The sequence below is a fragment of the Plecotus auritus genome (genome assembly GCF_963455305.1).
Source record: "Plecotus auritus genome assembly, chromosome: 1".
NCBI classification, from domain to species: domain Eukaryota; kingdom Metazoa; phylum Chordata; class Mammalia; order Chiroptera; family Vespertilionidae; genus Plecotus; species Plecotus auritus.
Genome location: NC_137770.1, coordinates 87,935,460 through 88,079,638, shown reverse-complemented (window position 1 = coordinate 88,079,638; position 144,179 = coordinate 87,935,460).

Genomic DNA, 144,179 nt, shown 5'->3' with positions numbered 1-144,179 from the left:
TTTAAGGAATCAAAATAAATTTGTTCTATGAGCAAGTTTTTAAATTTGGCTTAAGGCAGCTCTGATTCAGGGAACAAGCAATCTCCCTCCAACTCTCTCTTCTGCTGGAGACATGTCCCCTTTCAACCTGTCTCTTGGTCCAATACGAATCAATGAACTCAGGACCCAAAAAATTGTGTCTTAGAAATCCACTTAGAAAACAATTGCTCCATTCAAAGTTCATTTCCTTCCTTTATCAGAAATTGCTTGAAATGTAATTTTGCAGCAAGCACTTCATATCTTGTCTTGAAATAGACTGAGGTAAATGTAAAGTCAATGATTAGATAAATGTAATGTCTTGGGTTGATGCCACAATGCAATATTCAATGGTGTGGTCAGTACTGATGGATGTTTTGTATAGTTACTCAGCTGTATAATGGGACAGATCCCCATCACTCTATTTAAAATGCCATGTGGCTCTTCTCAATTAATATTACCAAAAGTACTTTGGCACAAATACAAAGAGCATGAGGAATTAGTGCTGAGCATGCAGGTGCAGTCAGTCCTCTTTTACTCTGTACAGAGACTGTCCTTTACACAATAAACTGTATCTGTGCGTAATTTATTTACTGAGCTGTGTTGTGTGAAATAAGTAACACAACAAAGATTACTCCTCCTTCAAAAGTCACTTCTATGAGGTTACAAATAGAAAGCCAGTGCTAAGAAATCTCCAATAGTACAGTTAAAGATTAAACCCTGATGAAGTTAACACACATAACACGGGCATGCACACAAGCACTTCAGCCATAGACAAGCATTGTTTACGGAGTCTCTTTATTTTAATGGCAATAAAAGCGTTTCTCTCTGCTATCAAGATGCACATCATTCAATATAAAATAGGGCAGAAAAAGACAGATAACTTTCTTTGGTAAGTAATTAAAAAAAACAACAGAATATTGATATTGCTCTTAGAAAATGTTTTTTTGGAAATGAAGAGGCTAAATTTTCTGACAGACTGGTGCCCAGATTGCATAACACAAGAAGGAATCAAATGGCACAATGATAAACACCTCTTGTAAAGCTCTGATGCCTGTTCTTAGGTGGTTATATATCACTGATACATACTAGGAACCTATGATTATCGGGAAAGATATCCAGTCACTACCATGTGTTTCAGTGATCAAAATGAGACATTTCTTCAATTTACATTTTTTAAATTAAAATGCTTAATATTTTCTAACATATATAACAAATAATTGTTAAAATAAACCCAGCAACATTTTATTTCCTAGTGTCCTTAGGTGCAGCACAGGATAGTTTGTGATTTAGAAAGATTTGTTGTCTCTTCTATTGAAGTATATGCGATCACTACTTGCAGCACTTCAAATAATTTTTATGGAGTATTTTTCAATTATTAGTATGCACATTCATCAAAATCCCATAGTAGTACTTGTTTTGGCAACACATATACGAAAACTAGAATAATACCAAGAAGATTAGTGTATCTCCTGCAAACAAGGATGACATGCAAATTTGTGAAATGTTTTACATACACACAAAACTATGACATCTTGTTCCATGTCATGAAAAAAATGTTGATGCATTCTTGGAGGCATATGCTTATGACCTTAATTTACAAAAATGTCAGACTATAGCTATATTGTAAATTTTTAATTTTATAAATTTTAAATAATCTTTAAAATCATTTTTCTTTATAAATAGCTGTTTAAAATAATTATACCTCAAAAATGTTTTAGCTTTTTCTCTGCATTGATAGAATTCTATACTCATACAATGTTGTGTTTTAGTGCATTGTTATTTTTTGTTTCTCTCTCTCTGAAACCTTTTTCTTCTATTTCTGGTGTTATAAACTGCATAATAAGGGCATACCTTGGTTGATACTATTATAATAATTTGGGCTAGTACTTGGTTAATTACTCATCAATATGGAGTCATGTTTTTTTCCATTCTAGGGACTCTCATCCTATCTAATAAAGAGGGAATATGCTAATTAACCATCACTCCGTCACAAAGATGGCTGCACCCACAGCTGAGGCCAAGTTCCCATAAGGAGCCTTAACAAGCAATCAGCAGGGAACTGAGGCTACCCCTCCCCCGCCCCTGTGGGGCTTGACAGGGGACCTCAGGCCTCACCCCACACCCGGCAGGGCTAGACAGGGGACCTCAAAATGCACTTCCCGTCCTGGTGCTGGGCTAGGGGACCTCAGGCTGATCCCCCCAATCCCGGTGCCAGGCTGGCGGACCTCAGGCCACGCCCCCCACCTGGGGGGGGTTGACAGGGGACTTCAGGCCGCACCCCCCCCACCCATTGGGGCTTGACAGGGGACCTCAAGGTGTGCTTCCCGTCCTGGTGCTGGGCTAGGGGACTTCAGGCCACACCCCCCACCCAGCAGGGCTTGACAGGGACCTCAGGCTGAGAACCCCACCCCAGTGCCAGGCAGGGAACCTGAGGCCACGCTCCCTGGCCCGGCAGGGCTTGACAGGGGATCTCAAGGCATGCCCCCCTGTCCTGGCGCTGGGCCAGGGGACCTGAGGCTATGTCCCCTGCCTGGTGGGCCTTGACAAGGTTGGGACTGGCCCGGTCTGGATCTAGCCCAATGGGGAGGAGGGGTCAGCCAGGTCTGGGTCTCACACGATTAATTTTGAGGCACATGTGGGTGGGCGGGGACTTGACTCTGGGTCCCGTGGTGTGCCCCAGACTCTGACAGAAGTAAAGTTTTCGTATACATTTTACTAATTTTCTTTCATCTCTGACACTTCTATCATAGAGAAAGGGCAAATAGCAATATTAAATTATTCCCTCTAATTAATCCCCTTTTAATGTGCACAAATTTCGTGCACCGGGCCACTAGTGAATTATATTTTTGCTAATTTTCCCACATTCCACTTCTCTAATATTCTAGTTCTATTAGAAGATATTTAAACATATGGAGAGTTTCTCCTCTATTTTCCATCTCTTTGCTTTTCCCCCAATTTCCTCGATTTTATCTTCAGAGTGTCTTCACATGTCAACATTATGTCTTCAATGTAATGGGCCCATTTTACTGATGTGGGGAAGGAGAACAGGAACTGCTCTAGGGCTACCAACCCAGGACATACTGTGGGGCTGTGTGGGTAGTCTTGGGAAAGCACTGGAAAGGCCCATTGTTGCCCCTTCCTCTTGAAGGCAAATTGGCCTTGGGACTCGCTGGCCAGGGTTATACTGAAAAAAGCATTTGGTAAAGTCTAGTATAATATGGTACCATCCTAGGACTTTGGTCAGGACAGCTAAGATAGTGGCACAGCTGCATTAATGAGGAGGCACTGCTGTGTTCAGTTATCAGTGTTCCACTGTTATCTGCCACGAGCCATCTGGCCTTTTTACTGCCTAAACTGGACTATGGAAGGCATTATGAGCAGGGCATACAATACCTGTTTGGTGCATTTTTTGGGTAGTTTCTCCTATTTCCCCCCAGCAATTTATATTGTTTGACAGTTACCACTCTTCTGGGAGTGATGTAGTTACTGGTTCCCAGTTGGCATTTCCCCTCAGCACTGGTTTGATTATTTCAAACTGGAGGTAGACTTCACCAACAGAGTTTGACTTTATAAGGTTATCAATGCCCAATACGTTCTCCCGTATTAGATAAAAACCTCATATTCTCAGAGAAGAGAATGTCCAATTTGCAGTGTCAAAGGGACCTTCCTTACCATAACCATTGCCCTCCATCAACATTGAGGATGCTGAGGAGGCCAGAAACATTTCATTACTGGAATGAAAATTAAAACTCCAAGAAGATGCCACTGCACAATTAACTTAGCACAAGTTAAGAAGTAATAAAATGTCAAATGTAGGTAAGGGTGTGGTATATTATAGGTACTCATATCCTGCAGGTGGTATAGCTATTTTGGAAAGCAGTTTAGAAACAAATATGTAGTGATGGTGAATTTATGTAAACCAAAAATATGTTTATGTACACATAATGACTGGAGAAAATGTTCTCTTCAGCATTATTTATAATGTTGGAAAAATCCAATTTATTTTCATTAGAATGAATAAATGAATTGTTATGCAAACTGATATTGATGTCATTTTATTCATTTATATATTTGACTGGTTTCAAAAATGAGCTTAGGCAACAAAAATGCATGCAATGATATAAAACAAATAAGAAAGGAAGAAAAATAAAATGAGAAAAATAAGGACAATAGATCTATACAGAAGCTATTAATAAAATGGCTTATGTTCACACATGCTATATTATACCAAAGTTACGAAGTTTGTATGAGTTTAGTTTTGTTTTCATGACATTGCAATATTTGTGTTCTAACCATTTTTTCAATGTAATCACTTGAAAAAGCATAATTAATATTTGGGAGAGACTTCCCCAAATTTTCTTGAAACCCAGAGACTTGCATCATATTTAATGCTCAGTTTCCTAAATTTGTTATTGCTACACTGAGTGATACAATATTGTATTTTTCTCCCACACTTCCATTAGTACTAATATTATCATAGACTTTAAAATAGTATGTGGGAGGTGTAGACATAAATTTTCATTAGCAGCTAATGAAATCTCTTTTTATAGGGAGTTCTATTCTGTATGCATTAATACAAAAATTTATCTCTGTATTTTGGAGAGCATATGTAAAGTCTCAGCATAGGCTTTGTCCACTGTTATAAGTGTGATTTAATTTTGTAGCTAGAATAGAATGTCAGCTGCCTAAGAGCATTTTAAAAGAAAGCAATTTGTTTTTCTCTCAATAATGTTTCTATGAATTATAGATTAAAATGGCACTAAAATGTTCTATGTCTAATGCTTCCTTTTGTCAAAGAGAAGGTGACTTTCCGTTTTTCTACTCCCCATAACCTTTTCATTGGACTTTATTCTCTCTAGCCTTCCCCCTGAGATTTTGCCCAGTTAATTATTCCCTCTCTTTTCAAAAGCTGCAATCTCCTCTGTCTTCTATATCTAGAAGACAGGCTGAAATCTCCTGTTAAAAATACTAAAACAAAAACACAAAACAAACAAGCAAAATTCCCCCTTCATCCACTTAGTCCACTATGTTGTTTCTTTATTCCTTTGTCTTCCAATTGCCTAATGCTCATTGACCACTCGACAAATTAAATTCTGAGTTCCTTCACTCTGATTTATTCTAAACATATTCTTACTAAAGTAACCAAAAGTTTCTTAATTGTCCAGAACAATTTTTCTTATTGTAATATACCTCATTCTAACAGTAGTCCCTAATTAATACATCATGTTTCTCAGACTCTTTTTTCATTTCCCCCAAAGTGATTTTTCATTCCAATAATTCAGCATGTAGTCTCTAAGCCATTAACTCCCAAATCTAAATTATCTCCACTCATTTTTTTTTTTTTTTGGCTGAAGACTGGCATTCATCTTTGTATCCTAGAACGACATTTCTATAGATGTCACATAGATACCCAAGTCAACTGTTTCATCGTTCTCTAAAAATCAATTTTTCTATCATAAGTGCATTGTCAAATATTGTGTTCCAAACAAAACTCCCATTTTTTCTCATAAATTATTTTGTTTTCTCCTCTAATTTCCCCAACATACACACATACACTCTCACTCAGCATTACTAGAACCTGAAATTTTTGCCTTTATAAAACCACAGTTAATAACTTGTCTATTATATTCAAAACTCTACCCTATTGTCAATAAATTATCTTTAATGAATGAATAAAGTATTATATTCCCCCCAAAATCTATTGTCACTGCTTAAATTTAGGCCTTGAGAGCCTCTTCTGTGTACATTGTCATAAATTTTCTCACTGTTCTCTTTGTAACTGACCTATCCCTAGGAGCCAATGCTCTGCACTCTGTCAAGATTACTTTTCACATATATGTATGACATTACAGTAACATTTATGCATAACCTCCATTATATGAAGCGTTTCCCCAAGTCCCAAGGGCTTATTGGAAAGACAACATACAACCCGCCTTCCCACCTCATTACCTCTACTAATATGTTTGACTACTGCCCGCCACACGTTCCCCATTCTCACCGAGTTCTATGTCCAGACAAGTGAACTTGCTCAGTTTTCCTGACAAGCTGTCTTTATAGCTATAGTTATAGAATGATAGTTTTATAGAACTCAAGTAATATTATTCCTCTTTTCCTAGCCTTGCAAACTACTAGCTCCATTGATAACAAACAGAATATGTTTCTGTATTCCTCCAAGTAGAGTTTGTCATACCTTTTCTCTAAATTCTCAAAGCCCTTTTCTCCTTTAACATTGTACCATTGATAACTTCATGGCAGAATCATCTAATTATATATGTCTCTCTTACAAAAACAAAATGAAACTAGGTCAGCCGTGGGCAAACTACGGCCCGCGGGCCGGATCCAGCCCGTTCGGCTGTTCTATCCGGCCCGCGGAGCCGAAAGAGCTGAGGGTTCTCTTGCTCTCCCCTCCGCTCCTTCACCAGCAGCAGTGTTAACATGGCAATGTCGGGAAACACAGCCGCAGCTCCTTCTTCTGAGTGGGAAGATTTATATCCGCCCATTCAGTAGAAGGAACAACCTCTCAATCTTCCAGAGGCTCCTTGTAATGCCCGCGGACGCGTCTCCCGACATGACCCTGGGAATGCGTAGACACGTTATCATGGTGATGTAGGGAGACACGCTCCTGGAAAGCACAGTATCAGAGCACAGTTTGAAATGAATAAAACTATTGAAATAAAAAAAAAAAAAAGACCGTACCCTTTTATGTAATGATGTTTACTTTGAATTTATATTAGTTCACACAAACACTCCATCCATGCTTTTGTTCCGGCCCTCCGGTCCAGTTTAAGAACCCATTGTGGCCCTCGAGTCAAAAAGTTTGCCCACCCCTGAACTAGCTCCTAAAAATAAATCTTATCTGATTTTCTTTTTGAAGTCCCTATTACATTGTCTGGCATTATTATAGGCACTTAATGCATTTTACTTTACAAATTTTTTTCAATATTTTTAACCCATTATCAAGACTTCTCCATGATATTTCAAATGCCTGATATAAACCATGTTGATATTGTCTTTTACATAGAAATCATGGAAATATCTGTCAGCATAGTCCTTGATTTAAAAATTATCAAAAATATATAAAAAAATAGATGTTATGAAGGATGTTAAGTAGTACTTGGAAAAAGTAATCCTATCTAATAAAGAGGGAATATGCAAATTGACCTTCACACCATCACAAAGATGGCAGTGCCCATAGCCACAAGATGGCGGCACCCAATCCCCTCAGTCCCACCAGAGTCCCTCAGTCCTTTCAGCCCCACCAGGAGGGTGGCAGGCTCACAGTGCCGCCAGACCCACCCTCAGCCCCCCAGCCACCCAGGGCCGGCCCAAGGTGCAGGCAAGCCTCAGATGGCAGCTGCCCAGCCGCCTAGGGCCGACCCGAGGTGCAGGCAAGCCTCAGATGCCAGCTGCCCAGCTGACGCCTGATGTGCAGGCAAGCCTTGGATGTCGACTGCCCAGCTGCCCAGGGCTGCCTGAGGCGCAGGTAACCAGGGCCAGCCGAGGCTTGCATTGTTGGCAGTGGCAGCAGCAGGGATGTGATGGGGGCGTCACCCCCTGATCACTGGGTCGCCTCCTGTCCCTGCGGGCTCCTGGACTGTGAGGGGGGCAGGCCAGGCTGAGGGAGCCCCCCTCCAGTACATGAATTTTCATGCACCGGGCCTCTAGTATATCTATATTTTACCAATTTTAAGTATATATATTATATTGATGTTTTTATTAACAAATTGTATTTGTATAAAGTATTGATTGTACTGCTGATTTTTCCAAGCAAGTGATATTGAGTTTAAAGTACTTTTGTTCCCCAAAGTCCTAAAAATGTCTACAATGTGGAGTGCAGCCATGTAAAATTCTATAAATAGCAAATGTGTATCATCATTGTATCATGAGTTAGCATTCAGAATAAAGTAAAACCCATCATAGTATATTAGGACTTGGAGGCTCTCTCTATACAGATATGTATGTACTAGAGGCCTGGTGCATGAATTTGTGCATGGGTGAGGTCCCTCAGCCTGACTGGCAATCAGGGCCAATCGGGGCCTTTTGGGGCTGGCCAGCCGGGGGGAGGGGCTGCGGGAGGTTGTCCAGCTGTGGGAGGTTGGCTGTGGGAGTGCACTGATCAACAGGGGCTGCTCCTGTGTTGAACATCTGCCCCCTAGTGGTCAGTGCGCATCATAGTGACCGATCAACCGGTCATTTGGTCATCCAGGGTTGTAAGGGTCGCTTAGGCTTTTATATATATAGACTAGAGGCCCAATGCATTAAATTCATGCAAGGGACTCAGCCCTCGCAGCCCCGGCTGATCCTCACAGCTTGCAGCCCTGGCTTTGTCCGGAAGGTTGTCTGAAAGAACGTCCAGAAGGTCGTTAGGCTGTTCGGTCTAATTAGCATAATAACTCTTTATTATATAGGATATGTAAAGAAACTGAATCAAAGAAAGGTCTCCTTAAGTCAATGCCCACATGTGGAGTCAGTGCTATTTTAAGTCATCTGATGCTATCTTAATATGATGTCAAGAAAGTTCCCCATTTTAGGCCCATCCCTAATAATTCTGAGGTCAGGAGCAAAGTACAAATCAAGATGCATATTCCAAATATGTAATTCATAACGACAGCTACACCTGTAATCCAGCAGGCATTCCTGCCAAGCACTCCCAGCCCATTGAGGATGGATCCCACTCCAATTGGAGGATCTGTTTTTTACCAAGGCTAGAATTTCATTGAGCAGGGCTGGGTAGGGCATTGTATAAAGTGATGGTGGGACCAGGATTCCTGGACAGTGGCTGTACCCAACCCCACTCCAGGTGTTGACTGAATTAGTCAAGCTTCCCAATGAGCCAGGATGGATTAAGTCCCCTCCACCACCAGCTTCACAGCTCCAACTCGGAATTTCCAAGGCAATTTTAAGTACTTATTTAAACTATCTCAAACCAGAGGCAGTAGCACAAACCTGGAAAACATATTGGGTGCCTTAGGGCAGTGAACTTTTTTTTTTTTTTTAAATATATTTTATTGATATTTCACAGAGAGGAAGGGAGAGGGATAGAGAGCTAGAAACATCGATGAGAGAGAAACATCGATCAGCTGCCTCCTGCACACCTCCCACTGGGGATGTGCCCGCAACCAAGGTACATGCCCTTGACCGGAATCGAACCCGGGACCTTTCAGTCTGCAGGCCGACGCTCTATCCACTGAGCCAAACCGGCTTCGGCAGGGCAGTGAACTTTTAACAAAAGCAGCCACCCTTTCATAGTTTTATCAGATTTTTGCCTTTCCCTTCACTTCCAAGTGAACACTTACAAACTCCTAATCACTCATCCACTCACCTGAGGATGGCAGTTTGGTTTGAGCAACTCTTGAACATAATTGCAATTTATTAGCAAACATTAAAAAATTTTCCATATGGTCATAAAAGGAAAAATAAGTCGTTGTGCTTCAGTGTTTGTGATATGCAGAGGATCTCTAAAGTGAGTTGCTACTGATGCCTGTAGCTAAGAACAGTGCTGTCCTAGTTTCTAAAACTGGCAATCTTGAAATGTATTTATTATAATAATAGTCATATTGAAGGCTTAAAGATCCCAGGCTTTGTGTATGTATGTATGGTTCCCACTGATTTCAGACTGGTCATAATAGGCTGAGAAGATGGACAAAGTAAATTAAGGTTTTTTAACATTTTTGAGCACATGACAATCTACCAAAAAGTTGTATATATCTATTGCCATGTTCTTCTCCAGCCAGTGAAGAATTTACATAATTATAAAAATACTTATAAGTAAAAGCAGTATCTCCATCATATTTTGAAATTGTTAGTTGTTCTGCAAATGTGTAAGAAAAAAGAGGTCTCTAGTAGCCCAGTACACAAATTGTAGTATGCACATGAACGTATTGGCTATTATGTTTCCAGTGCTAATGTCAGTAATTACCATAAAATAAATTACATTTGGACTATTTTAAAGGTAAAAGTACAGATGCCTTGTTCTTTCAAATCCTAGAAGCCGAAGTTAGAATAATCATTCCTAGACTTAGTCCTGGTTATGATAAACATCATTAGGTTGTCTTTCCTTAAAATTCAGATACAATTTATCCACTGTTTAAATCTTATTTTACAAATCAAACTCAAGTAAGGAAACAAATGGAAATGCATCTTTCAGCAGCATCTTCTGACAGTATATGATAAACAACATCATTTACAGGACACTGCATCATACCATTTACATTTAGAAGGAAGAAAAATGCTGATTAAGCTTCCATTTGGCCCCAGCTGTCCAATACATAGTATATTAAGCAATTCAATATTTTTAGTTTTAAAGCCACACAAATCTCTAATCATAACACGCCAGAAGCAATAAAGTTACCAAAATGAGTGGGGCTGTTTACTTCTGACATATTATAATATCTCTGAGCCAGCAGTATTCTAAAAACATGTATTATTGTCTCTGCACCCAAGGGTCTCTTCCTCTCTCCAAAGTCAGTTTTTATTTTTTATTTTTAAAATTTATTTTTAAATGTTTTTATTGATTTTAGGGAGAGAGGAAGGGAAAGTGAGAGAGAGAGAGAGAAACATCAACCAGCCAGGCATATGCCCCAACTGGGAATTGAACCAGTGGCCTTTCGGTGCACAAGACAATGCTCAACCAACTGAGCCACACTGGCCAGGGCCCAATGTTAGTTTTTAAAATGCACAAAGGCCTCCCTTAAAATAAGTGCAAAATTGTATTTCCCATTCAATGACTCACCTACATGTTTCAAAGGAAAAGAAAAATCATCTGTCTTTGCAATCAAATAATCTCCCTGTTTGGAGCAGAGTTAAACAAAACAAGAGAACTGAGAACTACTAAACACTGTTGAGCTTTTGTTACTAGATTTGGTGACAGTTGTACATGCGTTAAAATTGCTCATTTTTATTTTTGAACCTTCTAGACGTGGCAATACCCTAGAGCAGTGGTTGGCAAACTGCAGCTCGCGAGCCACATGCAGCTCGTGAGCCGCGGTTTGCCGCCCTGTTGACTAATGAGTTTGCCGACCACTGCCCTAGAGGAACACCAAGGATTTATAGTATAAATATCTATATATATAAAAGGCTAAGTGACCAACCGTACATACATCTAACCAACCGAACTGGGTCACGGGTAACACAAAAGGGCTCAGGGTCCAATGCAAAGGGATTGCCCAGGTGGTCCGACTTTAATCCCAACTCCAGTTTCTAGGACAGAGAGGATCCTGCACAACAGAACGTAATGGTGGAGACCAGGCCCAAGTCCTGCGGCCTAAGGCAATGCTTGTGGTGCTTCTGTAGAAAGAAACGCTCCTCAGACGCTGAGACATGGCAATCAGCATCCAGATCACTGTCTCTAACTCCCAGTCTGGATCTGTGGTGCTCTCAGCTCTGCCCCTCCCTCCCCTCTCATGTCCCCTCCCAGGTGAACCGCAGATGGCCCTTCCCATCCTCCACCCTCCTCAGCTCCGATGGCAGGTAGGGAGGCTGGGGGGTCATGTGGGGAATCTGAGGGCTTCAAGAAAGTGCCACTTGAAGAGCCAGAGACCGTGTCTGTCCACCCACCCCCCTGGCTGCACTGATTAACACAGAGCCCTCATAAGTGCATGTTTAGAACCGCCCCCACCAACCCTTCCCGGCTCTGCCACTGCATAACTTGGCTGTTTCAGGCAAGTCGACCTCTGGAGTATTAATTCTTTCACCTTTAAAATGAGAACAGGAACCCAGTGGGCATGGCTCAGTGGTTGAACTTCGACCTATGACTCAGGGGGTCAAGGTTTGACTCCCTGTCAGGGCACATGCCCGGGTTGTGTTCTCGATCCCCAGTTTGGGGTGTGCAGGATGCAGCTGATCCATGATTCTCTCTCATCATTGACATTTCTATCTCTCTCTCCCTCTCTAAAATCAATGGACGATATCCTATATAATAAAAGCCTAATATGCTAATTGTCCCCTCGACCAGGAGTTCGACAGGGAGTTTGACCACTTGCTATGACATGTGCTGACCACCAGGGGGCGGCGCGGACCATGGAAGGCATCGGCGAGGAGGCACTGGCAGCAGGCAGCAGTGGAGGCACTGCCGGCCCCAATGGGCTTCCCAGTGAGCAGGGCCGCAGCTGCTGGGACCTCAGGGGCTCACCGTGGGTTCGCGTAGGAGCCGGTCTGCTGAGGCTGGCTGGGAGAGAATGTGTTGCCTACCCAGATTCCGTGCAGTGCTGCTGGGCAGCCCAGAGGCCCATGCTGTGCCCCGGCCAGCGGCGTTCTGCTGCGCTTACCTCATCTCCATGTGGGGACTCGGGCACCATGACTCAGGTGGAGGGGGGTACGTGGGGGCTTAAGGGCCCAGGTGCTGCCCAGGGCCCAGAGGTCAGCTGGGACCTGTCCTTCCATGCCAGATGCTCACGCTTCGATTGCCGGCCAGGCCTAGAGACCGCACCTGTGTACTGATTTTGTGCACCGGGCCTCTAGTTTAAAAATAAATGTTGACTCCTGTAAGGAAAATTTTCCCATCAAATTTCTTAATAGTGTTACTCCTTCGTGAATGCCATGTCATAAATTAAAATTGAAAGTAGGTGCAATCATCATGCTACTGAGAAATCTTAATAGCAAATGGAGTCTTTGTAATGGTACTAGATTTATTACCAAAGATTGCGACTTAACATAATCAAAGCTGAAGTATTAACAGGATCTGCAGAAGGAGAGGTTGTTCTGATTCCAAGAATTGATTTGTCCCCATCTGACAGTGGTCTGCCATTTAAATTAATTTGAAGATCATTTCCCGTGATGCCAGCATTTGCAATGACTATTAGTAAATCACAAGGATAAACTCTAGTCAGAATAGGAATATTCCTACCTGAACCCGTTTTCACACATGGTCATTTATATGTTGCTTTATCTTGAGTTCAAAGAGTGTGTGACATTAAAGTTAAAATTGTAAATACTTCATCACAAGGGAAATTAGTCAAGCACTCTGAAAGTGTTTTTACTTTTATTGTTGTGTACAGGGATATATTAGAATAAGTTTAATCAATTTATCAATCATTGTTTTTATCAATGTTGTTTTTATATCATGTTTTTGTTATTTTTATATCATGTCTTTGTTTTTATATCATGTTGGTATTGTTTATTAATCAACTTATATATTATTTTCATATACATTTTACTAATTTTCTTTTATCTCTGACACTTTTATTATAGAGAAAGGGTAAATAGCAATATTAAAATATTTTGTATTTTAAAATACTATGTTATATATACTATTTTGTTATGTAATTTTCTGTACTAATGTAATTACCACACAAATCTTTCTTCTAATTAATTTCCTTTCAATGTGCATGAATCCGTGCACTAGGCCACTAGTAAAAATATAAAGAGGAAACCTCATTAATTTATGATTTCAAATGTTTAAAGAAATATCTGAGTTGATGCTGATCTTTTTAATAATTCTGAAGAAAAAATTTCCTATGTAAACATTAATATTAAAAAAAAAGTTTTAGATAGACTAATAATAGATCCAAATAGCCTGTTATTTGGATAAGCATTTTAAGCACTCCAATATTTCAAAGTAATTTTTATCTTATCAAACTGTCCATTTGTAAATCATTTTTATCTGTTTCTTAAAGCTACTTTCAACACTTAGTCCTGACATCCAATCTTTTTTACTGAATGTAGTTAAAATTATTGAATGTAGTTTGCAATTTAAATTGGCTTTTTCTTCTATTAGTCCAAACTACTTAGATTTTTCTTTTTTCATTTTAGAAACCCTTGATTAGAAGCTAATATTCTTTCTTTATTATGTCCATTTACTTTAATTTTCTTTGCAAAACAATAACAACAACAACAACTACAAAAGCCTAAGGGAAGAAAAGAGAGTATTTGGGTTTAAATTGTCCCTTATTAAAATTTAGAAAGAAAATAATGTGGACCATCAGCTCTCATACAATAAAGATAGTGAAATAGGGAAATTAAAAAAAGTTAAACTATAAATTAATATGAATAAATGTTTTATATCAGTAAACATTTAATTACTTGAGAAATTTTATTTTTGTTAGTTATAGTACTTTAGACTTTTTAAGCTGAGTTATGATAAATGTGTGTATGTGTGTGTAAAGAGAGAGAGACATTCTTATCTTTTGTTTTTTTAAACTACATTTATTATACCATGAAATGTGCATTTATCAAACACTGCTTTTTGAACTGCACCCATACATGTGCATGTGTGTGTGTGTGTGTGTGTAATCTGTCTCTCTTATGTCTTTGTACCTATGCACTCATCCTTCAAGTATAAGCTTAAATGTCACTTCCTCTTTAAAACCTACTCATATCACTCCCTAACTAGGTCAAATCTGTTAATTCTGTATGCCCACAATGCTCTTTTTAATATTAAAGAAAACTATACCTGAATAAATATTTGTGTATTGGCATGTGCTGTTTCTTGCTCTTGACTCTATGATCCATGGGGTAGTGACACTTTCTGCCAATCCATGCCTGTCTTGCCAAAACACAACAGAATCCTTGGTCATAAAATGGGAGTAATTTCAGACAAATGAACATAAGGATGAATAAATATACAAATGAATAATATTGTAAGATCCTTGACTATTATAATTTTTAGCCAGATTAATATTCTTTTCAATTACTACTAGAAACAAAAATATGTTTTAAGTAATGAACAAGGTATCTCCTCCAATAGACCAACAGTTTATTGAGGAGATAGAATTTAATCAAACGACTACACAATGAATATAAAACAACACTGTGATAATAAAAGAGCGGCATATGATACTGTGATAGATGAAGCAATGAGAATGTATATCAGGCTGATTTCCCTAAGTCAGAGGAGATCATGCCAGGATTTTCTGCTGAATTTTAGAACTCGATCAGGAACACAGTTTGTATAAGGATGATTTGATATTATTATATCTTTCAGTTAACAAAACTAGGACCTAGGAATGTTTATATACTTTCCATACATGTGAAAATTCCAAAATGGTGATGGAGTAAGTGGGAGCTACACTGACATGCCCCAGGACCAAACTAGAATTACAATTAAAATACAGAAAAACAATCAGGAATAATCAACTGAAGATTAGCTTGAGAGAAAATTGATAACTAAGAACAGAAAGTGTAGACCACATAGAGACTGGTAGGAAGTGCTGAGGTGCAAAAGTGCTGGCTGGGGTCCCACAGACATCAGCTAGTTTTCTGGAGAAATATCTCAGCTGTGGGGGATTCCCACTGATAATTCTGGGGTCTAAACTCCAAGCTAAGATTCCCAGCCCAGAGCACCAGAATTGAGAAAGGTGCCCGCAGAGGACATCTTTCACCTGCAAACCTTTACCACCCGGGCAGCTTTTGCTGGGGTGAAAGCAATTGCCCCATCCTATTAGAAAAAAACCCTTGCCTTATCCTATTAGAACAGCCATGGGCAAACTACAGCCCGTGGGCTGGATCCGGCCCGTTCGGCTGTTCTATCCGGCCTGCGGAGCTGAAAGAGCGGAGGGTTCTCTTGCTCTCCCCTCCGCTCCTTCACCAGCAGCAGTGTTAACATGGCAACGTCAGGAAACACGGCCGCAGCTCCTTCTTCTGAGTGAAGATATAAATCTGCCCATTCAGTAGAAGGAACAACCTCTCAACCTTCCAGAGGCTCCTCGTAATGCCCGCGGACGCGTCCCCCAACATCACCCTGGGAATGCGTAGACACATTATCGTGGTGATGTAGGGAGACACGCCCCTGGAGAGCACAGTATCAGAGCATTAGCTAAAAAGGAGACCAACAACACTGTTCCCACTGAAGTTGATGTTTTAAAGACCAAAAACCTTTCAACCCAGTCTACATTGCCATCTACATCTACGTCCAGGGCATAATTTGGAAGTTGCACTAAAGAAAATGTTTAATTTACTGTTTACACATTTTGTTCTTTTCTATTTGTTTTAGTTTTAAATTATTTTATTATATTTAAGTTTAATTTGAAAGGCTTTTGTACCTTTCCTTTGTTAGGCATTTTTATTTTGCCTTTGCCATCTTCAATATAAGGTATGGGTATGTTATTGTGCTATGATTCCTCCATTTTTTGAAGTTTCAAATTATAATAATTAGTGTTTACATTCTTCTTGTTAAAATGTTTGAAATGAATAAAACTATTGAAATAAAAAAAAAAAGACCGTACCCTTTTATGTAATGATGTTTACTTTGAATTTATATTAGTTCACACAAACACTCCATCCATGCTTTTTTTCCGGCCCTCCGGTCCAGTTTAAGAACCCATTGTGGCCCTCGAGTCAAAAAGTTTGCCCACCCCTGTATTAGAAAAAACCTTGCCCTGCTCTGTGGAGTTTTTGAGGCCCATTAAGAGACTGAGAATAACAATCAACCTGCTGGCAGAAACAATTTCCCCACCCTTTTGGAAAACTTCTCACCTCACCCTGTAGTCAATAGCCTGAGGCTAATTAAGACTGAATAGAACCAAATTGTAGGCAGAGGTGGGTCTCTGGAGGCTTTGAGTCTTTGCCTGATCTAATTTAGGGCATGGGACTAGGAAAAGTAGACCTTAGTGCAGATCTTGGTCCTTTCCAAAGGCACCCAGCCCCAGGAGAGGGAGCCACAAGCTGTGGGTTGCTGATAGCTCCAAACAGTCAGAAAAAGCTTCTGACAATGTCCTGCACTAGTTATTGGTAATCATACATAGACACAAAAACAAACAGGGATCCAAAAAGTGAAGACAATAAAACAAGCCCCCAATGAATGAAAAATAATTCTCCAGAAGAAAAGATAAATGAAATAGAGATAAAAAATTTATCTGATATAGAGTCCAGAATAATGATGGTAAAGCTGCGCAAAAGCACGAGAAAAGATATAGTAACTATGAAAAAAGAACAGTCAGAAATAAAGAATGACATAGCACTAATAAATAACACAGTGGAAGGAATACAGAGCAGATTAGGGGAAGCTGAGGATTGATCAGTGAATTAGAATACAGGGTAGAAAAAAATCAATCAATCAGAGAACCAAAAAGAAAAGAACAATTAAAAAACAGGAGGACAGCTTAAGGGAGCAGTGGGACGTAAAACGTAACACTATCCACATCATAGAAGTACCAGAAGAGGAAATAAGTGAGCAAGGGATAGAGAAGGTGTTTGAAGACATAAAACTTCCCTAACCTGGTGAAGAAAAAAGTCACACAAGTTCAGGAGGCACAGTGATTTTCAAGCAAGAAGAACCCAAACAGGCCCACACCCAGACACATCATAATTAAAATGCCAAAAATTAAAGATTGAGAGGGAATCTTAAAGTAAGCAAGAAAAAAGCAATTTTCTACTTACAAAGGAGCTCCCATAAGGGTGTCAGCTGATTTCTCATCCGAGAAACTGTACAGGCCAGAAGGGAATGGCATGAAATATTCAACAAAATGAAAAGCAAGCATCTGAAATCAAATCAAAATTACTATATCCAGCAACGCTATAATTCAAAATAGATGGTGAGAGCTTCCAAGACAAAAAAAGGCTAAAGGAGTTTATCACCACCAAATCAGCATTACAAGAAATGCTAAAGGGACAGTTGTAATGAGAAGAAATTATATATATATATATATATATATATATATATATATATATATATGGAGAGAGAGAGAGAGAGAGAGAGAGAAAGAGAAACATAGGCATACAGAATTAAAGTGGCAATAAATAAATACCTATCAATAATAACTTTAAATGTAAATGGATTAAATGCTCCAATCAAAAGACAAAGGGTAGCTAAATGGATAAAAAACATGATGCAGATTATGCTGTCTACAAGAGACCCACATCAGAACAGGATGAGAGTGAAGGGATGAAAAAATTTTCCATGCAAATGAACGTCAAAATGAAGGCCATCACAAGAGACAATAAAGATTACTACATAATACTAAAGGGGTCAATCCAATAAGAGGATATAACTCTGGTAAATATATATATGCAACCAATATAGGAGCCTCTAAATGTATAAAAAAATATTCTGGAGGACTTTAAGGGAGAAATTGACAACCATACAGTCATAGTAGGGGACTATGAGTTCTGTGGACAGATCTTCCAGACAATAAATTAATGAGGAAACAGTGACTCTAAATGACACGCTGCATCAGGTGGATTTAATTGACATTTATAGAACATTTCACCCCAAAGCTGCATAATATATATTCTTCTCAAGTGCACATGGGTTATTCTCAAAGATAAATCACATGTTAGGACACAAAACAAGTCTCCACAAATTCAAGATAATTGAAATCATATCAAGCATCATCTCAGATTTCAATGAAATAAAATTAGACATCAACTCCAGTAAAAACACTCAAAAATATTCAAACACATGGAGGCTAAATAACATATTATTAAACAATGAATGGGTTACCAATGAGATTAAGAAAGAAATAAAAAACTTCCTAGAAAAAAATGAAAATGAACACATAATATCACAAAATCTCTAGGACACAGCAAAAGCAATCCTAAGAGGGAAGTTCATAGCACTACAGGCCTACCTCAAAAAAAAAAAAAATTAATAATAAACTTTTTAACCCTACAACTTAAATAATTAGAAAGAGAATAACAAGAAAAACCCAGAATAAACAGAAGGAAGGAAATAATAAAGATCAGAGCAGAAATAAATGACATAGAGACTAAAAAACAATACAAAAGATCAATGGAACCAAGAGTTGGTTATTTGAAAAGATAAACAAGAGTGATGAACCTTTAGTCAGATTCATCAAAGAAAAAAGAGAGAGGACCAAAATAAATAAAATCAGAAATGCAAGTGGTGAAGTAACAACTGACACCACAGATATACAAAGGATTGTAAGCAAATACTATGGGCAATTCTATGCCAACAAGCTGGACAATGTGGTGGAGATGGACAAATTCTTAGAAAAATACAATCTTCCAAAATTGAATCAGGAAAAATCAGAAAGCCTGACTAGGTCAATAACAACTGATGAAGTTTAAGCAGTAATGTAATTCCCAGCAAACAAAAGCCCTGGCCTGGACGGCTTCACTCTTTGCTAATAATGCCATCATCCAGAATTGATTCTGATTATTACCCGGTATACTTTGAGTATTTGTATTACGCTTCCATCATTTTCAGATAAGCATTTTTCAAAACTGATAAATTATAACTGGGATACCTGAGAAATATTGAATGTGTCTCAAATCAAGTCAATGATGGGCCAAAGAACTTGATTAGAAATCAAGAAAGCTGACTACATTGATCTGCCACTAACTCGTGACCTTGAGCAGTTTAAGAGACCTAAGCAGCCGTGGGCAAACTACAGCCCGCGGGCTGGATCCGGCCCGTTTGGCTGTTCTATCCGGCCCGTGGAGCCGAAAGAGCGGAGGGTTCTCTTGCTTTCCCCTCCACTCCTTTACTTTGAATTTATATTAGTTCACACAAACACTCCATCCATGCTTTTGTTCCGGCCCTCCAGTCCAGTTTAAGAACCCATTGTGGCCCTTGAGTCAAAAAGTTTGCCCACCCCTGGACCTAAGTCTCTTATCTTGAAAAAACTAAACAAAAACTATAAGGTCATTAAGGACTCTTCCATTTTGAAGATAAATTATCTGTTGGCATTAGTTATTGATAGATCCTCCCTTCCCCCAACTGGTGGGCGGAGTATGACGTAACTTGTGTCTGCAGCCAGGACATTCCAGAGACATTGAACCACCAATCAGTGCATGCCAAGTGCCCTGGGCCCCACCCCTTCCCGTCCCTCCCCTCAAAATGCATGTTCACCTCTGCATGTGTTGCTGTTCTCTCTCCCAGTGAGACAGCCAGGCTGGGTCCTCCTCCTTCTCCTCTAATCCTGGTTTTTCTATCTTGCTCATTAGTGTGGAATAAACTTCCTCTTTTAACATGCCTTGGTCTCCGACTCCCATTTCCTGTGCCTGGAACCTTACAGTTATATGACATAAACAAAAGGAGACTGCAAAATTGTAATGTAGCTTTTCACTTCCACAGAAATGGGTGTGATATTGTGTTCGCAAGTGCAGTGATTTCACATATATCTATAAGACTGTTGTAATTCACAAAACTGTAATGTGGATTGGCTTTCTAAGGAATTCAGAGCCAGGGTTGGCAAATTTGCAACATGAAATGCAACATGAGAGTTAAATATATACTTGACTGGATATAAGTAAGGAAAAAATGGTATAAAATGCATGAAACATAATCCTGAAATCGCATCACATTTCTTACCACGCCACTCCAAGGAATTGAATGAACAAAACAAGGACAGGGAAGAGGAATGGAGTATTATGACTTGTCCCAATAACAGCTCCATGAACTCAGTACTTCCTCTGTTAACTTTGGATTAAAAGCCAAACGTATTACTAAAGCCAGTGTCAAGTCTTTACCCCTTTGCCAATTACAATGTCAACAATATGTTGCTATGGAATTATAAACTCTAAATTTTCACCTCTTTGGTATGTGAACATAGGGAATGTGAATTAAGAAAGACCACTTTCTGCACTCAATATTTTATTTTGATTGGGAGGTGGAGAGGTAGAGAAAATGGTAAATATTTTGTTATCCCTGAAAAAAAATTAAAGGACAGAAAAAAATGAAGTAAGTTCTTGAAATGCCTTGTTCTGAGGTAATCTGAACAGTTGTTGTTTTTGACTTCCCCTCAGTTAAATATGCTTCCATCATGCTGTCTGTACAGAGCAATGATTTGTTTTGCTGTCTTATTGGCAAAGCAGGAGGTGTGAATGTTTTTCAAGTCCTCCAGGGGACTGGAGAGGTCTTCCCTACCCCCACTGGCAGATTGACTTATCTGCAGTCTCTCCCTCTTTGGCGGGCTTCCATGCATGAGCAAGAAAGCAATCCTCCATCTGGAATTCTCCGTGAGGCAACCCTCCTAAGTTCTTAGGAAAGAAAAAAGGAAGAAAGAGTAAAAAAAGAGTTTTGTGTTTTTTTTTAAACAATATTTTGCCTCTAATCGTATTGAGAATGTTGAAACTACATATGATAATACAGTATGCAGATAATGAGCCTCTTTCACAACTAGAGTACTGGGCCTGGTACATGCACACACAAAGGTACCTACCATTCTTCAAATAGAAATAAAAAATGTTCAGGAAGGACAATCAGATGTATTATGATTGGAAACAGATATTCTGTCTTGTCCTATAACCTTGGGTATTTCATACATGGCTTTCAACAGCCATTTGGAGACCTACTTAATTTTCACGTAGCTCTGAATGTATAAATAACACAGAAGACTCAAAAAGAGCTAATACAGCCCTGGCTGGTCTGCTCAGTGTTGGCCTACAGACAGAAAGGTCTCAAGTTCAATTCCCAGTCAAGGGCATGTACCTCGGTTGCAGGTTCAATCCCTGGCCCTGGTGGGGGCTCGTATAGGAGGCAGCGGGTCAGTGTGTCCCTCTCACATCTCTCTCTCTCTCTCTCTCTCTCTCTCTCTCTCTCTCTCTCTCTCTCTCTCTCCTCTCTCTCTGCCCCCCCTTCTCTTTCCCTTCCACTCTTTCTAAAAATCAATGGAAAAATATCCTTGAGTGAGGATTAAAAAAAAAAAAGCCAATACATAGAGCTAATTAAATAGACATGGTTACCACTCCTAGGTTTGTCAATGAAGAGAATTAAAAACTTCTGTCTACCAGAAAATGTTACCTGAAGTAGTACAAGATGAATTCTCCCTTAAATAAATGGATAATTCCTAAACACTACATATAAAATAGACATAATGGTTTCACTTTAAAATTTCTACTATTGAGAAGTATCATACAATCAATATATGCCCTTAATATAATGTATCTTTGTTTCACCAACATGCCATCCTTACAGACATGGAGTGATTTAAAATTATTGGCATCTTAAAATGGAGGGAATATATTATATGGGAACAATCCCCTGGACAATGAATTAAGTGGTTAGATGGGGCATTATTCCTGTATTCAAGAGTTGAGGAGAAATTAATGTTGATGAACATTGATAATTCTGGCACAGACATCACAAATATTAAAAATGTCCAAACAGAAAGAATTTTGTGATTTTTTTCAAGTTGAAGTATTACCTACAGTATTCAATAATCACATATATTATGTAAGAAAAAATCTTCCTAACTTGTGAGCTTTAGAAACTGATTTGCATGCCTTTGATGAATAACTTGTGTGCCCAAATGTGCATTCAATTTGCCTGCACTGGCAGGAGCCCTCAGCTTATCATCTCTGCAGCATCCACCTTCATTTATTAGTCCATAAAAACAGAAATGTAATCTTCAGGTGCTAGGTTATAAAAAACTGGAGAATCTTGTACATAAGAGGGAAAAGTGGGATAAAATATTAAAAGTTAGTATGACTGTTTTGTGAAGGATTTGGTATTACTGACCATATATAATGAAACTAAAAATCAACTGTTGAGTCTCTCTCAGATAGTCAAGTTGATAAACAAGCTGGAAAAGCCCTCAGTAATGGAGAAGATGGTTGAAACTAAGCCAAAAATACAGGGGTTAGCAAAAATAGGTGCATCATTGTGTCAGTCGGACATCCCTCGAGGGGTCCCAGATTGGAGAGGGTTCAGGCTGGGCTGAGGGACATAATTCCCCCCCCCCATGCACGAATTTCATGCACCGGCCTCTAGTTTATAATAAATCATAAACCAAGGATATTCCTTAACAAGGACACAAATGGAACTCATAAAGAGAAATCAAGGCCATTGAGAAACAAAGCAGGAACTGTTATAAAGTGAACATATAGGATCACAGAGGATTGGGAAGACAGTCAAGAAACTGTTCTGAAGTCTTAAAAGAATTTTTTTTCTGGGGCACTGGAAATGTATTAGACCTGATATAAAAGTTTTACATATGAGCCTTGTTAAGATTGTATTTAAACTGCAAGAAGATTACTCTGCTAATTAAGCTACTGGAGAAAGGAGACTGGAAAGAAAGGATTGGGTTAAAATGTGATTTCAACAGCCTTACAAGAAATCATACCAATAGAAAAGAGAAGATGGCAGTGAGTACAAGAGGTTTATGGAAGTAACTTACTGCATGTGGAGAGCAAGAAAGAGGAAAAGGAATTAGTCAAAGTTAGTATGTTTGAGTGAATCATAAGATGTCCATGCAGGTGGAAAATAAAAATTAAAAAAAAACACACATATGAGAATAAAATGATGAATTAAGTTTTAGAAATACGTTTTTAGAAGTGTCAATGGAATGTGGAGCTGGAAATTATAAACAGGGATTGAGAGTCAACAGCAAAAGTCTGCATTCAGAAAGATCTGGGTTTAAACATATTGCTACATGTTAGCTTTAAGATCCTGTCAGCTTTCTCATTATTAGTTGAGATTATTATTCCTTTTGTTACTCTACATTAATCTTAATATTGTTTCAGTCATTGCTACTGTAAAAGCAGTTGCAGAATTTATTCAGAGTAGTTTCAGATACTAAGTGACAATATATAGGATAGCATAATAAAGTGACCTTTTAGAAATAGGGAGCTTAAGTTTGTTTCTGTCCCTGAGAAGGCTTTCAAATATGGTTTAGAGGTTGTCTGGTGTGGCTCAGTTGGTTGAGTGTCGTCCATGCACCAACAGGTTTGATTCCTGGTCAGGGCACATGCCAGGGTTGTGGGCTTAATCCCTACTGGGATGTGTGCAGGAGGCGGCTAATTGATGTTTTACTCTCATCAGTGTTTCTATATATATCTCTCTCCAAAATCAATAAAAATTTATTACAAACTAATAATAATAAAGCACCAGACTTTAAAGTATATATATGGTTTAGAGAATTATTTGCATCAGTGTTATAATGAAATAATTTAATTGAATAATATTCCATAGAGGAAAGTAGAGAGTCATAAGAAAGGCAAGACATAGACTCAGGAGAAGTTATCTTGCAGAGGATGGAGAATGATGTGGAGATAAAGAACAGATTATAGATTTTAGAGGAGAACCAGTAAAACTCAACATAAAGACAAAGAGAGAGAGAGAGAGAGAGAGAGAGAGAGAGAGAGAGAGAGAGAGAGAGAGAAGAAGAAGAAGAAGAAGAAGAAGAAGAAGAAGAAGAAGAAGAAGAAGAAGAAGAAGAAGACAATATAACAGAAGGGGTAATAGTAATTTCTTCAGAAATTCATTAATGTATATAAAGAAATGTAAAGGACCATTGAATTTTACTATTAAGAAGTTATACCTATGATCATTATGAAAGGAAATTCAATAGAAATGCAGAGAAATATCAGAATTTCAAAGGTAATGACTGTGGATACCAAAAAATAATTCACATGTTGTATTAATTTTCTAGAGCTACCAAAACCACAAATGGGGTGGCTCAAAGAGCAGAAATTGTTTTCTCACAGTTCTACAGGCTTTGGAAGTCCAAGATCAAAATGTCCACATATTTGGATCTTCTGACCCCTCTCTTCTCTCCTTGGCTTTAAAAGCCTGCCTTCCCTCTGTGTCCTCAAATGGCTTTTTCTTTGTTCACTCTCACCTCTAGTGTCTCTTTCTCTTTGTGTAAAAACCATAATAATTCGGTATTTTTTTTTATTGGAGCCCCATTCTTATGACCTAATTTAAGCTTAATTACCTCTTTAAAGGTCCTACGTCCAAGTACAGTCAACATATGAATTTGGAAGATACAATTCAGTCCACAATATTTCATTACATATAGATATATATACTTTAGTTCTATTTAATATTTTCTTAAATCTTATTATATTTCACATATACCTAAGGACTTATCAAAATATAGTGAGCATTATTATACCTATTGCATAGTTTAAGAAAAAAGAAACATTTTTTTCAGTCAAATCTTCTGTGTACCCATCTGGCATACTTGAGTTAACCTCTATCCTGAATGTGCTATCATCTTTATTATTTTCCCTGAACAATAAATATATAACTTTTCATGATGCTAAACTTTATATAAATAATATCATCACCAATTAGTCTTTTTTGTGTGACATTGGTGTTTGTTAGGTATAGCTCTAAATCATTCATTTTCACTGCTGTCCACTCTTTTATGAATATGGCAAACATTTCTACTGTTCTGTTAATAAATTTTTCACAGAAAAACTGCTGCAAATGAGTGAGTTTCCCTAGGGCGATTTATTTCAATGTGAAATTACTGGTTCATTCGAATGTCTATCTTCAACTTTAACTAGATATATTGCTGTATTGCTTTTGGAAGCTTCTATCAATTTGCATATTCACTGGCCATGTATAAGAATTTCATTTGAGCCCAAGTCTTGCTAACACAGAATTGTGAAACTTTTAATTTTTTCACTCTGTATGCCACACGGTATCTAATTTTTATCTTAATTTGCATATAATAAGAATATATCTCATTCTCCTGCTCTGTGCACCAGGAGACTCATCCCTGTGGACTGTATTGCTGGAGTCCTTTGCTATCTGACTTCTGGTTGTATTTGTCCAATGAAAGGCACAGGGAGAAGAATAGGGGGCTGATGCAAAGAGAGATAAGAATATTTCTTCTCTTTCTTCTCTGCTCTGGCACCCAGTATTGTCATTTTCCGTCTCCCACTGTATTTATAGATCTAATCAGATGGCCCTTTCTTACAGAGGCTATCACTGAGCCCCCGTGAAAGTATTTCCTCCTCTTTTCCAGGGACAGCAGGTGTGAGAATAGCTTTCCACCGCTGCTAATCTCTAGGTACCTCAACCTATTTTGTTACTTTCTTTAACCTTGCCAAATATTTAGTTAAAACCTCTTGGTTAAAAATACCTTCAGCTTAACAATCTATTAAAATTGCCCTCCTGTCATGAGCTTCAAAAATAAAAAGATATATTATGAAAATCCTCTCCCTTGAACCCCTTTTACCCAATTTCCATTGTCTACTGTTAATACTATCTTTTTGTTGATGCTACCAGAGATTTTTAATACATATTAAATCAATTAAAAATGTGTTCTCATTCTTTCTTTTTCACAAATGGTGGCACACGATAGCCACTACTTCTCAACTTTTATTTTTCAGTCATTAGTATACTAAGGTGGTAATTCTATCAGTGCATAGAGCTTCCTCATTGTGATTTTTAATAGATGCATAATAATCCCATTTATGGTTATAACTCAATTTATTTATTCAGACCTCTAATAATGGATATTTAGATTATTTAAATCATGCCATTACTAGCAATATTTCAATAAATAACAATGTATAAATCAATGATCATGTAGAGCATTACTGGGTCAATGTGATATGAATCTGTTGTTTTAATAATTCTGTCAAATTGCATTCTCTGAAGATTGCAGCCATTTGCAAAGGCATTTGCAATGGACAATAGGGCTTATTACCCCAAAGTCTAAATAGTACAGTGCAATATAAGATATTTGCAATTTTATTAATCTGATATGTGAGATATGGTTTTCCTAGTTGTTTTAACTTGCTGGTCTTTGTGTTGACTGAGTGAAGCATCTTTTCATGTTTAGAAGGCATTTGTCTTTCCATTTGTGAGGACTGACGTTCATATCCTATATCCATATTATATAGAATTTTATATTTTTCTTGTTGGCATTCTTTATTAATATGGGGGACAGGCTAGCCCTTTTCCCCTCCCATGATGTGAGTTTCCATTTTTTTCTCATTTTGTCATTTTTCTTTTCACTTTTTGTTGTTGGATGTTACCATGTAGAAGTCTTCTACATTTCTATAGGAATTTTTCAGTCCTTTCTTTAATAGTTTCTGGAATTTTTACTTTCAGAAAGAATTTACACATTTAGAAATTATAAAATATTCTTCCATGGTTCTTACTAGCACTTTATCTAATATTTTACATTAAAATCCTTGACCTGCTGCAAATGAAGTGTGCATGGAACTTTTTCTTTCCTTTATTGAATAATGTTAGGTATGTTTTCAAAGTGTTTTACTTATTTGTTCATTCAACTCTTTTATTTAGTTGGATCTTTTAAGCACACTTAGCTATGTTCTGTTTCCAAATTTCAATATCTGTCATTTTCCTGAGCTTTTCATTTTGCTGCTTGTGATTTCTACTAATTCTTAATTGTGGTGGTTTGTTTATTTTGCCTTTTGGAAATTTTGTATTGTGAGCTCAACTTTGGCATGGATTTACATGTGAGAATCTACGTGTACTGAATCGAGGCTGAATCCCTTCAGATAATATTTGTAATTCTTTCTGCTAGGCACCATTAGGCAATAACAACTTTTAAAAATGTATTTTTATTTTTTAACAACTTTTAAATTAAAGTTTGTGCCCACAAACCTAAAATGATTTTGCCAAATTAGAACTCCCTGCCTCAGGTCAGGCTGGTCCTAGATAAAGAACTGAACATGTCAAATGGCCGGAGCCGAGAATGAAGGGCTATCAGGTGTGATAATGAGCTCTAAGCAAGATTACAAAAGCCCAACTCTCTGTAATGCCAGCACTCAACTAAAATTCTTAGGTTCAGGCCCAATTCTAAATCGTTGAGCATCACATCCCAAACTCCCCATGATCTGAACACACTGTGTATTTCTAATCTTAAGTATTACTTTGGCTTTTGTACTGTTCATTTTACTCTAGGATACCCTGTCCTATTTGGCCCCTTTTATGTGCTCTTTCTGTTCTTTTTGTCTGGAATGTCCTTTAACTAATATGACTTGCTAGAATACTTGATTTTTCCCCTTAAGTTTTACACCTTACATTCTGCCTAATAAATATGGTTTAAATGTTTTTGTCCTAAAATATAGTCTAATTGCTGTTCTTGCTTTAAACTATTTTCCTATCTTTTTTTTTCCATTTAAACCAAAATCATCTTAGAATATCATTGCTAGCAAGGTGGTTGACTACACATCTTAGAAAAAATATTCCTCCCACTGTAGACATCCTAAAAATGCTAGGTAAAATATAACCACAAACTTCATACTCTCAAGAAAGTGAACTGTTCAGGTGATGAGAGTGATGAAGTAGAAAACAAGTGCCTGCATGCTTCTAGTGTTTTATGTACTGCATTCTCTTAGTACTAAGAAATAATTTGAAAAAAAAGTTTATATTGAAAACTCCTGAGCAAATATTCAGTAACTTATATAACTACTAGGAGCCCAGCGCACGATTCAAAATCACGCGGCGCCGACCACCCTCAAGTCACCGGTCTGGCCCTGCCTTCCTCTCTGGCCCTTGAAGCAGCCACAGCTACTGCTGATCAGGCCCTCCCCCAGTGCAGGCACACGGAGGCCCCTGCCGCTCCGCCCCCGACGCTGCACGTACAACCTCCTCCTGTCTGGTTGACCCTTTACGGTGTCCTGGTTAATTAGCATATTTCTCTATTATATATATAGATTTCTTACAATGTCCTATAGCAGGTAAATGTGCATATAAGAGTGGCAAAGAAACTCCAGGGTTGCTCTGTGAGTAAATGTAAAGAGAGATAAGTGGACATGTTATACAAATGAGAAAAAAAATACACTTAAGAAGGTAGCCAAACATTTTGGATTGAGTTGGGAATGAGGTAAGCAGTGACCAAGTGCTGATACTTTTCATTAAATCATCTTGTGAGAGTAGTTTGGATTGTTGCTGTGGATGTTTTCTGAACATTATCAGAGACATAGACTTGGGGCCTATTTGTCTTTTAATGCAACCTGCCTTCCCCCACCCTTACACACAACATGGGTACAGTGATGATCACGCAGCTAGAACCTCTTGGGGGAAGTCCTCATTCTGCAAGGCCTATGATTGCTCTGAGGAATAAAAGGGTCATTTGACCCATTCATATTTATGAATGTACTAGAGGCTCCCTCCTCTACTGGTTGGAGCATCTGCCCCCTGTTGGTCATTGCACGTCATAGCTATCGGGCGAATGGTCAAATGATTGGATGGTCACTTAGGCTTATATATATATGGAATATAGATATGTACTTGCTCTGCAGTTTAATGCAAAGATCTTTGCCCCAAATGTTTAGATGTCAATGATATTTATTTTGTCATAGATTAGGATGAAATATAGAACTCTCAGAGTCAAACCTAACAAAAAGTAACTATAACACAGATAACTGGAGTCTCAGAATTTGTTTATTCTATCCCAATTCTCATAAGCCAGGAACTGTCTTATTAATGGACATGAATCCTGTTTCTGCTTGCTCAGGCTACTGGCTTTCATTGGAATAGAGCCCTGACTTGAAGCACTTTCGCTTCTTAGATATTTGAGTATTGTACCTGGAAGCCAATTCTCTGCTATGAGTTTACAAACTTGGCAACACAAATAGTCTGCTTACATATCAAAATATGCCAACTCCCTTATACCCTATCCTATACTTGAACGCATTTTGCCCTTGTCATCATGCTTTTGCTCCATTTCTGAGTCAAATCCTTACTGCTTAGGAGACTGAATTTTCTTTTAGCCCTGCTCCTGCACAGGTTTCAACATTCATTCCAATTTTGGACCATCTATATCTGCCCTATTAAGTTGTAATTAAATGCAATTTGCCCATCCACTTTTCAAAATATGACAAGAAGAATAGTTTTTATGTTGAAGCTAAAGGAGAGTTTGGCAGCAGGAATACTGCCTTAGTTATCTATTTCTGCTTAACAAATTATTACAAACTTGGAGGCTTAGAACAACATACATTTATCATCTCACAATTTTGATGGGGCAGGAGTCAAGGCTGGGTCCTCTGTTCAGTTTCTCACAGGTTGCAATCTAGTTGTTTGGCAGGCTGCTCACATGGTTGAAGGGAGATTGTAATATCTTCTGGTTGTAGGATTGAGGTTGCTAGCTGTTAGCCAGGTGCTATTCTCAGCAACTAGAAGCCCCTGTCATTCTTTGCCTTTTAGCTCTCTCATAACATTGCAACTTATTTCTTAAAAGCCAGCAGGAGAAGCTCTTACTCCACTATAAGATGGAATATTATATAGTATAACATTATCAAGGAAATGATTTTCCCGTATTCTATTGGTTAGAAGCAAGTCACAAGCTCAAGTCACACTCAAGGGAAGGAAATTACATAAAGAGATGACTCATTGGAGGCTATCTTAGAATTCTACCTACCACAGACACCAATCTGAAAACCAGAATACAAGGAATTCCACTTATTACCAACAACTCTTCTTAAAAACTAAAAACAAACAAAACGGAAAATACCTAATAAATGCCTGTTGGGATGGCTAGTTTTATGGATTAGCTTGACTGGGCCATAGAGTGCCAAGATATTTGCACTCATTATTACAGCTGTTTCTCTGAGAGTGTTTTGGGGTGAATTTAACATTTAAATCAATGGACCAAGAAAAGCAGATTTTCTTCCCTAATGTGAGTGGGCCTCATTCAATTAGATCAAGGCCTGAATAAAACAAAAACCTCTCCCAAATAAGGAGGAATTCCTCCTTCCTGACAACTTCAGAGCTGGGCCATAGGTGTTTTGTTTTGCTTGCCTTTTGCCTGGAACTGAAACATTGGCTCTTCGGAGTCTCATGTCTGCTGGTCTTAAGGCTGGAAGTATACCATCAAGGTCTCCAGGCTGCTGACTATAGATTTAGAGCTTAGCAGCCTCCAGGATTGCATGAGCCAATTCCTTATGATAAATTAAATCTTTCTATCTCCCCCCTGCCCCATCTCTCTCTCTCTCTCTCTCTCTCTCTCTCTCTCTGTTCTACGTCCTATTGGTTCTGTTTCTCTGGAGAGCTCTGACTAATATACCTGTTAAGTTGAACATGTTATATTAACTAATCACTAACTAATCGTCATTTGAAAAATCACTAATTACTAATCAATATTACCCCATAAATTTAGATGGAAAATTTCTTGTTGTTGCTTTTAAATGAACATCCTACCATCTTTGTGGCTGTCTATTTTAATAATATAAACCACCTGCAAACATAAGTTGACACAAATGCTTTTATTATAACAAATGGGGCAGAGCTGACTGAGAAACCTGCAGGAGGCCCATGGAATCTTGTTCTCTGCATAGCTGACTTTGAGCAGACACAGACTAATGGAATCTGACTTGTTTGACCAATGTAAGTTTATGATGTGACAAGGGAAGAATATAGTCATTTTTTAAAGAAGACCCAAATGTTTTGTTTATCCTTCATACTAAATGATACTGTGCAAATTTACTTCTACTATTGTTATTGTTAATTTATTAAGGACAAACTAATTATTCAGATGATTGAGCATTTTTTTTTTAGTGAAGGACAATGAAAACTGTGAAATACAGATGATCAAAGTGATTAGAGATCTAGCCATAGAAATGTTTTTACTATAATGTGGTCAATCAATGCATCAGTTTTGCAATATCATAAATATGGTATAAAAATTCAAATAAAATTTCTGTTAAAATAACATTTTATAGAAAAACATCCAGCTTCATTAGTTAGAACTCTTACTAAAGCCATCATTCAAAAAGGTATTCAGAAAATAATACCAGAGTGAGCTTATTCATTGATACCTTCATTCAACAAATATGTTGTTACATCCAGAATTGGGAATTAAATGGGAACCAAAAGAGACACAGTCTCTACCCTCATAGACTTTCCATTCTAGTGAGAGAGGGAGAAACATTAAACAAAGAATTATAGTCGAGTATAGTACCTATTAGTATTTAATGGATTAGCAAACCTATTTAACTTTAATAGTAGGAAAGTTTTGTAGCAGAGTGAAAGATAGAGAAGGTCTCTTCAAAGAACTGAGCACAGAGAATTCAAAGTTTTGGAGTTATAGACTAGAATGAAGTTTAATAGGACAGAAACATAGTTTGGTATATCTATAGTTGGGAAGGGGAATGCCAAGAAATGAAACTAGAGTTCATAGAGATCCCTATATAAAGAGCGTAAGAAGCCCAAATCAAGGCCTTTGAACTTTATCTGAAAAAGGATGCCATTGAAAACTATTGAAAAAAAATCAGATTTAACAAAATTAGATATTCATTTTAGACATGTTACTTTGGGTTGATTTTATGACAGCTTTATTGAGAATAAATTACCATAAAATTCACTCTTTAAGATATATAATTCATTGGTTTTTAATAAATTCACAGAGTTGAACTATCATCGCTGTCTAATCCCTTAATATTTTTATCATCCTATAACAGAAACGTCATGCATTCACCCTGTATTCCTTACTCTCTTCAGCTCCTAAAAACTAATCTATTTCTGTCTCTATGCACTTTCCTTGTTTGGACATTTCAAACACATAGAATCATATAATATATAGTTTGTTATGAATATTATTTCACTTAGCATCATGTTTTCAAGACTCATCTTTGTTGTAGAATGTATTAATAATTCATTCTTTTGTATGGCTGAATTATATGCCATATTTATATTTCCATAATACTGTATTTGTTTATCCAGTCTTCAGTTGATGGACTGTTGAGATGTTTTCTTTTTTTTTTTTTTTGGCTATTATAACCATGCTGTTATGAGCAATCATGTACAAGATTTTATATGTTTTTATTTCTCTTGAGTATATACCTAGGAGTGGATTTGCTGGTTTATACGGTAACTCTAGATTTAACAATTTGAGGAACTAACTGTTTCAAAGTGGCTACAACTTATAGTCCTATCAACAATGTATGAGGATTAAAATTTTCTATGACTTTGCTGGTCTTGTTATTGTATGTCTTTTAAAAAAAAAAATTAAACAACTTAGGAGTGTGAAGTGGTTTCTCATTGTGGTTTGACTTGCATTTTCCTGATGACTAATGACATTGAGCATCATTCATGTGCCTGTTGATCCTTTTTTTGTTTGTTTGTTTGTTTGTTATCCTCACCAGAGGATATTTTTCCATTGATTTTTCAAAGAGTGGAAGGGAGGGGGAGAGACAGAGTGAGAGAAACATGATGTGAGAGAGACACATCAATTGGTAGCCTCCTGTGTGCACCTGAACTGGGGCCAGGGATTGAGCCTGCAACCAAGGTATGTGCCCTTGACCAGAATCAAACCCAAGACTCTTTAGTCCGTGAGCCAACGCTCTATCCACAGAGGCATACTGGCCAGGACTTTTGATTCTGTTTTCTTTTGTTGTTGTTGTTACCCATTGGTTTTTAGAGAGAGTACAAAGGAGAGAGATAGAGGGAGGGAAGGAAAGAGAGAGACATTGCACACATCACCTCCCACACTGGCCCCAACCAGGGCAGGGATGGAACCTGCAACCCATGAATGTGTCCTTGACCAGGAATGGAACCCGAGACCCTTCAGTGTGGGGACAGAGGCTCTAAATACCGAGAAACACCAGTGAGGAATCTTTCTATGTTTTCTTTGAGAAATATCTTTTAAAGTCTTTGTCCATTTTTAAATTATGTTATCTTTTTATTGTTGAGCTATAAGAGGTCTTTACATATTCTGATTATAAGTCTCTTGAGTTTTTACTTTCTAGATTGTGTCCTTTAAAGAATATATATATTTTTTAATTTTGATGAAGTACAATTTATCTATATTTCCTTTGGTCACATTTTTTAAGAAATTATTTCATAATCCAAGGTCACAAACATATTCACCTATGTTTTATTCTAAGAATGTTATAGTTTTAGCTCTTACATTTTAGTTGTTTATCCATTTTGAATTTATTTGTTATGTGGAGTGAGGTAGGGGGGTCTAACTTTATTTTTTGGTATGTAGGTTTCCAGTAGTCCAAGCACCATTTATTAAAGAAAACATTTTACCGCATGGTTTTGGAACTCTTGTTAAAAATCATTTAGCAAATTGTATGTGATTATTTCTGGAATCTCAATTATATTCTACTGCTACAGTGTTTTGATTGAAATAAGTTTTTAAATTGAACTGAGAGTCTTTCAACTTTGTTATCCTTCAAGATGGCTTTGGCTATTAGGATCAATATGTCAATTTCTGCAAGAAAAATAAACTAAAATTTTCTATAAGGATTGTAATAAATCTGTCAATCAATTTGGGATGTATTCCTCTCTTAACAATATTGTCTTCCAATAAAATAATATATTTTTCCTATTTATTTAGGTCTTTTTTTCCCAGCAATGTTTTATACTTTTGAGTGTACAGATCTTATACTTCTTTTGTTAAACACATCCCTACATTTTTATTCTTTTGGATGCTGTTGTAAATGGAATTGTTTTGTTAATACTTCCAAATTGTTCATTGCTATTATATTGAAATACAATTGATTTATCTATATTGATCTTGTATCTTAGGACCTAGCTGAATTCATTTATTAGTTCTAAAATGCTGTGTGTGTGTGTGTGTGTGTGTGTGTGTGTGTGTGTGTCTTATCCTGGATTCTAGATATACAAATCATGTAATTCATAATACATAAATAGAGATACTTTTACTGCTTCTCTCTAATCTTGATGCTGTTTATTTTTTTCTTCTTGACTAATTGCCATGGCTAGAACATCTAGTACAATATTAAAAGTAACAAAAATGGACATCCTTTTCTTGTTCTTGATCTTAGAGGAAAAGTATTTGCCCTGTCACATGAAGCATAATACTCTCTGTGAGTTTTCCATAGATAGTTTTATAAGGTTGAGGGATTTCCCTTCTATTTCTACTTTGCTGAATGTTTTTATCATAAAAAGATGTTGGATTTTTAAAAATTTTTTATTTATTGATTTTACAGAGAAAGGAAGAGCAAGAGAAAGAAACATCTACTTCTTGTTCTACTTATTTATGCATTCATTGGTTGATTTTTGTATGACCGCTGACCATCCTGCAACCTTTGCATATCAGGACAATGCTCTAACCAACTGAGTAACATGGCCAGGGCTGAAAGAATGTTGGATTTGATTAAAAGCTTTCTCCGCACCAATTGAGATGTCCTTGTTGATTGTCCCTTATTCTATCAATATAGGTTGCATTGATTGATTTTCATATTCTAAACCAGTCTATCATACCAAGGGATATATGCCTCTTGGTCATTGTATATGATCTTTTTTTTATATGTTGCTTGATTCAGCATGCTAATATTTTATTGAGGATTTCCACATCTATGTTCCTAAGGAATATTAGTATGCCATTTTATTTTCCTCTGATGTGTCTGCCTGATTTTGGCATCAGGGTAACCCTGGCCTCATAGAGTGAATTGTTTGAAGTTTGAAGAATGGATAAAATCAATAGTGCCACATGTACTAATGAAAGAGCTGTTTCAATAACTCAGGTGAACATGATAAAATATGGTTTAAAGTAATGTTAATAGAGTAGAAATGTGGAAAGAAAATGTCAACATTAAACATCAGATTTTTAAAAAGCTGAAATTTTTCTTTGAAATCAAGGTAGAGCTACACATGTAAGACATAGTATCTCTGAACAAGCCAAAATGCTGATTTTATATACACTTTGAGAAGTTAAATGAAACAAAATAAAATATTTAGGACGTGGCCGACTTTCAGGAGGAGGGTATGTGTCTGGCAGCATTGGTAATTGGCTGGTTTTCAGAAGCATGGTTATTAATATGAAGTTTTAATTTATCAATAGATATGAGTTTAAACTTATTGGCATGAGTTTAAAACTGATTCTAGTGATTAATATTACAAACAAAGGAAAACAGTAATATTTTATTATCAGGGAGAAATGAACAAATTAAAAGTGAATTCAAGGCATATCTGATTTGATGAGATATTTAAGGAGAGAAATATATTTTAAAAATGCTGCCTGATATATTTCCAAGTTTCTAGGAAAGGAACTGGTATATAGTAAGCACTTTATACATATTCTTCAATAAGGAAAAAAACACATATTTCCATTAGTATAGAGTACATCAATGAAATTTTAAAAAATGGACATATTCAATTTCAGATATCTGGACGATACCTAAAAATAATAGTTGTGAATTAGGACAGATATTTATTCTAATTAGATTTTGTAGCCACCAGCATATAGATGGACATTAAAAACATAATATTAGATGAAATAGCCCACAGACATTACAAGAAGAAAAAAATACCACTAGAATAGACATCTGTCAATCACAAACATTTAAGGAACCAGAGAAGCTATAGAATCTGCAAGGGAGACTAACAATGAAAGACCTAAAATAATGAGAGGAATGTGGAAGCTAGGGGAATTTTTATCCTTTGATATATTCCTCCTGAAGGAGGAAGAAGTTAACCTAGTTAAATAATCTCTACAGTGTGAGCAAGAAAAGGAAAAGATACTGATCTGATGCAAGGTACACATCAGATAAAGCAACAACCAAGTCACTGGTGTCCTTGACGAGAGCAGGTTCAGTAGAGTGGTAAGTGCCATGTGTGGAAGGGGTCTCAGGTGAGGAGAGGGAATAGAAGGTGTACTAGTAGATGTGAGAGAAGAGCAGGATAAGTGGTATCTGGAAGCAGGCTTTGGATTGAGAAAAGAGGTTCACTTTTATTTTTTAAGTTGGAAAAAAAAAACAAATGAAGAAATTTATGATACAGAAAAAAGATGACCAAAACGTTAAAATATAAAAAGTGGGATTTATTATTTATTTTCTCTGACTCTCAAAACCCTTGCAGCTCTTAATTTCTAAGATTACTTGAAGTGTCTACATAAATTACTATATTTCATCAGGAATTTATTGTTAGACATTTTATTATAAGTAATACAAAGATATAATGTAATACCCCTGCCCAGAGTATCTAAATAATTAGAGCATTGGCCCATGAACTAGAGGGTCTCCAGATCGATTCCTGGTCAAGGGCATGTACCTGGGTTGCAGGTACCAATTGATGTGTCTTTTCACAGCTCTCTCTCTCTCCTTTCCACTCTAAAACTCAATGGGAAACAATGGGAAAAATATCCTTAGGTGAGGATTAACAATAACAACAACAAAAGATATAACATAATATTTGCCAAAATTGATAAAGTCTTTTTTATATTTTATAGAGGATATAGAATGAAGTAAAAATAATTACTGTACTATTTTTTCACAAGTTTTATATTGAAAATGTTTAAATTTATCAAAAAGTTGCAGGCCCAGCCAGCATGTCTCAGTGGTTGAGCATCGACCTATGAACCAGGAGGTCACAGTTTGATTTCCAGTCAGAGCACATGCCCCAGTTACAGGCTCAACACCCAGTATGGGGGCATGCAGGAGGCAGCCAATCAATGATTCTCTCTCATCATTGATGTCTCTCTCTCTCTCTCCCCCTCTCCTTTCCTCTTGGAAATAAATAAAAATATATTTTTAAAAAGTTGTAGGAATTATTTGAAGAATAGCATGTGTGCTTTCCCTATTATATCAGTTGTTAATATTTTACCAATTTCAGCTCTTACCTTTCTCATTCCCACTCTCTTCTAGTTTTCTCAGTCTCTCTGAAAACTTCTCCTCCCTTCTGGCCTCCCTCCTTTCCCCCACCTCTCTCATATCCTATATAATAAAAGGGTAATATGCAAATTAACCATCACTCCATCACAAATATGGCAGCACTCATAGCCACAAGATGGCGGCACCCAGTCCTCTCAGCCCTGCCAGAGTCCCCCAGTCCCAGGAGAGGGGGCAGCCACTGAGAGTGGGCAGCGTGAGTGGCCTGGCGGATGGGCCTCTGGCCAGGCCGGGGCGGGGAACACTTGCATAAGAAGAGAAGGAACCAGCGAGCTGAGCAGAGTCGAATGGTCCCTGACTCCCGGGCAAGGTCAAGTCCGGGCAGCCAGAGGGTGGAGGGGGTGGAGGATAGTGTGACAGCAGGGGCTGGTGGCAGAGGCACAGGGGTGAAAGTCGGCTGAGAAAGAGGAAGGAAGCCCTTTATCAGAGTTCCTGAGAACAAGGAGGGAAGTCATTTGCATTTCCCAGATGCCAATGGGCCTCTGGTCAGGCTGGGGCATGGAATGCTTGCGTCGTTACCCTGGCAATGAGGCAAGCATTCTGCGCCCAGCCACAGATGGGCCTCTGGGCCACAGAGAGCCTCTGGGCAGTGGGCGCGGAGTGGCTAGGGCCCGCAGAGAGCAACTGCTGCACAGATTCGTGCCCAGGGCTACTAGTTATGTAATAAACCACTTTAGGATTAGTTGCAAATATTGCAACACTTAATCTCTAGTTAATGCATAAAATATCAGTCATTTATGAATAGGGACATTCTCTTATATAACCATAATACAACTGCCATAGAGAAAACTTTTAACAGTAATACAATATTATCTATTATACAATATATATTAAATTCTATCTACTATCAATTATTCTAATAATATTTTATAAACATTTTAGATTCAGAATCCAATAAGGTTTGCATATTTCATTTAGTTATCATATTCTTTAGTTTTCTTTAAACTATAAACTTCCCACAGACTTCTTAGTATTACAGAATATTGATATATTTAAAGTCTACTTTAGATTACTTTACATAATATCTTTTAATTTGAGTTTTTTAATTATTTCTTTTTTTCTTTTAATAATTAGACTCAGGTTATAAAATTTGGTGGTATTACTACCTGGGTGATTAGTTTATCATATTGTAAAGCACATAATGTCAATTTGTATTACAGATAGTATTAAGTTTAGTCACTTGATTAAAATGGTCTCCACCAGTTTATCCACTGAAAGGTACTTTTTACCCTTGCAATTAATAATTTGAGCCTACAAGAATATCCTGTCTTACAAAGATATCTACTGATGCCTTTTTCCTGGGTGCATTATTGTTATGGTGGTTGTGAAATGATGTGTTATATCTATAATTTCTTCTATACTTAATAGCTATTAATCCTTATTTTTTGTAAATAAGATAGTTACCTTTATATCCCACTTAATTTTTATTAAAAAATTAAGTATTAGTATATATTTAATAGATTGATTTTTAATTCAATATTATAATCTATTTCTATCATTATTTATTTAAGTGTTTAGCTTATGTCCTTATTTGGCAGATAAGAGTCCTCTTAACATCTTTCTTCTATCTATTCATTCCTATCAGTGTTTTAGTACTTTCTTACATAATATAAAATTATATTCATGTATGTTTAAAATTATGTATATATGTATATGCACATATATTATGCATTTATAAAATTATGACCTTATTTTGGCTCTAATTTAAATTAAAAAACAAACCTAGAAGGTTCATTTCTCTGTGTTTTCTTTCTTATGGTACCTTCTTTTTCCAAAGTGAGGAACTTAATTCCCAGCAATACTGATATATTAAGTCATTTGCTCAAGTTTATTAAACAAATGAAATACTTTCACACTTATTGCAGTAATGCTATTAACAACAATACACTTAAGTAATATTCAAAATGTCTTTTGGTTATTAAAATATATCCTACCTATTGATAGGAATAGTAACTGAATAATTCACTCAGTATTTTAAAAATGAGCCTAACAAATGATAGATATTTTTATTAAAATAAATCATGTAATAGCATTGATCACATGTAATTACAATGGTATATTAATGAAAACAACTGAAATGTACACTAATATTATAGTGCTCCCTTCCTTACTTTTATTTTGTGATTATAACATTAGAAAAATGACTTCACTTGAAAGAATTGCTTTGAGGTAAAACTCTGGTGGCAATTTAGGGTACAGAAAAAGGTAAAAAAAAATAGAATTTCCTCTTCTAAGTGTATTAAAATGCCACCCCATTATTAGGTCTTGCATGGAGGGAGAAAAGGATTACCAGTGCTCATTAAAAATAACAATGTTCACCTCTGAATAGTTTTCATAGATGTATATTTTTTGGGGAAAAAGCCACCTGTGCTTTCAAAGGTATGGATAAAAAGGGATGAGCCCATTTAACAGCCTTCATTTCACATTCTATGTCTTTATTATTTCAAAATGACACCTTTGCAGTTTAGAGGAACTAGTAGGCACTTTTATAACTAAAATTGAATAAAATTCCAAGCTGTGTCAAAGACATTGTTTGAATTCACTTAAAAGTGTTTTATGTCACTGCTCACCAACTCCCCTTCTCTAGTCATGATCTGCCTGTGGCAAACTGTTTCTCTCTGGGACTGAAAAGATTACTCCCACTGATACTCCTCTGACAGTGTGAATATTGACTTGCACTTATAAAGGTCAGACAGTTCCACTAGTTAATAGGAGTGAGAAGAGCAGTTCCAACAAGTCTCTTTGAAAGGAAGTTAACCTTCAAATTGCAAAGCATGCTGCTCTGTGGAGCCAATTTTGGCAACCAGCAAAATACTTGCTTCTCTGCTTTCCAAAAATACCAACAGGAGCCTGAAAGTTAACATTACAAAAGGGAAACCAGCCTGTGAGGTAGCAGACAAGCAGCCATGGGAACACCATGCGGAATATGCCTTGTTATTTTTTATTTTGTAAAGAGAGCTGAATACTGTGGAGTAATTCTCTGGGCCTTTAACTTTCCTCAATGTATAATAGCTTTTTTGACTTTAAAGAGCCATGTGCTGTAAGATGATAAGACACCACATATATTTTTTCTCAGCATCATCCTGACACCAGATCAAGCAAAAGGTTTAATCCCATCCCCTTACCTATCCTTTGAAAAGTCCTTTGCCTTCTGTTATTGTCTCATGACTGAGAGTTCAGGAAAGGCTAACATAATTTCAGGTCTGGGAAAATGGCCTATCTGTTGATAGCAGCGTCCCGAGGTACAATGCAAGAAGGATGGGAGTGAGGAGACAGGACTGAAAACGAGAATGAAACTTCACTTTTCATCCTGATGGAAAGTAAAACCAATATTTTTAATTTTTAATAAGACACATTTATATTATGGCACCAGCAGCAGGAAGAATGTACTGCATATAAATGAAGATGATTCCCTAGTTTGTCTTGAGCAGTGGAAGACAGGAGACATAATGATGAAGAGAGCTTTTTACAAGTAATAAGTAGGAAGAAGAATAAGTCCTAGGTGTCTTGGAAAGCAAAGCTTTCATGATTCCAGAGCATATTTTAGAAATGGCATTACGGCTTTCACTGTGTTAAGTTTGGCATCAGCGAGATTTTAGATTGTGCTAAAATCATCCTTAATGTCCTTTCTGCCTCATCAGTGGGGGACCATTCAAGTAACAAAGTGCCAATCAGGGGCTCTTGTTCCTCTTTAGCTGGGAGATATTACTGTGGAGGTTTTAGTGAGAGCATGATCTCTCCGCTTGAGATGCCCTGTATTATAACTACAGTTAAAGGTCTGCTGACTTAGCCATTATAAACCCCTAATGTTCTCCGCTACAAAAATTTGCTCTAAAATAAAGCTTAGCATACTAAGTTGGAGCCCAGGAGATTCTGGATTTTGATAAATTTAAAAGGAATAAAATAGTCATTTGAGTTAAAAAGAAAGTAACAAAAATATAAATATAAATATAAAAGCTATGTGAGTTCTGTGTGTCGCTGCTCTGGCATCTCCAAAATTAGCATCGTTAATTAAAATGAAGTTGGAAAGTAATTAGCTCATAATGTGCACAAATCATTTATGTAAGTTTAAAATATAAAAATGTAATTAAGAAAAAGAAAAATGGGTTATAGAGAGGATCCTGTTTTGGACTGAGAAAACTGTGAATTTTCAACTCAAGTATTTTTTGAAAATACAAGACCTGTGTTGCTATTACATAGTCTTTGCAGTTGTTTAGTAAATGAGTCAGATACTCCTAATGCTTAAGCCTTTCCTGATAAGTTTCTTAGCCATCTTTAAAAGCTTTATTAGTTGAGGTGAGCTGAAAATATAAATCTGTAAAAAATACAACAGCAGTGTTAAAAGGGAAGTAGCAGAAGTAGATCTCAACATTTATTATTTTATTTAGAAGACTACGTTATTATTAAAATGTACACTTTTAATGCTTTATTTTAAGAAAAAAACCTTATTTTTTCTAGTTATATAATTTTTTAGAATTTAAAAAAAATCAAAACATGTTAATAATAAGCTTCCAGTACATTAACCTTTCTGCAAATAACGGTTATAAAATTAGTACAAAATTAAATAAAACAACAGTGGTTTACCTTAGGGCTCTGGAGAGTGAAAAATGGCTGGCAGATTCTGGAGGTGCACTCATCTTAGAAGGAGGGACCTCCACAGGGTGAGCTGGCAATTTATACAGGAATCTATAAAGGAATAAACAGGTAGTATCTTAGAATGGAAGGGTAATGTGGTCAGGAAAGGCCATTCTGAGTATTCATATTGGAGCTAAGAAATAATGGATATGAATTAGCCAACTAATAAAATTTCTGGGGAGGAATCTTGGAATAAAGAGGAAGTGTGATTTTTGAGGTACTAAGGCAAGGCTTGATACATTCCAGAAGCAGAATAGAGACCCACAGAACTGAAGAACAGTGATTAACAGGTAGAGTTCTGAGAAATCAAGTTAAAGGAGGGAACTTTATTGCCTGGCTGGAGTGGCTCAGTTGGTTGAGCATTGTCCTGTGCACCAAAAGGTTACCAGTTGATTCCTAGTCAGGACACATACCTGGGTTGCAGGTTCAATCCCTGGGTAAGGCATGTATGGAAGACAACCAATCCATGTTTCTCTCACACATCTCTCTCTCTCTCTCTCTCTCTCTCTCTCTCTCCCCCCTCTCTCCCCCCATCCCAAGCATGTCCTTATGTGAGGATTAAAAAATAAATAAATTTGCCTAAAACATACTTTATGCCAGCAATTGTATATGGAAAAACAAATAAGGTATGAAACTTAGTTAGCCTTAGCCAGGGATCTTCCAATCCTGTGGTAACATGAGGTTTGGAAATTTGCTGTCAAAGCAGCTTTTTACAGATGGATCCTGTCATCTCCCAGGTCACAGTCAGGCAGAGAAAGCCCTCAAAAATGTTTTTAGATGGGTTGATGGATGGGTGGATGGATGGATAGCACCCTAAGGAAGTCCAGCTGGCTGTTCAAACAACACCTAACAAATAATATTTTATTGGCACTGAAATTGAGGTACAGTTTGATGGTTTAAAAACTCAGATAAAATTTTACAAACCTCTGTGTATCTCTCAGTTGGCTTCTGAGCAGTAATAATTTTGGGCACATTCATAATCTCTGTTTCTTCATCTATAAAAATACCCATAATCATTATACCTATCAATTAGTGACTATATGTATGTGTGTGTGTGTGTGTGTGTGTGTGTGTGTGTGTGTGTGTGTGTATTCAACTTTCTTGAATGAAATTGAGTAATCCCAGGAATAATGATCAAGAGTAGAAGTGGTACCAGGCATCAAGAAAGATAAAATTTGTTGATCATAGAGAAGATTGTGGGGAAAGGCATTTCCTGGTTGCTGGAAGAGTCTCTTCTGGAATTATAGCTCATATGTTTTCCCCTTACTTTATTGTTATCATAATCCCCCACCCTTTTTTTTTTTTTTTACTGATTTTATATACGTAAAACATGCTCAAGGTTCTCACATCCTAAAAAAGTATTTTTCCATTAACGCAGCATTTTCCAACTACCTACTGTACAATTTTCATGCTTTTTTTTTTCTACTAATCAAGCCTCTAGAAATAATAAACTATACTCATTATGTCCACTTCTTCACCTTCCATTTATTGTCCAGTCACTAAAATGTGGACTCTATCACCATTCTTTTTCTGGAATTATTTTCTCTAAGGGTATCAATGACACAGTTATTACTAAACCAACTATACGTTTTTTATCCCAATTATACTTGAATTTGTGTAGCTTTTGCCTCTGTTAACCACTGTACCTTTCTAAAAATTAGTGTATCATTTTTTGTCATGTAAATTGCTCCTTATTCCTTTCCTATTTTCCCCATAAACATTCATTGAATAATATACCCACTTGTACCCCCCCAGGCACCTAATCAAACTATTGACTTGTTTGCATTATGAAACTTTCTTAGGCGATATTTTAAAATCCCACAATGTTAACTCCCACATGTCTTCAGATAACTCATTCATGTATATCTAGCACCTATAACAGTTCTTGGCATTTTTTTATATGTTTTAAAAAAAATAGATGAGTGGATGGATGGTTCTGTATGAGAAGTCAATCTAGAAACCTTTGGGATGAATGTGGGCCACACAGAAATTTTGTGGGATTACATAATTTAAAAAATATTGCATAGCAGTATTTAGATTTTTCAAACCCAGATTATATATTCTCTTGAAAAATGGGAAGATCTTGCAACAATGACCCTACATTCTAGCACAGTAACAATCAATTGGAGCTGAGGTATATCTGTGCCCTTTAGAGGAACATGTGTTCTCCAATTTGGTGCAGTCAGACCAAGTCTATCTCCCTCATTTATGTTACCTTCCTGGTCCCAGTAAGCATTCAATTAAACACTTCAAACAAAAGAGCCTGCAGATACAGAAATTCAATATCGTTCAGACTAACTCAGTTATTTATCCTCCTGTTTTCTCACCAATGTCCTCATACCTCTGTACCAAATTTCAGTTAAGAAAGATGTTGCCCAGGTTACTTAAACCAGAAAACAGAGGCCTTGGATTTTGTTCCCATTTACTTACTGTAGATCTTAACCCTACAATAAGTCAATATATATTATAACTATCTATATAATTTATCTCCACCTCTTATATTTAGGTAGACATCACCTTTCCCCTACAAGTGTTGTGATAGGCTCCTAACTGCTCTTCTGGCTTGTCCTTGTCTCCTCTCTATTTATCCATCTGAAAACCTCCTGTACTTCTTTCAAGTCTCAGCTCTAGTGCTATGCTCTCTGAAAAGCTTATCTGACTTAGGAGGAAATTTATTTCTCTCTGCATCTAATAAATTATTATGAATGTAATATTTTATCAGAAAAAATAATAATTATGGCCAAAACACATTAGAACTGTAAAAGAATAGGCACTAATCTAATAACTTAATATATATTCTCATTTTATCTAGCAATATTATGAGTTAGATAAGATTATTATCAAAATATAGAGTTAAAGAAGCAGAGGTACAGACAGATACATTAATTGGATGAAGGCAGAGTTGGGTTTGAATTCAGCTGTTCTGATTCCAGAGCATTAGTCCCTTCTAAATCATAAGTGATTGTTCAGCTACTCTACAGCACCAATTTATTTTAGGGCTTTGACAATAGTTTCATAGTTTTTGTAATCTGTGTGCTTCATAGTGATTGATACCCAAAAGAAGGTCAAAGAAGTTTTGTTGAATAACTAAATAAATGACATGGCTGATTGAACTAGTAAGATCATGCAACAATTTCCTTTTTGTTGTCTAAGATTACCCATTGAATGCCACTTAAAAGTGAGAATTTTTCTTTTGTCTTCAGGCTGTCCTCTAAAGTAGTTGAAGCCTGTTGATCCTAGATGTTAAATATGCTATCATACAATTATGTTATAGGTATTTGCATTTAGGCATCAATGCTATATGCCATTGGCTTTTAACTTGATGTTAGGGCAGCACTGGCTCTGTTGAACTAGTTGGTAGCAAAGCCATAGCTTGTCAATGTGTGTGTGTGTGTGTGTGTGTGTGTGTGTGTGTGTGTGTGTGTGTGTGTAATAACCAAGTCACTTAGAGTAAAAATAATCTGTTTCTGGGTCCTCATCAGTAACTAGAAATTTTGTTTTGAGTAGCCTTTTCTATGGACTATGAGATCCAGGTTCAATACAGAAATGGAGAAATGCACATAGCCAGGAAGAGGCAGATAGGTTTTGGAAAGAGTAAAGTAACACTAAAAGAGAATGGGGACATTACAAATTAAAAATTTTGTAGGTTGAGCAGAAATGTTGCTATGCTGCCAGTTGCTACGCTGCCAGTTTGAATCTGCTTCTTAAGAGACTAAATAGAAGAGAAATGAGGTCATAGGATTTAATAGGTTTGAGAGAGTTTAAGGTCAAGGTAATAGTGTAGATATACTAGTAGATTATGAAGCTATAGCATTTGATGCTTCCTACAACATATTTGACATTAAACATGTTATTTCCTTAAGACATCTGCAGTCTATGTAAACTTTTAAGTAACCTGATCATTTTTTGTTATTAATGCAATTATAGCTACCTAGAGATAGATACTAATTATTATACCTCTTTACCTATCCTGGTGCTTAGCCCTGTATACTCATGGATCCTGAAAAATCTAAGTGAACTATGCATCAGACAACTAAGAAGGAAGCATTTTCAGCCCTGTGAGATTCAATATATTCAAGTTCTCAACCTGACAATCTGTAATTTAGGATTTATTTGTCTCTGAGATTTTACTTTCTTTTTGATCTTATAACTTTGAGGCAGGAATTTAATGATTCCCAATAACTCTAGTTGAATTATAGTATTTGAAATAAATTTGATTTAAGAAAAGCATTGGTTAAGCCCTATTTTTTATTTCCTAGAGAAATATGTATTTAGACTGTCAAAGCAAACTAATAATTTTCCTTAAAATTTGTATTAATTTCTCACAGAAGAACAAGAGAGGTAATCTTTGTTTATATAACTTCTTTTGTGTTGGTGGAAATATTCACATCAAAATACAGTTTCTGTCAGATGTGTCATGGTAATGGAGGACTTCATAGTTATTTTTGTAAATTTTAACATTATAATATGTGGTGCTGTTTTAAGTTTTCTTAATGACAATATAACTTGTAAAACATTATTGCTATTAACAGAATAAATTGATGCATTAGGAAGCTCATGACACATTTTGAAAATATAGATGTTATGACTCACATATACTCTGGCTTAACCTCCAGTTTAGAGTTGCACAATTAAATTCCCAAGATACTTTATTCATCTTCAATAAAACAGTGATCCTGCAGATAAAAGTTAAAAGGGTAGTATTTAATTTTTAAAAAGATAGCTCATTTAAATGATAATAGAATTGCTTTTAAAGGGATTTTTGGATCATTTAACAAATGAGGAAACTGAGACTCAAGTGATGTGCCTAAACTTATAACACTAACTGGTACTAGAAAATGGTTTAAGAACTGACCTGTAATTTTCTGCTACTCTCTATGGTTGCTAACTACTAGCCATCTTACAAAAAAAATCATTAAAGAGAGGGGAAATGTTATGAGCCAATTGTTTTTAGGCATTGGATTGTAGGCAGCAGAACATTATGGTCCCTTAGAGATGGAGACTCAGAGGTGAAGACAACAACAGCCCATGCTTTATTTTTGGAAAAGGCAGGAGGTACAGTATTGGAGCAGCAGAATCCATGTGGGGTGGTCTCTGAGGAATCCTTGGATATGGACTGGGCTTTGAACACATAGGGTGAGACTATAAAAAGATTATGAAAAAGTACATGCTATAGAGTTGAGGACAGAACAGAGATTCTAGAGGTCAAACATTGCTGGGAGATGTTGGAATTCTGACTCTTAAGGGTAGAGGGACTTTAGTGATACTTTGCGGGTTTTGGACATAATCATATGTTTATTTATGTATTTTATTTTTACATAATTATATATTCACTAGTAGCCCTGTGCACAAATCCATGCACCAATAGCTCTCTAGGGGGCCTGGCTGCTCAGCACCCACTGCCCAGAGGCTCTCAGCAGCCGAGAGGCCCATCTGTTTTATCTGTGTTATACAGTGTTGGTTCTGGCATTTGCATGTTTGGTGTAGGTGTAGCAGGAAAGGGAAGAAAATACCCCATTCATTTGTGAAGTGCCCAGAGTAGCTGTGCCTCCATGAGCTGTGTCTTTCAGACTTCCCCAAGTGGAGTTCTGCATGTCTCCTTGGGCCTCCAGCTCTGCTATCTTGCACACCTCTTTCCCTCCAATTAAAATGAGTAAGTCACAGAGATGACATGTTCCTGTCAGCACTCACTCAGGTAAATTGAGGCCACTCATGCTGCCCGCTCTCAGTGGCTGCCCCCCTGTGACTAGGGGACTCCGGCGGGGCTCAGAGCACTGGGCGCCGCCATCTTGTGGCTATGGGCACCATCATCTTTGTGACGGAGTGGTGGTTAATTTGCATATTACCCTTTTATTAGATAGGCTTTGCAGTTATAAATCATAATACAAAGAGATTTTGGAAATTTTTTACCAGTTTTCCTATTGGTTATAATTATAAATCAATATCACAACGAAGGACTTGACCCATGGATTCAATCTACATACCTTCCTCAGGTTTCACTAGTTTTCAATGAACTCAGTCATGTGTGTGTGTTTTAGTTCTATGCAATTTCATTACATATACCAGTTTCTTTAACCATTCACCTATCGAAGATCAGTAGCTACTGGGCATGCAGACACCAGGGATAGGGTATCAGAGTGGCAACCAGCCCTGATTCTGAGTGTCTTATTTAGTCCTGTTGCTGCCAGGTGAGGGTGAAAGCTCAGATAACTGTTGGAGCACACTGACACTACCCCCATGAGTAAATTGGGTCACAACCTGTGTCCTCAGAGTGCATGATGATAGATTAGCTCCCTGCTCAGCTTTGCAAACTCCACATTGGCAGAGACGTAGGAGCACTGGCTGGTTCTTATGGGTGGAAGAATGGAAAATAAGTCCTCTGCTTGCCCACCAAAACTGTGTGAAGTGCGGAGGGAAAATTCTGCCCTTTTGGAAATTGTAACTGGAGGCCTAGGTTGTTAAAAAGAATTACTGAACTTCTCATTAACCAAGATAGAGCAACCCATTTCTACCAGGGTCTCTTCTTACAACTTAAAAACCCTTGCATAGCAGAGCAAATAAACGTAGTAACACTTTGAAAAGTGAAAGAAGAAGAGAGGTTTCCCAGGACCTCAGGATTTCAGGATCCAGGTGGTAGTGCCCTCCCCTGGTTCCCTGTTGCCTCCCATACATCCTGGCCTGGGTAAGGAGAACTGCCAGTAGGAACAAGGAAAGCCGGGCAGGAGCCTGAGCCCAGGCCTGGCACCACTCTGCTCCCACTCATCTGGGCCCCACTGTGCATGCCACCACTGTCGCTTGGTAAGCTCGCTGAGCGGTGCTCCCACTGTGAGAGCTCACTGACCACCAGGGGGCAGCTCCTGCTTTGACAGTCTACCCCCTGGTGGTCAGTGTGCGTCATAGCGACCAGTCAACCAGTCTGTTCAGTCGCTTAGACTTTTATATATATATATATAGATATTTTAGGGACTATACCAAAATATTTCTGGAATTTAGTAAGACCACAGGAGTCAAGGTCAATTCAATAATCAATTTTATTTCTGAATAGTAGCAAAAAATGGAAAATTAAAAATTGGAAAAATCAATAGCATCAAATATATAAACTGCTATGGAATAACAATAACTAAATATGTGGTATATTTTTACACTAAAAATTACTAAACATTGCTGAGAAAAATGAAAGAAGACCTAAATAAATTGAAAAATACACCATCTTCATGATTGAAGATTTATTTCTATGATATTCATTATGCATAAATTTTTCTATAGATTAACAAAATAGCAATCAAAATATCAGCAGATAGTATAAAAATTGACAAACTGATTCTAAAATTTACATGGAAATGTAAAGGACAGAATAGCAAGCATTTAGAAAAAGTGACAAAACTGAAGAACTTACAATACCTGATTTTTAGGCTTATTCTAAAGTTACACAAACAATACAGTCTAGACTTTGTGTTCCATCAGAAGTACAGGTCAATCAAACAGTATTTAAATATTGTCAATTAATGATATATAGTTAATTGCTTTTTGATAATTGCTAAGTATAGTCTTTTCAGGAGGTGGCACTGTATCAGCTGAATATCTACATTGAAAAAAATGAACCTCAATCCTTAACTTGACCATTGTCAAAATTAATTTGAAATGGGTCAATAAGAAGAAAATCTTCACAAACTTGGTGTAGGCAAACACTGAATAGACAGAAGTTAAATACCACTAACAGTAATACCATAAAAGAGCTACCTGTATTTCATTCAAATTTAAACTACTGTTCTTTCAAAGAAAGAAGTTAAAAAAGCAAGCCAAAGAGTAGGAGAAAATATATAAATTTATGTATATATGTGTACGTGTAAATGGCAGAAAACATGGCACCAAGTGACAACCTTGGTTCAGCAACCTCAGTTTTTAAGTTCTGGATAAGAGGAAAATTCAGAGCCAAGACTCAAATTATAAGAGAAAATTTATTTAGAAAGTCACAGAGGTAGAAGAAGTCAGTCATAGAAGAAAGAGGCTCAGGAAAAAGTTATAGCAAAAGAAGGGCCCTTGGAGCTTAGAGGGGAGAGAGAGAGAGAGAGGAGGAGGAGATAGGGTGGGGGGAAAGGGAGAGAGAGGCACTCCCTGGGAAAGGAAAGAAGGAGGAGAAGTTTCCTGGAGAGAGCCCTGTTCTGGGTCTTCCATCCTGAGTGCTTTAATCTGAGGTTGCAGGGGAAGATCTCAATAGAATAGTCATAGGCAGCAAAATAGCAGACATTTCTTGTAGCAATATCATTATGATACAGCTCCTAGGGCAATGGAAACTAAGGAGAAAATAAACAAATGGAACTACATCAAAATAAAAAGCTTCTGCACAGCAAAAGAAACCATCAACAAAACAACAAGAAAGCCCACTACATGGGAGAACATATTTGCCAAAGTTATCTCTGGTAAGGGTTTAATCTCCAAAGTTTACAGGGAGCTCATACAACTTAACAAAAGGAAGATAAGCAATTCAATCAAAAAATGGGCAAAGGACCTAAAGAGACACTTTTCGAAAGAGGACATACAGAAGGCCAGAGAGACATATGAAAGCATGCTCAAAGCTACTAATCATCCAAGAGATGAAAATCAAAACAACAATGCGGTACCATCTTACATCTGTCAGAATGGCAGTTATCAACAAATCAACAAACAAGTGCTGGCGAGGATGCAGAGAAAAAGGAACCCTGGTGCACTGCTGGTGGGAATGCAGACTGGTGTAGCCACTGTGGGAAACAGTGTGGTGTTTCCTTAAAAAATTAAAAATGGAACTGCCATTTGACCCAGTAATCCCACTTCTAGGAATATAACCTAAGAAAACAGAAACACCAATCAGAAAGGATATATGCACCCCTATGTTCATAGTAGCACAATTTACAATAGCTAACATTTGGAAACAGCCTAAATGCCTATTAGCAGATGAGTGGATTAGAAAACTGTGGTACATCTACACAATGGAATACTATGCTGCTGTAAAAAAAGAATGAACTTTTACCATTTGCAGCAGCATGGATGGAACTGGAGAGCATTATGCTAAGCGAAATAAGCCAGTCAGAGAAAGATAAATATCACGTGATCACACTCATTTGTGGAATATAATGAACATCATAAACTGAACAAAAATAGATACAAAGAAGCATTGAACAGACTGTCAAACTACAGCAGGAAGGCAGGGAGGGTTTGGGTAGGGTAAGAGATCAATCAAAGGACTTGTATTCATGCATATAAACATAACCAATGGACACAAGACACTGCGGGGGGGCGGGGGGAGTGAGGGCATGTGCTGGGGGGGTAGGGGAGGCTATGGGGAGGTCATTGGGGGAAAAAGGAGACATATGTACTACTATTTGTAATACTTTAGACAAAAAAATAAAAATAAATAAATACATACATACATAGCAAAAATAAAAATAGAATAGTCATCAGCTTTCCCAGCTTGTCTTCTCAGGGTCCTGGTCTTCACTGATGGATACCAGGGGAGGGAGCCATTAGCCATTGAAGCTGGTCCTAATGTCAGCCATGGCAGGGATCTGCCTGTTTTTGCTGCTTTTCTGGACCTGAGTTAAAACACAGCTGAAGCCTAGATGTCACATGCAGGGGTTAATGCTTAATATTAATGCTTAATCTTCAAGGGCTTGTAGTTTTGCCATTTGCTAGGCACCAGCCTCTCTGCCCTGGTGGCCCTCTGCATCTGCCCATCATTCCTGCTCTGCTCATGTCTATCGAACTGCCTACTACATAAACACTCACACACACACACACACACACACACACACACACACACAACTGTACCCAAGAACTGTATGGAACATTTAAAAAATCAATAATAAAAAGACAGATACCCAAATAAAACAATGGGCAAAATATTTGAAAACACATTTCATTAACAGCATTAAGCATATGCAAATATGTTCATCTTTAATCATCAAAGAAGTATAAATTAAATTCATGCTGAGAATATTTTCTCACATTCACTAGAATGGCTAAATTTTTAATTAGTGGCAATTATTTGATAATTTAATGGCAATTTAGAATTAAATGCTGACAAGGATGGGATACAACTGGAAGATTCATTGATGCTGCAAAGTATTTTAGTAGTTTTAAATCTAGGTATTTTACACAAGAATAAGGAAAATATAAGTTCAAAACAGTAAAGCCTTAAACTAGAACCAATCCCAGTTTCCATCAGCTATAGAATGGAAAACAAGCTGTGATATAATCTTACAATGATATGCTACTCTGCAATAAGGGATAAACTACTAAAAGCAATAAAAAGGATGAATGAATCTCAAAAACAGTTTACTGTGTGAAAGAAGCACAGACAGAAGAGTACAGATGATATTTTTCCATTTATATGAAATTCTGGAGCAATCAAAATTAATCAATGGTGATACAGCAGATAAGTGATTGCTTGAGGTAGGATAGAAGGTGGGTAAGAACATTTGACTGTAAAGAGGAAAAAGAAACTCGGTGTGCCTCTACATGGAGGCATGGGACAGACTGACAAATCTCAGGGGAGAGGGCAGGAGACAGGAAGAGATTAACCAAATAATTTATTTATTTTTTTTAAAAAAATATATATTTTATTGATTTTTAGAGAGGAAGGGAGAGGGAGAGATAGAAACATCAATGATGAGAGAGAATCATTCATTGGCTGCCTCCTGCATCCCCCTACTGGGGATCGAGCCCACAACCCAGGCATGTGCCCTTGGCTGGAATCGAACCTGGGACCCTTCAGTCCGCAGGCTGACACTATCCATTGAGCCAAACCAGCTAGGCCTAACCAAATAATTTATATGATATGCATATATGTGTAGCCCATGGATACAGACAATAGTTTGATGAAGGTCCTGAGGCGGGGGGAAGCAGCTTCTGGAGATGGGTGAAAAAAGGGAATGGGGGCATCTGTAATACTGTTGATATATATATATATACACACACACACACACACACACACATATATATATATATATATATATATATATATATATATATTTAAAACTCTCTGGGATGATGGAAATTTTTCATATTTTGATTCTGCTGTACTGGCAACATGGGTGTACACATTTGCCAAAATTTATCAAACTGTATATTTATAATATGCATATTTTATTTTATGTATGTTAGATTCCAGTAAATTTTGTTAAAAAACAAACAAACAAATAACCTATTCTAATACCATTGGCTATAGGAAAAAAAAAGATCTCTGGCCTACCTTTTGTAACTTGCAAAATTTTAGAATTAGAGGGATTATTGCATATTATGGCATCCTTAATTTTTAATACACAAAGAAGGACAAGTAAATCCTTAAAAATATTAACATCGTCTCTCTATTCAGAGTTTTTAACCGAGTGGTGGTTAAAATCCAGATTCTTTAATCATTATTCTAGTGTCATCCCAATAATATGACGTGAGCCTCCAACAAATTAACACAATTAAGAATATAGAATACTTCATTACCAATATTTTTTAATCCTCACCCCATTACCAATATTTTACCATCACAAGTATTCATGTACTAAAAATAAAATGGCTCATTGTGGGTTTGTCTATCTCCTTTGTTTAAGAAAGATTAAGGTATGTCGTTGTTTTTTAATCTTACATTTAGAAGTTGACAATTTTGTAAAAGCTAAGTAGGTTCCCATGACAAACAAAATAAATTCCTCCTCAAGTGTGCAGCATTAGCTCCACATTGGACCTGCTGTATGACCCCCCTCTGCAAAGTTGACCCAAGAAGAAAGTACCCAAGTCACTCTGTCTCATTGTCATAGATCTGGATCCTGATTTTTTCTACTATGCACAAGAAAGACACAGACCTCAAAGATACACAAAATTAGGCAAAAATGACTGAGTGGATTGAGAAGATTGCTTTCAAGTACTTTCTACAGAGATGTCACTTCATTTACAGACTATTAGAAACAGTTATCACATTTCTGTAAGAACGCTTTGCTTTATTTTCATAAACTTGATGTTATCTTCTATTTTTGACATAATATTCAGTTATTCAACCCATCAACTATGTTGTCAGCTAATTATTTCTAATTTGTAATATCTAACTTTGCAGATAAAAATAAATTGTGGGAATATCTCTTTTAATCACTGATTATTTTTCTTGAGCTATTGCCTCATTCATACAGTAACCCCCAAAGTAAATGAAAAGAAAATTTAATTGCTATTCATTATTTTTACATTTTGACTAATATCATTGAAACTTTAGCTTTAGTTTATATGCTTTCTATGCTTATATACTTTAACCCATTGACGTTTTTTTCTTTCCTACCACTTTGGAAATGCTTTTACTACATTTATGATGACCTCCAAATTGCCAAATCTGATGCTCTCTATATTCAGTTATTTAATCTATTTGACTCTTGTTAACATAATTGTCCCTGTTTACCATTTTAACTGATTAAAACTCTCCCCTCCTGTGAATCCTGGACAATATGTTTGCCCAGCTTACTTCCCATCTATCTGAAAATTCTGTTTCTTTTATTGGCTTCTCTTTTAATAGTCATTACCACATTTTAGGATTCTCTGAGCTTTTGTCCTTGGCCTTCTTGCATTTCTTTGGGATAATTTCATAAGATTTCTTCTACCAAAACATGACTGCTCTCAGATTTATCTTCTCCTTTGTTCTCTCATGAGCTCTCCAATCCAGCCACCAGCCAAGCATCTCCATCTAGTTCAATAAACCACTGGCAATCAAAACTTAACATATCAAATATAGGACTCAGTATCTTCATTCTCACTTTAATCTGTTTCTCCTATATTCATTATCTCAGTTATTGGTGTTCAGATGTCCAGCTAGATATGATGGTGTCATTCTTTGTTGCCTCTGTGCTTTTCATGGATGACATAACATCAGCAAACAAGTCTTATACATTCAACCATTAAAATATCTCTTTTTCTGCTTAGCACCAGCTATTCCCACTACTACAGCTTTTGTTCAGTTTCTCATATTTTCTTGTCTGAATCAAAATATCAACTTTCTTTTTGGACTTTCTGCTGTTTCTCCTATCCGGTTTTCCCTTCCTAATGCTAGAATAATGCTTCTTAAAAACCTAATCTAACTATCTTGCTTAAAGGCATTGTGAGCTATAAATTTTAAATATATCAATTAGCATAAAAGAACCTTCTGTATCTGCATTTAAACTACTCCAATCTCATTGTCTCTTACTTATTGCTGACATTTCACAGTAACCTTCTGTTTTGGATACATTGAAGAAATTAGTGCTTTTATACTTTGTGTCTATGCACATATTATTGCCTCGTGTTCACTTTTTATTCTTTTTTATTATTCCACCTTGAATCACATATTCACTCTTCAATACTTAATTAAAATGTGACCTCCAAGATTCTAAGATATACTATCTATTCCCACAATCACATATATGCGCTCATGCTCACACAAAAAGGAAATGATTAGGGGCCCTGTTTTCCCTGCTTCTTACAAAGAAAATGATTTCCTATTTAAAAAATCCCTTCTTAAGAGAGTCTTGAATGGGAAATTTTCACACCACTATTTATCAGGTCTTCTTACCTTTAAAATATAGGTTCAATACTTGCTCAATTTCTGTCATAAATTACTTCTATGACAGATAGATGATGATAGATAGATAGATGATAGATAGATAGATAGATAGATAGATAGATAGATAGATAGATAGATAGATGATAGATAGATAGATGATAGATGATAGATAGATAGATAGATAGATAGATAGATAGATAGATAGATAGATATAGATAGGATACAATCTTTGGTAACTCACTTTATTTTCTGGACCTTATTTTTCCTCTTCTGTAAAAGGAATGTTTATACTTGATTTCTAACTTTGCTTCCACACATAAAATTTAAACTTAAATAGCTCTAAACATATCCCTCTGTATTTCTCAGAAGAAACCATTTACATTAAGTCCATCACTTAGATTATGGTCATTTTCATGTGAATTGATTTGATAGTCAAATATATACTCTTCATATATTCTCAATCTATTTTAATATTTCACTGTAATAAGATTTTTAAATATGAACTTATAACTAGAGTGAAAATACAGATATGGAGATTCTAGCAGATTATATTTCCATCTGCAGTGAGATGAATTGTAGTCATTCCTTCGTATGCACAGTTGTTCTGTTTATAAAGTGTGTCTCTGCCCTTGGAAATATGTCAACAAAAGGCTAAGTTAGATATTCTATTCTGTGCCACTACTGCAGTTTAGCCTCAGTTGACCTTTATTAACTTCATAAATTACTAGCTCGCTGAAGACATTTGTTGTTTTCCTGGATTGTGAAAAAAATATATGTCAGGAGGCAAAATGGCTTAATGTTAAGCAAGCTGGAAGTCCAAAGGTTTGAATCCCTCTTTTGTCATCGTCAGATGCTTACTCCTCAGTGAGTGCCTTACAGTTGATGCCTCTATTTCCTCATGTGGGCAATGGAGTGCAAATAGCATCATGTCTTTTGTTTTCTCTAAAGGATGTTGCAACAATAAGTAGATAATAGGTACGGAAGCAAATTGATCTGTGCAGGTAAAAGCCACTTAATCATTTGATAAAATATAATTTCATATTAGGGTGTACATACACATCTACTAGTATTGTTTTCTTATCGTCTTTATTTCTTCATACCTATCCAGCTGAAAGTTAAAAGATGGGAATATAGGAGCTAGTATCCTTGTTTGTCCTCTGCTTTCCAAGGGACAAATAGTTCTTTCCCATTGCTGTAATATATCCTTGGTGAGGTGGGAGCAGAGGGAGCACAGATGGGTGGAGGCTTACCAGAGTTATTTTTCTAATTGTTAGAAAAGTAATAGATTAGTAATTCTGTCATATCACACTCAAGAGGATAGAAAGAGGAAGGAATTATCCTGCTATGACATTGTTCCTTGGATAAAACACGGTGCACAGAGCAACAAACAAAACCCAAGACAAGGAGGTGGAGTGAGTGGGGAATGGTCTTGAGGGAATTGTCATAATTACTAAATCTCCAACTCCTTTGTCTCATGCCAACTATTGAAGGTGACCTCACTGTAGCAGAAAAAAAGAAAAATAAATAAAGATTGAAGTAGCCATCCAGGACCACACTAGAAAAGATTTAGAGTAATTATATATGAGCAAATAAATTTCAGGATAAGCAAATTTGCTTCTCTCTGACATGAATTACGGACCTTGCAATAGGTCCTGATAAACAAGCTTTGCCCTAACTAGACATCTTGTTATTACAATAGTATTCATCAAGAATGCTACCTCCTAAGCAATTCACAGTTGTTTTGATAACAGCAAAAACATTTAAATACATGAATCCCGTTCCCTGACTCCCTGGTGAACACTGAATGGCATAAAGTAGAGATCAAAGTCCATGAGGCAACAGAGTCAGAAGAAGAAAAGCCTTCCTTCTTTATCCTTATTTTTAAATATTTCATTTAGCCTCTTAAACATATCTACTTTCTCAGTATTGCCTGCTGTACAGGTGGCACGCCTGCTACATTAGAGTGACAGGTTTAAAGTCCCATCTTCTAATGCAATTTTTTTCTTAATTTTTATGCAAAGAACTAAAACTCAGCATTGATGTCTTTTAGAAACTGCTCATTATGAAAACAACTTAGTCAATAAATTTCAGAAGCTCCTAAAGCTTCAAAATTGAAGTAAAGAGCCATATACACTTTGTCTAACAGAAGATACATTTCCTTTCAGCGCCAGATAAATAAACCACAAGCACGTGAGAATATTAATTGTAAAAATAGAACATTATAGTTTACAATGTTATTATCACACAAAATACTTTTCAGGGTTAAACATCAAAATGAATAATTCAAATTTCCTATTTTCATCAAATATCTATTTTTTATAAACTAACAGACTAACAGCAAAAGACAGATCTCTAAAAACATTGCTGCACTAGGAAATATTCCCTAAAAAGAGCTGAGTAATAAGGAAAAGCTTGAACAAATTGTATATTTATTCCAAGAATACTTGAAATTCAATATGGATAAAAATATAGCACAAGTTTCTGTCTTTAATTTCTTACATTTCTTTTATAAAACTACTCCAGTTGTATCTGGAAAATACCAAATGGAAGCTTTATTATCACAGAAAAAAACTGAAAGTTTCACACTACCTTAAGATGGTGGACCTTGTATGGTAGATCTAATTTATCCTTTAAATTTTTAATTTGAAGCATCTATTGTTTACCCCTGTGTGAAAGTCTGCTAGAGGTGTGATTCCAGGATCCCATCATTGCTCTGCAATGTCAAAGCAGCTGGGGGGATTTGGTACATCAGGGAATTGATAAACCTCACTCTCGGTGATACTTATTGAGCAAACAACTGAACACATTTTTGGATTTGGCATTGTGGGATTTACAAGATGCAAATAAGATGTAATCACTACCTTGGGGAGGAAATGTAATAAAATACTATGAAAGTATAATATGTTAGAGCCTACCGATGGGCACTTTCCTGTTGATGTTTCTTGACTAAATTCTGCTATTTACCATATGACTTGGATTATAAAGTAATTGCCTTCTGGCTACATCTTTGGGATAATTTTGAGATGGGAGAGATAATGGTTGAAAACATATATGAAGATGGAATAAAATTCAAATTCTTAAAGCAATGTTAGAAATGTTCTCAACCAAAGGACTTGTATGCATGCATATAAGTGTAATCAATGGACACAGACACCAGCAGGGAGAGGGCATGAGTGGAGGGGAGTGGGGGGCAATGGGGGGATAAGGACACATATGTAACACCTTAATCAATAAAGAAAGGGGAAAAAAAAGAAAAGGACAAATTTGGGGAAACTACTTGGAATATACTAGTACAATGGCTACTACCTATAAGGATGATGAAGATGCTAATATTTATTTCTATGTGTCAGACTGTATGTTAGTATATACAAAATACTAAACAGTTTAATTCACAAAAGAAAAAAATCAATGGTAAACTAAGAGAAAATATTCTATCTTCCTTATAATCAGATTAAAACAGCAATAAAAGGCTGCTTCCAAAATTAACCAAGATGATAAAAACAATAATAACCAAATGTATTATGTTCACTTTCAGAGATTGTTGTTTAAAGTCTAAATTATTACAAACTTTCTGGAATGAAAATTCATCAAAATCGAAAGTATGAATCCATTTCTACATCAAGGAATCTATCTTGGAGAAATATTGATATGCACAAAAATGGAGTTATATTATGCTATTGTAATAGTGAATATTGGAATTAATTCAAATGCCCAACAATGGAAGATTTGCTAAATAAATTATTATACACCCATACTGTACAAACATTAAAAATTATGTTGAAGGTGTATATTTACTAACATGGAAAGAGGTTCACTATCTATTGTTTGTGAATAAAAATAGATTATAAGAACATATGCTCAGCACACAAAATATCATTTTTTTTTTTCAAAAAATTTGTAAAAAAGGTCTGGAGAAAATAACCAAATAATAACAGTGGTAAGGTACTCTCTGGGTAACTTTAAAGGAGATTTCAATTTGCTTTTTTGTTTTGTTTATAGTTTTTCTAATTTTTCTATAATCAATGCATACTATTAAAAACAGGAATAATTTTAAAAAAAGAAATGTCCTAAATATTTTATGTACACAAGTGGAAACGTGCCAAACTCTCTCTTCCTCAGCCAAGTAGTTAAGATGTCTATATTTTTAGGAAGCAAGTATCTGTGACCTATAAATATGGCCCCAAAGTGGAGAACATCTACTCAAGGATCCTTGGAAGCTAATGCCATTAGAACTATCCTTATCTGACCCTACTCCACCTTCAAGGCGAACCTGAGCACAGATCTAAGTTAGAAAACTTTCCTGTACACTTAAGCACATATGCTGTCATATGAATTCATTTTGCAGCTGTTTTGTGTGTGTGTGTGTGTGTGTGTGTGAGGGGTATTTGAAAGTTATGTTTGCTCTAATCTCTAGTGTGTAGTTTCATTTCTCATTATGATAATGTTTTTGCACTATCTCTCGGTTCATTTCTTTTCAGAGTATCCCTTCCAATTACTGTATTATCATCACATATACACTTCTTCCAATTACTTCACATAAAATAGTATTCTTTATAATATTTTTGTTTAAATATATTGTTATTTAGGATGCCTTTTTGTTCAAAAGTTAGGAATCTAGCTAACTTTCCATATTTTAAATTATATAGTTTTTGCTAGATACATTTTAAGACCCTTTTCTATCCCTCAGTACTTTAATCTATGAAAGTCTGCCTGTGGTATTTAGATGTTTTCCTATATAATCTTATGATACATAGATCATACCTAGGTTCAGACTATATCAGGAAAAATACATTCATCAGGACATTTTCCAGGGCATTTTCTTTTCTGTGCTTAAACAAGAATTGTGCTAATAGAGGATTTAATAGCCTGGACTACAGAAGAGGTTCGCTGTTCTGATTTTGGGTCCATTCGTGTATTATTTTACACATGAAAAAGGCTCCATAGAGCCAGGGTGCGGGAGAATGGCAAGTGGTGTCAAATGAACAACCTGCAAATTCCATTTCCAAGAGCAGGGTGATGGTGACTACATAGTTTTACTCTTTCTCTTGGATAATCTTGCAATTCAAAGATTAATGAAAAACAATCTTACAGTAGCTGCAAATCACAGCACTAGGCCCCAAATTTTGTTGTATACCTTTCCATAGCACAGAATGGAATTTCTCTCAGTATTCTGCTGAGCTCCATTTCATAAAGTTCTGGACAGACCTTAAGAAATGAAAGCAAAACTAGAATCATCCTCTTCCAATCTCCAAGTACAAAAAGTGTGAAGTATGCTGAAATAGATCTCAGCTCTATTATTCAATTATTTAATCTATTCAGAATCTAAGAAGTTGTAAGTATGGATTGTCCGGATAACCTTGATGAAGTCCCTCAAGTTCCCTGAATCTATACTTCCTTATCTTTTAAATAGAAATGCTAAAGTCTTACCAATTATCACTCATTTTTAAAAGGAAGTGCTAAGGTGGCTGGCACTCCATAAGCCTGTAATAGGACACCATTTTAAACTCATCATTAACATGTGTCCTCGGGGTATGCAGCTCAGGAGCTAGCAGTCCTTAATTGGACTTTATCAGACTTAAGGGAATCCAGGGCTCTCTGCACAGTGGGAACAGCTCAAGTGCAAACCATGGAGTCAGAACAGTCACGGAGGATGTCAGGAGAAGGACAAAGCAACATTCTCAGGGCTCTAGGAATAGGAGCGATTATTTTTCTTGTTTTGATAGCATCAACATTCTTTCACAATTCCACTGGCCAGAATCACATAATTAGATATTACCTGGCTGACCTAAAAGAACTTTTGAACTTAGAAAATAAATTTGTAAAGTTCACATATACATACACACACACAAAAAAACCCAAACTCACAACTGATAAAAAGTCCAGAAGGTAAAGTTATAATGCTTTTGAGTGAATGAGCAATGTGTACAATATTTCTCAGTTTGATACTTAAATCATAAAGTTATAAATGTTATAAATTTAGTATTTGCTTAGAGATGCTGAAAGTATACCAGAATATAAAAAATAATAATTGTATTGAATATAAATTTTGTGGCATATACTGAATAGCTAATTGAAGGAGAAACACTAATGGAGTGAAAAGCAAATAGTAAACTTGAAAGTTAGTGAATATTATCAGGACAAGGTAAGAAATAGATGGAATACATAATAATTGGGCCAGAACAATCATTTACTAAAGATATGTGGTCACAACATAAATGAGTGACTTTCTATCTTCACTTTGATCCCTAACATGTTTCTGAGGAGTATTATAAACACAACTATTTGCAAAGATAAACGAAGACAAAAAAGAAATGTTTTAATGTTGCCAATGCACTCGCAGTCTCTGAATACATTCTTCTGCCCTTATGTGTGTCCGCGTTAAGCCTTTCTATTTGGTCTCTAACAGGGACTGCTCATGCTCACCAGTGCCTCGTTTCCTTTTCTTCCTGAGCACACTGTATGCCCCAGCTCCCGTGCACGTAATTATACAGTCAGAATCTTCCGACACATTTCTTATTTTCTGATCTGATTGCCAAATGAAATAGAAATGGAAGTGATTTATGCCACATGGGCCCTGGCCTTACACCTTCCCCCACAAACTCTCATGGCATTTCTTTTTACCCACTCTTGTAGCTGCGAGGAAGGGCTCCAAGGTCTTTCAATTTGGAAAAGTCACGTGACAAAGAAACCGGGATTCCTGTGTCACCACATAGAGCAGAAGTGCTCTGGAGAGACACTAGGCCAAGAACATTCGCATTACACTTTAGATCTGTAAAAACAAGCTTTTATTTAAAACACAGAGATTTTTAGAATTACTATACTAGTCAGTCCATTCTAATTAATGCTAATATTATTGCCAAAACAATTTCTCATCCCAGCTTCCCAAAGATTGTTAGGAGAAGGGTCATTCTGTAATCTAGCCAAGCTACATACTTTGTTTCTGTATTTTATTTACCCAGGTTTTCTGCAGTTTCTTTACCAATATTGGTCAGATTCACCAGCTCTTGTTTTCTAATAAAATTTCCAAATTCAGATTCCAGCCCTTTTTTCTAAAATACTGCATCTGCATTCTAAGTGATCCCTCTTGCCTCAGCTTGCTGTTTGCAAGGCATATGGAGTACTAGGACTCCTCTTTAAAACTCATTCACCTGGCTTGAAAGGCACTTGGCTATCTCAGCTCTTTTGCCTCATGCCTCAAAACATGGATGACCTGTTTTGGTCAACAAGTCACCTAACTGTCCCCATGACTTTTGTTTCTATGACTTCACTGGTTTGAAATGATCTTTTTTTTTTTTTTTGAGTACACATATTTTATATTTTAGAGTATTAATAAACTATAACTATCCAATGCACACTTAATATTTTGTAGTATTCATAAGCAATCCAGTACACCCATAGTGAGACAGCTTACTTATTGTGAAGTCCTCTGTGTCCTGCATTCATGTGAATTATCCTCAGATTGTTTCATATGTGCATTACAACCAAACAACCCTTTATTTCCAGTATCATCATCATAGAAAACTGTCAGTATTATTTTTAATAAAGGATCTCAGAATGCTATTCAGTATATGACCTAAATATTCTACTTCTTATTTATATGCAGAATTTATCATTAAAGTATTAAACATTCAAGAGACAGTCAATAAACATTTTTGTAAGAAAGAAAGAAAGGAGAGAGCAAAGTTGAAAAGCTGTCATGAGTTTGGAGGGAAGGGAAGTTAGACCTGTTTAGGTTTAAAGTCTGGAATAATTTTTCCTTACTCTTTTTTCTGTGAATATTATCAAAATACAGATTCCTAGGTATAGTTAGTTATATTGAGTCCCCCCACTTATATTTTTTAAAGCAGACTTCTAAGGCAAATCTTATGAGCAAATAAAGTTAAACATAAGTGACTCCAGAATATTCCCCAATAACAAATAATTTTAATTTCTTAGTAAAATTTGAATTAATAATATATACCTGAAAGAGCAAACATTCCTTGCTATTTTATAACCACGACGCTGTATTATTATATTTAAGCATCTTTAATATGTTTCATAATATAACAAAAATTAGAAAAGGTGGTATCAGATACATGCGGGGTCATATTCCACATTTTCCACTTACTGGATTTATGACTGTGGACAAGTTACTCCATGTCTTTAACACTGCTTCCTCATATATAAATTGGGGATAATATCTCACTCCCAGAAATTTTGCTAGGATTAAGTAACAAATTTTAATGAAGATCGTAATAGAGTGCCTATCTGTTTTTCAGAAAAAGTCAGTAAATATCAGTGCCTACCATGCCACAGGGGTCTTAATTTGCTAATGTAAATTCAAACATTTTTAAATTTAAAGCCAAATGACTTTTACCATATACTGGTATTATGACCAAACTTTTCAGTGAGAAAATGTTAAAGTAGTTAAAGTATCATGATTTCTCTTTACATTTTTCTATACTGTATTCCACCCACTCTGTCTTCATCTTTTCTCTTCCAGCAAATATTTGATAAGTGACAACTATACACCAAATACTATAGTAGTTGACAAAGGAATTGTATTAGTTATTTCCTGCTGTTTTACAAATTAACACAAAATCAATGGCATACTCAAATATTTATATTAGTGTTTCTGAGGGTCAGAGATACAAAAGCAACTTACTGGGTGGTTCTGATTTGTGGCCTCTCCTGAGGTCTCATGTGGTTACAGCTTCACTCGCTTTAAGACTTATCTGGACTAGATGATACACTGCAAAGGAAGCATAGTCACATAGCTGTTAGATAGAGGCTTCAGTTTGTCACTGGTCATTGGTTGTTTCTCAACATATGAATCTCATACAGTTGCTGGAACGACTGTACCACATGCTAGGTAGTTTATCCAATGCATGCACATACTTTGAGACTCAAAATTATACTGATACAATTATCATCAGTTTAGACTGTTCCTTTCAGTCACACTGGCATTGTTTCCATTAACGTAACTTTTCTAAAAGTGTTTGCATCTCCGGCTGACCATAATGCTCCAAAATCACACTGACAGATCTCTTTGACATGTGCCCTTTTTTACTTCTGGCTTTTGCAAGTGTGCAATTTCCTTAAGCTTCTGAGTGCCTCTAGTATTTAATTTAGAGGGTCTGTAAGGCACACCCTTAAAATCCTTAGAGGACATTTTTTTTTTTCCTGAGGCAGCATCACCTTAGGACTTTATGAGGTCTTAACAGAGATTTTATAGTCTCAACCTTGGCAGTGTTTGCTATCTTGGGTGGTGGAGAATTTTCAAATCAATCAAATACTTGCGCCTTTCTATTTAACAATACTGAGTTCATCTCTCTCTTCTCACATTTCACTGTAAGCACCAAGAAGAAATCAGGTGACATCTTCAGCAGTTGGTATGAAAATCTCCATGGTTACATCTCCTAATTCATTAGGTACATTTTGTACATTTCATGTTTTTGCAGGTATCATTGTTGCTCAACTTTTTATTTCTACATCAGAGACACCCTTTCCTCTCAGTTTCAGTAAGATATTGATAACTTTATTTTCAGCCATCAGACACTGCTTCTTAAATAGTGGTCATTATTTTACATAGAGTTTCTTCAGAGCTTTAAAAATCTTTAGTGCCTTTCTTTTCAAAGTCCTATCAGTTTTATCCACTTCCCAGTTCCAAAGAGTTTACATCTCAGTCACGGCAGTCTGATGAACCCCTTCTAGGTACTAAAATCTGTATTGAGTATGACCTAGCCTTGAAAGTTATGTTCTGTAATTTCAACTACATTCTGTTTGTTAGAAGAGAGTCATAAAGTACAGCCCACACTGAAGGGAAGGGGGTCTAAACTCTTTGCAGGGATGAGTGTCAAAGTCTTTGATTTGTGGTCATATTTTGGAACACTGCAGGAAGATAAAATGAGTAAGACATATCCTTTTATGTCAAAGCTTTCATAACTAGTAAAAGTTACAAATAATAACTAAGCATGATACAATATAAAATATAATCAAATAGATTTATGTGAAATATTTTTTTAAACACAGAGAAAAAGGAATAAAACACTTATATAGTTTGGATGAGTTTGTAAATTTTAAGGATGAATAGCAATTTACAATGTGAGAAGGTGGGAAATGCTATTCTAGGCAGAGAGGAAAGCATGAGATAATTTGGAGATGCATGAAGAGCAGGGGCAGTTTGGGAAATGGTACTAAGTCCATGAGAGAGGTCGCATAAAAATGCAAGCAGTCAGGAGTCACAGGATTGGGTGTTAGCTAGTGTCCAATTGTTAAGACAATTATTTACTACTAGAGGCCTGGTACACAAAATTCATGCACGAGGAGGGGGGTGTCCCTCAGCCCAGCCTGCACCCTCTCCAATCTGGGACCCCTCAAGGGATGTCCGACTGTTCGTTTAGGCCCGATCCCGGTCTAAACGGGTAGTCGGACATCCCTCTCACAATCCAGGACTGCTGGCTCCCAACTGCTCGCCTTACTGCCTTCCTGATTGCCACTAACCACTCCCCTGCCAGCCTGATTGATGCCTAACTGCTCCCCTGCCAGCCTGTTTGGCCTTACTGCCCTCCCCTGCAGGCCTGGTCACCCCCAACTTCCCTCCTCTGCCGGCTTGGTCACCCCTAACTGCCCTCCCCTGCAGGCCTGATCACCCCCAACTTCCCTCCTCTGCCGGCTTGGTCACCCCTAACTGCCCTCCCCTGCAGGCCTGCTCCCCCCCAACTGCTCTCTCTTGCAGGCCTGGTCCCTCCCAACTGCACTCCCCTGCTGGCCTGATTGCCCACAACTGCCCTCCCTTGCAGGCCTGGTCTCTCCCAACTGCCCTCCCTTGCTGGCCATCTTGTGTCCACATGGGGCAGTCATCTTTGACCACATGGGGGCAGCCATCTTGTGTGTTGGAGTGATGGTCAATCTGCATATTACTCTTTTATTAGACAGGATAGAAGCCTGGTGCATGGGTGGGGGCCAGCTGGTTTGCCCTGAAGGGTGTCCCGGATCAGGGTGGGGGTTCCCTTGGGGTGTGGGGCAGCCTGGGCGAGGGGCCTGTGGTGGTTTGCAGGCCGGCCACATCCCCTGGCAACCCAAGCGGAGGCCCTGGTATCTGGGGTTTATTTATCTTCTACTATTGAAACTTTGTAACCTGGAGTGGAGCCAAGCCTTTTGCTTGCTCTGAGGCAGCAGCCATTTCTATTGGGATTTATGTATCTTCTATAATTGAAACTTTGTAGCCTTAAGCAGAGGCCTGGGCCAGCCAGGCCTGGAGAAGCTTGGCTTCCTCCATTGCCGTGGGCAACCCTAGCCTCCTGCTCTTTCCAGCTCCGTGGCTGCCGCCTTTTCTGTTTGGATTTATGTATCTTCTATCATTGAAACTTTGTAGCCTTGAGTGGAGGCCTAGGCTGGCAAGGGCAGGCGGAAAGCTTAGCTTCCTCCATTGCTGGGGAAACCCAAGCCTCCCTCCTGCTCTCTGTGGCTGCAGCCATCTTGGTTGGGTTTATTTGCATATTTGCTCCTGATTGGCTGGTGGGCATGGCTTGTGGGTGTGGCAGAGGTACGGTCAATTTGCATATTACTCTTTTATTAGGTAGGATGGTAAGGAGTTTGAACTAAAAATCCAAAGAAGATTGATTTTACAAGCATGAAATTTATTTGAGGTCTCGTATTTTATTTTAAATTCATATGGCATTTCATGCTATTCTATACTGAATCAGTTTTTTTTTTTTAAATTTAAAACATTTACCCAAACCTTAAGTAAGTTGCCACTTCTGGAATAGGTACAATTGCTTTTGTTATGGTTTCATATACAGTTCACACTTTGCCAAGTAATCCTTCAGCAATCCAAAATAAAGGTGCAAACTACGGCATAGTTAGCAGTGATGAGACACAATGAGATCACCCTGAAAAGGGTATCATAGTCAGATCTGTTTGAGAAAGTGACCTCTGGGGATAATGAAGACTACAACCTACATTTTGAGAAATTTGGAAGGGCATGTTGAAGGTTATTGTACAAGATGACTGATGTCTGAACAATAAAATTGTAACTTGAAAGAAAGAGCAGCTTTGAGAGAGTTTACAGAATAAGACAGCTTCTCGAAATTAACGTAATTATTTATATTTCATAAAATGTTTGTTTTCAAACAACTGGCTCAGATAACCATTTGCATAGAATATATTTCTCTTGGGGAGCCACCTGTTTGCTTCTTGGTCCATTTTGTAGCAATCACTGTCAGGCAGAGAGCTGTTTGTAAGACAATACACTCAGAACACATTCTACTCCAGAGATCCTCTTTTCCGTTTCAATTATGACAGTTATTTCCACAGCAAGGCTGAAGTAAGTTAATTAAATGACCTATCTTTATGTATCTATTTTTCCAGGAAAACTAAAGGGTAGAATTTATAACCATAAAATTGTTGTTGTGTTGAGGCCAAAAGCTGGTTCAGATATTAAATGCTATGTCTATAATCTACCACACAAAAGTTTTCACAAAAAGGAAGTAAAATATTTATGTTGGTAACACTTTATTCTATATAATAAAAGGCTAATATGCAAATCGACTGAACAGCGGAACGACCGGTCGTTATGACGTCCACTGACCACCAGGCGGCAGACGCTCAACACAGGAGCTGCCCCCTGGTGGTCAGTGAGCTCCTCCCAGGGAGCGGGCCTAAGCTGTCAGTTGGACATCTTCCAAAAGCTCCAGGACTGCAAGAGGGTGCAAGCCAGGCTGAGGGACACCACCCCCCGACCCCGCCCAAGTTCATGAATTTTGTGCACCAGGCCTCTGGTTTTCAAATAAAAATATATTTTTAAAATTAATTAAAATATATATTAGCTACATTAAAAAAAAAGAAAACAGTCCTGCTTATATTCCCATTTCTTCAACATCAGCAGTTCACAACTGGCCAACTGGCCCTGAAAGATCTCAGGTAAACAATAAAATCTGTCTTCCTATCCACCCCACATACCCAGTTTCTGAGGTGACAGAGAGAAAAACAGGGAGACTGCTGCTCAAATCCTGTTTTTTAAGAGGGAGACATAAATCATGTATACTGAGAAGATGTGGATGCTTAATGCCTTACTTATCTTCCATTAATAGTCAATTAGCCTGAGGAGAAAACTTTTAGTAGGTGTGGGAGGAATTGTCAGAATGCTTACTGGAGGTGGATCAAAAAGCAATAATAATCTCCGTGCCAAGATGCCTCCTACTCCCCAAATCCCCATGAAATCTCAACAATCCCTGAGTTAAACAGATGTGATTCTATATGCTTAAAACAAAGAGAAGGAAGAAAAAAGAACAGAACTAGCAATTTAGAAAGAATTCACCTAGGGAGGAAGAACCAACTTTAAACATTTTAGAATGCAAAATAACTGAAACTATGCCAAAGGAAGGTATTTACAATAACGATGGCTTAAAATCATAATTAGGGGCAGGGAAACAGTGCTGTCTCTTAAAAACCTATCAGCAGGGTAGAGTGTAACACATACAAAATAAGATACGTGAATAGGTACATTGGAGTTTTCCCCTAGAATTACATTTTAGCACAATTTACGCTGAGAACAGAAAATGTGAGTCAGGAAAGAAAGGAGGCACTGGTGTTTTACTGCAGTTAAATATTTAACTTTTCACATAAGGTAGATTTTCCCAAATAGTACATCAGGATATACCTGAAGTTTAAGGATTTTTATACCTTATATTTACTTTTGTAGCCTGGTATTGTCCTTCGATCCCCACCTCAGAATGTCACTTGCTAGAAACTAGGAGAGTATGGAGCAGGTTATGTGACTGCTTTTTGGAATTAACTGAATTATTTCTATTTCATGACATGTTTGTTTTCAAACAACAGGTTCAGGTACCTGTGTGCATAGAATGTATTTCTCTTGGGAAGCCAGGTGTGGAACAGCTCAGCAGAGACCAGAAAGTTAGCAGCATGTGTTGAATCTTAAATGAACTCCTGACAATGTTTCAAAAATTATTTTGAAATAATTAGAGATTCACAGAAAGTTGCAGAAGAATGCAAAGGGAGGTCCAGTTCACCATGGATAATAATAGCACAATATTAAAACCAGACAATTACCATTGGTGCCATTCAGAGTTTATTCATATTTTACCAATTTATACATGCACTCATTTATGTGTGTGTTGTGTACATTTCTGTGCAGTTTTATGATGTGTATTTTTAGGTAACTACAACCATCATCAAGACTGCAGAACTGCCCTAGCCAGTTTGGCTCAGTAGATAGAGTGTCGGCCTACAGACCAAAGGGTCCTGGGTCCGATTCTGGTCAAGGGCATTGTTGGAGTAAGTTTCTCCTTGACCCTGCTCACTGTGCCAGTTGTTGGAGTACTCACTCCTTGAATCCTGCTCTAATACATCAACTGTTGGATCCCAGTCCCAGGGGCTAGACCTCCTTGGACACTGGGCATTAGAAGATGAAGAAGACATGAGAAGTCGTGGGTATATAAAAGAGTCTTTATTGTAGAAGCCAGTGGCCATGTAGCCATTGTTAACAAGGAGCCATCAGATAAAGCAGTCCAGTAAAGTAGTCCTTGCTAATACAGTAGCAAACACAGGAGCCATACAAAGTAGCCGCCTTATATAAAAGCAGCTTTTGCTAATACAGTAGCAAACATAGGAGTCATCCTAGTAAAAACAGCCAGCACCGGCTGGTCAGTAATAGATCTTCCAAAAAATGCAGCCCCACACTTGCTGGTCAGTAACATACTTTATACTAACTTAGACAAAAGAGGCTTTTTGCCAAATAGTGACCTCAATACTTGAGTTACAGAAAAGCATGCCTGTGCAGTATATACATTGCTGCATCGTTGCTTTTGCACCTGAATAGCAAATTAGCCTTGAATACACTGATTAGGATTCCCATGCTCAGAGTGACCTTAAACACCCGGCGTACTCTAGACAGGGCCCCCACAGGCATGTACCTTGTTTACAGGCTCCTCCCTAGCCCCGGCCCTGGTTAGGGCTCATGCGGGAGGCAACCAATCCATGTCTTTCTCACATATCGATGTTTCTCTCTGTCTTTCCCTCTCTCTTCCACTCTCTCTAAAAATCAATGGAAAAATATCCTTGGATGAGGATTAACAAAAAATAAAAATTAAGATTGCAGAACTAGCCCAGCCAGTGTGGCTCAGTGGTTGAGCATTGACCTATGAACCAGGAGGTCACGGTTTGTTTCCTGGTCAGGGCACATGCTTAGGTTGTGGGCTCAATCGCCAGTTGGGAGTGTTCAGGAGGCAGCCAACCAATGATTCTCTCTCATCCTTGATGTTTCTATCTCTCTCTCCCTCTGCCTTCCTCTCTGAAATCAATAAAATATATTTATTTAAAAAGATAGCAGAACTGCACCTTGTGTTAGCCTTTATTTATAACCACACCAACCCCTTCCCCTCCATCCCTTATCCCTGCCTACCACTAATCTTTTCCCCATCTTTATTTCATTGGGGAAGAAAATTTTCTCTTCTGCCTCTCTAGATTATTTTGTCTGGTTTAAGAATTAAAGCAACATGAGACAGATTAGCAGGAGAAAACCAAGTTTTATTTCAAATGTACAGGGGACCCATAAGAAAAATGAGGCCCACAGGCAGTCAGGCAGTTGGGGTTTATATGCCATTATAAACTAAAGAGAAGGGCTAGGAGTCTGGGCCTTCAAATGAGAGGAAGACAATTCACGTGGAGATGGAAAAACAAATGTTTGGTAAACAAATGTTTGCTATGCCATGCAGAGACAATGGGACACAGAGAGGACTTTGTTCTCAAGCTCTGAGGAGTTCCCCCTACCTCACGTAGCCCATATTTTTTGTAGCTCTACCTGGTGAAAGTGTTCATCCTGGATCAAGCCCTTTCTTTAATTCACTTCTTTCAGGCAGTTAAGGGAAAGCTAACAAGCTTTTCCTGAGCCATCTGGGCCCTAATAGTCTCCAGCTTAGAATAACCCCATGTGCCAAGGTGACACATTCTGGGAATGCTCATTCTGAACCCCTAGTTATTTCATTATTTTAAGAATATTATATACCATATTTTTCTGTATATACGATGATACTTCTTTCTAAAATCTTTAGACTGAAAATCGAGGGGCATCTTATCCATGGAAGTCAGCCAAGGAGGAAGCCACACAGGTGCGAAGCTGCCCATACCTTGTCAAACAGGCTTCCTCCAATCATGAGCCTTATTGTTACTGACGTCAGCTGATGCCATAATTGGAGGTTGAGGTGGACAGTACGCAGATGCAACCGGAACGAGAGCATTCTGAGCCCATAAAGATGTCAAAAATATTAAAAGATAAATACCGGTAAGCGTTGTCTTACTCTGCAAAATTCAAACGGAATGTAATCAGCTATGCAAAAGAGCATGGAAACAGAGCTGCAGAGAGACAATGTGGACCTCCTCCCACTGAGTGTATGATCAGACAGTGGAAAAAACAGGAAGAACAACTCCTTAAGATGCCATTAAGAGGAAAATCAGCAAAATGGGCAAACTTGGAGCAGAGGCTTTAAGACTTGGATTATGGAGCAGGGCCAGAGTGGCTTATGAGTGTCAACCAAGCTTATTCAATGTCAGGCAAGAATGTTTACAAGCAAAATGAACATGGTTGATTTTACAGGAAAGGCAACATGGTGCTTCAATTTCATGAGGAGAGAAGGGTTGGCCATGAGATCAAGAACAAAGTTAGCTCAGAAAATGCCACCAGTTTATGAGGATGATCTCACATATATAGACAGTGACTCAGAAGACAGCAGTGATACAATAGAAGTTGAAGAAATTGATATGTCTGGAACTAATAGTGATGAAGAAGAGAGCAGTGATGCAATAGAGGCTGAATAAAGTGATATGCTGCATGACAACATAGTACTGGTATGTAAACATTGCCTGTGGTAAATACTAAATAAAAATGCATTCTGTTTTATGTTTAAAATATTGATTTCTTAATTTTGGGTTGGAAAAGTGGAGGGTGTCTAATACATGGGGGCATCTTATACATGGAAAAATATGGTAAATGAAATAAATACATGTTAGATTTGTGTAAATCTATATATAATACATACATATATTTTATACACATATAATATACATAAAGGTGGATTTGAAGTTGGGTGTTTTTTTTTCACTAAGCATAACTTCTTTGAGGTTCATCCACGTTTCTGCATATATCAGTAGCTTGCTGCTTTTACCTGCTGAGTAGCAGTCTATGGTATGGGTATGTCACAGATTATTTAATTGTTTACCCACTGATAGACATTTGGGTAATTTCCAGTTTGGGCCTATTAAGTGAAGCTACTATGAACATTCAAGTTTCTGTGTGACTCTTATTAGAGATAATTGCCCAAGAGAGCAATTGCTGAATCCTATGTAAGTGTCATTTTTAGTTTTAAAAGAAATTGCCACACTATTTTCCAGAGTAGCTGTACCATTTTTCATTCCAACATGATCCAGTTTCTCTACATCCTCACCTGCATTTGATGTTAAGAGTGTTTTATTTTTTTAATTTTAGTATATAAATAGGCTTGTAATATTATCTCATTGTGGTTTTAATTGTATTTTCCTAGTAGCTTATGACATTGAACAAAGTTTTTATGTTGTCTGTAAGTTTTCTTCAATGAAATATTTATGTCTTTTTCCTATGAAGGTGTTCAAAACAAGTGTCCCCAAAATATGCCACTTTGGCATGAGAATTATTTTGAGCTAAAGGCAATCAAAACCTAGCGAATTCAGGAAAAGCCCTTTGCCATTCCCTCAGCTGCCTAAATTTACATTGGGAAGGATATCACGAAGAGCTATTATCAGCAATACCTTTGTACTTAAGAAACGTAGCTGTATAACAGGACAACTTTTGTTTTCCAAACATTTCTTGTCTCCCTGTAAAAAGGCCTTTGAACCTTTGTATCGCTAGACCCCTACTCCTTTCCTTAGTGCAGAATCTATATATATAAAAGGCTAATATGCAAAGTGTCCCCTCAGGAGTTCGACCAGGAGACTGGGAGTTTAATCGCTCCCTATGACGTGCACTGACCACCAGGGGGTGACGTGGAACATGGCAGGTGACCAGCAGTGACAGCAGAGTGCTGAGGGAGCGAGGGAAGGAGGAGGCGGGGAACCTGATTGGCCCTGATCACCGGCCAGGCCGATTGACCCTTATATAACACTAGAGGCCCAGTGCATGAAATTCATGCACTGGGCCTCTAGTGTTATATAAGTCTTAATGACCCAGCTGCCCTTTAAGTCTCCATATGTTTATGGGGCTCCCATTCATACATAATTATATATTTTTTTCTCCTGTTAATCTGTCTTATGTAAATTTTTCATCAGGAAAGTTGAGGTATCTCCCCACTGCATGCTGGGGGTGGAGTCCTTATGCATGGAATTATATCCCTGGGTTTTCAAAGTCGCATTTCCCTTAATCCAGTCCTGGGAGAAATGTAACAGGGGTTTCAACAGAGCTAAAAGCAAAGCTAGTGTCCAGAGTTTCTGTTCCATGTTGCGGCTGGGTCTAGTTCAGCATTAGGCTAGTTACATCCATTAGTCCATTGTGTGTGGGGGTCCACATGGTCACTGACCACATGGGAGACTGTCAGGAAGCAGGAGTGAGAGCCCCACAAGTCAGGAGTCAACCAAGAGCACAAGAGGACAAACTCCTTCGTATAGGGAATTCTATATCCCACATTTTGAGCCTTGCAGTGGCCATGCCCATACTGGTGAATGACCCAGGTGTGACTGACAGAGAAGGACTTTCCCACTACCACCCCAGCTTCACTGGGCATGCGTCCATCTCCCCTCCATTGGACACCTGGAGAGTGCAAAGCTACAGCACTCAGGCAAAGCTGCCCACATTACATGCCTGTAATATTTGACTTTCCCTTTGCTTCTGATAATTTTAGCCTCCCTTATCGTAACAGGCATACTAAGCTGCCAGCTGGTTGATTTCTGATATGTGGGGTAACTGTTTATTTATATATCCCTGCCAACAGCACCATGGGGCTTTGTTCCTTAGGACAACTGGCAGAAGATAGAGACCTTCGCACCAATTAAGAATAATTATTAGCCAAAACCGGTTTGGCTCAGTGGATAGAGCGTCGGCCTGCGGACTCAAGGGTCCCAGGTTCGATTCCGGTCAAGGGCATGTACCTTGGTTGCGGGCACATCCCCAGTAGGGGGAGTGCAAGAGGCAGCTGATCGATGTTTCTCTCTCATCAATGTTTCTAACTCTCTATCCCTCCTCTCCCTTCCGCTCTGTAAAAAATCAATAAAATATATTTTAAAAAAAAGAATAATTATTAACAAATATAAAGAGGAGGGAAATGTTAGGCCTGTAGGGCAATACAATCCTTAACAGCCATTTATTTCTAATCTTCCCACAACCAGAGAACAAAGACCAGGAAAAACTCGCTGGACACCAGGGGTCAGACCATACAAGAAATGGAAACAAATGTAATTTGGGCAGCTTTGCCGGAATGCTGCAGCTTGGCACTCTGCTGAAGGCACCTGGTGGCACACCTGCATTGCATCCACATTCCATCCGCATTCCAAGCCCACCAGCTCAGTCTCCTAACCACTGCGCACAAGTTTCCCCACCTGTGACTGCGTATGAGGATGAAACTCCAGCTCCCGGGTGCTGCTGACATCCGCCCAATGGACTTGCTGTGCAGGCCTTCCCTCTGGATATCCCATCCCCAACCCCTGTCCCTAGTTAATTTCAATTTTCTTAAATCACCATCTGAGATGGCTATTTAGCCTGCCTGCATGCACTATCCACCATGTTCACCTTTCATTAACCTAGAACCTGGAACAAAGAAGACACTCAATGAGTGGAAGCCAGAGCTATTCAGATTGATCTGATACCCAAAATACAGAGGTACAGAGCTGAAACTCTGCTTTAGAGCTTCCTCCAATCCTCATGTTATATCCATTTACAGGCTTTACCCACAATAACCATCATCTCTCATCATACTTTCCACCCTTTCCCATTAATACTCAATTAGGGTTTCAAAAAATTAAAGAGCAGATCTTTTGTTTTGTTTTATAAAAGGTAAGTAAAGATATCTAATGTAGAAACACAAGGATAAATTGAAAGATTCTGAAAAGACTCAAATGAGAAAAACATAAACAACAATGTTAAGATGATATCAAGAGAATAAAGAAATTAAGATTACAGACCATTGTTATTAAAAATGTGATCTGTATGTTGTGCCCAGCAACATCACCATAACTGGGAAGTTAATTAGAAATAAAAATATCAGGCCCCCAATCCAGATTTACTGAATCAAAATCTATATTTTATCAGAATCCATAGGTAATACCTGTGCCTATTATTGATTAAGAAAAAACACTCATTTAGACAACAGAAGACAGAAATGAATATATATATATATATATATATATGACATATTTAATTTAGCTTCTCCCACTTTCTTCATTATTTTTTCTTGCTTGAGTTGTGGAAACAGTGGTTCTATGGGCTTAACTTAGAAAGAAAAGGGGATGAGAGGCTAAACTGATGAATTTACTGCTGAGCTATTGAAGCAGGAATTTTAGGGGGACATAAGCAGACTTAGGTATTTTTTAGAATTGGGGTCCATGGAAAAGCTCTGGGCTGCAGACAGGGAGAAGGTACATTTCCATAACACAAGGAATCCAGGTGCAGTTACATTTCCATAAGACAAGGAGGCGGCAACAAGTATATTTGCATAAGACAAGGGAACTGGAAGTAGCCAAGAAAGGTCTATATTTACAGAATAAAAAGAAGGATGCCCTTCATTCAGAAGGAGAAGAAGAAAGCCCAAAAGAAATAGGAAAACAATAAGGAAGGAGTGGGGAGAAACTCACACCTCCCATGTAAGGTTCAACCTTTGAGCCCAGGGGTTACTATGGTGACCAGTCTAAGGGAATAGTGACCAATCAGAGGAGATATTGGGGCACCAGGATCTGCAGCCTTTATAAGCCATTGGGAAGAGGAACCCAGTAGGACCTTTTTCCCCCTCCCTCCTTGGGAGTCCATTCTGTGGGACTCTTCCCCCTCCCTACATGGGAGTCTGTACTTGTTCTTCAATAAATATCCACCTTTGCTATACCACTTTCTGTCTGTGGATTCATTCTTTGATTCCGGCGGACAAAGAATCTGGGTTCCAGTCCAAAAGTTCGGTATCACTATTTACAGCTTTTTTTTTTGGGGGGGGGGGGTAAAGTTTGTGATTGTCACAATCAATAGAATTTGTGCCTTGAAACTTAAGTACAGTGATAAAGCCTCAATTTTAAACTTTAAGGCTTATTAAATTACTTTGCAAATAATTGGTATTCTTATATCCAAAGAAATGAACACAAGGAATGAAGTTAAGTTATTCTGTACTTTAGCATAATATACACCATTGAGTGGCATTGGCAGTTAGCAATTTCAAAAATGTACTCTTTTTAGACTCCCTAATTTTTTCAAAAATGAGGTATAATAAGGAGAGCTAAAGATAAGTTGTACGGGAAAGAAAAATCATTTTCCCTCTACTCATCTAGGTTTTTGGCTGAAAACACTCTGTAATAAAGGACAAATTTACAGCAGAAAAACAAGCAGAGGTTTAATAACATGTATTCCTCCTGTATACATGGTAGAGACCCAGGAAAACTGAGTAACTCCCAGAAATTTCCCAAGTTATCACCTTGAATATCATTTCCAAATAGAGACAAAAGATGTTGGGAGTTGGGGAGCCTTTCTGAGAGGTTATCAGGCAAAACATAGTAAAAGATATGGTGTTTATGTGGATTTCAGTGCCTTCCTATTGACAAGAGTTTCTAGAGAGATTTAGTCATCCTTTTCTTCCTGGTACAGATAAGAAAACACCTTTACAAAGGGATGTCTCTTACAAATGTAAATGTCTCTCACAAAACAGTAACTTCCACTTGGTCTTCACAGCTTCTCCCATGTCTGCTATTTTAAAAAAATAACCAGCTAAAAACTATTCTTATGCCAAATAAACATATTTTGCTCTTCTTTATAGTTTCTGGGGCTGAAAAACTGTGAAAAGAAATATAAAGGTAAGATATTAACTGAAAAAAAATGACATAAATGGAGCCATTTGAAAATGGAGCTGAAACAGCCATTCCAGAGGAAATGTATTGCTTATGCTTTCCCTTAAACCTTTGGATGGATGGAACCACAATCATCTTACCATCCTATCTAATAAAAGAGTAATACGCAAATTGACCGTACCTCCACTACACCCACAAGCCACGCCCACCAGCCAATCAGGAGTGAGTATGCAAATTAACCCAACCAAGATGGCTGTGGCCACAGAGAGAGCAGGAGGCTTGGGTTTCCCCAGCAATGGAGTAAGCCAAGTTTTCCGCTTGCCCTGGCCTGCCTTGGCCTCCGCTTAAGGCTACAAAGTTTCAATTATAGAAGATAAATAAATCCCAGATACCAGGGCCTCCACTTGGGTCGCCTGGGGGCATGGCCAGCCTGCAAACCTCCACAGGCCCCTCGCATAGGCCGCCCACACCCCAAGAGAACCCCCACCCTGATCCGGGACACCCTTCAGGGCAAACCAGCTGGCCCCCACCCATGCACCAGGCCTCCATCCTATCTAATAAAAGAGTAATATGCAAATTGACCATCACTCCAACACACAAGATGGCTGCCCCCATGTGGTCAAAGATGACTGCCCCCATGTGGACACAAGATGGCTGCCACAAGATGGTCAGCAGGGGAGGGCAGTTGGGGGCAACCAGGCCTGCAGGGGAGGGCAGTTGGGGGGGACCCAGGCCTGCAAGGGAGAGCAGTTAGGGGTGACCAGGCCTGCAGAGGAGGGCAGTTAAAGGTGACCAGGCCTGCAGGGGAGGGCAGTTAGGGGCAAACAGGCTGGCAGGGGAGCAGTTAGGCATCAATCAGGCTGGCAGGGGAGTGGTTAGCGGGTAATCAGGCTGGTAGGCAGAAGTGGTTAGGGGCAATCAGGAAGGCAAGCAGGCGAGCAGTTGGGAGCCAGCAGTCCTGGATTGTGATAGGGATATCCGACTGCCCGTTTAGGCTCGATCCTACCTGGATCAGGCCTAAACAGGCAGTCGGACATCCCTCGAGTGGTCCCAGATTGGAGAGGGTGCAGGCTGGGCTGAGGGACACACACCCCCATGCACGAATTTCATGCACTGGGCCTCTAGTTTATAAAGTCAGAAGATAAGCTGATATTTTGATCACCAGGAATGATAATCATGGACATTCTACTGCAGATAGAATTGTTATGGCAGAAATCAGGCTGGCAGAAAGTGACAAACCAAATGCATTCAGAGGTTCAGAAAAGGACTGTTTAATTGCACTGATGCTGGCTCAGCGGAATCCTCTCCAGAGGCTGAGCCGGGAACCAAGTGGGGTTTGGCCTTTTATATTTTCCTAGGCTCTTTGTCTCCCATATATGGCATACATACACATTGTAGGCATCCTTTCTATGTTACATGTTAAGCTTCTGGGTATCTGTTGTAGTTTGGGGAGGAGGGCCATGACCTGAGACAGTAGTAGCTTGACTAGCAGCAGACTCTACTGGAGCAGAAGCAGAAGAAGCAAGCGAGATTACAGAAGCTGAGGTGTGGTTATGGTGATGCAAGCAGGAGGGGGCTTGCCATCTCAGAATCAGTAACCAATCATGTACAGACAAGTATAGTTTAGCTTGTAAGCACCAATGGGAAGTTTCTTCTTTTCATGTTATTGTATCATTTTGAGAACCTGGTGTGGGTTCTCAACCTATTGTATCATTTTTAAATTCTTACATTTTAATTTAAGCTTCTTTAAAAAAACATGCCAATAGTGATTTAATTAATTTAATCCTAGGTCATTTAAAGATAAGAATCTTAAATCAATATTTGGGATGCTTAGACTGAAAATGTTATTTCAACCTAAAATAACAAGAACCCAGTTCAAGAGACAAAACATTTATTTGGGAACCACAGATTCGGAAAGAAATCCAAATAATGTCCCAATTCCAGGGTATGAGCAAGAGGTATTTAGAGTCTAAACAAAGGAATTCTCTCTCTTGTGCTCTTGGCTCACCCTTGGCTTCCTTTCATTCACCAGTGTTTCCTTCATAGCCATGTGGCCTGCAGACCCCACATGCAATGAACTAATGGACGGGAGTGGGAAATACAAACAAAGCTCACCTGATGCGGGACTGGACTGAGCTCCAACAAGGAAAGGAAATTCTGGACATTGACTCTGGTTTTAGCCCCATTGAAGCTCCTGATACACTTCTTCTATGGTGGGACTGAGGGAAAGGGGGCCTGGGAAACCCAGGGCTGTAATTCTACAGAAATAAAGCTCTCAACAATATTTCATTCTTCCATGTAAGTTTCAGAAAATTCCTTTTCTCAGGGTGTCACAGAAGCCCACTCCCACTAGCAACACATGGAGGAGAAGACCCCCCACTTCCACTGGTAACAAGAGTAGCAAAGTTTTCTAACCTTTGAGTCAGAACTTCCATGGAATCAACTGGTTAAATTTTTAGAAAAGTAAACAGCTAAAATACTTCATATCTGTCCTCTGCTGTTTGTGTGTATGGAAAGTGTGAATTCTTTAACTAACCAGCAGTACTCTTGAAATAGGACTATACCTCTGCAAACTCAACTATTTTGTTTTTTTCAAATTCCTTTTCTGTTCAGCAAGTGTAAAAGCGTCTAGATTTTACTCTACACTATTTCTGCAAATGACCCTGAAAATATTTGTGTGTCAGTATCACTTAGCATTTTCAACCACAGCCTCAATACATGCTGGGTGTTGATGGGTTTTTAATACTAATGATATCATCTTTCCCATCCTGCAGGGAATCAAAATCGTATATCTAACTCCTTACTATGGCAGATTTCTCCCTTAACTAAAACAAGCAATGTATTCATGTCCCAATAGACTCCTTTTAGAGATACAGTATTTTTGTGAGAATATATAAGAATTGAAAAGCCTGCACCTTGAACTTAGCCTAATTTGTGCCTTTTTTTAAATGCACTTCTTGCAGCAAAAACAAAATGTGACAATAACACCTCAATGTTCTATAAAAGTATGCTAATTTTAATACTCTATGCACTGCTTGCTTTATTTCTCACAGAACTCCTGTGTTGTTGTTTTTAAATTGAAACCCAAGTAACTTAAATTTACTATATCCACCATTACCCTATCTCCCCATTTTCTGCTAGGCATGAGCCAATATTTTTAAAGAAATGAAAGCATCCATGCTATATATTTTCTTACATGCCTCCCAGGAATAATGTAACTATAGAGTCTTGAGGGATAATAGAGATTGTCTTTTGAGAAATTCAAGCAGCATTTTCCACATCAGATTGACATCCACACCATATAAGAACCCGGCCTGTTTGATCAGAAAGAGGTGGAACCCAAACCTCACTAGGCATCCCACTCTGTTGCTGAGCAGTTTCAATGAATATAAAGTATCTCTCTATATCAACTGTTTCTTGTGCTTTTGGCCACTAGTTCTTATCTCTTGGAAGTAAATGGAAAAGTATAATCTCTTTTCTGAACCACAGACTCTGAAATATTTTAAAGTTTTATAGGTTTCTCCCTCCAGGCTTAAGATCTCTTGTTTATTATTTTGTTTATTTAACAGATCCTCAGTGGTCAAAGCCCCTAGCACATAGTAGTATGTCAACAAATACTTGTTGGATGAATGACAGCTTCTTCAGATCATGTAGAGTGAAAATAAAATCCTATTCCTATGGTTATTATGTTTCTATTTTGTAAATGTGAGTTTGGGTCATCTATAAATCCTTGGATTTTTCTGTGTTCTTTATTCCAGTCATTCCCAATTTATTACAATATAGAATTCAATATTTTGAGCATCATCATAATTTCTGAGCTGTGAAATTCAATAAGCATACTTTTTATGCTTCATCAATATCATAATAAAAATTTTAAGAGGACCAGTGGGAGAACAATGAGAAAAAGGACATCCACCCATTATTCTCTCACTAATGAGTATTTAGCATAGTGGTCAGAATCCATCTACTTGTCAATGTTGTTGTTGTTTTTTTCCTTCCAATTGTGCCACTGTACATATTATATTATAATACATTTAAATGTTTCTAACACTCAGAAATATAATCAAAATAAATAAGTAAAATCAGTTCAGCAAGGCTTGCTATTATCGAATTAGTGATGCTTCCTAGTACCCCTAATAATCCTTTATAATTACTCTAATACCTTGTGTTTAATAGTCCACTTCTAAAATTTTTCTGCATATGCTCATTATGCTTAGTTTATAATTCTCAGAATTCATATTTTTGAAAACTGCCATCTGTAGCCCATATTCATTGTTTGATTCTATTCCTATTCTCCATAATTTCTCTAATGTTTCCCACAACTGTTCCATGATGTGAGAGAGAGAAAGATACAGATATATATATATATATATATATATATATATATATATATATATGTACATTTCTTACACTAGGCTATTAGTTAATTTATGTAAGATTGATATATGTGATAAAATTAAACTTTATAGGTAGGTAACTTCTTCATATATACTCTTAACTGTCTCACTCATTTTTCTCATTAAAGCAAGATGTTCTATGGTTCTCAATTTTCAGACAATTTTCTTTAATTCAGGAAAATAAAGCTTATTTCTATAATTTTGTTTTCTGTAAACACTGTCTCAATTGTGGGTCTCTATTTTTATGACTAAAAAAATTTAAGAACATTCTGTTTCTGCTGGTGTGTCTAGGTCTAAACTCATTGTCAACATCCTTAGAGGTTTAAGTCAGTGTTCTTTATTTGCTTGTATGTTTCTTGCTCCTTCTTTTAAAATACGAACTGACAGAATAGTAATCTATATGGTTATGGTAATATTTTTGGCTGCTGGTTTTTCCTTTAAATATTTCTTAGATCTTTGTTGTTGTTTTTTTTGCGGGGGGGGGGGTGACAAAAGATGTTTATTTAGGCTAAATCCCCTGATACATTCATACATGTAAAAATATATAATCTAAAGTCAGGGGAATAATAATTAGGTTGGTGTCACCTCCCATCCTCCCCTGTGGCACAGCCTTTCCAGCTGCTCCCTTCAAAATCCTGTAGTGTGCAAGGCAGGGGTCACTTCTTGGCATCTTCTGCCTGAGCTGCCAAATCTGCCTCTTTCTGAGCCACCAAGAATATGGCTCGCTCCTTCTGGAAAGCTGCCAGCTCTTCCAAACTGAGGTCCTTCACCACAAGAATGCCCAGAGAACAGACAGAGCCAATGATGGAGTGGACAACAGAGGACAGGGCATGTCCGGCAGGGCGGAGGCATCGTCCTGAGCTTTAACACAAGCAATCTCATACATGTGCTTCAAGGTCACCAGGCCTGCCACCTCCTTCCCTGTCTGCCGGGCCCCTTTTTCAGTCCCAGCAGCCGCCTTCAGGAAGGAGGTAACAGTGGGTTTTCCTATCTTGATTTCAAACGTCCTGTCAGGCTGTGCAAAGATCTTGGTCCCTGCCTGGATTTGTGGATTACTGTACATCTATGTACTTCCTAACATCCAACTCCTTTGAATAGAATTGTTTCTTAAAAACAACAGCTTTATTACAAGTCCTATTCCATTGAATTCCTCATATGACTATGAGCCTATATCTACCTACTTTTATTAAAATATCAGAACCTAATCAAATCTGCATTATTTTGGTGAACAGTTACTGAAGTTCTATATATCAAAATCTTTACATCTACTTCCTTTACATCTTCTCTACAATGATTATTTATGATATACATGCTTCTCTTATAAAATCCTGTTTGTATTTTGTTTGAGAATTCCCTCCTCTGATATTTCAGTTTAAATTATTTTGATCAGATAGGAATGTTTTGCTAACTACATGTTCTTAGTACTATAAGAACCAATGTCGTTGACAATGAGAATTTTAAAATCCTATTTTTAACTTTGTATTCACAGCCATCTGTTCACTGCTTATAAATGTGTTCTTTCAAATTTTAACCTTCAATTGCAAATGATGAATATTCCACATATGTTCCCAAATGCTTCTATTTACTATTTTATTTACTATCAATACCACAAAAAGACAGTCAAGTTTTCTTTATTCATTCATTCTTCATGTATTAGTTAATTTAGCAAATGTGTATCATTGAATATTTATTTTGTGCCAGACATTGTAATGGAGTAAGTTAGTATAATATTCCCAATATATTTTATAAAGAGCTGAAGGTGAGTAAAATTTAAGGTAAAACTAGTTGATCAAATATGCAAATCTATTTTGTTATCTGATGAAACTCTACCAATCCAACAATAATATAAATTCTTTAGTCATTAAGCCACAAAAGTACAAAGAAAAAAGTAGCATCACAATTGTGGAAGCTGGAAAGCACATGAATGAGTGGGAATATCTAACATAAACAAACAATATGAATCACAAAGCTATCAAAGAAAAATTCAGAACCAGCTTAATTGTTTTTCATAGAATCCTGAAAGTCACTAGGGGGCAATCCTGGACATGGGTGAAGGACAAGAGGACTATACTAAAGAAGATTACCTGAAAACCTGTCCAAGAATCACTCTAGTAACCAAAGCCCTTTCTCAACTTTGCTCAACAAGGTGTTTTTTCCTCCCCCATTTTGCAAAAAAATTGGACATTTACTCTGTGGATGAAAAAGTTAAAAAGAATAAATAATAATACAGTGTCATTATAAGCAAACTAGGCACCATACTTCAGCCTGAGGAAAAATTTGAGAATGCATATTAAGAGTGCTGACATAGCTAAAACCGGTTTGGCTCAGTGGATAGAGCGTTGGCCTGCGGACTGGGGGGTCCCAGGTTCGATTCCGGTCAAAGGCACGTGACTTGGTTGCGGGCACATCCCCAGTGGGAGGTGTGAAGGAGGCAGCTGATCGATGTTTCTCTGTTTCTCTCTCATCGATGTTTCTAGCTCTCTATCCCTCTCCCTTCCTCTCTGTAAAAGATCAATAAAATATATTTAAAAAAAAAAAAGAGTGCTGACATATACTCAGCACCCCTCTTTTGCTGAGTTCCATGGATTACCAAAGTACTGGAGCCAGGTCTTAACTTTCCAAGAAAAATATTGAAGAGGTCTTCTATTAGGAATCTTAGCCCTAGAAAAGAGAAAAGAAGAGAGAGAGAGAGAGAGAGAGAGAGAGAGAGAGAGAGAGAGAGAGAGAGAAAAGGAGGCCTGTGATAGCATAATCTCACCTAGAATATCCAGTAAGATTAACCAGTAATAAAGCTCATATTTTCAATTTCCACTCACATGCTCAAAACTTTCACAAGCTTTATAGTGCTATAGTCTCAAACACGAGCAAACAACAAAAGATAACTACAAATATTGAAAAATTACTAATATGATAGATGCTGACCAAAAATTACTAATATGATAAATGCTGACAAATAAAATGAAAGAAGACATTTGAGGAAAATCACTACATGAGGAGGAAAGACAATAAAATGCACCAGGGAGATAAGAGAAGATACAGAAACTGTGAAACAAGAAAAGACTTTCTTGGCAAAGAAACATTCAGCTAATTTAGAAGGATGTTTCAGACATTAACATTTTGGTGTCAGAGGTGAAAATTCAATAATAAGCCCTAGCTGGTTTGGCTTAGTGGATAGAGTATTGGCCCACAGACTGCAGGGTCCCATGTTTGATTCTGGTCAAGGGCATGTACCTCAGTTGCAGGCTCGATCCCCGTGTGGGAAGCAACCAATCAATGTGTCCCTCACACATTGATATTTCTCTCTCTCTGTCTTTTCCCCTCTACTCTCTCTAAAAATCAATGGAAAAATATCCTTGAGTGAGGATTAACACAAAAATAAAATAAATAAAAATACATTTCTTTAAAAAGAAAGAAAATTCTACAATAAGTGTTGTAAGAAAATGCTAAAGATGTATCTTAGATATTATTGCAAAGAGACAAGAAAAGGAATTATAGGAGAAAAAAGAGCAAACATTAGCATGCCTTTCCAAAAGGTCCAAATAATATCAAAATAACTGGACTTCTGGATAGAAGAAAAAAAAAAAAAAAGTAAGGGGATGCATTCTGGGCCATAGGGTCCAGATCAAAGGTGTCTACCAATTGTTCTGCTCAAGTGAGAAAGACATTCACTAAGGAATCTCTGAAAACTGGGGACAAAGAGAGCCTCCTAAAAGACCCTAGAAAAAGAAAAGAAGTCCTATGTAAAAGGTCAAAAATAATAATGCCATTACTTCTCCATAATAATGGAAATGATTTCTGAAAGAAAGTCCTAACTAACATTCTATAGTGACCCAACTTATCAATTAAGAGCATCTGGAGAATAGAGATACTTTAATAGGTACAAAAACTTACCTGTAAGTATCTTTTCTCAGAAAGAGTAAGAAAACTATATGGGAAACAAAAGAGTCAATTGCTAAATAGCTCAGAATATTTATTCAGGAAAAATAAATATGTAAGATATCTTTCCATTCTCTTCCATCCCAATTTATGTCTAGCTTTTGGTGGTGTTGTGTGTGTGTGTGTTTTTTTTTTAACTTTATGTTTTATTTCACCGATAATTGAAAGCAAAACAGTATTAATGGCAGCTTAGTTTTTTTGTGTCTTTCTTTTTCTATTTATCTTTTTAGTAAATCTTTTTTCATTTCAGTAAGTACATTTAAATAAAACTATTTAAATAAATACATATTCTCCATAGTCCTCAAAGTTCACATAAATCAGAAAAGTTCATTAATGTTTTTATTTTTTTGTAACAGAATCTTACTAAGCAGCTTCCAAAGTTTCTAAAAGGTTTCACCTTGAGTGCCTCCCAAACACTATGTAGCCAGTGAGTAAACTACAGAACAGATTAGTAAAATGGGAAGTAAAGTTTTGTTGGAATTCTCAAACTGTTTTTATGCAGTGCATGATAAGTTACAATGAAACACTTACTTCACCACAAAATGCCATAATTATGAGTCTCCTTTACTTATTTATTTAAATTTTTCATATTTGATATCAGGCCTAGAAGTGGAGAATATTGTTGACGGGTATTCTCTTTGGATTTTCATGATAAGGCCAGTTAGAGCAGTGAATTTGTTTCTCTTTTCCCCCCTCTGGCATATAGGTAGCATCTAGAACAGTGCCTAACAAATTACACACACAGTCAATACATATGAATAGATGACATAATGGATGAATGAATGAAGGATAAGAGTGATGAAAGAGTCCTCAGGGTGAAGTGGAGGAGAGATTCAAGGATAATAGTTGTGTTCACACACAAGGGGCATCCAGATTATCATAGATGAGATGATTCTAAAAGAGACTTTTTCATGAAGATTTAATTCATATGCTACCTGATGCACCAAAATTTCGTAAGAGATAACATAGGTAATAAGTAATCAGCAAAAGTTTCTATTAAATTAAAGATATGCATATATGAAAACTAAGCAAACAAGAAAGCAAAATTAATTCCAGAAGGAAAATAAAAGAGTAGAGAAAATGGGAAAGATCAAAAGGCTAAGCACTTATTCTCTACAATGCTCCAGAACTAAAACAAACAAACAAACCCAAAAAACTAATAATAGAAAGCCATTATCTGAAGACATTGCTAAAAGAAATAGAAGCAATTAGTGCTGAGAAAGAATTTCAGTGGAATGATGTCTTTCAAAATAAACCTATATGAATTTTTGACTCTTTTTACTATGCACAAGTATAACCGATAAAAGTAAAAACTAATAAACAAATAACTAAAAGAGGATTGAGGGATTTGAGGATGGCCTTTGTTTGCCAGGCAAATGCTCCCACCCAATCATTATCCCACCCTAGTACCTACCATCATCTTCCTTTGGTACCAACACTACTAGTTATCTTTTCTTCCTGAGGCTAACAACATGATTCTTTCAATCTTCTCATGACTATAAAACTTCAGTATTGTCTCATTAGAAATTGAAGGGCTAGTTCTTTTCAATTTTGAAAATTTCTTATAATTGTGAGGAATATGTACTTCTTAGTCCTTGACTCTTTTGTTTATATCCTTTCTCACAGTTTTTCTCTTTTTTTTTTTATTATGCTGTTTAGGGTTATCATTAACTTTTTAAGCATAGCATTCTTCCTGGATTCCATCCTGAATTATTTCTGTGTCCAGTCTAGGAACTCTGTTTCCATTTAAATTTGTTTTGCATCATGACAAGCTTCCTTCTAAATGTAGTAATTGTGCTTAGCCCTTTGTTCTCTACTCTTTTATTTTCCTTCTGGGATTAATTTTGCTCTTTTTTGTTTAGTTTTCATATATGCATGTCTTTAATTCAAGATAAACTTCTGCCTATTGCTTATCACCTAAGTCAACCAGAAATAAAGTATAGTACCTATATTTCATATGGTTGAAATGAGTAAGATGTTGCTCATAACTTTTGGGGTTTAAGATTTAAAATCCCTCCTCCATGTGTTTTTCTTCCAAGTAGGCTATATGGATGATACATAAGATTATTGTTCAATCTATCATTCTTACATTCATTTCTCTATGTCCAGATTTGCTAAGAGTCTAGTCTCACTATTTTTTTAAATAGTGAGACTAACATTCATTTTTTTTTCCTACCCTGAGAATCTCCTTCTAGCTCACCCAGTAATTAGATAATAATCTGGTAATATTCAAATTATATAGCCACTTTTCAACCCTAATCTTCACTTGACTTGACTTCTATGTGGCATTTAATACTAGGAACCACCATCCCCTTTTAGTTTAAATTCTCTTTTAACAATTTCCAGGACATTGATTCTTTTCCTGCCACTATAGTTCTTTATTCTAAGTATCTTTGCTAGCTCTTTTCCTACTTTACTTACCCCTCTTACCTTTATACTTATCTTATCTTTACAGGGAATTAATTAGAAGAAATATTTTAATATCGATATTCGCCCTTTCTCTATAATAGAAGTGTCAACCCAATTCACCATCGACAATGACAGATGGAAACACACGAGTGAGATTGGTGCCAGTGAGAGCTTTATATGTATCACACATGTATGAGTCAACTTAGCCTTTTGTAGGTATAGAATAAACTTGCTTAATTAGACCTGCTTGCTGATTTAGCTAAACTTTTTCCAGCCTAGTGAAGCAAGCACCCCAACTTCTCTTTCAGGTAATTGTCAGCAACACAGCAGTAAATATCAACATGAAGCATATTATTATTGTAGATCATGCAGGGAGAACAAAGGGTAAAATATTTAACTGTAGCAGTGTTTGACTATATTCTGTGCAGTAAGAAACTTTCCAAGTTCCACCATTTCTTACTTCTTTTCAGTCGGGTCAAGTTTCTAAGCTTTCTAAATCTCTGTTTTCTGGCTAATGAAAAGAAAATAGGATTCTACCAAGTCTCCTATCTAACTATGCCAGGACTTCTGTGAGGATCAAATGAGATGAGGCATGGAAAACACTTCACAGACATGTGATTAAATTGTAAAATGTTGCACCTGACTATAAAGCAGGTCATGTTCCTGGGCTGAAGAAACTCCAAGGAGGCTAGTCGCTAGGGAGAGGAAACTGGGATATTGCTACATGATATCATTACCTGGTACTCATAGCGACTGTTTCCAGGCTGGGCTGGGCTGTGGGCCGCATTTTGGTCCATGGGGTCTCGACAGCATTGGCTATGATTTGGTGGGCTGTTGCTCTGAGGTGGTGGCGGGGCCTGTGACCCACTTGGGGGAAGCCGAATGTTGCTTTGTGGGTGCCAGGTCCATGGTGCCGTTTCTCTGTAAATGGCCAGTGAGCATCACGGCAACTCCTGCATTGAGCGTCTTACCCCTGGTGGTCAGTGTGTGTCACAGTAACCGGTTGGATGGACACTTAGCATATTAGCCTTTTATATATATATAGATATTTTATTTATTTATTTATTTATTTATTTATTTATTTATTTATTTATTTATTAGAGGCCCAGTGCATGAAAATTCATGCACTGGAAGGGGGTCCCTCAGTCCGGCCTGGCCCCTCTCACAGTCTGGGAGCCCTCAGGGGCAGGAGGCAACTCGGTGATCAGGGGTAGGCGATGCCCCATTACAACTCTGCTGCTGCCACTGCCGGCAGTGCCAGCCTTGGTTGGCCCTGGTTACCTGAGCCTCGGGTGGCCCTGGGTGGCTGGGCAGCTGCCATCTGAGGCTTGCCTGCACCTCGGGCCAGCCCTAGGTGGCTGGGGAGCTGAGGGGATTGGGGGACTCCGGGGGCAGGCCTGGCCTTGCCGCGCATCTGCTGCCCCAGTGGGGCTGAGGGGATTGGGCGCCACCATCTTGTGGCTGTGGGCGCCACCATCTTTTAGGCATGGCAGTCAATTAGCATATTCCCTCCTTATTGGCTGTGGGTGCCACCATCTTTGTGATGGTATGAGGGTCAATTAGCATAGTCCCTCTTTATTAGATAGGATTTATTTATTTACTTACTTATTTATTTATTAGAGGCCAAATGCATGAAATTCGTGCAAGTGTAGGCCTTCCTACCCCCGGCTTCTGGCACTGGTTTCCCTCTGGCACCCGGGACCCAGACTTTCCTCACAGCCCCAGCTTCATCTGGAAGGTCATCTGGTCTAATTAGCATATTATGCCTCTATTATTATATATTTATTTATTTATTTATAAATATGCTAAATGATCTTATCTATCTCAACAGCTCCAATGCCACATTAATTTCATTTACCCTCCTTTCTGTATTTCTTTTTTTTTAATATATATATATTTTATTGATATTTTATAGAGAGGAAGGGAGAGGGACAGAGAGTTAGAAACATCGATCAGCTGCCTCCTGCACAACCCCCACTGGGGATGTGCCCGCAACCAAGGTATGTGCCCTTGACCGGAATCGAACCTGGGACCTTTCAGTCCGCAGGCTGATGCTCTATCCACTGAGCCAAACCGGTTTTGGCTCCTTTCTGTATTTCAAGGTCAAGGGTTTCTCATGACCTCCAGGTGAGAACTTGGCTGTCACACAGTATCCTCATTCTCAATTCCTCATTTTACAGAAACTCCTCCTCTTTCTAAGCCCTTTATCCTATTACAGAAATCCCTAGAGATGGGAGTCACTCTGATCATTTCTTTTTTCCTTACATCCCTCTTTACAGAGTTCCTACATCCTATTAAGACTTACTCTTATCTTTTCTCTATATCTATTCCTTTACATTCTTACCACTGATGCTTTAAGGTTTTGTCTTAAAAGAGACTTACAATTGGTATCCTAGCTCTACACCAATTAGTGGAGTACTGAAGCAATTTATTTAATCTCTTTAAGTTTCAGTTTCTTCATCTGTAAAATGCAAATAAAAATAGTATCTAAGCCATAGAATAAAGTATTAACTGATATAATATATGTAAATGTTTTTAGTCATTTCTGACACTAACCCTACTTGTATTCTTAAGGAGATAGAAGACTAGAAACCATCTTTGTAAAGTAAAAAAGAAGAGGAAAAAGAAAGAAAAAGACAGAAAAAGACAAGGGAAGGAAGAAAATTAGTGTGAGCTAGAATTGGTTGTAAACTCAAAGTTTGTAGAACATTTGATTATGTTCCTCCATCAAAAATTTGAGGCTCTGACCAAGATTTTTTTTCTCACCTTTTCTAGTGGTATTTATTACTGATTTTCCCCTCTTTGAGAAAACTTTATAAAGAATACTTTTGTTTTGCAGGTAGTTTACCTTGAGCAATATTTTTAAATAGTGCTGGAATAACTTATAACAGTTGCATTTCTACAGATTAGAATAGAATGGGAATTTCTGTCAAACAAATCAGATTTTCGCATTGACTTCTAATTTAATTCAGGGATGTGCTCCACACCTTGCTGAAGACGATGTGCAGTGGAAGGTGCCAAGATTGCAGCTTTAGCTATCATCAGCACAAATCAGGAAGAATCAATGATTCAAGCATCAGCTCTTCACATAACATTCTCTCTTTTTTGCAGGATGCAACAGATGTGAACAGCAGGGAAACAACTTTTATGTCTCTAGCAGAATTCCATTAATTTAAGTCTTCAGAAACCATTCCAACTTCGTCATTGATTTTCTAATTCTTTTTGGCAAGTATCTATAATGTGCATTGCCAAATATTGTGAATATACAGGTATATATTCCACCAAAATGTATATGCTGTGGAAAATTACATCTTTAAACTTCTTGACTATAAAAAAATCAATTTAGAAATAGGCAAATCAATATTCATGAAAATTTATATTGCTCTAAATATTAGATTTATTTTGATTGTGGATAGAAATACAACTTTTTATAATTCAGATTTACAGTGCATTTTCATGTTAATTATCTATTGAGGGGGAAAGAATGCCAAGAAGTACATACTCTAAATCTGTTCATGTACATGTCAGTTTGGCTTAATTTTTCTCTCAGTTCAGTGTTTTAATTGAAATGAATTCATCTTTCCAAAAATATGAATAGAAAGAGCTACTATAGAACTAACAAAATATTTGAAGGCTTTATAAATGTTTAGTAATCCCTAGAATATTTGAAATTATTCTAAAAGAAAAAAAGAAAAAGAGCAGAAATACTGAATGTTCTGCCCACACATCAGCATATGGATCGCTCCAGTGTCTCAAATCATAAGAAGTTTATAATTTTACCCCCACCGCTTCAGTTAATGCATGTAATAGAAATGGATATTAAAAATCTATTCTCATTTATTGTAATATGAATGCAAGCGGAGAAAACAGTAAAAATCTGCAGTGTCTGCACATTTCCTAGCACTCTGGTTTGTGAGAGTAGAAATTATTTATGGACATTCTGGCACAGCTCTAAAATTAAAAGGGCTACAAGTCTTTCTTCATCGAGAACTGCAGGTTTTAAAATGTCCTAGAGAGATTTCCATGAATTAACCTTCTTAAAATTGAAGAGAGAAAAGTCTGCCTTTACATGGATTAAAAAAGACTTAGATGTGTGATGTTGGCATAATAAGTCTTTTACTATGCACTTCTTTATATTAATTTATTAAAAAGAAATAGAGGTAGTTAGTAGAAAAGATTAGAGACAAAAAGACTCTGGTATTCCAAGATCCCTAAAATCTTGCATTTATGCCTATAGGTCTGTGTTATTTCTTCTCCACATACACAGACATATACAAAAACAGGAAAGTAAAAAGGTTTTAAAAAAACTAGCCTAAAATTTAAAAAATATGCTGGAGATAGTCAAGTTCATATACTTTTATAATTACAGAGTATGTTCCCTAGCCTACTGGAATAAAAGGTAGTTAAATGTATATTCTGCTTTTCACTGATTATAAACTAGGTCAATTTCTATATTCTCATACCAGTCACCAGTGATATTCACTCATTTCTTTTTCATATTGAACTCTAGGTCTATATAATATTATCCAAAACAAATCTGCCTAATCTCCTGTGCTCAGGGACAGAGCCAGGTGTTTCCATTAAGCGGGCCGGGGGAAAGCAAGCAAGCTGGTGAGCCTTCCACCTTAATTCATACAGTTGAATATTTGTAGACCAATATAATTTTCATAGGGAATAAACTAGATATCTATGTAAAACAAGATATGAAAAAATGGAACAGGTAAGTGAAATATTTCACAGTACTAGAAAGTGTATAGATAGCTTGGAAGGAGCAACAGTCTTGCCAAAGAATGAGATTCTTTTTCTCCAGATGATAAAAACCCATGTAGATTGCCAATAACTTTAGAGGTATCTGAAGAGGGGTGTAGAGGTGAGCAAGCATCCATATAATTAAAATCTCAGTTTTCCATGATCCTTGACAAAGAGTAACTACACTCATTATAAATATCAACTTTCAGGGAAAGTTACGTGACATGGTATTAGAATAAAAGGGAGATTTGCCAATCACAACATCTTTCACCTACGTACATTTTATATTTATAACACAGGCTATATGCAAGAGAGGTACGAAATACAGATTTAAATTCTTTCAAGATATAGTCTAAATAATAATAATAATAAAAGACTTGGAAGAGTAACAAAAATATAGTCCAAAACATTTTTGGCACTTTTGCTTTTCTACTTCTTTTCCCCTTTTCACAATTAACCCACGAAATAAATTATATGTAAAAATATAGGGTATTTACTGCCTCCTTATAGTCAGTTATCCCAAATGGCCCTACGTCAAGCTGGCAGCATGCATAGACAGCTATCTCCACAGATTTCTGTTGTAGTCTCTGTAGTTATACCACAAGGAAAACTCTTTATGGTAGTCTTCCAATAAAATACTATCTGAAGAGCAACATAGGCTCAGTGTGTGATCTTGAAATAGAATTTATCTGTTTTGAAGGCATGTTACGTAGCCACACTGTCCATCTTTTCCCCCATGTGTAGTCAGGTACCTATTTAACACGGACAATAGAAATATTTAGAAATTCCCTTTAGGACACAACAAATAAATAAACTACATTGTTAGAAAGATATGTGCAACAAATTTGAAACAGAAATATATATATGTATGTGTATATATATGTATATATATATATATATATATATATTTAATGCACCACTAAACATATATTTGAAGAGTGTTTAATATAATATTTGACATTTGCAGAATTAAAGTAAACACAGCAGTATCAGAGTCTTTGCCTCTAGAATGAGTATATTGGATTTGATAGCTCATAGTACAATTTTAGCTTTAACTTTCTATAATTCTCTGATTATGTATTTTTGAAATGCAAAACAAGTTTATAAGCAAAGAGTAATAACAAGCAAAGCTTAGTCACGATAATTTGTAGTTAATCTTCTGAAAACAAAGTTCCAGGAGATATAGTCACAATTGGACATTTAAGCTGTTTACTCTGTTCTATTAATTTCAGTTACTGCCAAAAAGCCAATCTTTACTGAGCAGTCGTTCCACTTCCCATCTGGAGTCCAGAGCTCCACTTCTTTCCACAGATACTTGTATTGATGATATCCAATGCTTCCAATGGAAAACCTCTTGAGCTACACAAAGTCTATGCTTTGTTAAGTAATTTTATATGTATACCTTTATTATTATGAAATTCATTTGCTAAGCTAGTTGCTTTGTGGAGAGTCTATATTTTTATGTTGTCTTGGCATTGATGCTATATTACCTGGAAGTTATTTTTTTCAGTCACAATGAAACAAGTAGCTCCATGTAAATGCATTCATATATGAAGCTAAACAAAAATTTCAAGTAAAAAATCAAAAGTAATACAATCAGACTCAGTCATTTGAAAAGGAGATGAAAGTAATGAAGATGTTTCCTTTGTTTTCATCCTTGCTCTGTTTTGGTCACCACTGCTTCCTCTGCTCAATGAGTTTAATAGAATCAGATATGGCAAGGATATGATTTGTGTAAGCTTCTCTGTGTCTCTCAATAAATGAAAACCTGGGACAAGCAAAATATTGTGAAAAATAGAAACATAGTCAAAATAATATAAAATATAAAAACCAAAGATAGTTGGTAAAATTATAAAAGTAATTATGTTGGATATTCCTGGAGTTGTGGGTTCTTTGTAAATATCAGTAGACAAAACAGTGATAAAAAGTTCCTTCATGGGAGATAAATTTTTAGTAATATAAAAGTATACTAACAAATATTCAATAAATATTCACAGAATCCGTTACATCTCTCTAGGCATCAAGCTGGCATGTGTAGTAAAAATCTACACAACATACACTGTAATTGATGTCATTTTCAGGTGATGTAACCACCCTTCAATAAAAATGTAGAAGCAAAGCAGATAAAGTTATATAGTCTACTAGAGGCCCGGTGCACGAAATTCGTGCACGGGGTGGGGGTGGTGTCCCTCAGCCCAGCCTGCACCCTCTCCAATCTGAGACTCCTTGAAGGATGTCCAACTGCCCGTTTAGGCCCAATCCTACCAGACATCTGTCTCACAATCCAGGACTGCTGGCTCCCAACTGCTTGCCTGCCTGCCTTCCTGATTGCCCCTAACCACTTCTGTCTGCCAGCCTGATCACCCCCTAACCACTCCCCTGCCAGCCTGATTGATGCCTAACTGTTCCCCTGCCAGCCTGTTTGCCCCTAACTGCCCTCCCCTGCAGGCCTGGTCACCCCTAACTGCCCTCCCCTGCAGGCCTGGTCACCCCTAACTGCCCTCCCCTGCAGGCCTGGTCCCCCCCAACTGCTCTCCCCTGCAGGCCTGGGTTCCCCCCAACTGCCCTTCCCTACAAGCCCAGTCATCCCCAACTTTCCTCCTCTGCCGGCCTGGTCACCCCTAACTGCCTTCCCCTGCAGGCTTGATCACCCCCAACTGCCCTCCCTTGCAGGCCTGGTCCCTCCCAACTGCCCTCCCCTGCTGGCCATCTTGTGGTGGCCATCTTGTGTCCATATGGGGGCAGCCATCTTTGACCACATGGGGCAGCCATCTTGAATGTTGGAGTGATGGTCAATCTGCATATTACTCTTTTATTAGATAGGATAGAGGCCTGGTGCACGGGTGGGGGCCAGCTGGTTTGCCCTGAAGGGTGTCCCGGATCAGGGTGGGGGTTCCCTTAGGGTGTGGGGTGGCCTGGGTGAGGGGTCTGTGGTGGTTTGCAGGCCGGCCACGCCCCCCGGCGACCCAAGTGGAGGCCCTGGTATCTGGGATTTATTTATCTTCTACTATTGAAACTTTGTAGCCTGGAGCAGAGCCAAGCCTTATGCTCGCTCTGTGGTGGCAGCCATTATTGTTGGGATTTATTTATCTTCTATAATTGAAACTTTGTAGCCTTAAGCAGAGGCCAAGGCAGGCCAGGGCTGCAGAAGCTTGGCTTCCTCCATCGCCAGGGGCAACTCTAGCCTCCTGCTCTCTCCAGCTCCATGGCTGCCGCCATTTTGTTGGGATTTATTTATCTTCTATAATTGAAACTTTATAGCCTGGAGTGGAGGCCTGGGCCGGCAAGGGCAGGTGGGAAGCTTGGCTTCCTCCATTGCTGGGAAACCCAAGCCTCCCTCCTGCTCTCTGTGGCCACAGCCATCTTGGTTGGGTTTATTTGCATATTCGCTCCTGATTGGCTGGTGGGCATGGCTTGTGGATGTAGCGGAGGTACGGTCAATTTGCATATTACTCTTTTATTAGATAGGATAAGAAATCTTTCTTGAATAGCTTTGGTAATTTTCATAGCTCTTTGCAATAACTGGAAATGCCATATGATACAAATGACTAAATTAGAAGTAACTCAATCACAAAAGGCAAGCATTGGCAAACAGAGGATTAGAACTAAGAAAGTGTCATGAGAAACTCATTCTGAAAACATAGATTGGGCTAGAAAAATAGTTTTTGTTTTAATTTTCCCCAAATTCTTTGGTCTAAAATATATATACTGCTCTTTGTATGTCTTAGGATTTGAGTTTGGCCTGTGTCTGCACCTTAGATTGAGTACTGGAATGAGAGTTGTTAGAGTGGTTGAAGGTGGAGTGGATGACTGATGAGGCAATTTGCCCTTTCTATATCCACAGCACCTCTCTTGGATCTAACCTTCTAACCTGAAAAGTAAGGCAGCACAATCTCTGAAATGTAACATTTTCTAAATAGAACAATCTGAGAAACCCAATTACCATCTCATTCACTCATACTTTCTCTCCTTCTACCCCTCTCTTCTTTACAGTAACCAAAATCAGAAGTTTAGTTATAATCTCAACAGAACAGCACGTCTCTAATTGTATCAATTTTCCATTAATATTTATGAAGCAGATTTCTTCAAATTTCCATCCAGCTTATGCAAAAAAAAAAACAACCCAAAAAAAACAGTTGCATTTGGTCTACACTTTTAAATTATAAAATTCTGTATTGTGCTAAAATTTAGAGGCATATAAAGCAGCACAAGAGAATGTTTGTGGTCAAAGAGTTTGCAGGATGAATATAATTTGCCCCAGGTGAAACTAGAATAAATATCCATGAGATCCTTGTCAGTCTTTCTTTTTAGCTCAGTTTCTGACAAATGCAGATAGCATAGTGTGAGCATGCTTGTTTTCCATGTGACCTGGTCAGATACTTGGTAATGGCAGTGGTTGACATTTCTTAGGGAAAAATATAACAACTTAACTTTAATTGAGTGCAGTGCAAGATAGTCACCAACAGGATTTTATTTTTTTAAAGACTTCCCAGGACGGGAGAAATGTTCATGGACCTGACAAGCATAGTGATTGCTTTTCCTCTGGGTACTAAAAGCAGCTACATTTATCTCGCTTTTGCCTGTAGTTCCTAAATGCAAAAGAAAAGCAATTATCACATGAAATATGTGCCTAAGGTGCTCTTCCTGAATTAGTCAGTAGGCATCTATTTCCCTTTCATTTCAGGATCTTTAGGAAGGAGAGAAAAATTCCACACTATATAAGATATGTCCCCAATAAAATATTTGTGCAACTTGGAGGGTTACTTTTTAATCTGTTTTATTGATTCTAATCTAGACAGAAGTCAGTTTTTCTCTAATTATAGCAAAAGATATTCCCCCAAGTCTCTTATTTTAAAAACTAGAGGCTTAGAAACAGGAAAAGTTCTCACAGTCAACTTCTAGCAGTTTTTCTTTCTTTTTTTTTTTCATATTTGAAGCTTTGATGTAAAACAAGTATTTGAGACAGGTTATTAACTGACGAGGTATATATAAAAATCCTTATACTCTTTTTAAAAATTGTATTTATTACTTATAGATCTTTCATATATTTTTTCTCTTTGCTTTAAGTATGACATTTAACTTAGTGGATCATTATTTCCTAAATACTATTCATAAATAATACAAACAAAAATGAAAACAATTATGACTTAGGTTTTGGATATTCTGTAATAGATCTCAGACTGAGAATAAAATAGATATCTCAGGTTGAGAATAAAAAGAATACCTCAAATGTTTTGGGAGTAAAAGTAATTAGTTTGATTAGATAGTAAAATATTCTATTTCACTTTGGCATAATCTATCAATGACTCAATTTTTCACTCATATTTGAATAGACACTCTATTGGATCTGCTATAGATTTGTAATCACAGCATCAAACATAAGCCAGGCAAAAGAGTCTTCAATAAACATGTGTTTAATGAATAAATGTAAAAGTTAATTAACTTTTGAGGTGTATACCAATATTTATCCAAATATCCATACATACTCAAATACACACCTCAAGAACTTGCTAAATGCAGAAAATACAATGATAAATGAGATAGAAACTACCTTAGCTGTCAGGGAACTTAAACATTCTGTGAGGGTAAAAATTTATAAGCACCTTTTTTTTTAAAGACAAAAAAAAATCTCAACTTTTGATAAATTCAATAAAAGCAAAAATGGGGAAAAGGAGGTGATTGGGTATTTGCTCAGAGTTAGGGATAGTCTTACTAAGGAAGTGACTCTAAGCAGAAATTTCAAGGAAAAGAAGGAGCCAGCCATTGTATGAACTGACAGGAAGAGAGGGAGGGAGGAAAAGAGGAAGGAATACTTAATCTTGGAATATTCTTTCCCCAGAATTACATTTCCCCAGCAATATTATTCCTATGAAAAGGTCATGAGCAGGGAACTAGAAAGGAATCAGAAATGGAAAGGTAAAAAAATAATAATAATAAAATAAAAAGCCCTGTCTTTCACAAATAAAAATACATTCAAATCTGAAAACTGAAGATGAATAAATGGTACATAGATCCAAGAAAATATGCAAATACATTTCTAAACATATTGAATATCACTTATAGAAGAAAAACACATTGGTATTTAGTCCCTTAATAGTAAGTATAGCCAGATTTAACTAATTTCTTAGGTTGATGATGTTGTAAACTTGCTAAGGACAGATTTCTGGATTTCCACAGGGCAATCAAAATCCTGCAGTGCCATCCTTGTACATAACTGGGGGAAATACGTGTTATGGAGTAATAAAGTTATGTATATATATAATATATAACTGGCAATTGTTAATAATGCCAAATTAAGAGGTTTTCTCCAGTGATATGCTATAGAAGTCTGCCACCCTATCTCAAGGATTAAATAAGAAACCCAAATGATGATACAGGCATTATTGATAGGGCATCTAAAATTTCTGGGAGGAAAGCGAGCATTATTAGCTACTTAGAATTTCCTTACAAAGAGATCTTCCTATGATTTTTATCTTTGGATCCCAGGATTTTTACTTGGAGGTATACAGAATACTTTCAATCTTTCTTCTATGTGACATCACTTCAAACACCGGAAGTAAAATATATTCATGTTCAGTCTTTTTCAAGTCAGTCATCCCTTATCTTCTGCTCTTACTCTTATTCCTGACAGTCTTGGTTAAATTCCTCTACACACATTTCAGTTTAGCTACATGCAAGTTAAAGTGTGGTTCCAAGTAGTGAGCTCAGTATGCCCATCCCAAGGATGAAATGGGCTGCTTACAGAGATGTCAGCTCTCTAATATTTGAATCCTGAAGGTAGATGATGACTGGGAGCTCACTGAATTCAGTTTATGGTCTTTAAGACCTCTAGCATGTAAAATTACATCATCCATCAACAATGGTTCAGTTACATAAATTTTACGTGAACACATAGTTGAACTAATCCTATATAATAAAAGGCTAATATGCAAATCGACTGAATGGCAGAATGACTGGTTGCTATGACACACACTGACCACCAGGGGGCAGACGCTCAACACAGGAGCTGCCCCTAGGTGGTCAGTGTGCTCCTACAGGGGGAGCACCGCTCAGCCAGAAGCCCTGAGCTGGGCTCATGGCTGGCAAGCGCAGTGGTGATGGTGGGAGCCTCTCCCGCCTCCGTGGCAGCACTAAGGATGTCCGACTGCCGGCTTACTCCCCATGGGAAGCAGGCCTAAGCTGTCAGTCGGGCATCCCCTGAGGGCTCCCAGACTGCAAAAGGGCACAGGCCGGGCTGAGGGACCCCCTCCCCTGAGTGCACGATTTTGTGCACTGGGCCTCTAGTTATTGTATAACATTTTACCAATGGTTTTGGCAAACAAGTGGTATTCTGGATCCAGAAGTGTAGAAAAAACAGTAAAGGAAAATTAGATTATACAAAGAAATAGCTCTTAATTGGAAAGTTATACCAGTTATCTGTTACATTGTAGCCTTTCTCATTGAAGATGTTTTATTTTTAATTTGTAACAAGCAGCTTCCTGCATAGTACATCTATGATTTGTGTTCATGCTTTATCTCTATCAAAGTATTTATACTAGTTCATTGACTGGGAAGACTAAATCTGGTTTATGGGTGTGGCAGAGCAATTTAAAAAAATTAAAAGTTACTCAGCTATTTCTGTGTAAGCTGAAATAATAGATTTTTAATGGTGTGTTATACTAAATGCAGGTGTGACAACTTTTCAAAAATATATTAACGGTGAGAAAATGTGATTTTTATATAGAAATAAAACATGTATCTTGAGCTTAGTCTCTAAGTTACTCTTTACCTTAATTTCTCCATCTTTGAATTATATTTTGATGCTGTTGTCATACTCTTTTGCAATAGTTTTGCAATTATAGCTTATCTATAATTGGTGAAGGAATACAGATATGAATGATGACATGAATAATTGATTGAATGAATACAATGAGTATTTGGTCAGCACTAGGGTCCTGTGAGAGATGAAGGTCAAGAAAAACAGAGCCTTGGAATTTCATTAAGCAATACTTACAAATTGGTTATAGTCATTTGAATTTTGTAATAGTTGACTGACACTCTTAGGAGTGGATTTAAGGGTGCCAGTCGGAAGCAGGAGCTCAAAGGGTGGGAACAGGTAGATACATAATTATTATCCAGTATATGTTCAGCACACACTCAGAACCACAGTTATTACAAACTCCTGAATTCCTGAGAAAAATAAGGGAAGATTCTAATAATCATCTTAAGAATTACAAAAAAATTGCACAGTGTTTGAGAATGATTGTGATTATAAAATTGTCCTCATCATAACAATAATTGAGAATAACAGCTTGATAATAATGCAGTTTGTGAATTTGAAAGCCAAATATATACCATGCATTTTATATATGTAATTGCTTTTACTCAAACAAATACCAAAATACAGGCATCTTAATCCCTGTTTTTAAGGAATGCAAAGTTGGTAGTATTTAACATTAATATTAGTTGAAAATGCACGACACACACTAAAATGCCTCCTAATGTAAAAATTACCCATTGTAACTAAAAAATGTATGTGAAATTTGCCTTGGTATTTTTCCATCATTTCTAAATTTTTGATATATATTATTCCATATTTCTCTCTAGGCCTGAAAATTTTATGTTTCTTGTAAATTAATTCAGATATATGCATGTTTGTGCATATATACATAAAGTTTATATATGTATATACATGTATATATATACATATATTTATGTATGCTAGAAGCCTGATGCACGAAGATTCATGCTAGAATGGGCTTTCCTTTCCCTGGCTGCCGGCACCGCCTTTCCACTCCAGCCCAGCCCCTTTTCACTCAAGCCCCAGAGCCGCCTCTTTCCACTCCGGCCCTGCCTTCCCATGCTGCCCAGAGGAACTGAGAGACCAGGGATGGGGCAGAACGCCTGCGTCGTTACCATGGCGATGATGCAAGCGTCCTGCCCCTGTCACTTGGCGCCTGGGTATGCAAATTAACCTCCATCTTTGTTGGGTTAATTTGCATATCACTCTTGATTGGCTGGTGACGTAGTGGAAGTACAGTCAATTTACATGTTTGTCTTTTATTAGGTAAAATACATATATAAACTTTTTCAAAATTTTTTAACACAAGTTTCCAATTTTTATTAAAAAGAAGAATGGAACAAATTCTGCAACATATGTATATTTCTCTATATTTTATTTTTTATTCTATTTTTGTAGAACAGTTTCTTAGGAGTGTTGGGTCACAAAACCTGGAAAAATTTTATGGATAAAAATTGCCTTTTAAAATATTGTCCAGATACATACTCTGAAAACTATATTGGAGTACCTATTTCTCCACACCCTTTCCAAAAACAAACATTAAACTTTCTTTATCAATTTTGCTACTTAATCAGAAAAACAACAGTGACAACCATTATTGTTTGTAATTAGTTTTCAGGGAAACAATTCATATTGTCGAAATCAGCAGGCAGGTATGCAAACCTTAGTCCACTGGTCTGGTTCTATTTATCGATATAGAAAATAAGTAGATTAGATTTGTCCTATTAAGCTGACATTGATATTTCAGCAACAGCATGCTTCTCAAATAGCAGTGAACAATGAAATTAGCAACAGTTTGACTTGATACCTCAGAACCTTTCAGTATCATTTCCATTTACTTCCTTTCGAAAAGGTTAGGTCTAGATCTTAAATGACCAAGGTAGTTGGATATAATCATTCTTATGCCTCTCACATTAAAAACATTAATTTTCACCCTTGAGGTGTTTACAATTTAATAATGAGTCTCATATGTAAAAATAATAATAATAATAAAGGTTTAAAATTTTAAACCAATGTGAATAGCAGTGTGTAGACGTCATGAACATGGAAGAAGTAGGGGAGAGTTGGGTGAGTTGCAAAGCCCTAAATTAACAAGGCAACTAAGGATTTTTTTTTAAGTTACAGAAAGCACCTTCAGATCTTCACGATTATCCCTGTTATCGCAGATAACATTATAGGAAGTTAAATAAAATGCAATCATCAGCGAGTAAACCAAACTCATTGTGGCTAGTAAATTAGGAGAGATAAAGAAGAAAAGCTTACCACGCAAATAGAAACTGATAAAAGAAAGAAAGCAATCACTTTCCCTCAACATTGGGCCCCAACAAAAGCAGAGCAGTGAAGACGGTGCAGCTCCCGCACTTGCAGCGAGCTCACTGTGCACTCCATCTCTTTGCTGTTCTGCTGGCAGCATCTGACCTGAAGAACTACCTTTGAGAGATAGAGCAATGATTTATATACACGTGAAAATCAGAGAAAATTTGTTTCTCACATTTTCACACAAGTAGCCTGTGTGCTTTCAGAACATTAAGATTATTCCCAAATGTAATGCTATCAAGGAGAGGTCACAGACAAAATGTACATATCTTTGTAAAAAATATACCTCTATTATCCAAGGGTGCCTATGTGGTGAGGAGTACAAACACTCAAAAGCCTAAGCCTGTGAAATATGGACATAGAAATAACATATAACACACAGTTTTAGCCATGAAATCTCTCATCATCTTGATACCAAATATACATGCAGAAATCAGTCATGCTTATATATGGATGCATTTGTTAGCTTTATTTCAAAACTGGTTTCCTTGCTGCTAATTTCTGACCCTGATTTTATGCTCTGGACACACAACTGAAAAAATTCCCCTTCTGGTGTCTAAAGTTGATGTATCTGAGTATGTGACTCGGTAACCCACCAAATGCCAAGTCTGTCTGGGATGAAGTATCTGTTCTCTGAACAGGCCAGTTCAAGGATTGGAGTCCTGAGTTTGAATCTGAGTTCTTTGGCCAGAATGTCTTAACAGCCCAAATCTTCTTAATTCTGTAAAGATATGTGAGTATCACTTGCTATTTGATTCTTACAAGTAAAATAATACGGATTGTTGAGTATTTTAAATTTAGGAAATCTAATTACCCTAAAGATTGCTTTATTTCCTAAACTCCTACTCTATCAATACAAGTTTTTCTTTTTTATTTATATGTAGCAGTGCTTTAAAGGGGGGTGCAATAGTAATAGGTGAATGCTTTATTTCAGCATTCCAAAGCAAAGGCACTTAAGAAGAAGCTTCAACCAATCAGAGATGCTTTACAAATTGATGATCTCCATAGAGACCATGAAGCCATGGAGCCATGGAAATGCCACAGATAGCAGCTCTAGGAGGGAAGGATCAACACTTTCCTTATCTTTGCCTCCACTTGCCCTTGGTATGTTATGCGAAGGAACTGTTTTCATAATTTCTTGGTGCAATATGCATCTGTAGAACCAATAAGACTTTTTCCCCAAAAAAGATACAAGTTTTAATGTCAAGCTAATGATATAACAATATTAACTTTGTAGTGTGGGCCTAAAGCCAGCACAGACATAAAAGGTGAGGTAGAGAAGCCAGTGGGTATAAGGAAAGCCTATGGGAGTTAATATTCACAGAGGATTAGCCAGAAAACCAAGTAAGGCCCATGTAGTGTGATGCATGCTTATATTAGCACTGCTATGTACTTCAAACAATTAAGAGGACTGAATGGAAAGAACATAATTCCAAACTTTCATAATAGCAGCACATAAACAGCAAGTGCCTATATAGACTGTAAACGCTTCCTTAGAATTGAAGCAATTCCACTTTCTCTAAAGTACTTCATTTCAAATGGCTGGTGTAGGCATATTCTTTATCTTCAGTACTTCTTCATTTATTGTAGGGAGTCTAACAACTGTCAGCTATTTTAGAAAGAGTGCTAATATGGGCAAACACTAGAAAATCTTTAAAGCTTAACAAGAGGAAAACTTTATAGAGTGTGAAAAAAATCCTATTCCATTCCTATCTTCATTTTTCCCCTGGTGACTTTTATGTTACAATGACTGCTGTGATTTTAATACTAATATAATCTATTCACTCAGACCTAGGATAGAAAGTGATTAGCATTTTAAAACAATATACAAAATTTTTCATTAAAAAGACTTAAGAGTGTCAGAAAAATCTTTAAGTTGCAGCTATTTCATTCTCTAAAGGTTTGTAATCTAAGTATCCTTTTATTCAACTATAATTTATTGAGGAATAAAATATAAACAAATACATAACATTGTTTTTGTATTATTTTTGTTTGTTTGTTTTACTTTGGGCAATAACTAGAGACAGAGATTAATTTTATTTCAAGCTCATAAATATTCCCTCACAAAATTCCTATACAATTACAAGTTGGATAGAAGGAACTGAGCAGATAGGTTTTTTTATTATTTAAATGCTAAACATTTTAGAGTAAAAACATCCTTAATAAAGAATACTGCTAAAGGATAAATTTCTTGATTAAAGAGATAAATTTAGAACAAATATAATTAACCCTTAATCACTGAGTCAATTAAAATAAAATCTCAGCGGTGTTGTCGTGCAGATATGCATATACCCAAAGTATATATTTGAGTATTCGTGGTGTGCACTGGTGCTAGAGGAAGAAAAAAGTGGTGAATAGAGCTGGAAATAAAACTTGCCTCTGCCTTTCAAAACTCATATTCTCATAAATTTAAGCATACTCCCAGCCCTTAAAGAATATATAATCTAGGTAGAGTGTTAAGCTTAACACAAGTGAATAAAATTACAAAACAAATAATAGGTTAGTGTAGTGTAGTAGAAACATATGTGTTGTAGAAATTTAAAAAAAAACACCTGTTGTTTCATTAAAGGAGGTGTCCTGGAGAAAGCGAGACTTGAGTCAACTTGAAGAACGTCTAAGATGTGGAAAGGCTAATGTCAACAGAAAGAACCTTTCTTCAAAGCAGGCAATAAGGGGTGACATATATAACCCAAACACAGAGGACAGGAAGGAATTCCAACAGCCCAACTGAAAGATGAGTAGGGGGCGAGTAGGAAATAGGCAGAATTACTGGAGCATGTTATCAGTTTATTATGTTCAGTTGCATGTAACAGATTTGATTGCAGTGGCTTAACCAAAGAACAGATTATTTATCTCACAAAACAAGGAATCTGGAGCTGGACAGCTCAGGGATATTATGGAAGCTCTGACACCATTAGATCTTGGATCCTCCTCCCCTCCTGTTCTGCTAGTTGTCTCTGCACTGCAAGCAGAGTATCTGTTCTAGGCAGAGGGAGGGCAAAGAGAAACCTGCCTCTCCTGAAAGCTTCAGGTAAGCTCACCTCTCATATCCCAAATCATGTCACATGGTCACCTCCATGTACAAGGGACCTGAGAAATTATCTTCTATTTTATTTTATTTTCAATTGACCACAGGGCATATTTATGCATCAGGAAGAAATATGGGGGAAATGTATGTTGGGATAATGTGATAAGTAGTAATGAACTATCAAAATACATAAGAGCCTAAATGATCAAACGACCGAATGACCAGTCAACTGGTCACTATGTCGTTCACTGACCACCAGGAGCAAGACGCTCAATGCAGGAGCTGCCCCCTGGTGGTCAGTGCGCTCCCACAAACAACCTCCCGTGGCCAGCCAATCTCCCATGGCCCCTCCCCCTGGCCAACCTTCTGCGGCCCTGGTCCCTGCCCAGACCAAGGGACCCCACCTGTGCACAAATTCGTTCACTGGGCCTCTAGCTTATTATAAGTCTCTGACAAGGCAATTTGATAGAGAACTAGTGCTTCATAAAACTGAGTTTGGCAGCAGTGATATGGAAAAAAAGAAAGGCGATCATAGAAAGAAGGAGGAGAATGACCCAAAACAGTGCTACAGTCTCATATACTAGTAAAATGTAATTATAGCTTATGTTTATGTACTGATTGTAGAAATGGGAAAATAATGGAGAAAGATATATTTCCCTATCTGAACGGAGTGCCATTTTACATAGGTGTTGAAGGACAGGGTAAAGCAAAGATTATGCATTTCCCAACATGTAAAAGTTTTAAAAAGTCCTTGTAAAACCAGTTTCCTGATTTGAAAACTAAAACACAAGATAGCCGGGAGATGTGCTCAACATTATAAAGCACCAGTGACACAGCCCTGACCAAACTTATTTCCTAAGTCTCAGTACAGCACTATGCCATTTTTATATATTTCCAGGATATACTGTATTGTATCATATCTTCTTATACATAAACTAGGGGCCCAGTGCATGAATTCATGCACCTAGAAAGGAACTGTGGGCCATGAAGCTGTGGTGGGCACAGGGACAGGTCTCAGCTCATCCTCCACGCCCCCGCCCGGCCCCTCCCGCCACAGCTCCGGGTCCCCTGTCTGCTGGCAGCCCCGCTCCCGCCACCGCCACTCCCACACACTGATGGTACTGGCCCCGCTCTCACCTGCTGACAGCACGGAGCAATTGGGTCCAGTGACAGCAGCAGGTGCAAGCTGCAGCTGCTGCCCCAATCATCTCTCAGGAGCAGGGTGAGGTGGAGAAGCCCTCAGGGGTGATCAGGGCTGGTAGCCGCTGCTCGCTCCCGCTGATGGTGCCGAGCGATTGGGACCGGTGCCGGGCGCCAGCAGTGGGTGCGAGCAGCAGCTCTGGCACCGGCTGCAGGTGCGAGTGGGGCCGGCACCAGCAGTAGGTGTGAGAGGCGGCTGCCTGTCCCATCACTCCTCAGGAGCAGGGGGGAAGTGGACAAGTCCTGAGGGGCAATCGGGGCCGGCAGCCACTGCTCACACCCACTGGCAGTGCCGAGTGATTGGGACCAGTGCTAGGCTCCAGCAGTGGGTACGAGTGGGGCTGGTGCTGGCAGCAGGTGCAAGTGTCAGGTGGGACTGAGGCATGCAGGAGCAAAGAATTTTCAGTAACCACCAGGGGCTCACCCCAATGACAGCAACCGGTGTCTCACCTTGGTCTGGCGCCCCACTGACCTGCTCCACCAGCCTGCCACGTCCAATGCCCGTCATGTTCCGTGCTCTGCCGCCTGCTGCCGACGCCCACCATGTTCTGCGTGCTCCCCCTGGTGGTCAGTGCACGTCATAGCGACAGGTTGCTTAGTTGTTCGGTTGTTCGGTTGTTCAGCCGTTTGGTCTATTTGTATATTAGGGTTTTATATATATAGATATATAATTTTAATGAGAATTTTTATTTTCTAGATATGATACATTCTTTGCAGTTGCATGATGATTCGAAATCTAGAGTGTAGTACATTTTAGATTATTTTATTGTTATTTCTTATATTACAAAATAGTTTTAATGTACTTCTGCTACTGTATTAGAGAAATATTGCTAAACATTACACATCTTTCTTGCAGAAACAATAAGTAAATCACATAAGATGCATAGGCTCCCTATAAAAATTTAGAAAGTGAAAAAATTTTTGTATTGATATATATTAAGAATATTTTATTTGCAAATTTATCATAGAAAAGTTGCTCTAACTAGATAAATTATGATAGAGAGGTTATTTTAAGGATCACTGTGTTGGCTCTTTGATACAAAGCCATTCACTGTTATAGTGTTTATTTTACTAAAGTTTTACCTGTATTCAACACCCCCAGAGTGCATTCCCATCTCTAAAACTCTGCAGTCCCAAAGAGAGAAAACATTTCACAGAAGAAATATCTCACTATCTAGGACTTCCTGCCACAGAATCCAATTTCAAAAGCAAAAGACCATTGATTTCCCATCTTTCCCAAATGCTGTGCCCACCTCACTTATCAAAACTGATCTCTGCTCTCTATCCCCGTTTTCTTAGGTTTTTGATTTCTTCTTAAGAATGGGTCAATAAATGTGAGTTTCTTTCAAAATGACCTAATTATATTCTCCTATATATTGTTTTCTTTTAATTATTACTTTAACGGAATAAATTAAATGAAATTTCAGACTTGATAGGAAAGTAGCAATTGTGCTTCTCTACAGGTGTAATACAAAGTGACACATTCATTTATGCAATGTTTAATATGACACAAATATTTCTATTTTACTAGAATTTAGTAAGGAGGGGATAAATAGTAGAACAGAGTATTTATTGTTAGGCTTATGCTGAAAAGAATCATCCTGGAGTTGATATAGCATATTTTAGTTCACAATTTATAATTTTTCCAGAGCATAAACTATGGAAAGCATAATTTCCCTTCTTGTTCCTCAATGATGACTATTGTTTTTGGAAAACCATGTCTTTTAAAAGTTCTTAATTTTAAGTGAGTTTGGAGAAGTAAACAAGAGGATATGCACAAGCCACAAAAATGACTAGGGATTGGCAAATTGGTCTTTTGAGTAATGCTAAGACTGAAAGAATTGGAATAATTTAGTTTGCAGGAAATAAATTTTAGGGGTAATTTATTAATAGTCTTCAAATGTGTAAAAGATTAGTAAGGAGGAGACCATAACCAGGTGTTCTTGATCTCACAGTGGAAAGAACAAGATTAAATCAGCTTAAAGTGCAGATAGAGAGATCAAGGATAGATCTATAGTTCAGAAGGTAAGGGAAGATAAGCACACAGCAGACCTCCAAAGGAAATTATGCAGTGTCTGACATATGCTTGGTACTGTTTAGATACAGATCAGTTGGAGGGGCCCACTCACCTTATATCTCTTCAATTATTTTGCATACAACATTGGGAGCAAGATTTCTTGGGAGATTAACTAGAAACCAAACTAGTAAGACTTAAGCAGTCAGAGGAGGAAGAAAAGTAACAGATTTTAAAACAACAACAATGATTTCATATTTTCCCCTGAGGAAACAGAATAGGAGTGAAATCCAAAATTAGCTGAGTTTGTGTCTTAAAAATTAATTTCTTTATTTTAGCATCCAAGTCTATTTGGGAGTTAATTCCTTCCTTAGCCACCAGATGAAAGAAATTTGAATCATGAACTGTGGCTATCTGGGCAATTCTTCAACAGATCTTGGATGTTTACAATACATAGCGTATGCCCTTCAAGTTAAGCCTCTTAGAAAAAAACTTGGTAACATAAAACTGATTTATTTCTTATTCCTTTATAAGTTGGTGGTTAAGAATTGAAGTAAATGGAGCAAAATAGGACATAAAAGAATTCAGGCACAACAAATGAAGATTATGTACCATCACTTGAAGCTTAAGGTTAATGATAATAGTAGCAATTATAATAATACTAGAGGCCGGGTACATGAAATTTGTGCACGGTGGGGGGGGGGGGAGTTTCCTCAGCCCAGCCTGAACCCTCTACAATCTGGGACCCCTTGGACATCCCTCTCGCAATCCAGGACCTCTGGCTCCTAACCGCTCACCTGCCTGCCTGTCTGATCACCCCTAACCATTCTGCCTGCCTGCCTGATTGCCCCTAACCCCTCTGCCTGCCTGCCTGATCACCCCTAACCACTCTGCCTGCCTGCCTGATTGCCTCTAACTGCTCCCCTGCCAGCCTGATTGTCCCTAACTGCACTCCCCTGCTGGTCTGATTGCCCCTAACTATTCACCCCTGCTCACCTGATCGCCCCTAACTGCTCTACCTGCCTGCCTGATCACCCCTAACCAGCTCTGCTTTGGCCCCCGCCTTTGGCTTTGTCCAGAAGGATATCAGGAAGGATGTCCGGAAGACATCTATTCGGTCTAATTAGCATATTACCCTTTTATTAGTATAGATTGTGTATACACTGTATACAAGGCAAAGTGATAAATATATATTTGTGAGTTGAATACTTCCATTACCTCTAAATTACAGATAAATAGCAAGATAACATATATAGTGAACGGCATCTCTGAATTGAACACAGGTTCTTGGATTCTTGAGTACAAATTTTCAACTGCTATGAAATACATTTACCAAAATCCAAGAAATTGACACCACTCCATTGTAGGGAAATTTTTCAGGACAAATTTTTCCTGCCATTTAGGTGCTAGATACTACTATTCCTTGAAGGGTTGGGAGAAAGGTAAAATCATAATTTATTATAATCTGTTTACTAGTTTAATATGTGTCCTAAATTAAATTTTCTGAAACTTGATTATTCAATTGATATGATTATTAATTGCCACCTGTCAAACTTTGAAACACCTAATGAAAAAGTAATTGAGATGAAGATTTTAATTACTCTAATGCATAGCACAAGAGAGACATGGGGTGAGTTAAAGGGGTGACCAAGTATTTTGTAAAAAATAAGCAGTAAGCAAAAAGAACTAGATTTTTAAAAAATGAATTAAAGACTAATTAAATATATAAAACTTCACTATACTTAGAATGAAAAACTTTTATAATCTTCCCTACATCTATTCTTCATTTCCATCACTATCCTTAAATTAAATCCTTTAAAACATATCTAAAATATTTATTTCTCATAAAACTAATCTCATTACTTTCTACATATCCATTGTTTAGTTACCTTTACATCCTATTCTTGTGTTATCAGAGAATTATGCAGGTGGAATTCTCTGTTGCTAGCAGGAGTGGGGTTTTGGGGTGCTGCTGGAATAAGAATTTCCAGAGATCCCCAGGAGAGGATGAGATGTGTTAGAAAGCTTTATTTGTGTGAAATTATATCCCTTTGTTTTCAAAGTCCCATTTCTCTTAAACCTGTTCTAGAAAATGTGCAGCTGGGGATTCAGCAGAGCTAGACGCAAAGCCAGTGTCCAAAGTTTCCATTTCATAGTGGAGTTGAGTCCCCACAGAGTCAGACTAATTCCAGACTATCAGTCCATTGTGGTTGGGGTGCACATGGTGTGGGCCCTGTGAGCAAGTGCAGAGTTGTGAGAGCACCCCCCAAAAAAATGAAACCACACAAAAAACAAGAATCCCAAGAAAGCAAGAGGGCTAAGAGAGCATAGCTCCCTTTGTTAAGGAGTTTATGTATTTCAGATTCCCAGCCTTTGTAGTGGTCATGCCTATTCTGGTCAATGATCTGCTCCCAGGTGTGATTGACAGGTATCATCTTCCCTATGTCGCCCAGCCCCTCACTGGGCATGCCTATAATTTTTTGCCTCCCCTTTGTTCCGTTCCAGTTCATTAGTAAATGGGTGAATTACAACATCATTCGGATTAATCTTTTGAAACATGGCTATAATCATATTTCACTGCTTATAATTTCTTGATGGTTTCCTATTGTCACCATAAAATATTATTATTATTATCATTATTGATATCAGCTTTCTTTTCTTTTACTGAGCACCTTCTAGGTGCCAAGAACTATGGTAAGTACTTTGTACATTGTCTTACTTTATCCTCACAAATATGTTGAAATCTATGTTATAATCATGATCTAACAAATGAGAAACTGAGGCTTAGAAATGTGTCTGTAGATTGCCCCAAAGCCATAAGACAGAGATTAGATTCAAACAAGATTTTAAAAGCAAGAATAAACTTCTAGCTCTTTGTTCTGGCATCTGAAGTCTTAAATGTTAGGTCCCAATGCCCTGGATTTCATACATCTCTTTATCGTTGACACATCCTCAGCTCAGCTCCTCTCAAGAGTGTGTCCTTGCCTCTCCAACTAAAAGAAAGTGAACATTTCTCTGAACAATAATAGCACAATGTGCATATTTTTATCATTAGTTACTTTTCATGGTTGTTTAATTACTTAGCTTATTTGTTTTAAAAGGCTAAAGCATTTTATGACAGCAAGATCAGTGTCTAACTTAAATACACATGCTTTATAGAGACTAGCATTCTGACGTGCTGAAAATAATTGTTATAGTTGCTTCTGAATGAACAAATGAAACAGACTTAAGTTATTTTCAGAATGTTAGTTCGGCCTTAGAAAATACTGACTGTAAGAGGTACGAGATGCAGGATAGTTCCTAAAGAAGGAAGTGGACCTTTCTCCTCTGAGGATCTTAAACAAACAATACCTTTTTATCTTCCATGACAATTTCACAGTGATTCCATCTGAAGAAAGGGGATAGGATTTAAAGCCACCTCAAACTGTTTTTCCAATTATTTAACTTTATGAATGAATGAAAAAAAATTGAGTCCACTGGAATTAACTAATCAGAAAATTTAGAAAAAAACAACTACTAAGAACATATTTCAACATTTTTGTGGTCTCTTTTTTCCCCCCATTTATTTTGGCAAGTGTGAGAGCCTCACTTGATTTAGAGAAATTTCCAAAAGTCTGGCTAGAGTTTATTCACTTGCTTAAATCTTCGGGGATAAATGTGACATTCCATAAAAATTTTATAGACATATTTGAGTTTGGAAAGAAAGGATGAGGAGAAAACTGCTCATGTCGTTTTATCACTTTCCCTTTTCTGTTCAAGGCAAAAACATAACCATATGAAATATAGGACAGAGGAAATAAATTAACTATGTTAATATAGGTTGTAAACTTCTAAAACATTTGCAATGCAGGCTGAGGCTATGAGGGAGAGCAAGAGTTATTTCACTGAAACTATTTAACCCATAGACTCCTTGCCTCTTTCTTTACATAGAGATACTGCTGAGAGTGTAGTGCAGAATGATGATGAAGTAATACTAAATGCAAACCTCTGCTGGCTTCGCCATAGGAAAACACACTTTAGTCAGAAGTAATAAAGTAAATACAGAAGCTACAAAAATCCATCACCAGAGAAAAACAATAATTTAAATGACTGATAAAAAACACATTTTATCTATGCATGATAAGAAACCACTGAATAAAACAAATTACACATACCACACCAGAATGGCTCAATGCCCAAAGAAATTGAAAACAGCTCAGAACAACAGAGAAGAGAAAAATCACAGAGACTCAGAAACATAGTGTCCCTCATATAAAAAATGCAAACGTTGTATTCGTGAAAACCCCACCCAGAGTATTCTACTCAGTTGTAGTCATTGTACACATGGCCATTAGTGACCACATTTTTGCCATTGAATGGTATTTTGGATGAGAAAATAATAGTATAATTTTCCACATACATGCCTTGAATAGTACCACCTATGTAACACCAGTGTCTCCAAGTTATTGTTCCTTCAGGTAAAGTTCAAATAATTGGGCAAATATGAATGACCCTTACTATCCTATCTAATAAAAGAGCAATATGCAAATTAACCATCACTCCACTATACCCACAAGCCATGCCCACCAGCCAATCAGGAGCAAGTATGCAAATTAACCCAACCAAGATGGCTGCGGCCACAGAGCGAGCAGGAAGCTTGGGTTTCCCCGGTAATGAAGGAAGCCAAGCTTTATGCACACCCTGGCGGGCCTAGGCCTCCACTGAAGGCTACAAAGTTTCAATTATAGAAGATAAATAAATCCCAGATACCAGGGCCTCCACTTGGGTCGCCGGAGGGCATGGCTGGCCTGTAAACCACCACAGGCCCCTCGCCCAGGCCACCCCATGCCCCAAGGGAACCCCCACCCTGATCCAGAACACCCTTCAGGGCAAACCAGCTGGCCCCCACCTGTGCACCAGGCCTCTATCCTATCTAATAAAAGAGTAATATGAAAATTTACCATCACTCCAACACACAAGATGGCTGCCCCCATGTGGTCAAAGATGGTTGCCCCCATGTGGACACAAGATGGCCACCACAAGATGGCCAGCAAGGGAGGGCAGTTGGGAGGGACCAGGTCTTCAAGGGAGGGCAGTTGTGGGTGATCAGGCCTGCAAGGGAGGGCAGTTGGGGGCAATCAAGCCTGCAGGGGAGGGCAGTTAGGGGTGACCAGGCTGGCAGAAGAGGGAAGTTAAGGGTGGCTGGGCCTGTAGGGAAGGGCAGTTGGGAGAGACCCAGGGCTGCAGGGGAGGGCAGTTAGGGGAAAACAGGCTGGCAGGGGAGCAGTTAGGCATCAATCAGGCTGGCAGGGGAGTGGTTAGGGGGTGATCAGGCTGGCAGGCAGAAGTGGTTAGGGGCAATCAGGAAGGCAGGCAGGCAAGCAGTTGGGAGCCAGCAGTTCTGGATTGTGAGAGGGATGACAGTCAGACATCCCTCGAGGGGTCCCAGATTGGAAAGGGTGCAGGCTGGGCTGAGGGACACCCCCCCGTGCATGAATTTCATGCACCGGGCCTCTAGTTTAGTATAATATTTGTTACTAATAGCCATGGATTTATACAATGATTTATATAGAAAATATTACAAAAGCAGCTTTCATTATGAAAACTGAAGAACAGAAATATTTAGTGACTTTCTATGCTATGCAGTAAGTCAATTTTTGTCCACAGACAAAATTCACATCTCATGAACTACTTGAACATTAGCAGTTATAACAACATGTTTATATAACAACATGTTTTGTTTACCTTACTTTGTTGTTAGGTTATTAGTATTTATAAAGGAATTCTCAATCTTATCATCTAAACTAAGAAATAAGTTTAGAAATGGGAAAGTTCTCATGTGGTCATATATTTAAAATAAACTATCAGAATTAATAGGAAATAATCTAGAATATATACTGAGTTGGAGGGGCACAAGACCTAGGTCTAGGTGCTAATTCATGTGTATTGAGCAAATCACCATGGGTTGAACATGAAAAACAATGACAACCAGTTGAAGAATAAAATTCTGGGGATTTTTATTATTTACTAATATGGAGAAGAATGATGAGAATAACTTAAGTGAGTTGTGTCACTTTGTATCCTTTGACCATTATCTCAAAATTTCCCCTTCTATCCCTGGAAATCACCATTCTACTGTCTGCTTCTATGAGTTTGACTATTTTAGATTCTATAGTGAGGTCATACAGTGTTTGTCTCTGTATCTGGCTTATTTCCTACCCTTGTGCCTAGAGATTGATCAGAAGTTTGAGAATTCCTTCCTCTTCTTCATCAGGCCTCTTTCTCCACCTGATTGCAAAAATGGCATGGCAGAGAACTCAGGCATCCAGTTTGGATACCAAAGGTTTCTCATCTTGATTTCTCAGCTCCTAATAGAAGCATCTTATTCCTAAACCATAGACAAATATTATTTCAGTCTCAGAAAGTTTTCTTTCTCTCTGGATACCTCTGGTTGGCATTGTCTACTCCTTGATCTTTCCTACCCACATAACTTTATTTTTTAAGTCCTTTTTTAACAGTTAGTAGGAGTTATTAGAAATTGTATGGGTTTACAACTTTCTAATCTGGTGAGTTTCAATAGGGGTGAGTCAGAGTAATGGGAACTAATATTAATCTCTTAAATACTAAAAATAAACTATTCCTGTTTTTTAGAAATTTTGGAAATAAAAAATATATATAGGTTCAATTTCATTCTTTTCCAAGTGGATATTCAATTTTCCCAATACTGTTTATTGAAAAAACTATATTTCCCCATTTTTTATTTTTGGAGCCCTTATCAAAGATTAGTTGACTGTATATGTATGGGTTAATTTCTGGGCTCTCGATTTTGTTTCATCAGTCTATATGGCAGATTTTACACCAGTACACCAGTACCTACTGTTTTCATTACTACAGCCTTGTAACATAATTTGAAATTAGGACGTATGATGCCTCCAGCTTTTGTTTTCTTGCTTAAGATTGCTTTCTTTATTTAGAATCTTTGTGGTTCCACATGAATTTTAGGACTGCTTTTTCTATTTCTCTGAAAAATGCCATTGAAATTTTGAAAGGGATTGCATTAAATCTGTAAGTCACTTTGGATAATATGGACAGTTTAATAATATGAATGCTTCCATCCATGAACATGGGTATGTTTTCATTTATTTGTGTCTCTTCATTTTTTTCATCATAGTTTTATAGCTTTCAGTATACAGATCTTTCATCTTCTTGGTTAAATTTCTTCCTTTTTATTTACTTACTTGATGTAATTGTAAATGGAATTTATTTCCTAATATAGTTTTCAGATAGTTCATGTTCATAATTGATTTTTGTATGTTTATTGTATTTTGTAACTTTACTGAATTTGCTTATCAGTTTAAAGAGTTTTTAATTGAATTTTTAGGATTTTCTATAAATAATCATAGCAACTGCAAAAAAAGACAACTTTAAATATCTGCTTTTAATTTGGACAGTTTTTCTTATGCAAATAAATAACTCCAAAAATCTATTAAAATGCAGAGAGCACATAGCTACCAATAACATATTTTATACTTAAATTTTTCTACAGGGTAGACCTTATGCTGTGTGTTATTTCCACAAGAAACAAAATTAATAATACAAATAATAATAAAGGGGGCGGGAGGAAACTTTGGGAGTTGATGTATATGTCTGTGGCCTTGATGGCAGTGGTGATTTCATGGGTGTATATTTATCCCAAAACATATTGAGTTGTATACAATAAATATGTCCAGCTTTCTATGTGTCAAACATAAATATCCTATATAATATGCAAATTGAAACTAATGGCAGAATAACCTGGAACAACCTGTCGCTATGATGCACACTGACCACCAGGGGACAGATGCTCAACACAGGAGCTGCCCCTGGTGGTCAGTGTGCTTCCACAGGGGGAGCTCTGCTCAGCCATAAGCTGGGCTGCTGGCTGCGAGCACAGCGGCGGTGGCAGGAGCCTCTCCCCGCTCCGTGGCAGCCCTAAGATGCCCAAGCTATCAGTTGGACATCCCCTGAGGGCTCCCGGGCTGCCAGAGGAATGTCTGACTGCCAGCTTAGGCTCGCTCCCCAGGGGAGCTGGCCTAAGCTGACAGTCAGACATCCCCTGAGGGGTCCCAGGCTGTAAAAGGGCACAGGCTGAGCTGATGGACCCCCTGAGTGCATGAATTTTTGTGCACTGGGCCTCTAGTACTTTTTATAAATAAAAAATATCTCTGAAATGCAAATAAAAAAAAAATACTATCAGAAGACTAAAGAGTCTGAGAAAGCACTACCAGCTGATTAGATTAGTCCCTTTCTGAAAATGATACTTAAGTGTTGGCAACAGAAAAACTTGCCCTTGATACTAAAGCAAAGGTTATAGCAATGTGCACCAACGGGACAGGCCACTGACATGACTCTGGAAGAGTAATGAAGTCTCATTCCCAAATGTCAAAATTCTTGTATCTATGATAGACATCTCACCATAACCATGACCTATTGTAACAGGATTTGTGGAACTAGTAGAGCATCAGAGAATTACTAGTGGAAAACTCAAAAACAAAGATGAGCATATGACTAAAGTTTTAAAAATATGTATTATTAGAGGAGCACCAAACAATAACCAGAAGAGCTAACAGAGAAAACAGAACAATAACAGACATGTAAAGAAACTGTAAATAATACATCTAGTAGACTAAAGAGAACATTAAATCCATGGTATTATAGTTATTAGAAAACAATTGTGGACTTTAAAACTAATAACATAAAACCATATGCATATAAATAACTTAGGAATAGCTGAAAAAGATGAGTAACTTAGAAAATGCAATGGCAGCTTTTGGTAAAATAAGATGGATAACCCCAAATAATTCATGTAACTAAAAAAATTGAGATTCACAGAGAATTGTTCCAAAAATGTGATCTACCATCTATGATGCAGAGAAAGTACAAGGGAGAAAGCAATCAAAATTATCTCAGAGCTTTTCAAAACACAGATAACTTTTCCCAAATAAAAAAAACCTCATGATTTAGAGAAGGAAGATAGAGAGATAGAGCACCTTCCATTTTAGAACTTTCAGGAGAAGCAAAATAAAATCTAGTCATAAAAAACATTGCTTTAAAATTGCTTAACTGGATAACTGGGTGAAATAGCAGATTAGCCATAACTAAAAATAGTAATAATATAGTAAAATATGAATATGAAAAAATTTTCTAGAATCTCATATTGAGATATAAACTAACCAAATTAAAGAAAGATTTAAAAATATGGAAAATAGGATGAGAAGATCTAAAGAGAGGTCTTGGAGAAACTAGGTTAAGATTAAAGAACTATTTTTAGAAAAAATGGCTAATAATTTTCCATAATTGAAGAAAAACATGAACTCTTACATTTGAGAGAAAAACACACAAACAGTATAGATATCTAGACAGATATTAATATAACTACAGGCACCAAAGACAATGACAAACTTTAAAATTAGCTGAAGGGAAGAGACAGATTATCTATAAACAAATCTTTACAATTGAGTAGTTTTTACTACAAAAAATAAAAAAAGGAAATATCTTAAATGTCCATATTCAGGAAATTTAGTAAATAAATATTTGAATACACATGTAATCTCAAACTATATAAATGTAAATATGAAAAAATACAGCTAAAGTTATCAACATAATAATAATTATTTTTATGCAGAATGATAGGCATTCATAAAGGTAAATAAGGTGATTATCTATAAATATACGAGCCTGAACATTTAGGAATTCCCAAGTTAGTTCAACAAGGTTTCAAACTATGCAAGCATGTGTTATCTGAGGAAGGGGTGGGGTTATAAAAGGTTCAGCCAAAAAGCAAGGATTACTGTGTTTTCCTCCAGTGTTGCCCAGGGGAGGTGGGCGCTGGCCAGCAGACACAAATTTCTGGTCAGCCTAACAGACTCCACCCCACAGTGACCTCAGAAGCATCTGGCTTCAACACACCATAGCTTCAGGCAGAGAGCAGGAGGGAGGCTTGGGTTTCCCCAGCCATGGAGGAAGCCAAGCTTTCCGCCTACCCTTGCTAGCCTAGGCCTCCACTCAAGGCTACAAAGTTTCAATGATAGAAGATACATAAATCCCAACAGAAATGGCGGCAACCACGGAGCTGGAAAGAGCAGGAGGCTAGGGTTGCCCCCGGCGATGGAGGAAGCCAAGCTTTCAGCACACCCTGGCCAGCCCAGGCCTCTGCTTAAGGCTACAAAGTTTCAATTATAGAAGATACATAAATCCCCCCAAAAAAGGCTGCCACCACGGAGCAAGCAGAAGGCTTGGATCTGCTCCAGGCTACAAAGTTTCAATTGTAGAAGATAAATAAACCCCAGATACCAGGGCCTCCACTTGGGTCACCGTGGGTGGCGTGGCCGGCCTGCAAACCACCACAGGCCCCTCACCCAGGCCGCCCCACACCCCAAGGGAACCCCCACCCTGATCTGGGACACCTTTTAGGGAAAACCAGCTGGCCCCCACCCGTGCACCAGGCCTCTATCCTATCTAATAAAAGAGTAATATGCAGATTGACCATCACTCCGCTGCCCCCATGTGGTCAAAGATCCTGCCCCCATGTGGACACAAGATGGCCACCACAAGATGGCCAGCAGGGGAGGGCAGTTGGGAGGGACCAGGCCTGCAAGGGAGGGCAGTTGGGGGCGATCAAGCCTGCAGGGGAGGGCAGTTAGGGGTGACCAAGCCGGCAGAGGAGGGAAGTTGGGGGCGACCAGGCCTGCAGGGAAAGGCAGTTGGGAGGGACCCAGGCCTGCAGGGGAGGGCAGTTGGGGGGGGGGGACCCAGGCCTGCAGGGGAGGGCAGTTAGGGGAAAACAGGCTGGCAGGGGAGCAGTTAGGCATCAATCAGGCTGGCAGGGGAGTGGTTAGGGGGTGATCAGGCTGGCGGGCAGAAGCAGTTAGGGGCAATCAGGAAGACAGGCAGGCAAGTAGTTGGGAGCCAGCAGTCCTGGATTGTAAGAGGGATGTCCAACTGCCCGTTTAAATGGGCAGTTGGACATCCCTTGAGGGGTCCCAGATTGGAGAGGGTGCAGGCTGGGCTGAGGGACAACCCCCCCCCCCCCATGCACGAATTTCATGCACCGGGCCTCTAGTATTTTAATAACTCAATAAGCATAATATAATTCTTTTTTAGAAAGTAGTTGCTAGTTTTATCCCAAGATTAGTTGTAAGGCAAAGAAAAAAGAAAGAAAAATAATGGGAGTGGGAGGATAGAAATGTTAGAGGGTGGCTGACATATTGAATTACACAAACTATTCTAGATTAGAAAATAAGTGAAAGTGGATAGAGGGTATAGGGTTAGATTGTGAAAATGAAAATATCTAGGAAATAAAAATCGTGATGCTATCAAAATGATAGAAATAAAGAAGTGACAAAGTTGCAAAAATAGAAAGTATGATTAGAAATTAATTTTTCTCATACACATAGTTATTCTCTATCTCATTATTCTGTTATTCCCAGCACCTATTAATACTTGGAATTTTCTTTCTTCTTGAGGACTGAAATCTTGTTTGTCTCATTTACTGATGTATCCCTACCACCTAGAGTGCTTACTGTCACAGAAAGAGTGCTCAATCATTATTTTTTAATATCTGAATAATTGTTGGAATTTCATAGGTGTTTAAAATTTGGCATAGGTGATTAAGTGGACAAAATGGTTTACAAAAAATAAGAAGCCTTCACCCGAAAGAATGACATGGGAAATATTGATGGCAGAGTTGAATGGAGTATCTCATTCCTAAAAGATATAGTATGGTATATTACTTTACAAGTAGGCCTAAATTTAAAACAATGGATTTGGTGCTGGCAATACAATGCAGTAGCAGCAGGACGTTATAAAATGAACTTAATCATTGAGAGCCTCCATTTTCTCATTGATCCAAAAGGTATTATGCCATAATCACATTTTTGTAGGATAGAATTAGATAATAAAAATACACATATGCCTTGTGTCTGGCACATAAGAATACTCATTATGTGTTAGGTATTTTTAAATGATGCTCAAATCACTGTTATGTAATCTCTATGTCCCCTTTTTATGCAATGGCATTGTTTTTATGACTTTAAAGATCCCAAGTAAGTTTATAAATTTTCCCAACTCTAAAGTCAGACAACTGCACCTATTAAAAATCTATCTATATAAATAAAAGTCCACCAACCAGAACAGTGAAATGACCAGAACAACCAGAACGACCAGTGGCTATGACACATATTGCAGCAGCCAACCAGCCTAATCTGGGCCCAAATCGCCCCCACTCCCAGTTGGCCCCCAACACCCTGATCAGGGGTGGGGCTGGCCAGCCTACCTCCTGCATCTCCTCTTCCCTGACTGGCCCCCATAGGGGTCAGTTGACTGAACCTCACCCATGCATGAATTCGTGTACTGTGCCTCTAGTAAATAATATATCTCTCAGTATTTTTATCAAGGAGCAAATCACCATAGCAATGATATTAATAGTCCCAACATTTTATATAAAGAATTTTGCACTACAGACCCAGTGAGGTACTGGCATTGTCACTGTAAATGTTTAGTCATACCAACAAGTTCACAAAAAATTTCTGAATATTAACTCTGTGTCTTTAAACTATGATGAATCTCATCACATATGGAACATAGTATAATTTCATTGGCTTTTCCAACATGCTTACAGCCATTATATACAAAGAAATGATGTCCTGACTCCTGCACCCACCATCAGTAATGGCCGCTGCATTGAAAGAACAAGCGCTAGTCCTGAGATCAAAGTATGAGCATCCAACTGTGATGGCAGAGCAAGTGTCCATTTAAACTTTATCTTTAGCTTCTTATAAACTACCCTGGCTTTAAAAAACAAAAAGACTTAAAGTATCATCTAAAATATTTCAAAATTGTATCGTGCCTTCTTTGTGGTTAATCAAAAAGGATGGTTCTAAATAATTCCATGTGAAAAAGGCATGCATGCAAGTACAATCACAAATTCTTTATAAAGGGTGTTTCAGATTGTTAATCAAAGTAGTGTTCTAGATAAAAAAAGAATAAAAAAATTATCTACCACGTAAACTGGAAATTAACCCATCTTTTGCTTAAGGGCCTCATTAATTCATTGCTAGAAACCTTAGCACTACATGAAAAGTAAAAAAAAAAAAAAAAAAAAAGTATACACACATTCACACACACACAAATATATTCACAGATAGAAAACATATCAATTGACTAGAAAACACTTTTATATAAGGGAAAAAAACAATTTTCAAAAGAATACAGAAGACTGACAGATCTCAGAAGGGAGGTGGGTTGGGAGGATGGGAAGATATCAACCAAAGAATATCTCTCTCTATATATAAAAGCCTAATTGACCGTTCAACCGTTCTTCCATTCGATGGTAGCTATTATGCACACTGACCCCCAGGGGGCAGATGCTCAATGCAGGAGCTGCCCCCTGGTGGTCAGTGTGCTCCCACAGCAGGAGCACTGCTCAGCTGACCAACAGGCACCAGACGCCAGGCTCATGGCTGGCAAGCGCAGCTACGGCAATATGAGCCTCTCCCGCGGACATTCCCCCGTGTGCCCCTCCCCCATCCAGACCTGGACGGGATCAGGACTAACATCAGGACTGACTGGGCATGAGCTCGCGGCCACTTCTCAGTCATGGGCACACCAGTATCACCCTAGGACAGGTGTGCGGAGACCGCAGTGGAGCAGCAGCGAGCTTACCCAAGCGGTGGTGGCGGCAGGCGCAGTGGGGCTGGGATGAGCGGGATCAGCACTGCATCCAGCCCTGGCTTGGGCTCCTCCCCAGCCGCCTGCCACTTTGTGCTCTACTACATCGCTCAGGGATGTAGGACTGCTGGTTTCAGCCAATCCCCACCGGCCAGGCCTAGGGGCCCACGGGTGCATGAACCCATGCTCCGGGCCTCTAGTATACACATATATGCATAACCATGGACACAGACAATAATATGGTGAAGGCCTAGGGGAGTGGGACAGGATGGAGAAGGCAAAGGAGGGGGCGTGGAATAGGGATACCTGTAATAGAGTCAATAAAAAAAAAATACAGTTTTCAACTTAAAATTAATGTAAGGTAAGGTTATTATTCTTAGAAAAAGACTATATAGTAGTGGTGGAAAAGAGATGAGAAGCAATCTCTTACCTTTTTTTTTTTTGGTCCATTCTTTTACTGCATCATTTTTCCACCAAGTTTTCACCCTTTCTATAGCTCATAGTTATCCTGCACTCAAATGCTATGCTACTAATACTTTTAGAGCAAAATAGAAAAGCTAATCAATCAATAGAGCACTTTGACATGCGTGGATATTGTTCATGAACACAAGAGATGCAAGAATAAAAAAAAAAGATGCTATTTCTTCATCTTTTTTACTTGACATACATACAAAAGAAAAACACGGGTTCATCCAAACATTGGGACAAAATTCAATTTTTTTCTATACTTTTTGTAGGAACTCTTTGGTCAAGTAAATTATTGAGTGTGTCTTTGCCTGAAATTAAAATGTCAAAGTACCACTTTTCAGAGCATATTCATTTAGTGTGCCTTTAACTGAAAAAATCATCATGCTGGAACAAAAGAGATTTTGTCAAAAACGGTACAAATATTCAAAAGCTATTATAGTAAGTAGCTGTTAACTGAGCAGGCATTATGTTAGGACAATCTGCTTTTTCTCCCCAATTTATTTTTAGCTCCCTATATTTTTCTGAAAGGGATAACTAAGCCAGAGACATTAACAAACTATCTGCAACATTTCATCAGGGAGTACAGATTTCACAACACGGGGCTTTCTGAACACAATTCACAGTAACGTTTTTCTTAATAACACATATAATTAGTAATATAATAGTCTGTTCATTATATGGAAGAGCAACAGTTTTATCACATGCTTATCATACCTCCATGCATCAGAATTGTAGAAGTCAAGGATGTCTTTGTTTTCAGTGAGGATCCAAAAAGTAGTGAGAACAAGCTCAAGGTTTTGATTAATTTGAGGACTATTGCTAGCCACGGTGCAATTACTTTTTGTAAAATATATCTCAAGATTAAATGTGTTGCTTTCCCAACCCCACACTGTGGTATGATGTGCTTCGTGATAATGGCTGTGGGACCGTCACCTTTGCTTCATCACTTTACTATCAAGAACACCAAAGGGACTATATTAGAGATTTTACCCGAGTTAGCCTTAAAAAAGATATGCACAATGTTGCTACAGGCAGGACACAGTTTGATCCCCCGACTTAAGAGGTAAATATGTTGCTTTTTCTTGGGCCCAGAGTACTTTCCGCATCATTACTAATGTACAAAATCTGCATGTCAAATTAATTTGCTCTCTTCACCTTACATTGATTAATACAAATTAAGTTTCACACTCATCACCCAGAGCAGTTAACAAGTAGTAGTATCAAATTCCACGACTTGCCCCCACTATCCTTCCTTAAACTGCTCTTTCTACAGTTGCTATTTAATAGTGTTTATTTCACATCAATCATTTAAAATGAAGGTTCCCACACATGTCTCAGATTTTCGCAGGGTTGAAAGATAGAGTTTAGAGACATTATAAATTTTAGTTTCAAAATACACTTCATGGTTTTACAAGATGGGCCCAATAATTAATTAAACATCTTAAATATTCTATTTTTTTTGCATCAAGAAAACCCAGAGGTGTATCATCAACCTCTGGATTGTATTCATTTACATAAAACCCAAATGTAGAGGCATCACATAAAAGGAAATACTAAAGTGAACAAAATGTGCGGTTTGAAACTGCTCTACATGTAATATTATGTTTTCTATTACCCCAGAAGGGAGTTAATAGAGAAGAAATTTTGCTGAGAGTCTATATTCCAAGTGTTCTTATAGAAACTCTCTTTATGTTAAAGTTTTATAAACATAAATACATACTGGTAGATAGACATCATGAGAGAACTACAATAAACCATATGTTAAGTAACACAGGGGAAATATATTTTATTAATACACAATATGGCTTTCTTTTTATGACAGTATTCAGAGAACATGAGGATGATATAGTAATAAAAATTCAAATTAAGTAGTTTTGTAAAGTTATAAAAATTATTTAAAAACTACATAAAACAAGACTGCAAACAAGTACTCTTCGGCTTTGATATTTTGGAAAGTATTTGCTAATTCATTTTGGACAATATGTTCTTCTGAAGGTGGAGAAATTTGTTATTAAGACAAGATATGCGTGTGTGCGAGAGGAGAGCAGTTAGAAAGGATTCCTTCAAGATATCAAAGGTAAACCACAAAAATGGGCTCCAGTATATCCACTTTATAAGCATCACAATATTGACATTGTGGTATGTAGACTATACTGTGTTTTGTAATTGCTCAACCTTACCAAGTGGAAACTAAACTCCATGACTAAACCCATGTCTTTAATTAGCTTGTCTGATTATCTTCTATTCCCCTCAATGTCTAATAAAATTTTGAAGTTCAAAAATTATCCTCTGCACTCAGTTTTAAAACTAAATGTTCAGTTTCACTTATGCTTTGTTATGGATTGAATGAATTGTCCTGTCAAACTCATGTGTTGAAGGTCTAAACCCCATTTTAGTGGTATTTGGAGATGCCGTCTTTGGGATTTTAAGTTTAGATGAGGTCATTAAAGGTAGGGGGGCTTATTGTGGAATTAATATCCTTCTAAGAAGAGAAAAAGACCAGAGCTCCCTCCTTCTCTGACATGTGATGATACAGCAAGAAGGCAGCCATCTGCAAACAAGGAAGATGACTATAATCAAGAACTGAATCTGTCAACAGCTTGATCTTGGACTCCCGGGTCTTCAGAATTGTGAGAAATAAATGTCTGCTATTTAATCCCCCCCACCCCCCGCACAAGTCTGTTATAGCTGCCTAATCTAAGACATAAAATTCATTACGTTTTTAGCCATTTGGCTTTTCATATACTCAACTGTATTTTTTTATACCCATAAGGATGGGATATGGAATATGCCTGTTATCATGGAATGCTAATTCTGATACCATATTCTTTATGACTTTTGTAGAAAAGTCATAATGTCAATATACTTAGAATGTCATAAACTTTTCTGTCTCTTTCAATTGCAGAACATAATAATTTGTAAGGTAGGATATTTTTAATAACCAAATTTTTGGAGAATGTCAAAAAATATTCTCTTAATTTATATTTAATTACTCTTAATATATATTCAATTATTTGGTATGTTATTTTCTTTTCTTATATTTTAATGTCCATAATATTTCAAATAGTAAAAGGAGTCCAACTATTATTATTGACGAACTTGCAAATTAACTGGATCATTTTCAGCTGAATGTGATAATAATCTTAATACCTGGAACAAGTGTTCCTATGGTGTCTAAGCAATGTATAAATTTCATACATGTACAAATTAAACACACTGTGATACCTTCCATGGAGTGTTCTGTTATGGTCTTGCTACTGGAGGAAATAAGTTCTTCCACAGCGTCACAGGAAATTAATGTTAGGGATGCACATGTAAGAGGATTTTAAGCACGAGTGCTAAGATTTCATAGAGTGAAAACTAAGGAAGGGCTTCGAGTAGAAGAAGCAGGATCACAGCAATGGGGATGTGCCTTGACTGGGATACCTAGACTCAGAAAAAGAAGTTATAGAGGCCAAAAGGACAGTCCTTAAAGCTTACCACTTCCCTGGCTGTAAATCTCGTGGGAACCCTGAGAGTTTAGGAGAAAAGAAAGCAAAGGCATGGCCCGACAGAAGGAAAGGTGTGCAGGGCACCGATGCCCCAGAAAGGCTGCTGCACTTGGTGAGGCATTTCCCAGCCAGTCCAGCAACAGAAGCTGGTTGACATTGTCAGTCTGCCTTCAGGTACTCCATGCCTGATGTCTCTTCCAGGTAGTTGAGCTTCATCCCGCTGCGGGAGAAGTTCAACTCCAGAGCCACAGGCCCAGGACCAAGAGGGCCATTACCCTAGCACCCAAGGCTCTGGTCCAGCACAGTTTCTGTCCCCAACTGCATACTTGCCCACACAGCTGTCAAAAAGAGACTGGGGCCTTTGTTAAACATCCCTACATTTATTTGGGCTTAGAAGAGAGCAGGCTTTCTTTCAAACTATCCAATCTCTCTCTAGGATTGCACCTACTTATCCTATCCAATCTTTGCCCCAGATTTTTCCAGGTTTGTCTCCTACCCTTCATGGTCACCAGTTTGGCTTCTATTGAATATGCTCATAGTATGCCATCAATCTGCCCCCCAACCCTGAATAGGGCAGACTCCCCCCTCCTGACTGCAAAGCTTATTCAGGCTTAATCAGATATCTGCTTCTGATTGATTTGTTTCCTCCATTTTGGTTAATATCTAACTAACTGCTTACTATAACAGTCTCACTCAGTATCTCTGATCACCCATAATGTTCAGTAAGATTTAGGGAAATTAAACACCTCATGCAGGAATGAATGTGTTAATAATATAAATGAGGAAGATGCATTAAATTACTAAGAGACATGAGGTTATCAAGAATAGATTTTTTTTTCATTTTATATCCCTTATATGAATTCATTGATTGGTATATACTAAGTTCTTAAATATATTTTCTAAATTGATTAATTAACAGAAAGTACTATGCAATTTTATAAGACACTAAAGGCCTGGTGCACAAAATTCATGCACAGGGGGTGGGGCGGTGATCCTTCAGCCCTGCTTGCACCCTCTAACAATCCAGGACCGCTGGCTCCTAACCTCTTGCCCGCCGGCCTGCTTGATTGCCCCTGACCCCTCTGCTTGCCTGCCTCATTGCCCCTAACTGCCTCTGCCTGCCTGCCTGATCACCCCTAACCACTCTGCCTAGTCACCCCTAACTGCCTCTGCCTGCCTAATTGCCCCTAACCACTTGCCTGCCTGCCTGATTGCCCCTAACCACTCTGCCTGCCTGATTGCCCCAACTGCTCACCTGCCTGCTTGATCACCCCTAACTGCTCTCCTGCCTGATCGCCCCTAACTGCCTCTGCCTGCCTGCCTCATTGCCCCTCATATTACACTTTTATTATTATAGATAGTTGTCTTGCTCCAAGTTGTAAGGACCTGCTGGTCATAGAGATATAAAAGTTTTAATTTTTACTCTTGATTATGGCAATTAACTAACACAGATGGCCACCAAAAATGTGACTTACCAAAGGGTTCACAGCAAACGGTGCTGTTAAGTCCTCTTCTGTGAAAACATGCATGTCGTGCATTGTATCTGCCTGGCTACATGAAAGAATGAAGTTTCTGTCTGTCTTTGCAATCATATGAGCAAATTGTGTGGGACACCAGCCCAGTCTGGTTTGGTGCTCACAGAATAATAGAGCTCTTTTTTTTTCTTTGCTTCATTGGTGGAGATTTCCTAGAAGTTGCAAGATATTTCCCTTTTAATTTTTCCTCAACACTCTGACTTATGTCTCTCACCGTTGCTTTCCTTCCACCCTCCACCTGCAACATTAACTTGCTCCAGGCTCACTTCATTCGAGTGTCTAGGAGCTCTCGCTGCGTCCGCCACAAGAACCACAATTTCCAGCATTCCTGGTGCTCCCCGCGCTCTTGGCTTCTGCTTCCAGTCCAGGGGCCACCACCAGAACTAATACACCACTCAAACTGACGTATTTGATTCATTTAAATAAACACAAGTCCATATTTTAAAGAGCTAAAATGGTGGGCCTATAAAATTCTATAAAAAAAGTAAAAACTATCATTTATAAACTTTGAATATTCTATGCAGTTCTTTTTAAAAAATATTTTCACGCATTTTTACAGAGAGAGGAAGAGAGCAGAAGAGAGAGAGAAACATCAGTGTGAGAGTGGAACAACTCTCACATCAATCAGCTGCCTCCTGCATGTGTGAAGTGGCAACCTTTCCTTGCATGGGAAAACACTGAATCAGCTGAGCCACACTGGCCAGGCCCCAATGCAGTTCTTATAGTACTCTTTAATTTGTGGAGTTGTGAGATCATAAAGCAAAGGTAGTGTTCCTGAACTAGATCAGTGCATGAATGGGTTTGTTTTGCTGCCAAACCCTGGAAATAAGGATTACTCTGAATCACTGATCAGGTTCTTTCCTATCAGTATAACTGGAGTGATAATCTCAAATTCCTACATGTAGGGAGAGGCTTATTATTCTTTAGAATTAGGTTAGGAAGAGGCAAGAATTTCTAAAATACTGCACTAAGAACCTCTGAGAAACTGCTCCTTTATAAAAATTAATCAGAACACAGGAAAGAATTGTCAAAATCAACTTTTTCAGAATTCTAAAAATTAACAAAAAACTTTAAAAATCCAAGATTCATTTATTTAAGAAAAGTAGCTGAATCTCAATAAAATAGTGAATTTTGTGGTATTTTAACTTTCCCTATCGCATTCTCTTCTTGCCAGCCCTTGTGGTAACCTTAAAAACCAACTGCCTAATAGACTCTGAAGGGAGAAATAGGTTTGGAGTTCCATAAAACCCCACTCCCCAAAGAATTCTCACTATTTGACCTTTCTGGCAGCTCTCTAGGCCCCCTTGTAAGACTTTACATAATTTAACTTGATTCAGAGTTTGCTCAGTGGGAAAGCCTTGTCCTAGGATGTTTGTCAAAAGCAATCAGCATCAATTGTTTAATATAGAAGCTTCCAAATTTAGTGGTATCAGTTAGACCAAATAATAGGGTAACCAGAAACATTAAAAGGAAAATTGTGTGTTTTGAGATGCCCATTTAGGGTTTTAATAAGCTCCAGCATAATCCTAGGTTTGTGTGTATGTCCTAGAACTTCTGAGAATTCTCTCATCTCTAGTTGACCTTCAAGATTTACACAAGCTGGAAATGAAGGATAAGGAATAATTGTAAACTCCTACAGAATTGAAGTCACATCCCACCACACATACAGAATCCCTCTACAAAGATTGGGAGACTTACTGGTTCAAGGCATTTAATGAAATATTTGTCCAGTTATTAGCTCACCACTAAGTTAACTGAAGCAGAGACTTCAGTGGCCACACATGACAAAGAATAGACTTTACAGAATTAGCCCAGAAAAACAGTAACCACAACAAACCCTGATGATAAATAGAAACCTGTTTTCCAGAGTATCCACATTATATTATTTCAAATGCTCAGTTTTCTATAAAAGAATATGACACACAAAAAGTATGGCCCATACACAAGAAAGAAAGAAAAAACAGAGCCAATAAAAACCACCTTTATGGAAGGCTAGGTGCTGGACTTACTAAATACATTTTTTTTTTAAATCTGCTATTATAAACATTAAGGGGAAAGAAGAAAGCCATGTCTGAAGAATAAATGCAAACTATGAAAACAATATCTCACTCTTACTCAAAGAGACAAAAACAATTTTAAAAGTACCAAGTACACATTCTTTAGTTGAAAAATAAAATTACTGAAAGAAAAGAAGGTAGGGGAGGGTGGGGTAAGGGGGAGAGATTAACCAAAGGACTTGTATGCATGCATATAAGCATAACCAATGGGTGCAGATAACAGGGGGTGAGGGAGAGGGCAGGATTTGAGGTGGGGGGGGAATGAGGGGATAAGCACACATTTGTAATACCTTAATCAATAAAGGGGGAAAAAGTACTCAAAAGTAGATTTTCACTGACAGAATAAAGAATCAACAAACTTAAAGGAAGACTAATTAAGATTTCTCAGTCATTCATGATGAGTAGAAAAAAAAGAATGAATAAAATTTACCACATCTTACAGAACTACTGGCCACCCTCAAATAAATAAAAGTATTCACAATGGTGATCAAGAAAGAGAAAAGAGTAGAAAGAACATTAGAACAAATAATGGCTAAAAACTTCCCAAATTTGATGTAGAATATTAATCTAGATATCAGAGAAGCTCAATAAGTTCCAAATAAGTTAAACTCAAAAACGTCCATACCCAAATGCATCCTAGTGAAATTCCAAAAGGTCAAAGAAAGAGAGAGGATCTTGAACTCAGCAAAAGAAAAAAAAAAACAAAAACAAAATACCTCATCATATATGAAGGATCCTCAATAAGACAAATAGCTGCCTTTGGATCAGAAATAATGGGCCAGAAGCCAATGAATTGGTATATGCAAAGCTGTCAACCAGGAATTCTATATCAGATTCTGGACACAAATTTTTTAATTATTGAAATTAAGTTGACATTAATCAAAGCTAGATTTATTTAAGTTAATATGTTACTCTGCAATCCCCAGGGCAACAATTTTAAAACATATCACAAAAATATAGTAAAATAAACAAGGAAATCAATATAGTGCATTAGAAAAAGTATTTATTTAGCACAAAAGAAGGCAAGAATGGAGGAATAGAGGGCCAAAGAAGACATAAGAAATGTAGAAAACCAATAATAAAGCAGATCTAAACCTTACCTTATCAGTAGTTACATTAAATATAAAATGGATAAGCACCCCAATCAAAAGGCAGGAATTGACAGAATAAATTAAAAAAAAATCCAAGTTTCTTCTGTCTTCAAGAGATAATTTATATACAAAGACACAAAGAGATTAAAAATAAAAGAATACCCAAAAAAGAACTGAAGTGGCTATATTAATATCAAATCTGATGAACTTTAAGGTAAAAAATGTTTTTGTCCTAAAACAATTTTAAGACTGGAGATATTAAAAATGAAAAACTAGAGAAAAAGAAAAACATTTTTCCAACACAAAAGGGGCAAGTCATTAAGAGGACATAATTATAAGCATATATGTACTTAGTATATTTCTATATTGGCAGACTAATGGCTAAAAATAGTCTCATTTGCTCTCTAGTTTGAAAAGATAGATTTAAAAGGGCAAAAATGAAGTGAAAGGGTCATGAAGAAAACAGATAGGCACATTATGAAATCTACTTACATAGATTTTACAATAAACAGAGTTAATCCAGTTGATGTACATTTAATTATTTTATTGCAAATACACAATTTTGACACTTAAGCTATATGTTAGAAATGAGCCTTGTAGATTACGTAGCTCAATTTCCAATGGGCACATATCAAATTTGAGTTTTTAAGGATCAGCTGAGGAACTTATAGCTTTCTCCAAATGGTCCTTCCTTTAACAGTTAAATAGTAATAAAATCCACACAGAGGTTTCAATTTTCTTTTATAATTGGCATCAGTAACTTCTACATTTTAGATTAATTACTAAGAATTTTTATTTCCCATAGGTGGCAGTATAAACTACAATAGAATATTCATTGCTACCTATATTCATTCAGATCATATTCTATCATAATGGCAAAGTACTATTTTAAGGGTTTCCTGATTCCATTGAGTCCATCTATTAAAAATTCTTAAAGTAGGGAGTAATTTATTTTGTTAAAGTAAAATTATAATTCTAAGTAAAAGTAAAACTATTATTGTGCATCATTTTTGAGACTGTTTTAACACTTTAAAATAAATAAATAAATAACCCGATTAAAAACTGAAATTAATCATTGTTTTCATTGATATGTTTAGGAAGTTAATACACAGAGTTGACAACATAAGGTGATCTTACAATGATCAATGAACTCTCATATCTTGCATTGAATTTTCCTTTTTGTACATATAAAGTATGTGGGTGACGAAGTAACATTGTATGCAATATTGCTCAATTGACTCCACTCTCTCAAACTCTATGTATTTTAAGTTTGCTCATTTCTTTGGATTACCAAAGCAGACATTGCAGTGTTCACATTTGCATTTTAAGGGATGCTAAAATGTATGTAAGCTTATTTTTACATACTCTTTGAAATAGAAGACAATTTTTCACTCTCCTAAGTGTAATATTTAAATTCTAAAGAAAAAAAAAAAGACTTCAATTGCAGCTAACCTTAGGTTAATGTTCAATTGGAAAGATGTTTTACTTTAAAGTGTCTCTGTATTTGTTTCAAACTTCTTTTTTGTAGACTTCCTTTTTTCTGCCTTTTACATAAATAACAATACCTCTTGAGAATCCATTGTATCATGGAGAAGTGGCATGCTTCGGAGAAAGACTACTGGATTTTAAGGAGATATTTGCCTACCTTTATGTGTTTTGCTATGCATTTCAAAGTCATGGTAGTACTTCAACACATAAATATCTGCCTATTATAAATTATCTCATCGAATATGTTCCAAAACAATGAAGTCTATTGTTGACAAAGAATTAAATGTAATAATAAGGCAATTAACCAAGGATATTTGTTGCACTATATAAAAAGACAAATTAAGAAGACAAGCATGGTATCCAGAAGCCATCTGTTAACCAATGTCAAATTGATAATAAAGAAAATTGAGTTCCCTTGGCAGTTGGTTTTTCTCCAGCTGCATGAAGCTATAAAAGTCCCATCAAAGACAAATCTGCATTTGTTGTTAATTCAGAAACGCAGTAGATAGGCATTGAGAAGCACCAGTGACTTTTTTTTTTTTTTTTTTTTAGGAATTTGATGCTAAGAGTCCTTAGAAAGTTATGCATTGGACCTTGGATCAACATTTAAGGCCATCATGACAGCTTAAAAAGAAGATGATCAGTACCATTCTCATATATGTGTGCGTACACAGAAATACAATAAAAATCTGTTCAGAGCATGAAATAATGAATCACTACTAAAGTAATCATCCATATAAAGGTTAGCTGGTTACTTATAGATGCATCCCAAACACTTAATATTGATCATATCCTAATGTAAGCCTCACTTTACAAAAAGTCTCATGATGGAGCAGAACCAGAATAAATTTGGATGACTGTCATAACTAAGCCCTGATAAAGACTAATGTCAAAGACTTAACTAAGGTGCTCTCCAGAATATTATTGCTCAAAGAAAACTTGAAGTGGTTAACATAATGCCTTGAAAGAGGTTGAGATTTGGACTCAGGTAAAAGGGATGTTTCATATTTCATTCCTTATTAGTTATATGACCTTGGGCATATTAATTAATCTGTATAGGGTTTGTACAAAAATCAAAATGAGGATAACCTTGCAGATAACCTTTTGAAATGATAAAATAAATGAATGGTGTCAAAGCTTATATTTGTCAAATAAAGCATTAAATGTCTTATCAATGGATTATTGAAGTAATATTAATTGCTAAGGATTTTAAGCTTACTGTGGAAATGTTGTTGGGCTGAAATTCAGGAAATCTAGTTTGTTTTTCCAACTTTGCCATAAATTAGCTGTGTGACCCTGTGCAAATCATTTAAGTTCCCTGGACCTCAGTTTACTCTTTCCTAAACTACAGTCAGGATGGGCATGGAATTAAAATGCCTCGATTTCTTCTAAAGTCCTACAATTCTAAGTATTTGAGTTAGATTTCAAAAATAAATGCTGGAAACCCAGACAGTTCTCCTTAAAGGGCCTGCACACAAACGTACACAGTGCCACTTCCTCTGAAGAAGAAGAAGAAGAAGAAGAAGAAGAAGAAGAAGAAGAAGAAGAAGAAGAAGAAGAAGAAGAAGAAGAAGAAGAAGAAGGAGAAGAAGAAGGAGAAGAAGAAGAAGAAGAAGAAGAAGGAATAAAATGAACAATAAAATGCCAATAAATACATATCTATCAATAATTGAATCTAAAAATCAAAATAAATAGACAATAAATTGAATGAACAAAATAAAGTAATGAATGAAATAGAATCAGAGGCATGGAAACATGGAACAGACTGAGGAATCTCAGAAGGAGGGGATGAGGGAAAAGATTAACCAAAGTTCTTATATGTGCATATATGCCTTACCTATGGACATAGACAATAGATTGGTGAAGGCTGGGGTAGGATGGGAACTGGGTGGAGGCCGTTAATGGGATGACAAAGGGGGACATCTGTAATACTCTCAACAATAAAGATTAAAAAAACATAAAGAAAAAATAAAAGTACTCATCTTTGACAAAATAGCAAAGGTTATACAATGGAAAAACTATAACCTTTTCAACAAGTGTTGTTAGAACAAATAGGTATTCACATGCAAAAAAAAAAATGAATCTAGACACAGACCTTATACCTTTCACAACAAAATTTTAAATGTGAAATGCAAAACTATAGAACTCCTAGAATGTAAGAGAAAATATAAATGACCTTGCGTTTGGAGATGATGTTTTAGATTCAATATCTAAAGTATGATCAATAAAATAATGTTATACTTAATAAAAAACTCCTACTCTGTGAGAGATACTATGAAGAGAATAAGAAGACAAGCCACAGAATGGGATAAAATATCCATTTATAAAGGACTCTTATTTTAATATACAAATAACTTTTATAACTCAACTATAAGGAAACAGCCAACCTTATTAAAAAATGGGCCAATGAACTTAATAGAGATCTCACCAAAGAAGATACACAAGTGACAAATAATATGAAAATATGTTCAACATCATATGTCACCAGAGAAATGCAAATTAGAACAATGATATACTACTACACATCTATCGAATGATGAAAATCCATAATACTGACAGCATTTGAAAAACTAGAATAACAAATTGCATATCTTAGCTTTTATCAGTATAAGAACAAAGAAAGATAGAGTTACTTGCATCTTCTTCAAAATAATTTTACACTGAAAAGAGCAAAACAAATATGAAAAATAGACAATTCAAAGATAGAGAAGAACATGGTGAAAGATCACCTTGGTACTTAGTTTATAGATGTGTGCCATGATCACTTACATAACAGAGAACTGAAAAAAGTGGTATCATTGCAGGATCACTACATTTTGGGTCTAATGCAAAATAGAAACCATACAAGACAGTCAAATAATACCCTAGCCATTTAAGTTATTTTTTTAAATTCCTTTTATGTATATACAGGCAGTCCTTGGGTTACGTTGGACTCGACGAATGTTGTGTCGTGGTTACATCGCCATCTCCCATTTATTTATAAAAAAAAGTTCCATTATTTCGATGTATATACATATGTGCTTTAGGTTTTTTATTATTTATTTACCACAAGTAAAGGTCAGAAATTGTTATATTTCTTTTAAATTTTTTTTACTGTTTCACTTCATTACTGCTGTGTATGTGCTCCATGCGAGTGATGTAGGTGCTTATGTAGGTGGATTCCAATTTATGGTGAAAATCGTAGGAATGGATCTCCAATGTAACCCGAGGACCTACTGTATAACAAATGTAAATTTTCCCCAATGTTTAAAAAGTGTTGGGAAGCATGTTTAAAAAGTGTTGGGAAGATATAAGGGCATGTGTTTTGTTATCATCTATGCAGGGTGGGGCAAAAGTAGGTTAACAGTTGTTCATATGAAAAATAATACAATAATTGGTAAATAAAATTATGAGAATAAACTGTGTTTCACGTAATACAACTCTAGACCTACTTTTGCCCCACCGTGTATATTTTAAAAATATATTTTCTCTCTCTGCAGATTGTGAGCTTCCTATTTATAAAAGTAGCAAAAACAAACAAACAAACAAACAAAAACTACTTTCAGTGTTGAAATGGGATAGTTTATAATACATGAACTATAAAGTACCTTCCAAATTTTAGCACTACTAAGTGCTAAGGAATCATCATTGTCATTGTCATCCTTATTATCATAAGGAAGCATATGCATTTATGCCATATCCATGTTAAAAATGTAAATATATATATAATTTATGAAGAAAACACTAATAGGTACCTTTGTTCCAGTCTCAGAATAGGAACTTTAGTATTGGATAACTTTGAAAGTCTCAATTCCTTGCTTCTTTCATTCTGGTCTAAACACATATACTGTATGTAAAGCAGATTTAGGCTTTTTAAATCAGTTAGATAAATGATGGCAAAAGGATGATACAATTATATCACCCTTAATTATGTATAAAATATAGATAATGATATTTTTAGTGTATCACATGGTTTAGCAAATCATAGGCTTGTCATCCATTTTAGTTAATATAATGATACATAGGCACCTTTCATAAGAAAGTGCAAATGTTGCATTTGAGTATCTCCTATTTAATCCCACCCACCCACACCACCTGAAGAAATAACCACCAGCATCAGCACCTCCACAATCATTACAGCCTTTACAGATGAGTGGTTATAGTATTATTGTGGGAGGAGATTGATTAGAAGGAGACTGGGAGATATTTGACTTATAAAAATTATAAACAATTTATTTCTGAGATATGCTTAAATGGTAACCCACATGACCAACAAAATTTCTTAATATTCTGTCTGACAATCAATCTCCTTAGTTTTTAATAAAAGGACCACAGTCAAAGCATATGGTTACTGTAACATAAATCCTTATTAAAGTATAAGTATTACTTTGTACTGGTATACACAAAAAGCACTTTAATAAATATTTTTGAAAGAATAAATGAGATTTACCTCTTATTCACTGAGAGACCATACATAATAAATTGCAATCTCCCCTAGCCAGTGCTCAAAACTATTGGAAAATATAAAAAACAAAAAATTGTTTAACATACCTATATAATTATGATGTACAAAATCCAAGTTACAGCTCTGGAAATGGTTTTCCATTTCTAGTTTTAGCCATATGAACAAAAATAACAACATATTAAAATAAGAAAACTCATTATCTGTCAACATGAATTATGATTGAGGCGTTAGACAGGCAAAATAGGACATAAATTGATAAATATAAAGCAGAAAGTACAAGCCAGAATTACACCAGAATTATTTCTCAAAATAAAACTTAAGAGATTATATCTTCAGAAATAACCAATGGCTTCTATTCAAACAGGTTTAATTGTTATGTTTCTGCACAATATGTTGTTGGGCATGATTGAAATTCCATGTCCTTTTCATTGTATTAGAACTGCAGGCAAAGGTTTCTCTAAGCCTCCAGGTGCAACACTGATGCCTATAGATTGAGGACAGTTTCAACAAGAGGTGGTAGGTGAAAAATACAGAAACAAAGACAGGCAGAATAATCTAGGCTACCATTGAATCAAGGAGACAACAAGCAACTCACTTAAAGGAAATGAGAAAGAAGGGATTTAAAAGAAATGGAATATAATTAAACTTAAAAAAAAAAACACCTCACAATTTCATGACAGACAATAGCACTATCAGCACTATTGTGTATCCACCCAGCCCATTTTATATACACCAAATGTCTTGGTAGAAAATTTTTAATTAATTCACATAATTGGTCTCTCATATGCTTTAAAGTTGTGAAAAGTCACACAGCAGTTCAATGACTCCCACATAAAATCGGAACCCAAGCAATCTCAAATTTTAATTTACTAGTTTATTTCCTAGCTCACATTACCAAAATGAATTGTTTTAAATTTCTTCCCCTATTTAACTGGCTGAACATTTCACTAGTTGCTGGTGTCACTTTGTTACTTTTGAACAGATGACTAGCTGCTAGTGAAAAACTTGATTTCTCTTTAAATTCTGAGGACTTCAGAGTAAACAACATTACAAAAGAGATATTTAGGCTGCTATTATCATTGGCTGGGAGCTTCCAGAAAACAAAGGACACAATTACTTCTCAACTCTCTTGAAAGGCAAACATGTAATACTAGAGGCCTGGTGCATGAGATTCGTGCACTCAGGGGAGGGGACCCCTCAGCCCGGCCTGCGCCCTCTCACAATCCAGGAGCCCTTGGGGGATGTCCGACTGGCAGACATCCTTAGGTTCCCGCCACCACTGCTGCACTTGCCAGCCATGAGCCCAGCTTCTGGGCTTCTGGCTAAGCTTCCAGCTGAGCAGCACTCCCCCTGTGGGAGCGCACTGACCACCAGGGGACAGTCCCTGTGTTGAGCGTTTGCCCCCCCTCCCCCAGTGGTCAGTGTGTGTCATAGTGACCAGTTGTTCCACCGTTTGGTTGATTTGCATATTACCCTTTTATTATATAGGATATGCCTAAACATCCAACTGATGAAATAATATGTACTGATCTGTGACAATGATATAAAACATTCCCCAACACTACTTTGCATACTGGATCTTAACTGAAAAAGGACACTATCATAAATCACCCTTTTACAATAAAAGTAATTTCTTCTCATCTCCTGCGGTAGAGCAGTGTCACTTCGCTTCAATGTGGCAATCACAGGTACACCCAAGGTAGCCTGTCCTTCAAGTATCATGTTGTGAAACTAAATTTAAAAAAATAATGCAACTTCATAATGCCTGATGCCCCTAGAGGAGCTCCACGTGAAATCAATCAATTAAAGAAATAAATATCTTCCTTTGATTATGTTGAGTGATTAATTTAAGATTGTTAAACAAAAAAACCCAACAACACTATAATTTAGATAGTCTTTCAGCAGCAGAGGAAGAAAATCTTAGCAGGATAGAGTAGCCTTCATGTAAGGATTCACCAAATCTACAAAGGATAATGCTTCCTAGTATTTATGAGCATAGAAGGTGCTCATACTGTTCCCAAAGCTTAACACAATGTTAACACATCATGCTTCAAATGAAAACATTCTGGAACAATCTTGAACTATCTGGTCCCTAAGCCAGCCAACCTGTCAACATCTGAAAATCAATGTTATCAGTATCTCTTCTAGCGAGTGGATTACTTAACAGGGGTATCTCCACAGTCATCCTTGGCACACCTGGTCACAGAAACACATGATTTATACAGCTGCACAGCTAGCGTTTGTGTTGAGATAGATTTTAGCAGATGAAGCATAAAATTTGAAAATATGCAGCCAGGGAGATGGACAGTATGAAAATCCTCTGTTCCATAAATATCAGTCTTCTTCTGATTTTGTTCTGAAGACTTTCCAACTAAATACACAAGTAACAAATTGTGAAAGAATATATGAGGATGTTGGAAAATAGGTTAGTTATCATGAGCTGGCATAAATAAATGCTCAACATTTAGATGTTTCATTATATGTAACAGAATTAAATAGACACATTGGCTAGGATAATATTGAAAGACAAATGACACAAATATGAAATTAAACACATGAAAACATACTCAGGACAAATTCTAAAAAGATAGACAAAAGTATAGACACCTGTTTTACTTGGAAGGTAAAACACGAGTAAAAAATGTAAGGGGACCATCTGGGTGTGTCACCTATCTATGCTTACTTTTGGATCTGAAGTGCTATGCAAACTTGCTCTACATAAAAAAGTGGGGATATATATCACAGATTTGTTCATGTGTCTTGTTCAGTGCATGTTTTCAATCCAGCACTATTGTACCCAGTTATGTCTCAGTTAATAGAGATCAAAAGCATAATATGGGGTGCTTGGTAATTTAAAACATGGAGAGGTATTTTCCAGAAGAAACAAGAGAGTGGCCTGAATAGAATACTAAGGTGTGGCATTCTGGAAATGGATGCTAGAAAGTAGGAGAATAAAAGGGACAGAGAAGATGAAGAACCATAAAGCATCTATGGGCTCTGAATTATAGTAAAGAGCTAGAAAAGTTAGCCAAATCTTAGATTTCCAGATTTCCTTCTTCCTTTACCAATTATTCAAACACACACACACACACACACACACACACACACACACACACACACACACGCGCGCGCGCCTAAATGGAAATAGAGGTAGTTGAAAAATCTGTTCCTTTCCCCTGGAGCACTGTAGAATATTTTCATAAATAACAGAGTTGGGATTGAGGTAAATGGGCATTTTGAGCAGAAGGAAAGATACAATATACATCTATTTTTAATGGTTTCAAAGTACCTTTTAACTTCCAGGAATAACCTTGTCTATTCAATTATTGTAATGTATATTTTAAAAAAATTTTCTTTTGGAACAAATATAGAGTTCACAACAATCCAATCATAACCTTAACAGGGAGAAAAACCAATCTCTGTTTCACTTCACTGCACTATAGTATTTAATCTTTTTCTATTGACAGTGCATGCAATTTTCATTAGAAGAGGTTTAAACATCCAAGGTAACATTTGGAGGCAGCGGCAGATTCACAATAGCTCTTTAATATTTGGTCACTTCATAATTAGATTATAACTTTAAGAGAAAGCACATACAAGGCACTGGGTCAGAGCTTTAAAGTTATAAAACTAATAAAGTCATCCAGGGTGTATCATTATTTTGAAATGACTTACAAGCAGTTTCATTTTACTGCCAAAGATTTTTTATAATTCCTTTCCCAAAGACAAATGTGCTCAGCTTGATTTGTGTTTTTCTTTGAATGTAATTATATTTGCAGTCTTTTTTTTGAATTTACAATTAATCCTCTTTTCATTTATGTTACACTATTCCAAACTTTCCCCCCCTAAGTTAGTATTAGTGGGTTACTGCTTATTATGTTAATACTGTTGTAATTATTACATACACATAAAGCTTTGAGCATCCTGACAGAAGGTATTTTATAATTTTGTTATTTTATTGCTCAAACATTTGCAAATAACATTCATAAAGTCTAAAACTTGTAAACGTGACACAGATTCTAGTGCCATTCAGAGAACCAAAAGATCAGGATTATTTTATGTTAGCATAAATTTGCATTTTACATACTACTGGCCAAAGTACACATGAATTAGTCCCCTTCTCTCACACTGTTAGTAGATCAGGCATCGTACATCATTGAACATAGAATACAGCATGGCCAGGTGAGGCTAAAAGTATATGGATTTTTTGTTTGTTTTGGTAGTGGTATGCCAAAGGAAGGTAAAGAAAATAGAAATTTTAGGAAAACAATGGGTATGAGAATGAGAAAACTTTGGGGCCTAGTTATAGTTATTCCACTTATTGAACTTAGTAACATTAAACTTATCATTTAACATCTAAGATTTATTTATTAGCATGTGTGAAAAGGTAAGACCGAGCTAGATAGAGCTACAGCCTTGTTCTTTCTAGTTCTGAAAATATAGGACTCTATAGATTGCAGTGTGCTCTTTCTGTCCTTAAACTTCTCTCTTGTTATTAAGATGAAACTTGGCAGAAAAATTAACTCTTTTAAGATATTAAAAGGTTTTAAAGAAAAGCAATATGCCATAATGATTAATAATGCAAGCTCCCAAGTTTACCTTTTCACCTCAAGTTAACTTTCTGCCTTAAATAGTTTGACTAATGTCATTGTTCCATTCCATATAAGTGGAGATAATTGGAGATAATTAACAAGTAAATTAGTTATTTGAAATGAAAACATTAAGAAATAATAACTAGAAAATATATTAAAAGTTTATGCAATTAGTAATAGGAATTCTGATAAGAGAAATGAAAATAGTCAACATACTAGTTCTGACAGCTGGGAAACTTGAAAAATAAGAGACAGAAAAAATAATATAACATAAAAATGGTGAAAATATCTACCCAACTGGTGATGCTTAGTGGTTCAGTTTTGTCCTATGAACCAGGAGGTCATGGTTCAATTCCTGGTCAGGACACAGGCCTGGGTTGGAGGCTCGATCCCCAGCAGGGGGTGTGAGGGAGGATTGTCTCTCATCATTGATATTTTAATCTCTCTCTCTCCCTTTCCCTTCCTCTCTAAAATCAATAAAAAAATATTTTTTTAAAAAGAAAAATCACCCACCAGAGATGATTTGTTTGCCAAACCTACCTAAAGATTTTCAGTACTTCCTTATTAAACAGTGGTTACAAGTCTATATCAGAACTCCTCTATATATTTCTGGTTCAAGATGGTGAACTGAGCACATATGTTTCATCCTCCTCCTTAACAAAAGCCCACTGAAATGGCTGATACATATTTTAAAATAAAATAAACATATGCAAACATTGTGAATAGGAAATCCAGTAGATAGGATCTCAATAATAGATGAACAGAGTGAAAATAGCCACCGTCCACAAAAAGAAGCAAGTGAAGGCAAAATAGACATGGGAGCAATGCTATACAGTGGAAAACGAGAGATTCAAACTGGGGGCAAGCCTAGAAAGAGTGGTTAGGTAGTCTGGGAGTCTGAATGGGACAGAGTCATTTTAATAATTTAAAACCCTTCTGTGCAATGACAAGACTAGGCCTTCCTCACTGTCCACATGCAAGCCTTACATTGACAGATACTGGTTACTCTCAGACAAAAATTGAAGAACTTCCCTCTAAAGAAATTGAACAATTGATCAGGAAGGACTGGGGATTCCAGTGTAGGTATTAACATTCCAGAATTTTAATTCAATTTTTATTTTTGAAACGATAGTGAAAGCTAGCTTTTCTATTTGCTCCCTGCCCACGTGTCATTAAAGAGAATACTACATTAAAAGTAAACAAAGAATCTGTATACTAAAATATCAATGAAAGAGCAGACATAATCTGTAAATGTAATAAAAAATTCTAGGGTGACAATAGTGAAGCTTATAAAGAAATCAGTCTAAACTTGAAAAATGACAGATCGTACATAGAAAAAACTTAGTGTACTTTTGTCCATCTTTTATTGTTGTTGCTCTTACAGCACTTAGAACCTCCTACTTTATTTGGGAAATTTGTTAGATTAACTCTTGGGGAAATGTAGTAATAAATCAACAACTCTACAAGTCATTCCACTAGTGGTGATATTGTATCTATTATCCAATGGGACAGGAATGTCATCAGTGATATATGTTGTCCAATAGTGATTAGGCTAGTACCAATGTACAATGTAAGACTGTAGTAGCTATCCATCCAATGCATTCTAGTGACATTGTCTGTGTTTGTAGCTACCTGGTTCTTTTTTCTTACTGCATAGTTTAAAACAGTGAATTACTAGTCATTCAGTGAATTTTATGAGCTATATTTGCCCAATAATTCTATTCAAGCTTAAGTTAACTGGAGTCAGTTTTTCTAGGTTTCAACCAAGAACTCTGCTTACTATAATATGTCTTCAAGATGAAAGAGAAGATACATTAACAAACGGTATGTTTAAGAAGTTTCTCCCCTCTAGATTATCATTTACAAAAGAAAACAAAAATGGGAAAAACAGCAAGCCCAGACCAGACACAATAAAATTCTGTAGGGGAGACACTGTGCTTTCCTGCCACTTTGGCTGTGGGAGAAGTCTGGACCAAGCTCTCATTTTGCTTCCAGAGAAGAACCATCCAATGATACCTAGAAACTTATTCTGTGTGGTTATTACTTTTCCCTTATTCTGAATGGCCATGTCTTGTAGGGAGCAGCTATAGGGTTAAGCCTCGGACTGACCTGTTT